This window comes from Oryctolagus cuniculus, chromosome 11, assembly GCF_964237555.1.
Source record: "Oryctolagus cuniculus chromosome 11, mOryCun1.1, whole genome shotgun sequence".
Lineage (NCBI taxonomy): Eukaryota > Metazoa > Chordata > Mammalia > Lagomorpha > Leporidae > Oryctolagus > Oryctolagus cuniculus.
This window is the reverse complement of record NC_091442.1, coordinates 107,973,614-108,117,792: the sequence shown is the minus strand read 5'-3', so window position 1 is coordinate 108,117,792 and position 144,179 is coordinate 107,973,614. Positions and strand designations below refer to the sequence as shown.

The 144,179-nt window shown below is 48.6% G+C and overlaps 1 protein-coding gene, 1 long non-coding RNA gene and 1 other non-coding gene across 3 annotated transcripts; all 3 read right to left on the bottom strand.

Annotated features, from left to right (window-relative positions):
- Positions 1 to 2,795: 2,795 nt before the first annotated feature.
- LOC127491272 (U5 spliceosomal RNA) lies at positions 2,796 to 2,909 on the bottom strand. Its single transcript, XR_007919843.1, has one exon. It is a non-coding gene; the product is annotated as a U5 spliceosomal RNA (small nuclear RNA).
- Positions 2,910 to 67,131: 64,222 nt separating this feature from the next.
- On the bottom strand, positions 67,132 to 75,040 carry LOC138844423 (uncharacterized). Its single transcript, XR_011380246.1, has 3 exons — positions 72,905 to 75,040; positions 71,390 to 71,665; positions 67,132 to 70,174 (listed from the first exon to the last, which is right to left on the bottom strand). It is a non-coding gene; the product is annotated as an uncharacterized lncRNA (long non-coding RNA).
- A 421-nt stretch (positions 75,041 to 75,461) lies between these two features.
- C11H12orf75 (chromosome 11 C12orf75 homolog) lies at positions 75,462 to 129,566 on the bottom strand (the record flags this gene model as incomplete). Its single annotated transcript, XM_051844930.2, has 6 exons — positions 75,462 to 76,316; positions 77,646 to 77,680; positions 79,083 to 79,162; positions 80,451 to 80,486; positions 112,649 to 112,673; positions 129,299 to 129,566. Coding segments are annotated over 5 exons (414 nt in total), but the record flags the coding sequence as incomplete, so codon positions are not given.
- Between the last annotated feature and the right edge of the window lie 14,613 nt (positions 129,567 to 144,179).

Genomic DNA, 144,179 nt, shown 5'->3' with positions numbered 1-144,179 from the left:
TCCAGATTTCCATGGAACCCTCCCAGCCTTCTCCCTTGTCACTCCCTTCGCAGACACTGGCAGACGGGTCTCGTCCCCTGCTTACACCATAGATACTCCAGTCCCCATCTCTGCCCCCACTAGCACCTACTCACTCCACCTCCACCCAGTCCCCCACATCTGGGAAAACACTTCAGCAAAAAAAAAGCAGAAGCAATTTAAATGTGCATCGATTTTTTTTAATTTTTGCACCAAAATAGACTATATTTTCATTCCACTTCCCACTAACTTTTTCAAGTATCCTTATATATACACCTGTAAAGGGAAGGGTCCTTCCACAAAGCTAGAACCAGTTTCTACACCTGATCCTAGCCAACAGGCCGAGAAGCGATTAGAACCAGTTTCTGACCCACCAGGCAGCCAGGCATTTCATTTCGGAAACCCAGTGGGGTAGTTTTCATGGGAGCATTTTTGCCCCATGTGCTATCTCAAAAAGAACATAGTAAGTCTTTTTCCCAAGTCCACAATGTATATATTTATTTTCTTCCTAGTAATAGCGTTCTGCTACAAAGTTGCCAAAATGAGGAGGTTGTTTCTAAAATATAGCTATGAAGTCAAAATTCAGGACTATATTTTGGTTTGATCCAGAAGAGAAGGACAAATTGACTTCGCTACACAAATACTGAATCTTAGCTCTGTGACTAGTTTTTGGGTTCATCAAAAAGGAAAACATCTCTGTTAACTATATACAAAGGTACTTGCAAAAGTTCATGGGAAAATGGAATTAAAAGATAAGTGTATTTGGGTGGGAAAATTTGAAACCCATGCATACAGAGGTTCTTCAAAAATTTCATGGAAAATAAGTATTATGAAAAAAAATGCATGGGTTTCAAACTTTTTACACCAAAGCAAGCATTCTTTCATTCCATTTTTCCATGAAATTTTTGAAGTACCCTTGAATGCATTTATTTGACTGAACTTTCTGTAAAGCTAACATTCTACTTAAGAGTTTAATCAAGATGTGAATGGGAGGGGAGAGGGAGTGGGAGAGGGGAGTGTTGTGGGTGGGAGGGAAGTTATGGGGGGGGGGAGCTATTGTAATCCATAAGCTGTACTTTGAAAATTTATGTTCATTAAATAAAATATTTTAAAAAAAAGAGTTTAATCAAGAAAAATTAAAATAACCTTATAGCATTAGCCTCACATTAGTACTCCATCTTCCTTTAGGTGAGAACTTCTCGGGTGATCACTCCTAAGGATGGCTCCCCACACACACACACCCTGAAATGCACACTTCTAATGACGTCCACCTCCTGGTGCTCCTTCTACCACCCTGTGCTTTTCTTCTCGTTCGCCTATGTAGACGCTCTTACCATTACCCAGCTTCACAGGACGGAGCCCAAGTCTGTGCTCTGGGCCCTCTCTTCTCATCCCTCTGTATCTTCTCCCGAGGCAACAGCATGTATGCTCCAGGGTTTGGAGGACATCTCAAAAATGGGTAGCACCTGTTACGGACTGCACAGCGGTCACCAAACACATAGATCCAAATCCTAACCAATGCCTGTAAATGTGACCCTATTTGGAAATAGGTACTTGTGGGCCTCAAGATTAAATTATCCTGATATAAATGAGGCCCTAAATCCATCGGTGAGTGTCACTCTGACAGAGAGAAAAAAGAGAACATACAGTGCTACACGGAAGGCAAGGCCATGCAAGATGGAAGCAGCAGAGCGGAGTTGGGTAGCTCTCATCCAAGGAATGCCAAGTAGTGTTGGCAGCCAACAGAAGCTGGAAGAGAGGTGTGGGATGGATTCTCCCTCAGCACCACCAGAGGGAACCAACCTCGCTGGTATCTTGATTTTGGATCTCTGGCCTCCAGAACTGTGAGAGAGTAAGTTTCTTTTGCTCAATTCATGGTAATCTGTCACAGTAACCCTAAGAACCTAATACAGCACCCAAATGTGTCTCTAACTCTCTGGCCCATCTCTGAGTTCCAGACAAGTATCTACTACTGCAAACTTTAGACTCAACCTATCCCAATTTAATCCAACATCTTATCTGCCTAAGCCTACGTCCCATCCTAGTCCTTTACTGTGTCCTCCACTTGCGGATGAAGTCAGCATCTACTCAACTCCCCAGGTGTCACCGGTGATGCTACCCTCTATCCATAATCGATCAGCGAATCCAGGTAACTCATACCCCAGGCATCTCAAGTCTATTCCCATGTGTGCATCTTGACTGGCACCACCGTATTCCAGTGAGCCATCAGCTCGCACCTTGCCTATGGCAGCCAGCTGCTCACCAGGCTCCCTCATTTGAGTATTGTACTTTACCCTCTATTCCTAGTCCAGCAGCTAGAATGATGTTAAAACACACACCAAGTCACACCATGGTCTTGCAAAACCCTTCAAGGGCCTTCCCTAGCCTAACTCTCATCTTGGCCTACAAGGTCCTCACTGCCTGCTCCCCAGTGGCTTTTCCAGCCCCCTTGTTTCATTCCTCTGTCCCCTTAGCTCCCTGGCATTTTGTTAGAAATCCCTTTATCTAAAGTAGCAGTTGAGGGCACAACCTCTGGAATCAGATATCTTACATGGAAATCCTGGGCTGGCTTCTCTTAGCCTTGAGACTTTGGGCAATTTACCTAAACCTTGTGTGTTGGCAAGGCGGGGGAAGCTGGACAGGTTCCACTCCTCACCTGGAAAACCAGAACAACAGTATTCACACTGCACAGAACTGCTTTAAGCACTAACTGACCTGATTCACGCAAGTCATTTAGCACAGCATCAGCTACATTCTTTTTTTATTATTATCTTCAAAGCCTGCAGAAGCAAGGCCTAAAAAACTGGGTAACGACCCAGAATTGTTCCTCTTCAAGGAAATCTTGAGCAAAAGGTAAAAGATTTATACTGTCTGAAGAGAAACCAGAGTATCAACTACCTTCTTAATTAATATCATTATGTTCTGCTAACCACTTTTCTCTCTCCCACCACGAGCAACTGCCTGTATCCACTGACGTCACACCCTCTTCCTAGCTCCTCCTTCTCTGCCCTTCAAATATTATTTCCAATACCCTACGAGAATTCCCCAACTATCAGCCTATCTTAGCATCCCCCACGTTTCCCATTTTGATTCTTACATTACCCAAACAATCACTCACTCAATACTGAAAGCATTCAAACCCTAGGATCATTTCTAATGGAATTTTTATGATCATCCATTTTTAATGGTATAACACACACATTGAGATCAGTTTGCAACCTAACAAAGTAAGCAGCCAATGGCTCCTTGAAGATGCAGCTCAATCTCCATGATGAAAACAGATGGTAGGGGTCATAACGGACAAGCCAAAAATGACTGCTGGCTCTGTCATCAACATTCATTGTGACGATTTTTTTTTTTTTTTTTTTGACAGGCAGAGTGGACAGTGAGAGAGAGAGACAGAGAGACAGGTCTTCCTTTTACTGTTGGTTCACCCTCCAATGGCCGCCGCGGTCAGTGCATCACACTGATCCAAAGGCAGGAGCCAGGTGCCTCCTCCTGGTCTCCCATGTGGGTGCAAGGCCCAAGCACTTGGGCCATCCTCCACTGCATTCCCTGGCCACAGCAGAGCGCTGGCCTGGAAGAGGGGCAACCGGGACAGAATCCAGTACCCCGACCGGGACAAGAACCCGGTGTGCCGGCGCCACAAGGCGGAGGATTAGCCTATTGAGCCACGGCGCCAGCCCATTGTGACGATTTCTTAATAGACTACAGATCACTTACGAATGAATCAGAAATGGTCCAGGTGTACTGGGTGAGAGAAAAAGTTGAAAATTTAGGCAAATGCCAATAGATGATGTGACTAATCACACACAAGAGCTCTAATTATCTTCAAGTTCTGCAGACCCTCATCAACAGATTTTTCTGAGCACCCTACCCTCAGCAGGTAGTCTAAGGACCAAGGACCCTGACAAGTAAAATGGCAACAGTGTTATGCTGTCCCTGACAGCAGTGATGTGGTTTTCTAAGTATTTTTTATTTATTTATTTGAAAGGTAGAGAGACAGAGTTCATATCCACCGGTATATTCCCCCAAATTCCTACAACATCTGGGACTAGGCCAGCTTAAGCCAGGAGCCAAGAACTCAATCCAGGGCTGCCATGTGGTTGGCAGGGATCCAGCTACTGGACCAATCACTGCTGGCCTCCCAGGATCTACAACATCCAGAAGCTGGAATCAAGGGTGACAGAGAGATACAGACAGGCAGGCAGGGATCCGAACCACTGGTTCCCTTTCCCAAAGCCTGCAAGGGCCAGAGCCGAGCTGGCTGCGATCTCAATCCAGGTCTCTCATGGGGGACCCAAATATTTGAGCCATAACCTTCTGCCTCCCAGAGTCTGCATTGGCAGGAAGCTGGAACCAGCAGCCCGAGCCAAAAACTGAACACAAGCCCTCCCATACAGGACACTGGCACCTTAGCCACTAGATTAAATGCCTGCTCGGGGGTTGCAGTTTTTATTTCTGTTTACCTAACATCTAGTTTAGGCTCCGTTTCATAGAACTGCTAAGTTTTACTGACAAGTTAATGTACATTTTTAGATACCAAATAACCACATCGTTGTTCTGCAGAGAGCGCCTTCTAGAAGCACTACCCCCTGACAAGCATTTTGACCTGAGGGCTCAGCCAGCAGTCTAGCCGGTGCTCTGAGCTCCTAGTAGCCACCTCCCCTGGTTGTCCTGAGAGTACTCTCTGCTCTTCCACTCTCATTCTTTTGGCTGTGGGTGGAACTCAGGGGAGACTGTCCAACTGCTGACTGCAGTACTGGGCATATGACCCAAATATGGCCAATCAAAACATCACATCTTCCCAGACATAGTCATTGGTTCAGAGACAGGCATGTTATGCAAGGGATAGCAACTGGTCCAACTGAAGCAAAACCTGAGACTTTCGTTGAATAACTGCAAAGAATGGATGAGACCTGCACTCTGCCATGGGTCTGAGGAAAGTGAGGATGGAAGTCAGGAATGGCCTGAGGCCATCCCAGGGAAGGGCTTCTGAGAATGACATCAACCCAGAACAAAGAGGAGAAATATCAGTTCTCCAAGGTACTTCTGGAGCCCCTGGATCGAACTGTACCTGCACCCCTGCTGCTATGCCTTTGCTATGTGACTCACTGAACTCTATTTTTTGTTTGAATTAGCTTGAGATGGGTTTTCAGCCACTTGCAGCAAGCCCTGACAAATACTCCATCTTCTGACTTCCTCTGTTTTTTGATGCTTTGAACCTAAAAATTCCAACTTTAATACACTACACAGAGTACTTAGTGATGCAGGTCTCAGGACACTGGAGCAGGAGTTACAAGGCTATGAAGGTCCAAAGGTGGCATGTGACGATCTACACAGCACCACGGTACAACAGGAGAGGTATGATGGTATCTGTGAAACTGCCAAGGGCATAAGTGGTTGAATAGTATTAGAAAATCAAACACCTTCAGAGAGATGTCCCATTTCACTGGAATTAGAATGCACACAGCTACCTGTTTCCATTGCAACACCGAATAATTGCTCATTAATTGGCCTCTATTTATTTTCTGTCACTTGCTGCTGTTAAATATTTGTATTGGCAGTGTGGTCAGGAAGACTTGAGGGAGGCCTAATTGCTAGGGCTGTGTTTAACAGATAACCTGTGCCATCAGATAGCTCTGGAGAGAAAACAATGGATGGCTTAACACTCAACGCCAGGAATGTCAGGTATGCAAGTCATAAAACCTGGTAATCCCAGGGCAGCCAGACTCCTCCTCGGAGGAACCACTAATCTTCTCTGCAGCCCAACACATCAAGTGCCCCAAGAGCTAAACTCACCTTGGACAGTTAAAACACATTATTTGCAAGGGTAAAAATCATGGTTCTCACACAAACATAAAATGAACACATGTCAAAGACTTTATTTCATTCATCAGCTAATGAAGGAACCCTAGCATGTTGAACTGACTCACACAAGTCAAGAGCAGACACACACGTGGGCCATCAGCAGTGCTCAGCCTGGAGAAATGCATTTGTCCACAGATTCAAGTCTCCACCCAACGTTCATTTGCATCAACTGTGGACAAACATCCTTACATGACTTCTTCGTTCATTTACAGAGTTCTGAAATAGCCCAAAGAATGAAAGACACAGATCAGAAAACGACAGAGCCCAGATTGGAGAACTGGATAGCACTCAGGATTCCCAGTGATACCTTTCCCTCCTCGCCATCCAAAGATTCCTACCATGTTCCTCTCAGTGTATGAGGTTCACATTAACCAAATACACATCGCATAGACTCTTTGAGTGTTTTTGTGGGTTTGGGGGGAAAAAATCCATACTGAGCCTCAGTTTCCTCATTTTGTGAAATATTCATTTTTGATGGTGTGATGAAGATTAAATGAAACAGTCTGGGGAATACCCTAGAGCCACAACAGACAGCACCCAGCAGTGTAGGAAAAAATTGTGCTTTGGTGGAAAAGTGTACATTGCCAGGACACCCTTCTGCTCAGATGATTCTGATTCTATGGGGCTCTTTATCTCTCCTTGCCTTTGAGCTATTTTACAGCTCTAGAAATTGCAGATAGCTAATAGCCATGCAAGCAGTTTTTGTCTACAGGCATACAAATAAATTTGTCTGATGGACAGATAACCTGCCTCCTTCCCTCCCCCCCGCAAAAAAAAAAAAAAAAAAAAAAAAAAAAAAAAACAGTTCTGCAGTCATTTGAAAATTCATTTCATTGTTTCTGATCAGTGAACTTTCTGCAGTTTGATTTCTCCTTTAAATCAATGGTAGGCTCTATCAGAAGCTGCCACCCCTTGGGCCAGTGTTGTGGCATAGCAGGTTTAGTCACTGCCTGCTGCCTAGACACCATGCACCCAATATGGGCACCCATCTGAGTCCCGGCTGCACTACTTCTGATCCAGCTCCCTGGATGGCCTGGAAAGCAGTAGAAGATGGCCCAAGTGCTTGGGCCCCTGTACCCACGTGGCAGACCCAGAAGAAGCTCCTGGCTCCGGATTGGCGTGCCTCCAGCTGTTGCGACCAATTGGAGAGTGAACCAGCAGATGGAAGACCAACCTCTGTCTCTCTCTCTCTGCCTCTCCTATTCTCTCTGTGTAACTCTTTCGACTAAATAAAAAAAAAATCTTCAAAAAAAAAAAAAAGTTTTTCTTTTGCTCTTTTTCCTAGAGAGCAAATCAGAGGACAAATAAATAAGTCAGTCATTATCATAGGTGACGACAGTAAAACAAGGAAACAAAGCCACCTCCCAGTGACTGTGACAAAGTCCCGAGAGGAAGATCAAGGTTCTCCGCACAAGCATTGCTTCCTAGCTGAGGGCACTGGCCATGGCAGTGAGATGACAGTGTCTAGTGGAGCTCTCCAAATAGCACAGCGTAACCACCGGATGGGAGAAAGCCGAATCCATTGCTTTCTGCTTTAAGAAAGGCCACACCTTGCAAAGCTTTGCAGGTTCTCAGAGCAGGAAGGGTGAGGTCAGAGCTGATAGAGATTTGGAGGTCTGATTTAAGGCAGGTCTTTCCAAGGCTGGTTAGGACCGGGGAAGGATCACAGCACAATCCAGGACTGGTACGGGCAAAAATGTGTGGATTTCAATCTTGGGATGTTTGTTTAAGGAAGTTCTCCTAACGAACAATTTGTCTGGGGAGCAGACTCCCGGGAGAACAAGGTCATGCCTGACTGGGAATAAAATATGCGAATGAAGACAGATGAATAGCACCAAGCATGTTAACATGGACCGCACCTCGTGGCCTTGACGTTCAATGTCCACTCTAATTACAGGTAAAGACAGCCTGAGTTCTCCCGTCTTTTCCACTTTCTCATTTAACTAATGAGCTAAATAACATCTTTGAAAAAAATATTAAAACAACATATTTGTCATGAGCCTATTTGATAACTTCATGAGAAACTCAGGATTTTACCTTTGTGAAAATTATCTGTTCACAGTGAAAAATCAGTAGCAGTGGTTAGAAGCGTGTTAGAGAGTTCATGGAAATGGAAGGACAGAGCCACAGTGCCCTGCTGTATGCACAGGTCCACTAGCTGCCCCTGCAGGCGATATACCCTCCTCCTTCATCACCTCTCCAGTTGGTTGTGTATGAAAAGCTTCAAATCATTCTACATTCCACATTTGTTGGCTTACAAGTAAAACATCACACCTTCATTCTAAGTCACACTTCTAGACATTGCTTAACCATGTTTGTGCCATAGATCCATTGAAAAGTCTGATGAGGTCTATGAATCCCTTCTCAAAACATTGTTTTTAAGTGTTTGAAGGGCAGAAAACCCTTAGGATTATTAAAGAAACTGATTATATTAGAATACTATCAGATGGGCCGGCACTGTGGCGTAGCAGGTAAAGCCACCACCTGCAGTGCCGGCAACCCATATGGGCGCTGGTTCGTGTCCTGGCTGCTCCACTTCCAATCCAGCCACGGCAGGTGGCTGCTCTGAGACCCTGCAAAGCTTTGCAAGGTGCGGCCTTTCTTAAAGCAGAAAGAAATAGATTCGGCTTTGTCCCATCCAGTGGTTACGTTGAGCTATGTGGAGAGCTTCACTAGACACTGTCATCTCACTGCCGTGGCCAGCTCTCTGCTATGACCTGGGAAAGCAGAAGATGGCCCAAGTCCTTGGGCCCCTGTACCCCCGTGGGAGACCTGGAAGAAGCTCCTGGATCCTGGCTCCGGATCGGCACAGCTGCGGCCATTGCGGCCAATTGGGGAGTGAACCAGCGGATGGAGGACCTCTCTCTCTCATGGCCTCTCCTCTCCCTGTGTAACCCACTTTCAAATAAATAAATAAATCTTAAAAAAAATACTATCAGAAAGATTTTATTAAAACTATTTGCGGCCGGTGCCGTGGCTCACTAGGCTAATCCTCCACCCAGCACACCGGGTTTTAGTCCCGGCCAGGGCACCGGATTCTGTCCCAGTCCAGTCCAGCTCTCTGCTGTGGCCCGGGAGGGCAGTGGAGGATAGCCCAAGTGTTTGGGCCCTGCACCTGCATGGGAGACCAGGGGAGGCACCTGGCTCCTGGCTTCGGATCAGTGCGATGCGCCGGCTGCAGCACGCCAGCCGTGGCAGCCATTGGAGGGTGAACCAACGGCAAAAGGAAGACCTTTCTCTCTGTCTCTCTCTATCCACTCTGCCTGTGGAAAAAAAAAAGCTATTTGCTATACAGTCATATTAGTGCATCTTTTTCAGCACAAAATAACACGTTCCAGTAGGAGATCTGGTCATAATTGTTAGCCTAAGCTGAGTGGCAGAGAGACTAGCTCTCCAAAACAAAAATTTGGGAATAATGAGATTGCAATCCAGGCACTGCCTGCATGGCCATACACTGGTATATCCATGAAGGCAAATGATGACCTGGGTAACGTGACAAAGACTACATAATGTTTTGAAACCATTATTCTCGGCTACAAGGATCCGATAACAAATGTGACACCAGTCCAGGACTGAACCAGAGACTGCTGGGTAAATATCCTGATAGAGGTGATTTTTTTGTTTTGTTTTATTTTGTTATGGTGCAAGGTTTTTGTGCAAGTGATACAGCTGGACAGATAGCTAGAGAATAGCAAGGAGCTATGGACTGCCAACACCCAATCCATGTGGGCCACCCAAATCCCACCGTCTTCTGTGCTGAGCTTGACTGAAGACCTCGGCACATCCACTGCCCATCGTGCAGCTCAGCCTCATTCTCCATCATGCACCAGATGCCACGACAGCTCTCTGGAGATCACTGTGTGTCCGGCAGCCCCAGTGCAAACCCTGCCCCCTTAGAGCATCCCATCAGGCCTGCCAGAGCACCACCACTTGTCCTTATATAAGAGGACGGCCCCAGCCTGGGTGGGGGCAATTCTCCTTCATGAGGTTGCCTGCTCTCGTATCTGACTGTGGACTGTTCCTTTGCCCTTCAACAAATCCTACTTTTCTGCTCATCTCTAGCTATGTCTTCTGAGTATATTCTTACACACAAGAAGCCAAGAACCTGGATTGAGTCTCACTGGGGTCTCTCTGAGGCCACCCTGGTCTCCTGATCCCCACAACATAATCCAGGGATCCCGCTCACCACAACACAAGGTTGCAGCTCTGGCAGTCTCCTGTGATATTTCCTGTTGTCAGGCAAACATGGTACGAAGACCCACCACCTCCTGACTCCACTTCGTTAGAGTATGACATAAGGGATTCCATTTGGCTCCTGACAACTTTCCCATGAGATAAAGTATAATGACTATTTTGAGATATCTGCAAAACTGTAATGTGATGAAAAACTGGACTAATAGGAGGGTACTTAAAAAAGCTCATGGAAAAACTGAATGAAAGGATAAGTCTATTTTTGGTTCAAAAAAACCTGGAAACCCATACAATGGTTTTTTTCATAATATGCATCTTCATGAACTTTTTGGTGACCCCTTATACTCTAATGTTCTTTCATTTTTCATTTCTGAATTTTTGGTTAACATGTAATACTTACACATTTTTTTGAGATACAACATTTTAACACATGAATAAAGTGGGAGTTGATTGAGTTAGATAATTAGCATTTCCATTTCCTTAGCTTTGCTTTATGTCTGAAGCCTACAGGCTTCTATTTTCTAGTCACCCCCATGCTGTGCAACACTAGAACTTACAACTGTACCTATTGTTATTTGGCACCCATTATCCAACCTTGAATCTTCCACCTCTACTCTTCCCAGCCTCTAGTCAACATTATTCTTAGTTCAGATCAAAACTTTTCTTGGCTTCCACATCATGAGGGAGAACACGTGGTGTTCGTCTTTCTGTGTCTGGCTTATTTTTACTTAACATGGTAACCTCCACTTCCATCCATTTTGCTGCAAATGTCAGGATCTCATTCTGCTTCTATTGTTGAATACTAGTCCATTGAGCCAATTTGTGACATTTCTTTACCCATTCATCCACTGATGAACACCCATGCTGATCCTGTATCTTGGCTAGAATGAACATGGAGCTTTCTTGATAAACTATTCTTCCTAATACTGTTATGGTTTGTTGCTTATACTAATTAACTTCCTAAATATCAGTGAGATATTATTTTTTCTCCCAAACAAGTTCGTGGACCTCCTGAATTCTACCTGTGGACTCTTGGTATCCACAAAAAATCCTAGGTTAAAAACACCTGTTCTGGGGGCCAGCACCGTGGCTCACTTAGTTGATCCTCCACCTGTGGCGTTGGCACCCCATATGGGCACCGGATTCTAGTCCTGGTTGCTCCTCTTCCAGCCCAGCTCTCTGCTGTGGCCCGGAAGGGCAAAGGAGGATGGCCCAAGTGCTTGGGCACCTGCACCCGCATGGGAGACCAGGAAGAAGTGCCTGGCTCCTGGCTTCGGATCGGCGCAGTATGCTGGCTGTAGCAGCCATTTGGGGAATGAACCAAGGGAAGGGAGACCTTTCTCTCTGTCTCTCTCTCTCTCACTGTCTATAACTCTACCTGTCAAATAAATAAATAAATAAATAAATCTTAAAAAAAAAAACACCTGTTCTACAGCCATAGACACTAATGAGAAAATTCAATAGAATTTATAACAATTAATTTAATGTGGTTAACCTGCTGAAGCCCACACACAAACACAACTCTCCAGGACCTGGGCATGGAGATACTAGGCTTCCTCTTTCTGGAGGTGTGTCAACTTAAGGAGAAGGGGCCGCCAAGAGCAGTTCCCTTCAGGATGTGGCCCTGGCTGCCCTAGGCAACCTGCCTCTCCTATTCATCTCCTCGGTTTACTCCACCCTTCCAGAAAAGCTGATGCTGCCTGGGGTCCCGTTCACCTCTGTTCCTCCTATGCTTTCAGGTCAGCATTTCTGCTCAGGCTGACTTTTTGCCTAGCCCGGAAACTTAGACATTCAAAGGTAAACACTGAATGGGGAGCCCGCTGGTCTGATTAGCCTGGTAAGATCATCTACCCTATCTGATCGCAAGTTCAAATAAAATTATATACAGCTCAAAAATAAAAGCCGCCACAGCAGAAAACCAAAGAAACCAATGAGTATCCCCACAAATGCTAACAAATGCACCAATTCAAAAAACAGGGAATACAACATGACACCCCAAAAAGAACACAACACCTCAATACTAAATTGTGAAGATGATCAGTTTAAAGAAATGCCAGAAATGGAATTCAAAAAAATTCATCATAGGATTACATAGACATAAACAGAAGCAAATGCATGAACTAATGAAATCCAAGCATGACATGAAAGAAAATTTCACCCACGAAATTGAGATCTTCAAGAGAAATCAAGATGAAATCTTAAAAAATAAGAATTCAATAGAATAAATTAAAAATGCAGTGGAGAACCTAACAACAGAAACACTGAAGCAGAATAAATACCCGACTTAGAAGGCAAAGCACAGGAAATTTTACAGTCAGACCAAACCTAAGAAGAAATTGGAAAACTAAAAAACATGGTTGGGAATCTACAGGATACCATCAAACAACCCAAAATACACATTCTAGAAAAATTACCTCACACATAAGAGTGTTAATTGTTAATTTAACAACAGGAGTCACTGTGCACTAACTTCCCATGCAGGACCTCTGTCCTCAATGAGTTGTATTATGAGAGTTGACTGTGACACTTGTTTTCAAACAAGTGTGTGTGTGTGTGTGTGTGTGAGCACACATGCACACAAATTGTTGAAATCTTTACTTAGTATAGAGTTGATCTTCTGTGTACAAAGTTAATTGAAAATGAATCTTAATGGAGAATGGGACTGGAAAGGGAGAGGGAGGAGGAGGAGGGGTAGGGGTGTGGGTGAGAGGGTGGTTAAGGAGGGAAGAACTATATTCTCAAAGCTGTACATATGAAATATGTATTCCCTTAAAAATAAATTAATTTTTAAAAGAAGTACAAAGGAAATCCAAAGTGAAAAATAGGAATATTTATGGAGAAATGGCAGGGTCAAGTCATTACTTATCAACAGTAACCATGAATATAAATCACCTCAACTCTCCAGTTAAAAGACACAGACTGGCTGAATGGATTAAAAACAAAACCCAGGCAGGCGCCACGGCTCACTAGACTAATCCTCTGCCTGCGGTGCCAGTACCCGGGTTCTAGTCCTGGTTGGGGCACCAGATTCTGTCCCAGTTGCTCCTCTTCCAGTCCAGCTCTCTGCTGTGGCCCGGGAAGGCAGTGGAGGATGGAGTAAGTCCTTGAGTCCTGCACCCGCTTGGGAGACCAGAAGGAAGCACCTGGCTCCTGGCTTTGGATCAGCGCAGCACGCCAGCTGTAGCAGCCATTTGGGGGGTGAACCAACAGAAGGAAGACCTTTCTCTCTGTCTCTCTCTTTCACTGTCTACTCTGCCTGTCAAAAACAAAAACAATGGCCGGCGCTGCAGCTCACTAGGCTAATCCTCCGCCTTGTGGCGCTGGCACACCGGGTTCTAGTCCTGGTCGGGGTGCTGGATTCTGTCCCGGTTGCCCCTCTTCCAGGCCAGCTCTCTGCTGTGGTCCGGGAGTACAGTGGAGGATGGCCCAAGTGCTTGGGCCCTGCACCCCATGGGAGACCAGGATAAGTACCTGGCTCCTGCCATCAGATCAGTGTGGTGTGCCGGCCGCGGTGGCCATTGGAGGGTGAACCAATGGCAAAGGAAGACTGTCGCTCCCCCTCTTCACGGAGGAACGACACAGGGCCCTGCGCTGTTCTTTTGTCTGCTCTGCCCTTCCCGGGTTTGCTGCTGGTTCTTCCCGGGTTGGCTACCGTCCCTTCCACCTCCGTGGAAAGGCGGTTCCCCCTGCCACTTTCCCCACTTCCGCGGGGGAGCGGCACACCGCCGGCCGGCTCTCTCGGGGGCTGCTCAGGTGGTCCTCTTAGATGTTCCTGGTGCATGTTCTCTCTCTCCTCCTTTATAGTCCTCTTCCACCAATCCCAACTCTGCTACCCACACGCTGAGTACGCTGCTCTCCTCCAATCAGGAGCAGGATCAGCTCCTGCAGGTCATCACTCAAGTTGGCGAGAGACAGCTGCGTAGAAGCTGTTTACTCCTCTCCCAGCGCCATATTGTGGGAGAGCAGATGTATAGAATAAGTCTTAATTCCAGTAACAGTCTAGTCCGAGTTGCTCCCCACAGAAGACCTTTCTCTCTGTCTCTCTCTCACTGTCCACTCTGCCTGTCAAAAAAAAAAAAAAAATTTTATTTGCTGCCTACAAGAAACACATCTCACCAACAGAGATGCACAAAGACTGAAAGTTAAAGGATGGAAAAAGGCATTCCATGCTAACATAAACCAAAGAAGTGCTGGTGTAGCCATCCTAATATCAGACAAAATAGATGTTAACACAAAAACTGTTAAAAGAGACAAAGAAGTACACTATGTAATTATTAAAGGATCAATTAAACAAGAAGATGTGACTATTATAAATGTATATGCACGTAAGTATAGGGCACCTGGCTATTTAAAAGAAATGTTAAGGGATCTTAAGGGAGACATAGGCTCCAATACAATAGAATGGGGGATTTCAAAACTCCACTTTCAACAATGGACAGATAAAGCAGAGAGAAAATCAGCAAGGAAACAGAGATAATCGACACTATAGACCAAATGGACCTAACAGTTGATGTGTACAGAACTTTTCATCCTACTGGTGCAGAAAACACATTCTTCTCACCTGTGCATGGAACCTTCTCTAGGACTGACCACATGCTAGGCCATAAAACAAGCCTGAGCAAATTCAAAAAAATCAAAATCATACCATGCATCTTCTCAGACCACAGTGCAATGAAGCTGGAAATCAGCAACTCAGGAATCTCTAGAACATATGCAAACACACAGAAACTGAACAACATTCTCCTGAATGAACAGTGGGTCTATGAAGAAATCAAGAGAGAAATAAAAAATTTCTGGAAACAAATGAAGTTGACAATACAACATGTCAAAACTTATGGGATACAGCAAAAGCAGTGTTAAGAGGTAAGTTTATAGCAATTGGTACCTACATCAAGAAATTGGAAAGGCACAAAATAAATGAGCTATCAATGCATCTCAAGGATCTAGAAAAACAACAGCAAACCAAACACAAAACTAGTAGGAGAAAAGAAATAATTAGAGAAGGAATGAACAAAATTGAATCCAACAAAACAAAAGATCAGCAAAATTAAGAGTTGTTCTTTTTTGAGAAAATAAACCAAATTGACAAATCATTGACCCAACTAAGAAAAAAAAAGGGAGAGAAGACTTAAATCTACACAATTAGAGATGAAAAAGGAAATGTAACAACATATACCACAGAAATAAAAAGAATTATCAGAAATACTACAAAAAGCTGTATGCCAACTACCTGGGAAACCTAAAAGAAATGGATTCCTGGGCACATACAACTTACCTAAATTGAGCCATGGAGACACAGAAAACCTAAACAGACCTATAACCAAGACAGAAATCGAATCAGTAATAAAGACCCTCCCTCAGGCTGGCACTGTGGTCTAGCTGGTAAGGCCATGGCCTGCAGTACCATCAACCCATATGGGAACTGGTTCAAGCTCTGGCTGCTCCACTTTTAATCCAGCTCTTTGCTACAGCCTGAGAAAGCAGAAGATGGCCCGAGTCCTTGGGCACCTGGACCTGTGTGGGAGACCCAGGGGAAGCTCCTGGCTTCGGATCTGTGCATCTCTGGCCATTGCAGCCACCTGGGAGTGAGCCAGCAGATGGAAGACCTCTCTCCCTCCCTCTCTCTCTCTCTCTCTCTCTCTCTCTCTTTCTCTCTCTGTAACTCCACCTTTCAAATAAATAGAATAAATTAAAAAAGACCCTCCCAACAAAGAAAAGCCCAGGACTGGATGGCTTCACTGCTGAATTCTACCAAATATTTAAAAGAAGTAACTCCACTTCTTCTCAAGTTATTCAGAACAATTGAAAGGGAGAGAATCCTCCCAAAATCTTTCTATGAAGCCACAATCCCCTTAATTCGTAAATCTGAAAAAGATACAGCAGAGAAAGAGAACTACAGACCAATTTCCCTGATGAACATAGTTGCAAAAATCTTCAACAAAATTCTGGCCAATCAAATCCAACAACACATCAGAAAGATCATTCACCTGGACCAAAAAAGTGGCATTTATCCCTGATATGCAAGGATGGTTCAAAATTCACAACTCAATGTGATACATAGCATTAACAAACTGAACGAAAAATATGTGATTACCTCAATAGATGCAGAGAAAGCATTTGATAAACTACAACACCCTTTCATAATGAAAACTCTACGCAAACTGGGTATAGAAGGAACAATCCTCAACACAATCAAGGCAATTTAGGACAAATCCATGGCCAATGACCTATATTGAATGGGGGAAATGTTGGAAGCATTCCCACTGAGATCCAGAACCAGACAATAATGCCTGCTCTCACCATTGCTATTCAATATAGTCCTGGAAGTTTTAGCCAGAGTCATTAGGCAAGAAAAAGAAATCAAAGGGATACAAATTGGGAAGGAGGAAGTCAAGCTATCCCTGTACGCGGATGACATGATTCTATATCTAGGGGATACTGAAGACTCTACCAAGAGACTATTGCAACTCAGAAGAGTTTGGTGAAGTAGCAAAAATATAAAATCAATATACAAAGAACAGCCTTTGTAGACACAGACAATGCCATGGCTGAGAAAGAACTTCTAAGATCAATCCCATTCACAATAGCAACAATAAAATTCAAATAACTTGGAATAAACTTAACCAAGGATGTCAAAGATCTCTATGATGAGAATTACATAACATTAAAGAAAGAAATAGAAGATACAAAAAATGAAAAAAATCTTCTGTGTTCATGGATTGGAAGAATCAGTATCATCAAAATGTCCATTCTACTGAAAGCAATCTACAGATTCAATGTGATACCCATCAAAATATCTAAGACATTATTCTCAGATCTGGAAAAAAGTGATGCTGAAATTTATATGGAAACACAGGAGACCTCGAATAGCTAAAGTAATCTTATACAACAAAAATAAAACTGAAGGCATCACAATACCAGATTTCAAGACATACTACAAGGCAGTTATAATTAAAACAGCCTGGTACTGGTACAAAAACAGATGGACAGACAATAGAACAGAACAGAAACACCAGAAATCAGTCCATACATCTACAAGCAACTTCTATTTGACCAAGGAGCTAAAACCAATCCCTAGAGCAAGGACAGTCTCTTCAACAAATTGTGCTGGGAAAACTGGATTTCCACATACAGAAGTATGAAGCAAGACCCCTACCTTATACCTGACACAAAAATCCACTCACCATGAATTAAAGTTCTAGATCTACAACCTGACACTGTCAAATTATTAGAGAACATTGGGGAAACCCTGCAAGACATTGGCACAGGCAAAGAGTTCTTGGAAAAACCCCAGAGGCATAGGCCGTCAAAGCCAAAAATTAACAAATGGGATTACATCGAATTGAGATGTTTCTGTACAGCAAAAGAAATACTCAGGAAAGTGAAGATGCAACCAACAGAATTGGAGAAATTATTTGCAAACTATGCAACTGATAAAGGATTAATAAACAGAATATACAAAAAGATTAAGAAACTCCACAACAACAAAACAAAAAACCCAGTGAACAAGTGGGTCAAGGACTTAAACAGACATTTTTCAAAAGAGGAAATCCAAATGGCCAATAGACACATGAAAAAATATTCAGGATCAATAGCTGTCAGGGAAATGAAAATCAAAACCACAATGAGGTTTCACCTCAGCCTAGTTAGAATGGCTTTCATACAGAAATCAACAAACAACAAACGCTGGTGAGGATGTGGGGGAAAAAAGGTACCCTAACCTACTGTTGGTGGGAATGTAAACTGGTAAAACTACTATAGAAATCAGTTTGGAGATGTCTCAGAAATCTGAATACAGACCTACCATATGACCCAGCCATTCCACTCCTGGGAATTTACCCAAGGAAAATTAAGTCAGCAAATAAATGAGTTATCTGCACCCCCATGCTTATTACAGCTCAATTCACAATAACTAAGACATGGAATCAAGCTAAATGCCCATGAACTAAATACCAGATAAAGAAATTCTGAGATATGACTCTATGGAATGCTACACAGAGGTTAAATAAAAGATAAAATCCAGTCATTTGCAACAAAATGGATGAATCTGGAAAGCATCATACTTAGTGAAATAAGCCAGCCCCAAAGGGACAAACACCATATGTTCTCCCTGATCTGTGTTAACTAATAGAGTATCTAAAAAGCAATCTGTAGAAGTGAAATCGACACTTTGAGAAGCAATGACTTGAACAGCTTGTCTTGACTGTCCAGGAACTTCTTTTTTTCTTAATGGAGAATGGGACTGAGAATGGGAAAGGGAGGAGGAGTTGGGGTAGGAGTCGGGGTGGGAGGGCAGGTATGATGGGAACAATCACTATATTCCTAAAGTTCAACTTATGGAATTTGTACTCATTAAATAAACAGTTTCTTTGGGGAAAAAAATTCATTATTAGTCAATCTGAAAGCATATTGCAGAAGTTATACACAACATAACCCCACTGCTGTAAAAACAAAAACAAAAGTTTCCATATGTGTGTATGAAGACAGGAAAGATATGGAGAGATCCCACTAAGTGGTTACCTATCTAGACAGGCAGAAGTAGGAGAATCGGAACTGGATTGTGCCCACTCCAAACCCACCTGCTAAAGCCCTAACCTCTTATGTGGCCAACGCACCCAGTGCTACTGTATTTGGAGTTGGGTCTTAAGCAAGATGATGAAGGGAAAGTGAGAGCCCTCAGGGTGTGGCCTAACCAGGTGGCACCGGCATCCCAGTAAGAGGAGGAAGAGGGAGAGAGCACTCAGCCTAGTGGCTGGGATACCTCCATCCCACTTCACAGGGTCTGGGTTCTAATCCCAGCTCTGGTTCCAGCTTTCCCTTCCAACGCAGACTCTAGGAGGCAGTGGGAATAGCTCGAGTAACGGCATTCCTGCGGCTCACAAGGAAGATGCGGACTGCACTCCCAGCTCCTGGCTCTGGCTCCAGCCCAGCCCCAGCTGTCAAGGACATTTGGGGAGTGAACCAGCAGAGAGGAGCTCTCTGTATGTCTCTCTGCCCCTTAAATAAACAAAATTTAAATTTAAAAAGGTGGGGGCAGAAAGGACCTCAGAGATCCCTTTGTTTCTGCTGTTTGCAGAAAGGAACCCACTGTGAGGACCTGGCAGGAAAGCAGCCATCCACTGGCTCAGGAGACACCAGCCTGGCTCCCACCTTGATCTTGACCTCCTGGCCTCCAGAACTTTGAGAAGCAGCATTTCTGTTCTATCAGCCCCTAGCTTATGGCAACCAAGCGTCCTGATGCATTTAGAAAAGACACAACAAAAACATCATGTTTTCAAAGGGGGATTTGAAATCTAAACCCGGATAATCAATTTGCCATGAAAACAGTTACACCCTGTGGTCAGAGTAGCCTCGGTATCAAAGAGGAAGCTGCCAGAAGCCCAGTCCAGCAGAGCTATCGTCCCCTCTACCTCCTCAACCCCATAACCCGCATCAACGTCAGGAGCCTGCCAAGCTGTCCGACACCCCAGCCACTGGGCTTCCCAGCAGAACTCTGTCTTGCCTTTTGCAGCGCTGTCTTCCAGAAAGCAGTTGGGAGCCTGGCTGACTGCATCACAATAATTTCAAAAACAGACGTCTGTTCTTCCCAGCAAAGAGAGAACAGTGCAAAAAACGGTTCCCAGCAAAGAGAAAGGGGCGGGGTGGGGGGTAGGGAGGATATGCTCAAGAATTTCCAAAAGCCAAGGATCAATTGTGTGGTATCACTGAAACGTTGGGTGGTCTCTGCCTCCCCACCCAGTTCCCACATTCTGGCCCTGGAGGACTCTCCATTTAAGATATCTTGAAGATCGCCAGAAACCGTCTTACAGCTCCTGCCTGAAGCCTTATCTTCCGGTTATGCTTTTATTTCAGAGGTCGCCCATCCACGCCACTCCCAGAGGCTCCCTGCATGAAAGAGCTCCTCACTGAATTTACAGTAGCAGCTCCACCCACACATTAGTGCCACTTACAGAGAGATCGGATTTCCCTTTTAAGCCAAAACTTCAATGGCTCACAGACCCGCCAGCTCAACTCCCTTGGCCTTACACTTTGAACAGTGGGGGGTCTCGCAAAGCAGAAAATAAAAACCAAACTCTCCTTTCCCCATTTTTAAATCTTCCCTAAGCTGCTGTGCAAACTAATTTCTATGTGGCCCTGCACACCAAGGAGCTGCTTGCTCGAGCTTAAATGGAGAATGCTTCTCAGAAGAGTGATGAAAACGATTAGTTATTTGCAATTTAGCAACCAACCACTCCTGAAAGACCCTAAGAGCCCCTTTCTCGGCACATCAGTGCTGGTTTTGGTTGTTGTTTGAAACTCGGACACATTAAAGCCATGCACATGACCTTTCTAAGAGGTCTGGGGAATGACATCAAGGTAATAATGGTTGAACATGAGACCAAAGCACCTAACCACATTTCTTGTAAGACTAGGACTACAATTCTTCAAAATTGGATCTGTGTGGAAGTAATAAAGATACATGCACACCATCACTTGGCTGGAGAAATGAACCCGGTCAGCTTCCCCGTCCAGAACCAGAGAGGCGTGGCCTTCTGCTGGCACCCATATCAGAGCACGGGCTTGAGTCCTGGCTGCTCAGCTTCTGATGCAGCTTCCTGAGCGTGCACCTGGGAAGCAGCAGATGATGGTCTAAGTACTTGGGCCCCTGCCACCCATATGGGAGACCAGGCTGGAGTTCCTGGGCTCCGTCTTCAGTCTGACATAGACCTGGCTGTTACAGCGATTTGGGGAGTGAACCAGCAGATGGAAGGCCTCTCTCTCCGGTCTCTCCCTAATAATTTGCCTTTCAAAGAAAGAGAAAGAGACGGGGAAAGGTGGGTAGAAAATACGGAGAAAAATGGACCCTAAAAATATAAAGCAGAGTAGAGGGCCGGCCATGTGCCACAGTAAGTAAAGCCGCCACCTGTTGACACCAGCATCCCATATGGGCACCAGTTCATGTTCTGGCTGCTCTACTTCTGAACCAGCTCCCTGCTAATGGCCTGGAAAAGCAGAAGATGGCCCAAGTGTTTGGGCCCCTGTAACCACATGGGAGACCCAGATGAAGCTCCCGGCTCCAGTCTGGCCCAGCGCTGGCCATTGCAGGCATCTGGGGAGTGAACACACAGATGAAAGATCTCTCACTCTTTCTCCAACTCTTTCAAATAAATAAATCTTTTTGTTTAAAAAAAAAAAAAAAGTGTATTAGCAGACCAACTTCTGGAACAAAAAAAAAAAAAAAAAGAAGAGTAGAGTTTGGTACCACAGTTAAGATGCTACTTGGGACATCCACATCCCATACCGGAGCACCTGGGTTCAAGTCCCAGCTTTCTGCCAACGTGCAATCTGGAGAGCAGCAGGTGATGACTCGAGTACTTGGGTCACTACCACTCATGTTAGAGACCCAGCTGAGTTCTGGGAACCTGGCTTCAGCCTGGCCCAACCCAAGCTATTGTGGGCCTTCGGAGAATGCACCAACTGATAGAATCAATTAATTTACTTCTCTCTTTCTCTCTCTCTGTTGCTTTGACATTCTAATCAATAAAACTTTTTAAAAAAAAGAAACTCAGCAGTGTTAAGTGGAAATTTTATAGCAATTGGTGCCTACATCAAGAAACTGGAACAGCACCAAATAAATGAGCTATCAATGCATCTCAAGGATCTAAAAAAACAACAGCAAACCAAACACAAAATTAGTAGGAGAAAATAAATAATTAAAATTAGAGCAGAAATCAACAAAACTGAATCCAACAAAACAATACAAAAGATCAGCAAAATGAAGAGCTGGTTGTTTGAAAAAATAAACAAAATTGACAAACCATCGACCCAAGTAACCAAAAAAAGGAGAGAGAAGATCCAACTCAATAAAATTAGAGATGAAAAAGGAAATGTAACAACAGACACCACAGAAATAAAAGGAATCATCAGGAATTACTACAAAGAGCTATATGCCAACAAACCAGGAAACCTAGAAAAATGGATAGATTCCTGGACACATACAACTTACCTAAATTGAGCCATGAAGACATAGAAACCCTACACAGACCCATAACCAAGATGGAAATTGAATCAGTAATAAAGGCCCTCCCAACAAAGAAGAGCCAGGACCAGATGGCTTCACTGCTGAATGCTATCAGACATTTAAAGAAGGACTAAATCCAATTTTTTTTTGACAGGCAGAGTGAACAGTGAGAGAGAGAGACAGAGAGAAAGGTCTTCCTTTGCCGTTGGTTCACCCTCCAATGGCCACCGTGGCCGGCACACCGTGCTGATCCGATGGCAGGAGCCAGGTACTTATCCTGGTCTCCCACGGGGTGCAGGGCCCAAGCACTTGGGCCATCCTCCACTGCACTCCTGGGCCACAGCAGAGAGCTGGCCTGGAAGAGGGGCAACCGGGACAGAATCCAGCACCCCGACCAGGACTAGAACCCGGTATGCCGGCGCCGCAAGGCAGAGGATTAGCCTAGTAAGCCGCGGAGCCAGCCCTAACTCCAATTCTTCTCAAACTATTCAAAACAATTGACATGGATGGAATCCTCCCAAATTCTTTCTATGAAGCCAGCATCACCTTAATTCCTAAACCTGAAAAAGATGCAACAAAGAAAAAGAACTACAGACCAATTTCTCTGATTAACATAGATGCAAAAATCTTCATCAAGTTCTGGCCAATCGAATCCAACAACACATCAGAAAGATCATTCACCAAGACCAAGTGGTATTTATCCCTGGTATGCACAGATGGCTCAAAATTTGCAAATCAATGGGATACATCACATTAACAAACTGAAGAACAAAAACCTTATGATTATCTCAACAGATGCAAAAAAGGTATTTTGTAAAATACAACACCCTTTCATGGTGAAAATTTTTTATAGAAAGCTTTTATTTAATAAATATAAATTTTCTAAGTACAACTTCTGGGTTATAGAGATTCTTCCCCCCATACCCACCCTCCTACCCCAAAACCATCCCACCTCCTACTCCCTCTCCCATCCCATTCTTCATTAATATTCATTTTTAATTATCTTTATATACAGAAGATCTACTCTATACTAAGTGAAGATTTCAACCATTTGCACCCACACAGACACACAAAGTATAAAGTACTGTATGAAGACTAGTTTTACTGATAATTCTCATAGTACAACACATTAAGGACAGAGGTCCTACATGGGGAGCAAGTGCACAGGGACTACTGTTGTTGATTTAACAATTGACATTCTTATTCATGACATCAGTGATCACCTGAGGCTCTTGTCATGAGCTGTCAAGGCTATGGAAGCCTCTTGAGTTCACAAACTCTGACATTATTTAGACAAGGCCATAATCAAAGTGGAAGTTCTCTCCTCCTTTAAGAAAAAGGTACCTCCTTCTTTGATGGCCCCTTCTTTGCACCAGGATCTCAGAGATCTTTCATTTAGGTCATTTTTTGCCATGGTGTCGTGGCTTTCCATGCCTAAGGACTCTCGAGGGCTTTTTAGCCAGACCCGAATGCCTTAAGGGCTGATTCTGAGGCCAAAGTGCTGTTTAGAGCATTTGTCATTCTGTGAGTCTGATGTGTGTCCTGCTTCCCATTTGGATCATTCTCTCCTTTTTAATTCTATCTAAATCTCTCTATTGTTATTAGCAGACACTTGGTCTTATTTATGTGATCCCTTTGACACCTATCATGATGAAAATTCTAAGCAAACTGGGTATAGAAGAAACATTCCTCAACACAAACAAGGCAATTTAGGACAAACTCATGGCCAGTGTCCTACTGAATGGGGAAAAGTTGGAAGCATTCCCACTGAGATCTGGAACCAGACCAGGATGCCCACTCTCATCATTGCTATTCAATATAGGCCTGGAAGTTTTAGCCAGAGCCATTAGGAAAGAAAAATAAATCAAAGGCATACAAATTAGGAAGGAGGAAGTCAAACTATCATTATTTGCAAATGACATGATTCTATATATAGGGGATCCAAAAAAATCCAGTAAGAGACTATTGGAACTCATTGAATAGCTTGGTAATGTAGGAAGATATAAAATCAATACACAAAAATCAACAGACAATGCCATAGCTGAGAAAGAACTTCTAAGATCAATTCCATTCACAATAGTTAAAAAAAAAAAAACCTTGGAATAAACTTAACCAATGATGTCAAAGACAATGAGAATTATAAAACATTAAAGAAATAAATAGAAGATACAAAAAATGGAAAAATCTTCTATGTTCATGGATTGGAAGAATCAGTATCATCAAAATGTCCATTCTTCCAAAAGAAATCTGCAAATTCAATGCAATACCAATCAAAATACCAACATTAAGCAGACATTTTTCAAAAGAGGAAATCCAAATGGCCAACAGACACATGAGAAAATGTTCAGGATCACTAGCTATCAGGAAAATGCAAATCAAAACCACAAGGTTTCACCTCACCCCAATTAGAAGGTTTTTCATGGGTCAGCGCCATGGCTCAATAGGCTAATCCTCCGCCTTGCGGCGCCGGCACACCAGGTTCTAGTCCTGGTCGGGGCACCGGATTCTGTCCTGGTTGCCCCTCTTCCAGGCCAGCTCTCTGCTATGGCCTGGGAGTGCAGTGGAGGATGGCCCAAGTCCTTGGGGCCTGCACCCGCATGGGAGACCAGGAGAAGCACCTGGCTCCTGGCTTCAGATCAATGCGATGCGCCGGCCACGGCAGCCATTGGGGGGTGAACCAATGGCAAAAGGAAGACCTTTCTCTGTCTCTCTCTCTCACTGTTCACTCTGCCTGTCAAAAAGAAAAAAGAAAAAAGAATGTCTTTCATACAAAAATCAACAAACAACAAATGGTGGCAAGGATGTGGTGGGCAAGGTACCCTAATCTACTGTTGGTGGGAATGTAAACTGGTAAAACCACTATGGACGGCAGTATGGAGATACCTCAAAAATCTGAGTATAGACCTACCATATAACCCAGCCATCCCATTCCTGGGAATTTACCCAAGGTAAATGAAATCAGTGAACACCTTCATCCTTCATATTTATTGAAGCTCAATTCACAATAGCTAAGACATACAATCAACCTAAATGCCCATTGACTGAAGACTGGATAAAGAAATTATGGGATATTACACTATGGAATACTACACAGCGGTAATAGTGATGAAATCTGGTCATTTGCAACAAAATGGATGAATCTAAAAAAACCTCATACTTAGTGAAATAAGCCAGTCACAAAGGGACAAATACCTTATGTTCTCCCTGATCTGTGAGAAGAGAGCACCTACAAGGCAATTTATAGAAGTGAAATTGACTTTGAGAAAGGATGACTTGAGCTGCCCTTGTCTTGACTGTCAAGGAACAGTTTTGTTTTTTCCTCTTTTTTTCTTTATACTATTTGTTGAACCTTTTACTTATTATAGAGTTAATCATATGTGTATAAAGTCAATTAAAAATAGATCTCAGTATAAAATAAGAGTGGAATAAGAGAGGGAGGAGGAAGTTCGTAACTGTAAGCTGTATAGTTCTGCATACATTTCTTCAGACTTACTTTTAAGAGTACAGTTTAAAAACTTGACATGGGACTCCAAATCCCATTAAACTTGGTGGTAAAAATGCCATCTTAATTGTTAAATTGATTATGTGTTAAAGTGAACATACAGACAGGATTAAGTGTTAAAGAGGCAAGAAAACCCAAGACACTGTGGCAAAAAAAAAAAAAATGTTCTACATGAAGGGTCTCTGTGAGTGAGACCCCAGTGGAAAGAACAGGCCAAGGTACTTTTCTCTAAAGGGAGAGAACTTCCACTTTGCTTATGGCCTTGTCCAAATATTATAAAGTTTGTGGACTCAAAAGGCTTCCATAGTCTAGGCAGCTCATTTTAAGAGCCTCAGGTGGTCACTGACATCATATATAAGAGTGTTAACTGTTAACAACAAGAGTCACTGTGCACTAACTCCCCATGCAGGACCTCTGTCCTCAATGAGTTGTATTGAGAGTTAACTGTAAAACCAGTTCTCAAACAGTTTTGTCTGTGTGTATGTGTATGTGTGTGTGTGCATGTGCAAAATTTTTACTTAGTTGGTCTTCTATGTACAAAGTTAATTGAAAATGAATCTTAATGGAGAATGGGACTGGTAACAGAAAAGGGAGGAAGGGAAGAGGGCGGGTGTATGAATGGGAGGACTGATACGGTGGGAAGAATAACTATATTCCTAAAGTTGTATTTATGAAATTTGTATTCCTTAAAAAATTAAAAAAAAAAGAAGCTAAGGAATGACATCTGACAATCACTACCTGGACAATCAGAAGAATGGAAGAGGCAAGACCAAAGCTCACAACTGGTGTGGGAACTTTCAACAATGCTTCATTTGGACACCCAAACCTGCCATGGACTCCACCACGGGGTTCAATAGTACCAAGCCAGGCCCATAACACCTTACTCTTCCCCAGGCTACACTAAATGTGCAGTGGCAAAGGGCAACAGCAAATTGACCCTTGAAGCAATGCTCCACGGCAATTTGTCTCAATAACTCAGACTTAGGAAATGAGCCACTTGGAGAGGAGGGGCCAGTCAAGTCCATCAGGAGAGGTTTTCTGAAAGTGTGACATAAAGAACACGAGAAAGCACATACCAGAGTGGCCTGGATCTGGGACAAAGGGCCAACGGCAGGAAATGGGGATGTCCATAGGAAACCAACAGCAAGTGAAGAGCTTTCCCTGGGGGCTTTCCCCTATGGTGAGATCAATAATTAACACACAATTTTCAAATGCCTCTCTCTTGGCCTCAGTCCCACACTGAAGTCAGATGCTAAAGTAGAACCTTGAATGATCAAGCCTTGCAGAGTAACGGAGAGAGCAAGGTCAGGACGGCCACCTCCCTGTCTATGCTGCTGCTCCTGGTGAAAACAGAGCTGCACCGTAGCAAGGGCTAGAGGTCCTTTTGCTCCTGGCAGGAGCTAGCACAACCGAAATTAGCAAAGGAACGTAGGGTTCTGGTCCCTGCGCAGATCAATAAGGGACAGCCTATCCCCTGTTTCCACCCCATCCTCTTTCCCAAAAACCCTTGAAGGAGATGATCTCTTCAGGGAGAGAGAAGACTGGAGCATGGTTTTGAACCACTGGGGACTTCTGAGAGCCTGTATGACTGTAACACCTTTCCACGGCTGACCAGCAACTCGTGTTGATGCAAAAGGAAAACAGAAGCAACCATCAGGGATGCATCCAATCCATGTGGAGATCCTGTTGGGTTTTGCTTTACAGCACAACCGATGGCAGTGTTTAACATTCGTACCTCATCCCACCTCCCCATTTGAGACTTCATTACCTCATATGTCAACTACTCCAATATTTCCTCAATGAACCACCCCATCGCAACTCATCCACAATATTGTAAGCACCGCTGCACACACACACACACACATCACACATTCTGATTTGTCTGGGACATTCCTGGGTTCAGCACTGAAAATCCCATGTCTCAGGAAACCTGTCAGTTCCAAGAAAACTGTGATAGTTGATTAACCGGATACAGGCACACCTGTGTGTGTGTGTACATGTGCATGTGAGTGTGAGAGAATACAACTCATCTTTGCCTGCAAGGCTTTATTTGTAGTGAGTAGTCAACATAAGTGGACAGATGGGTGGATGAATGGACAGATGGAAGAAACAGGCTAACTCAGGGGAAAACTCATACCCATCCTCTACAATGTGATACAATGTACTAGAGAGGATTGTTTTGCTTGTTTTAGTATTGCTTGGCTTATAGAGAATTTTTGACATATTAATATTCACAGCAATCCAGTAGAAATATCACATTTTTCCCTCACACCACAGATGACGTACCTGATCCAAGGACACGGCTAAGGGGAGACAAGGTAGTGACAAAGCCCAGGGTCACGGTTCTAAGCCCTTTCAAACTCCATTACCCTCTACTCTAGTAACTTCATCCCTCTCTGTTCTCTAAACAGGCAACAAGTCATCTACTCTGGCTTCCACATCTTTTCCCAAGCCAGCCCATCATGAAGGAAAGTCCTCATAACATTTATTCATGTAATCATAATGGCTGTCATTTGCTGGGCCCTAACTATACGTTGAGGGAAGAGAGGGTGTAGACAGAGTACTCGGTCTCTTATTGTTTGGGCGTCTAAGTGCCACACAGCAGCGCCACTCACATTTCCTGGGTGAGAACTTGTCTGTGGCCCCACTGAGCACCAAGTGGCTGGGAAGCATAGTTCTCCCATGATCCTAGGGAGGACGGCAAAACCGGACAAGGAGGAGCACTAGACGGCTCCATCAAGGAATCAAAGACAAATGTCATTCCTATGAACTGGAGCCATGGGGCATGACCCAGAGAGAAGGACAAAGAACAACTGAGTTTCAGAGACCTAACAATAAGTCTCCAACAGGCAAACCAGGGCATGCAAACAAGGTGAGCTGTGACGTGGTAACTAACACAGGAGACCAAGGGTCTATAGCTGATTCACCATCTCGGGACAAGTGACTCAAGTTCTCAGATGGGGGATCAGAGGCCAGCCTTAGAGCACTGCTTCCTCGGGTCACCTTACCAACAATGATACTTCTTAAAAGCCTGGACTTCCTCGTGAAACTTCACCTACACAGTCACACAGCATAACAGGACTGTGGGACGTCATCTGGGAAGACACAGACTCACTCTCGGGATGGGTGTATCTCTCCGTCATTAACGCATACGTGTGTGTATATGCACACACCCATCTGCACACATACACCAACCAGACAGAAGACAACATCTGCATTTTCTGTACTAAGTTCTCTGTCTGGAAAACTCAACTGAAGGAGTGAGACCAAGGAATCTTATCTCTTGAGATGTCAGATGCTCTGACAGTCCTTGAAGCTGTGTGACTTCATAACTAAACTCGCTCAAATGGGTTTGCTGGAAGCAGTCTGTGTCTAGGCGAGGAACTGGATTAGGACGATGCCTGTATCTTGACCAAGTGGTACTGTGTAGTGAGGGTTAGCACTCAGAATATGCATCGGATAACACTTGTTAACAGTGCTATTGATAGTGGTGACCTTAACCACGTATCTCTGACCCTGAATTTAATTCTGAGATACACACAGTCAAAAGCCCCCTAGTGTCACCCAGCATCAGAATATGGGTCTGGCAAGCCCTGGGAGAGTCTCTGAGTACCAATTCTTAGAACTACACAGATAAACAATTTGAAATTTTTCTTGAGTATTTGGAAACTGAGTATTTTCAAAATAACTGGTTGTTTAACCAAATTAAACTACATGGTCTTAAACTACTCTGCACAGATGCAAAATATCATCTCCACCCAAGGGACAATAATATTTGGCTATTTCTAGCTTGATCCAAATAATTTATTAGGTAAATAAAGATCCCAACATTGATAATGCCCGTGATCCAAAAACGGTTCTACCAGTCAGTTTTACAGGAAATGGACACATCTATAGAGTTTTCCAGTAGCAAAGTTAAGCTAATGAGTTTGGAGGGCCAGAAGTAAATTGTCTTGTAATTTACATAATTGCTGCTGTGCTATTGACCTGAGGAGGGCCTTCTCCAGTGTCTACACTGTGTTCAATTTCATTTCATTCAATCCTTACTTAAGGTATACTAAGCTGATCTTCTGTATATTAAGATAATCGAAAATGAATCTTGATGTGAATGGAAGGGGAGAGGGAGTGGGAAAGGGGAGGGTTGTGGGTGGGAGGGACGGTATGGGGGGGGGAAGCCATTGTAACCCATGAGTCGTACTTTGGAAATTTATATTCATTAAATAAAAGATAAAAAAAATAAAAAATAAAAAAAAATTTCATTTCATTCATTTGAGGGCTTACTTATGCAAAGTATGGCATTCATGTCAGAGGCTACAAGGACAGCGGTGGTGGCGGTGGTAATAATTGCCATTTGTCACACTCATTTTCTAGGTGAGGTGACTGAAACTCAGCAATTGCATTAAGTAATAAATGACAACATTAGACTTTAGAGAGGGGCCATGGGACCCCAGAGAGTCCATGCTCAGAACCACAACAGCCTGGCTGGCACCGCAGCTCAATAGGCTAATCCTCCACCTGCAGCGCTGGCACACCGGGTTCTAGTCCCGGTCAGGGTGCCGGATTCTGTCCCAGTTGCCCCTCTTCCAGGCTGGCTCTCTGCTGTGGCCTGGGAAGGCAGTGGAGGATGGCCCAGGTGCTTGGGCCCTGCACCCCATGGGAGACCAGGAGAAGCACCTGGCTCCTGCCTTCAGATCAGCGCGGCGCACCAGCCGCAGCACACTGGCCGCAGCGACCACTGGAGGGTGAACCAACAGCAAAGGAAGACCTTTCTCTCTGTCTCTCTCTCTCAATGTCCACTCTGCCTGTCCAAAAAAAAAAAAAAAAAAAAAAAACACAACTGCCTCCTTCTGCCCTCAGAGCACTGGCAGTCCTATGCTTACATCTACAGAATGCACCACCTACAGTGGCTGCACCTGCATGACTCTACGGCATCTGATTCACCCCCAAAGCCAGGTCTACACCTGCCTACCGGGCCCCTGCCTGCTACTCTCTGCCCCGCATTCCAATTCCCTCTGGCAGCTGGAGTACCTCATTCTTAGCCCTGCTCGATTCCAGCCTGCCTCCTGCCCAGAGCTCAGACTGCTGCCCCTCCAGAACTCAAGTGCCCTGTGCCCAACCTAGAGGTAGCGCAGAGCAGTAAGGAAGAGCTTACAGTTAGACCCACTTCTCAGACTCGGTTTCCTTATCTATAATGCAGAGGTAACATTAGCTCCCCTTAAGGTGGAGTGAAAGACTCTAGCTAAAATGCCCTGTGAGAGGCACATGCCCTGGTCGTGCACATCTGCCTCGAATCTCTCGAGGTTGTGCTTGGCCAGGATGAGACCACTGTCCTCACAGAGCATCAAGGATGCTTCACTCGGTATGTATATTCTTTGGATTCCACGCAGCACTGCCATTCCCAGGGCTTACCCCGAATCCAAGTCGGTTTCCCCAGCCGTCAGGCTGGCCGAGGAGTCAGGGCTCTATTTCCCCTGGAATCCCTGGCTGTGGACCCAGCATGGCGGCACTTCAGAACAGTGCTATTCAATAGAATTTTCTGGGGTGATGGAACCGTTCTGTATCTGTGCTATCCAAAATGGAAGCCCATAGTCACAAGTGGCTACTGAGCACATGAAATGTGGTTGGTGCATGTAAGGGATGGAAATTTTAATTTTCATTATAATTAATTTTCATTTAAATCACTGCACGTGGCTGTGTCTAGTGACTATCATATTGCACACTGCAGGTGTAGCACATATCCAACCAGGTGTGTCTCTCTGCTCCCAGCCATTACGTCACCCCAAGTGTGATTGTCTGGCTACTCACAAAGAAGTTCAGTCCCAGAGGTAACTCACCCCACACCTGTTGGCTCCTGTAGATGAGGTGGTAATGACATCTAATGCATTTGCCTCAACACGGGGAAATCCACCTCCCAAGTAACAACCCTTTCAGGGGTCACTAGAAGGTGAGGAGGAGAGAGAGGAGCTATGCAGCAGTGAGATTGCAGCAGCCAGAGCTAAGAAGGGATGTGTATAATTACATATCCCAGAGCCGGAGAGGATTAGAAGTGCTACGGACAGGAATGTCAGGCTACAGAACTTTCAACATCTAGTCTGTCTCTCTCTGGCAACATCTGACAATTTGGGTTTGGGGCTACTCTGTGGAGAGACCACTCCCAGTACAGCGAGTTGTCATGTGACCTTGCCTAAGCCAACCAACACCTCTCGTTTATTTCCCTAGCCAGAGTGATTGGCTCAGCAACAGGTACGAGACCCAACCAGCCTCAGTGAGACCTCAGGAGACTTGCTGGCAATGCAGGGATAGAAGCAGACAAGCTTTCCTTTGGGATTTAAACCTGAGGTCTATGGGGAGTGGAGCCACTACAACCATCTTGCTACCATTTGCAGTCTGAGAATGGAGTCAAAACTGAGGACTGAAAAATGAAGTGGAAGAAACTGGACCCTAGGTTGACTTCTGAGTCCTGAATCAAAATAAGTGAGAAACCACAGCTTTTCTATGCATATGAGCCAGTATATTTTAAGCTGAGTTTCCTAGCATTTGCAACACAAAGATTCCCACCTGATACAGAAATGAGACTCATTTTCTAGCTGATGCAAGTGAGTCTACAAGAGATGAACCAACATGTCCAAGTTCACCTCCACAATCATAAAGCAGCCAACCTAAGATCTGAAGCCACTTCTTCATTTCACTTTGGTTAGGAGGAGGAGAGATAGTTTTAGCTGATTATAACGTACATATATATGTAAAAATTTTTAAAAGATGAGAGTGAAGGAATGATAAAGAGTGACAGATAATGTGAGGTCCAAGTTTCAATGATTTCTGTAGACTCTGAACACCTGAGGTTTTCCCAAATGCCCATCTCTTCCTCCACAAGATGGAAGATGAAAGATGACTCTGAGTACTCCATGAACTATTGTAAGCTCCACCTATTTTTTTCTTTTGACAGGCAGAGTTAGTGAGAGAGAGAGAGGTCTTCCTTCCATTGGTTCACCCCCAAAATGGCCGCTACGACCGGCGCGCCGCGCTGATCTGAAGGCAGGAGCCAGGTGCTTCCTCCTGGTCTCCCAAACGGGTGCAGGGCCCAAGCACTTGGGCCATCCTCCACTGCCCTCCCGGGCCACAGCAGAGAGCTGGCCTGGAAGAAGAGTAATCGGGAATAGAACCTGGGGTGCCAGTGCTGCAGGCAGAGCATTAGCCTAGTGAGTCGAGGCGCTGGCCTAGCTCCACCTATTTTTAGAGCATTAATTAGAAATGTTTTCAAGTAAAACATCTGTTCATTCATTTGCCAAAACATCAATATTGGCATTTCATTGCTCAGAACAGTCATTAGTGTCAGGAGACCATGGAAAGCAAATCTAGACTGATAAAGGCTCTCAGTTTTCAGAAGGTAAACAACCATGAATTTCTCTAATTATTTAACTTTTTCCCACCAGAATAATCCAAAGTGAGCATACACTTCTCGGCAGAATATCTCAGCAGCAGCAGCCCTCCACAGGTATCCAATTTTCAAAGTTCCATGTCTTCAAATACATGCCAATTTTGCATTCTACTCCATAATACACCCATTGGTTTCCATATAAAAGTAGTTTAAGGTATTTATGAACTACACTACTTAACTTACTCTTTAGGGGCTGGCATGGCATAGCAGGTAAAGCCAACACCTGTGACACCAGCATCCTGTATGGGCACCAGTTCGAGTCCTGCTGCTTCACTTCCAATGCAGCTCCCTACCAGTGCACCTGAGAAAGTGGAAGATGGTCCAAGACCTTGGGTCCCTGCCACTCATGTGGGTGACCGAAAGAAGCTCCTGGCTCCTGCCTTTGGCCTGCCCCAGTGCTAGCAGTTGCGTCATTTGGGGAGTAAACCAGCAATGGAAGGTCTATCTCTACCTGTCTCTCTGCTCTCCCTCTAACTCTACCTTTCAAACAAATGTACAAATCTTTTTTTAAAAAAACGTTCATTGTTCCCTTTATCATAATCATTATTCTGAGAGGCAGAGACAGACAACATAGAGAGTTTCCGTCTTCTGATTCCCTGCCCAAATGTTCACAACAGCCAAGGCTGAGCCAGGAACTCAATCCTGGTGCCCCAGTTAGGTAGCAGGGACTCAACTACTTGAGCTATCATCACTTGCAGTCTCCCAGGCTATGTATTAGCAGGAAGCTAGAGTGGGAGTAGAGCCTGAACTCAAACCCAGACGTTCAGGTATGGGATATGGGTATCCCAACCAGCAGCTTTAACCCACTAGACCATACATCCCCTACTTAATTTAGTTCAGCACAATCTACCAGTGCAATGCATTTTCTGGTTTCATGAACCACATGTATCTTGCAGCTCCTCATACATTTAGTGAACTACCAATCACCCCAAGGTGTCACAGATCAGAGAAAATGGGACAACAATGACACAAACAATGGATTCATACCTACTGCTTGCTTGGCATCTGCCTGGGTGTTTGACATACATTAACATGAGAGGTTAAGTGGTTTGGTCACGTCAGTTCTGAAGGATAGAGTTAGGATTAAATGCCATCTCTGACTCCAGACCACTAGGCCTTAACATTTATCAAGTTCACGTCTTAACATTCAACCCTACTGCCATCTGAGGGTTGTAATAAAGAGTGTGTAGCAGACTAGGATGGAAGCAGGCATAGCCTCGCAAAGAACATGGTAGTATCTATCAAAATTCTACATGCTCACCCCGGCAATGTGGCAATTCCATCACTGCATGCGCATCCTAGTGAAACACTTGCTGAAGCAGACAGTAAGGCACACACAGGTCACTCGTGCAGCACTGCTTTTAAAAGGAAAGAATCTAAATGTCCATGGACACTAGAACTCTTGCATTCCAGCACATCCATACAATGGGTTGTTATTAAGCCATTATAAAGAACAAGGTCAATGTTTATGGGTGGCATAGGAAATTCTCCAAAGTGTGAGGTTCCGTGAAAAGGACAAGGTATACAGTCACATACAGAACGAGGCAGGGGGGTTGAAAACAACATGTAACAAAACCATGTGTTTGTGCATGAACAGCTGCCATGTTTGATGACGATCAATGGTGGTCCCAAGAGGGACACCTAAGAGGCATCGCGATGAGTCACCAGGGGCAACAAGAGTGACAGGCACATTAGGAGTATAGGAAAATAACCACTTTATCAAAGATGCTAGAGGAACAAAAGATACCATGCAGGATAACAAGGGGCAAATCATAAAGGACTTGAGGGGAAGTGGCCTGGAACACAGAGTAAGGATTGTCCCCAGCAGGCCCTTTGCACAACCATTCCAAAGGCTGGCTGTGTGCTGTGCCACAGAGATGATCCCCCTGGCTTAGAGTCACCCAGCTGGCTGGGGACGCCAGATGACCTGTAAGTCCCACACTGCCCACTGTCAACTCATTCACCTTTGGATTGTTGATCTTTAAGTTGTGGTCCACGTGTATCTTGGTCTCAGAAACAAACCACAAACTGACCCAAAGACAACAAGCTTGTCATTTTCTACAGGAAGCTCTTGTGTTACCAGCTCACCTTTAATTGTACTTGGGCTTTGATTTAAAATCCTCGGTGTTTTCCTCCATTGTGTTACCACAACCACCTACCCACAAGTATTTTTAATAATAACACCCACTCTCCTGCACCGTAAGCATCTCTTCTGGCACCTTCCGTCATTCGGTCATTCGTAGGTGCTTTGTGTATCTTGCTCCTTTCGTGCCCTGATCTTGAACGGCCCAGTTCCAGGAGCCCAGAGGGGAACTGGATTACTGCAGGGATGCTGCCCCCTGCAGGCTCTGTCACGCACCACCCTTAAAAGCGAAGTCTGACTCCAGAATACCAGCAAGTAATGTTCTGACTCCTTCATGTGGGTTATCTCATGTCATTCTCTTAATAACCCCATGAGGTTAAGAATTACTATTATCTCGACTTTTCCAGGGAAAATCCTGAATCCCCAAATATTTGAGTAACTTAGCCAAGCTCACACCACTAACAAGTAGCAGAAATGGGATTGGAACCCAAACCGCCTCTCTCCAGTGTCTGCCCTGCTAGCCACTATAGGAGTATGAATCTGTCTCCCTGAAGGAAGGCAACCCACACTTTTGGAGCAGCTGTCTCATGACAGGCATCTCCTATACATTCTCCCATTTAATCCACCAGCCGGCCAAAGCTAAGTATATTTATTTTTTAAAATTAATCGACTTACCCTTGGTCCCACGGCTGGCAGGTCAGCTGTTCCGGGTCTGAGCATTGGCTCCACCGTGTGGTGCTCCTGCCAGGGCACAGCTCAGATGTCACTGCAAAGCCTGACAGCCGCCAGCCACTGCCCCTTTGGCCTCGGGATCGCCCCATGTGCACCAGGGCCACTCTCCCTGAGGCTGTCCCAGCCAATGACCGGCACAAGGGCAGCTCTGGAGCCAGGCCACTTACTCAGGTCTGGGCAGCCTTGGCCTGGAGGCTCCCAGTGGGCCTGGGTTGCAGTTGGTAGCTCTCACCTCCTTCCTGCCTGCCCCTCCTCAGCAGGTGTCAGGCCTGCCTTGTGCTCTGAAGGTCTCCTGTCCACTCTTAATCCTTCCTCCTTCATCCACACAGGTGCATCAGACTGGAGCTTAGTCCGGAACATCAGCGACTGTAGAGGGAGGAGTCTGGATTTGCAATCAAAGCCGGGACCAATGTCTTGCATCTGCATTTCTGGGCCACCTTGATGGTGTGGTTCAAGCATCATCTATAAAGCTGCCACTGAAATCCAGTCGCCAATGTAAATGGGTTGAGAGGTGGGGCCTTTAAGAGGGGACCAGGTCACGAGCCTCCCTCACGTTAGCCGTCCAGTTAGCATCATTACTGCAGGAGCGGGTTCGTTGCTGTAGGAGCACTGTCCCAATGAAAGGGTCAGTCTGACCCCCCTCCTTGCTCTCTTACTTTCTCATCATCTGATGCCTTCCAACTGCCAGGTTACAACACAGCACGAAGGCCCTCACCAGATACAGGTGCGACTCTCTTGGACTTTCTGGCCTCCAGAATTGAGAGTTAAATCAATTGTGAGTTAAATCAACTCTCATTCTTCAGAAATCACCCAGTCTGTGTGGTTCCTTTACAGCAGCACAAAACGGACTCAGAGAGCTGGTTCCCAGGTCTGCAAAGGGGAAGCAGTGCTGGACCCTGCCCATGCCGCTGTCCCCATGCTGTGCAGGTTAAGAAAGATTTGACGTCAGCCAGACTTGGTTTCCACTCCTGGCTGGGTAAACCGGGGCAAGGGCTTTGACTTCTCTGCAGTCCAAGTTTCTCATCTGTGTAATGGGCACACTGACACACATCTCGTGGTGTTCCTGTAATAATCCGGAGTCATACTGAGAATCTGTTGACACTAAACACAACATGCAGGGCAATTGTGGAAAATATCATAGATGGGGAAAGTGCTCTGTAAGGAACTTCCATCAGACAGAGGTGAGCTATTGCTATTATAAATGCCACAAGAGAAAATGGAATTGAAAGGTCTAGAGTTCAAAGGTCAGAGATATTTAGGGAAGAGTAGTCAGGACTTTCCTTAGACTCCTACTCCTTAGGGCAAGCTATGCGACTGGGAGAAGTCCATGTGTGAAGCATACGAGCAAATAAACCAGTAAGGAAATGAATGACGAGGCTCACTACTTCCAGTGGCTATTCCAGTTAAATTCCACAACCTTAGGGTGGTCTCAGTGCTCCCCACTGAAAGTAGGGGTGAAGGCAGGCCAGGTGTGGGGACCAGCAAGAGGCCTTCTCCTAACGGTGCCTGGAGGCCCCTGCCCTCTGGGCCTTGATGGCTGAGAATGGATGAATCCAATAAAAGCACCCAGATTTGTGTGTTAAATGGGGGGGAGGGGAATGCCTAGAGAAAGGAGGGACCTTGGGCTTCTGAGAGCTTAACCAAGAGTTCACACTCACACTGAGAAACTGGACACACAAAATGGAAGACTTCTTTCTCTGCCTTTGCCTCCCTGTAGCCCTGCCTTTCACATACATCTTTTAAAAGAAGAGTAACATTCTCAGGACATGGTGTTCCTGTTTGGAAGAGTACTCTGGTGCCGAGCCCACGGGCAGCACTCTTCGCACCTGCCTGCCTAGCCTCCACGTGCACAGAGGCAAGGAAACACATCACCAGCTCTTTGGCGAACCAGGGTGGCTCCTTCCTTTGACTCGGGCTCCTTGGAGCAAGTTTTGCATTGGGAGGAATTCATAAATGGGATAAATAATAAACTGATAAAGAACTGAATGGGAAGCCTCACTCCTTCCAGTGGTTCCAGTAAGTTCTATTGCCTTATGGTAGACACCATGCTCCCCAGGGACAGGCATATACACAGGATGCAGCTGAAAGCCCCTCATGTGTGGCCATGGTCAAGTACTTAAAGTAGAACCAGTACTGTCTACCTCCCAAAACTGACGAGAAGATTCAACGTGGTAGCCACGAGAGGTCTTGCGGAAATTCTACTGAAATTCACCAAAAATCTAGAGGATGTAGATTGCTTGTGAAAGCCGATCAGCCAGGGCTGTGTTTAGCTCCTGGAGGCCACCAGAGGTAAAACTGAGACTGCAAACTCGGACACAAACCACAAGAGTTTACAGCTTCAAAATTGCAAAATCTTGGTTAACAGCTTCCTGTTTTCACAGATTGTGGCGGTTAGTGGGACAAGGACGGGGCGGGGGTGCCACTAAACTGCAATCCGAGAGTCAGGGGGGTTCAGGCTGCCTGGGGCACCTCCTTCAGGAAAGCCACAGCCTCCAGTGGCCCCTTCATTTCCCTGCACCCTGACCTCCAACAGTGAACCCCAAGGGTCCTAAACAGCAGGCACCCAAAGACCTGGGAGGATGAGCCACCTGGAGCTCAGCCCAAGCAGCTGGCAAATGCTGTCTTCCACAGGCTCCCTTATGGGCCCGGGCAAAGGCCAGCACATGCAACGGGCCACTCAGTCTAGAAGGCAAGACCTTGGCGATGACCGTCAGAGAACTGCAGAGTGCCTGGGAATGACGGCATCGCTTCTTTGCGGCCCCTCTCCCTTTACCCACCCATGCTAATCGGGTGCAAATGTGGCCCTAAAGGTTCATGTGCTGGGTGCTTGGTCCTCAGGGTGCTACGAGGTGAGAGAACCTTTCAGACACAGGTCCTAGTGGGTGGTTGGGTCACTGGGCACACTACCTTTTGAAGAGACTAATGTAACTCTTAAAGGACCCCAGTTAGTTCCCATGAAAGTGGGTTGTCAATAAATGAAGCCAGCCCATGTGCCCGGTCCTTTGTGCATCCATGTCACATCCCTTCCCACTTCTGTCATGTTATAATCCAATCAATAGGGTCCTCCCCGGAGCCGGTGGCATCAAACTCCTGAACCTCCAAACTGTGAGCTGAATAAACCTCTTCGCTATATAAGCACCCAGCCTCAGACATTCTGTTATAGCAACAGAAATCATACTAATAGGGGCTAGAGCTGTGGAGCAGAGGGTAAAACCACCCCCTGCAAAGCCAGCATCCCGTATGAGTGCTGGTTCAAGTCCTGGCTGCTCCAGCTCCTTGCTAATGCACATGGAAAAGCAGTGGAGGATGGCCCAAGTCCTTGGGCCCCTGCACCCACATGGGAGACCCAGATGAATCTCTTGGCTCCTGGCTTCGGTCTGGCCCAGCCCTGCCATCGTGGCCATCCGGGTACCGAACCAGCAGATGGAAGATTTCTCTCTCTCCCTGTAATTTTGCGTTTCAAATAAATAAGATACACCTGTTTATCAGACTGATGCACCTGCCTAGGAGATCTGTGGCAGTAAAGGTGGTGCTGAGCCCACACTCAGCCAGGCAGACACTGGGTTCTGCTTGCTCTCCTAAGCATGCTTTAACATGAAAATGTCTTCCCACGACTTTGAAAGGACTGTGTTCTGACAGCCACTTCATCAGGGGAGACATGAAACCCAGAGAAATCCAGGGGTGCGTTATCGGCCATGACCCAAAGGGAACAGACCCCAAGCACTCAATTCCTAGTCACTGCTTAGAACCCCCTTGTGTCTGACTTTCCGTGTATCTAAGAGATAAGGGTAAAATTTTTGTGTCAACTGCACCAGGCTATGGTGTCCAGTGGTTTGGTCAAACACTAAGTGTAGATTTTCTGTGGAGGTATTTTGTAGATGAGGTTACCATCTCCAATCAGCTGATTCCAAGGAGATTAGCCTCAATAATGTGAGTCTTCAACCAATCAGGTGAAGACTCACTGGCCGGCACCCCGGCTCAATAGGTTAATCCTCCACCTGTGGCGCTGACACACCGGGTTCTAGTCCCAGTCGGGGCGCCAGATTCTGTCCCGGTTGCCCCTCTTCCAGGCCAGCTCTCTGCTGTGGCCCAGGGGGGCAGTGGAAGATGGCCCAAGTGCTTGGGCCCTGCACCCCATGGGAGACCAGGAGAAACACCTGCCTCCTGTCATCAGATCGGCACGGTGCGCCGGCCGCAGCGTGCTGGCCACGGCGATCATTGGAGGGTGAACCAACAGCAAAAGGAAGACCTTTCTCTCTTTCTCTCTCTCTCACTATCCACTCTGTCAAAAATAAAAAATAAAAAAAAAGGAAGACCTTTCTCTCTGTCTCTCTCTCTCTCACTGTCCACTTTGCCAATCAAAAGAAAAGATAAAAGAAGACTGCAGATCAGAAGTGAGGTTCCCAATGCTGAGATTCTAACAGAAGCCCTGCCATGTCCAGCATACGTGCCTGCCCTGCACGTTCAGAGCCATGACTGCAGCATCAGCAGCCAGCACTGCGGTGCAGGGAGTTAGGTCACTGCCTGCGACCCGTGTCAGAGCGCCAAAACCCAGAGAGGCAGTAGAAGATGGCCCCAGTACACTTGGGCCCCTGCAACCCATGAGGGAGACCCAGATGGAATTCCAGGCTTGGCTTCAACTTGGCCCAGCCCCAGCCTTTGCAGCCATTTGGTAAAGTGAACCAGTGAATGGAAGATCTTTCTCTGTGTCTCCCTTTCAAATAAATAAATCTTTTTTTTTTTTTTTTTTTTTTTTTTTTTTTTTTTTTGACAGGCAGAGTGGACAGTGAGAGAGAGAGACAGAGAGAGAAAGGTCTTCCTTTGCCGCTGGTTCACCCTCCAATGGCCGCCGCTGCAGCCGGCGCACCGCGCTGATCCTGGCAGGAGCCAGGAGCCAGGTGCTTTTCCTGGTCTCCCATGGGGTGCAGGGCCCAAGCACCTGGGCCATCCTCCACTGCACTCCCTGGCCATAGCAGAGAGCTGGCCTGGAAGAGGGGCAACCGGGACAGAATCCGGCGCCCCAACCGGGACTAGAACCCGGTGTGCCGGCGCCGCAAGGTGGAGGATTAGCCTATTGAGCCACGGCGCCGGCTCAAATAAATAAATCTTGAAAGAAAAACAAGAAGCTGCAATATCATTCATTACCTGTGTTTCCAGGCTATTGGCATGGCCCTACAAATGTTGGACTCGCCTTCCTTGAAATCACATGAACCACTTGCTAAAAATAGAGATCTCAGTGCAGCTAAACGTGCATCCTGTGGTTCCGTTTCTCGTAAGAACCCTCAGTGATGCACGCGGTAATTATTAACACTGTGGGCACGTGGCGAGCAGACAGCAGGTCTCACGCTGCGCTCACATAGAAGTGCTTTGGGAGGTACACTGGAGCTGGGGTCAGCCCCATTTCACAGGAACTGGCACTCGGAAGCCATTTGCTCCAAAGCTCACATCTCATGGATGGTAGAACAGAAACCTACACCCCAGTCTTCCTCCTCCAAAATGTCTCGCTCTTTGTCCCAGTGGATCCTCACAGAGCATCTCGCGGGCTGCACGTTCGCAGAGGAGCGTGCGGCCACAGCTCTCCATCTGTGGAATCTCACACTGATCCTCCCTCAGCCTTGGTTTCGCTTTTCACGACTTCATCTGCCCATGTTCAACCACAGTCCAAAAATATTAGTGTTTGTCTTCAGAGAGACCAGATTCACATAACTTGCATTACAGCATATTGTTTTCATTGTTCTATTTTACTATGAATAATTGTTGTTAATTTCTTAGTGTGCCTAATTCATAAATTAAACTTCATCATAGGTGTGACATATAGGGAAAAGAATAGCATATGTAAGATTCGGTACTATCCATGGTTTTAGGCATCTACTGGAATCTTGAAATGCAGCCCTCGCAGACACGAGAACACTGTACTTGGCCATGCACTCCAGGTTACTGGCATGTTAATTCTCCAACATGCAATCTCAGAAATACTAAGTCAGCTCTGATGCTCATCCCTTGCTCACTCCCCACATCTAATCTTAAGTCTTTGGGGAGCCAGCCTCAATAAACGTCTCACATATCCGTCCTCTTTTTGTTCCCTCCCCATGGAGGTCACATATGCCCATGCCCTGGGCCCTTCTTATCTGTAGGCTGGGCACAGAACAGATTTTGAAAACAATTGAGCTCTCCTGGGATGTAAGGAACCAGCGAAGGAAATGCCATGTGCTCATTGTTGCAACCAAGACCTTTCAGATCCCTCAGACATTTTTAAATGCCCAGGACCTTGACTCCAACAATTCCCATTGTTCCTGCCAAGCAATCAGACAGTGCCATGTTTAAAAGGCTGGGCGGGCTTGCTGAGAGCATTTCTAAGTGGGGACTGTATCTCACTTCCTAAGGGGCCATGGGGAGAATCTGCAGGACCTGGGGTAACATAGCAATTAGTCAGTGGGGCATAGCAAAATAGCACACGAGAAAAAATTATCCCCACCCACGCAACTTTCAAATTTCCTGCTGGACATTCACATGGATGAAAAACCTGTTCATCCTTCTCTGGTTATAACAGAGTTTCACAAAGAAATACACGGCACCTTTTGTACCTTGTTAATATTCACTTAAATCTCTAGAAATGTAACGAGAGAGGTGCAGATAGCACGGTGTCTAATTTAGAACTTTACCATGAGTTGTTCATTGCTTTGGAAAAAATCACTGACAGTGACGCACTCGAGGGCCAGCAGTAGCCGCAGCATGCCTGTGTCGATATGTCTGCCTTTGTGACTTACAAGGAGTGACTGTGCCGTCTCCACCTCCAGCGCCGGCATTCTGAAATATCCTGTACTACTGCATTACCCATGACTGTCCTAGTTTTCTCCATTATATAACAGTTTTGCCAGTCAGAGCATAATGGAAAAGAGTATGGTAGTTCCACAAGAATGAAAAACAGAATTAACCCTGTGACCCATAAATTACACTTCTGTGTATATACACCCCAAAAAATTCAACGCATGGATTCAAACAAAAATACGTGTACGTTTATGTTCATAACAGACTCATTCACAATAGTCAAGAGGTGGAGGTACCTCAAGTGGTCATCAGCAAATGAATGATGGAACAGAACGTGCTCAAAAGGAAGGCAATCCCAATACATGCCACCATACAGGTGTGTTTTGAAGACTGACTGTGAAACAAGCCATAGACATAAGACAGTTACTGTCTGACTGCATTCGCAGGAGATACCCAGAGAAGTTAGATTCACGCAGAGAGCAGAATGGCAGTTGTGGCGGAAGTGCGGGGCGGGGGGGGGGGGGGGGTAACTGCTTAGTAGGCGCCGAGTTTCCGTTTGGGCAGATGAAGAAAGTTCTAGAGATGACCAGTGGTGACTGCTGCCAACAGTGTGGCTGTGCACACTCACAACTGGTCACAATGGTGAAGTTTTTGTCGTGCGCGTTTTACCATTTTTAAGTTATGCATTTCATTGGTTTTTATATATCTACTGGCAGAAGAGTGAAGAGGGCATTTCAAAATACTTGTTTTCCAAAGGAAACGGTACATGCAGAGCAAGATCTTTTAGGGTTTATGCTCCTAGTGTTTTACAGCATATTTTATTTTGTCTGGAGACTTTCTGGCACCTTGAAATATGCAAAGACACCTCAGCTTGGGGATGACTGGGGAACAGAAGATCCCAGGGGACCGAGAAAAAAAAATTATATATATTTTAAATCTATAAGCTTAAGAGTCAGGGCTGAGGGAAGCACTGCCTAAGAGCTAGGAAGCCTGGACAACAAACATTTTCTGTTTACGGAGCTTCTCACACTTGATGAAGCCAAAGCTCTCTAAGTGTCGAGTCCATTAGCAGCAGGCAGCCAAGAGCAAAAGGGGAACAAACTTGGAATCAGCTGAGACTTGGCCAGTGAAGACCTGCGTGGGGGAGATTTAGGGCAAATGTCTTACCTTCTTGGAGACCCACTTGCCTGGATCTGCAGCACAGAAATAATGCTTCCCCACTTTTCTTAGCAATGCCTCCTTTTTCATTAGGTATCTATTATGGACCAGGCACTTGGAAGACATGCATTCCCTCCTCGATCATGAGATATTTACAATTGCCCTGTGAGACAGACAGCAATTACATCATACAAATCAGGAAGCCGAAGTATATGCTCTCAGTCCCCCAGTCACTTCCCCCAGCTCTACCTTGTGGGGGACAGCTGTGGCTTCCTCTCTGCCCCATGGCATTCTTGGCCACTTGAGTATCTTCTGCCTGCATCATGCAGTCACAGATTTTACATAAAGCCCCCAGAAGCAACCCCCAGCCAATGGGGGACGGGAGTTGGTGGACAGATCCCTCAGAACTGTCACCCTGCAGTGGGATACTCCAAGGATGTGTCCTCCGTGGTCTCAATTGTGGAATTGAGACCAAGTTGTCTACTTATTACTGTACCCAGTCTTGGCTTTTCTAACTCCCATGATATATCGCCCACCCATTCTCTCTGCATCCTGGGATTAGCTCCCATGTAAACTACTTGAGCTCCAAAACTTGTTTTGGGGAGAACCTCAAGTAAGAGGGCAGCAGAGGCTCAGAGAGGTCAAGTTACAGTCAAAAACGTGATCCAGCCACAACTGGCGACCTACTTCTGACTCCAGCACGCCTGCTCCTGTCCCCTGGCTCCTCTGCCTCATAGCCTATCATGCCATCGGGGAATTAAGTGAGAACACACAGAAGCAGAGACTCAGATTGCAAAGCAGATGGCTACGATGCTCTCCTGGCTCCTCGTTGCAGCCCTAGGCGTTAGAGAAGCCCATTCGCTTGATGCCCATTTGATAGGAAACTAAGGCTCAGAGCCTTGCACAACGTGATCACCGACAGGTGACAAGTAACAAGATGATTCTCCTCTCCTCTAGATGCCTTCTCCATCTTTCCCTGTCTTTTCTCTGTGCACATGAGGCTGAAACCACTGGACTTCACCACCCAGGGCCCCTTGCCCTCTGGCCTACGGTTGGAGTCAACTGGAAGGAGGCAGAGACAAGAGGGGAAATTTAGGTCCCCACACCCTCTTTGACGGGCTGTACTTCTAGGAACAGCTGCATTTCTCTACCTGAGCCACAGCTCCCATCCAACCATGTTCATTGTTTCTTTTTAAGGAACTTGCATTCATATAGGGTTTTTAGAAATCTTGAGCCTGGGAAAGAGTGAAGGAAATGATCTCAGTTCCCCGAGATTCCAGAACCTTCCCCAGTGCCAGCCAGCCCTGAACCCTGACTCACTGCTCCCGTCCTCGCCAGGGACAGGTAGGAACTCGTCACACCTTGCCTCTGGCAGGTGCATATCGTTTCTCACTGTTGCTGGTCCCAATGTGTTTCTGAGCCCCTGCCCACATCTGGGTGAATTATGCCTTGAGTTCGACTGTCTCCACGCAAACCATTTGAGCTGCCATTCCCTGACTGACCAGGGGGCCATAGCAACCCATTAGATACAGGGAGAGAAAATAAACACGAATGGAGTAGCTCCTATTTTTCAGGCCCTATCCTAAGGGTTTCCTGTTCAGGATCCTCCCAATACCACTGCGGGGTGCATACTGCTAGGATTCTCATGTCAAAGATAAACAACCTGCGGCTGAGAGATGGGATATGGACCCAGATCTCCGTCACTTCGAATTGGTGGTCCCTGCTCCCCCCACCCGCCCCCCCCTCGCCCCACCCCCAGCCACCAGAAAGACCAGATTGTTCTCAATTCAGACTTGCTTTTAGTGTAAATAACTGTTGGGCTCAGAGCCTTCCAACCCTGCCCTGGGCACGGCAGGAAACCGGAGAATGTTCTGCCCATGGCCAGGGTGTAGCATCTTTGTGGCAAATGAGCTTTCCGTGAATGGAAACAGCCTTTCCCTTCGGTGAGGGGAGGCGGGATTTCATGGGAATGTGTGATGACTGGCAGGGAGCCAAGAATAAGAGCAGGAAATGGGAGCCCAAGTGAGATAACTGCCACGGACATTGAGGGGTGGGGGCAGGATAAACAGAGGGGTTTCAATTTTGCAAAGCAGGAGAGCCCGCTGGATTAGGGACAGCCCTTGGGGAGAGCCGGGATATTAGGAAAAGGGGGAGACAGCCTTGGCAGGCAGCAGAGACCAAGGGCTGGTGGACCAATTAAAGGGTGGAGCCAATGGGTAGGAAACCACAGAAAAATGCAAAACCCAAAAGCAGGCATCTGAAAAGTGCAAAGAAAAAAAAAATTGTAAGGCAAAACACAGCAGACCCGAGTCTGTACTTAGTAGCTGAAAATATTCGAAACAACATTTTGGAATGAGAAACACATGGAGTAAGAGGCAGCTGCCATTCGAATTAGCAGCTTGAGAAACAGGACTTGTCCCCGTGGACACTGGGAGGGGGAGTAGAAGGAGCTCAGGACTCTAAAGGAAGATGCAGACCTCAATGGACAGGACCAATGTCCCCAGTATCTGACAGTTACGCATTAAAGCAGAAATGGATGGGCACAAGATCCTTGAAACAGTACAAATCTTACTCCCATCTCCAACCTACCCACTACAGAGTAATAATTTCCAGACATTTCACACCCACATTCCATGCATTTTACTTAACTCGTGTCTAATTCTCCTAAGAACCCTGCAAGTAGTCCTGTTATTCCCATCCTACAGACTTGGAAACTGAGTCGGAGGAGCTTGCCCAAGGTCACACAGGCAGCTGGTGAGAGGACAAGTGAGGACGTGAGTCCAGACCACTCTGTTTCCAGGTGCTTTCCACTGTCCTGGGGCCAGTCCCCAAACTGGGGATGTCAATCCTGGAATCCAATACCCTCTCATTTTCGGAAGAGAAAAGCGTAGGCATAGAGAGGGCAAAGACATTGCTTCCAGAAGTTGTGGTCCTAGAATTTGCAGTTTTACAGGGGCTGCAAAGAGAGATCTTTAAGATTACTGGAGCCACCTCCTCTACTTCTGTGCCAGCTTGATCCTCCCAAGCTCTCAAGGCCACAGCAGCAGAGTAGCATATCTTTCAAGCACAGTAGCCGGTACTCCTACCATTCATGTATTCATTTGTTCATTCAACAAACATTTATCAAGCCCCTACTTGGTGCCAAGAACTATGTACTGTGAAAATATTTTTCCAATAAGCAAGTGGAAGGTGCTTGCCTTGCGTTTTCTCTTGGTTTTCTTTTTCTTTTTCATTTTAGCACATTTCCACCTAACGCACGGCATCGGGCCCTGAAACGTGGCTCAGACTCTGGCCAGCGAACCATCAGCGCGCTGCTCTCTTTGGAACATTTATGATCAAATAACCAAGTTCTCCGCTTTTCCGGCAGTTACTGTTTTCTGTTCAGTAACACTGGCAGAGCTGAAAGCACGTGTTTTCTTCAGTAAATATGAACAGTAAAGGCTCTTACAGTCCTTTTTCTGAGCTGAAGAGGGTCATTCAAAGAGTGCTTTGTGAAAAGGCTCTAAAAAAAACAAAACAAACAAAAACATGGATTCGGCTGGAGTTTCATTAGCAATTTAGAAACCTGGGGCGAGGGAATAAAGTAAGTTTTCCAAATACCAAAGCATACTGACCATTCTCGGTCAGACCGGGTGTCAGCTTCATGTAAGCTTGTGCTGTGTCATGGGTGATTTCTGAAACGTCGAGCGTGAAAACAGCAAACGCTGGTTATTTCCCGTGATGTCTGCTCGATGGTTCTGGGCTCCTTTGCACAGCCTGTCTGTCCAGGATACCACGGTCACGCACCCAGGTCCCCCTCCTGGGTGACGCAGGGCTGCTCTTCTCCTCTAGGGGCCTGGCTAGGCTTCTTCACCTGCCCTGGAAGGATTCTCAAGAGCAAGAGAGGCCAAGCCCCAACACACAAGCACTTTTCAAGTCTTCCCCGTATCACGTTTGCTTTAGCGGCCTCTCAGCCAAACCAAGTCACAAGGCCAAGCCAGATTCAAGGAGTGGAGAAACAGATTCTACGTCTTCATGGGTGGATCTATGAAATCTTGTGCCCGTTTTTTCCTTTCTTTATCGATAGGAACTGTCCGCTGTTTCCAGAAATTGCTCTTTCCTGAAGAGAGCCACCTCCCTGAAGGATGTCTCCCTTCTCAGGGGAAGCCTGCAATGGTAACAGGTTGTCCTAGCTTGTCTGGGCTGCTCTAACTAAGTACCATAGACTGAGTGGATTGTCAAGAGAACCGGAAGTCTCACAGTTCGGGAGGCTGGAAGTCCAAGATCAGGGTGCTGGCATGCTTGGGTTCTGGTGAGGGCCTTCTTCCAGGTTGCAGATGGCTGTCTCCTCATTTCCTCCTCACATGAGAGCTTCCTGGGATCCCTTAGAAGCATGAATCCACAGCGACACTGGCATCCCACATTAGAGCATTGGTTCAACTTCTGGCTGCTCTTTTGATCCAGCTCCCTGATAATGTGCCTTGGAAGGCAGCAGAAGATGGCTTGGGCCCCTGCCACCCACATGGGAGACCTGGATGTAATTCCTGGCTCTTGGCTTCAGCCTGGTCCAGCCCAGGCCATTCCAAGCCAATGGATAGAAGATAGATCCATCTCTCTCTCTCTCCCTCTCGTCTTTTCTGTTACTCTGCCTTAAGTAAATATTTAAAAATAAAAAATATTAAAAATAATAAAGGCCTAGCCCTCTGCCCCATCTTGGGACAAGTCTGAAGGTCATCCCAACTGCAGAGTTTCCCTGAGGTCAACCAAGGCCTCCATGGACACTGAACTGCAGTCTAGCTCATCTCTCTCTCCTGCTGGCTCTCACTTCCTTCTCTACCACAGCTGTCAGTTCTGGACACACCCCCTGCCAGACCTCGATTTTCTAATCTCCATCCTGTGTCTCTTCCCTGGGAACCCAATCTAACAAGTGACACCAGAGGAGTCTGGGAAAGAGATGTTAAGATGGAACCCAGCGCTGCCATCCAAAGACCAATGAGAACCCACTCTGTACCATTGGCTCATGGAGGTGATAGGGTCCCTGACACAAGATGGTGATGAGACTTGTCGCTCCCCCTCTTCGTGGAGGAACGACACTAAATCCTGCCTAGGTTTCCTATCCAAGTCACGGCACCATTATGTCGCTCCCCGTCTTCGTGGAGGAACGACACAGGACCCTGCGCTGTTCTTTCGTCTGCTCGGCCCTCCCCGGGTTTGCTGCTGGTTCTTCCCGGGTTGGCTACTGTCCCTTCCACCTCTGTGGAAGGGCGGTTCCCCCTAGCCACTTTCCCCACTTGCGCAGGGGAGCGGCTCACCGCCGGCCGGCTCTCTCGGGGGCTGCACAGGTGTTCCTTCAGATAGATGTTCCTGGTGCATGTTGTCTCTCTCCTCCTTTATAGTCCTCTTCCGCCAATCCCAACTCTGCTACCCACACGCCAAGTATGCTGCTCTCCTCCAATCAGGAGCAGGTCCTACAGTTTATTGGCTGAACTGGAGGCAGCTGTGTAGAAGCTGTTTCTCCCTTCTCAGCGCCATATTGTGGGAGAGCAGATGCATAGAATAAGTCTTAATTCCAGTAACAGTCTAGTCCGAGTTGCTCCCAGTTGCTCCCCACAAGACTGATCCAACTTCCACCAGAGATGGAATGGACTCAGACACACTGCTAGAAAGAAATGCACTAGAAGGGACAACCTGCTAGATGTTTGACAATATTTGGGACATGGTCGTTCTAAGGACAGTGGGCTTTATTAGCTGTTTCTAGAGAGCAGTGTATGCCCTGGAAAAAGATGACAAAGATGGAGGGTGACCAATAGCCAACAAAAATTGAGCACAAAAGTACAAGGGCCTCAATGGCACCATCCAAAGAGGCTCTCATCTCCGGCAACAAAGGACATCGAATTCTCAGCCTTAGGCCACTTTGTGATGGGAAGGTCAGGACACTTGGGACCTGGAGACACAGGATGATGACCAAGTTAATACGCGTGAAAAGGTCTGAATGCTCAGATTGCTCTGAACGTGGGTCCTTAACTCTTGTTAAGCTTGAACACTGTCTGCTTCCTTGAAGGTGAGGTGGGGACATCCCCCACAGCAGAGAATGTGTGCACCCTCACCATGTGCCTGCACCTCCCTCTGGCCTCTCAACCACGTATCAGTCCCAACCACCAGCATAACCCAGCTGTGCAGGTGCTGAACTCACTCAACCAGGAACAGCCTAGACCTTGGAGGAACTGCAGGAGCTCACCAAGACCTCACCTCCTGGCAAGAGCCAGGAAAATACAATGGGGCTGCATAGTCAGTAGGCTTATCAAAGTGGGAAAGGAGTTAGAAAATAAACTTGGAGGGAGTGGGAAGCCCAGCTTCCAGTCCAGGTCTTAGGAGCGCGAGCGATGAACAAGCGAGTTAAAAATAGGTGATGTTGAGAAAGGCAAGATTTTTGTTCAGAAATGTGCCCAGTGCCACACTGTGGAAAAGGGAGGCAAGCACAAGTCTGGACCAAATCTTCATGGTCTGTTGGGTGGAAGACAGGTCAGGACATCGGATTCTCCTACGTGGACGCCAACAGGAACTAAGGCATCACCTGGGGAAGGGACACTCTGATGGAGGATTTGGAGGAGCCCAAGAAATACATCCCTGGAACCAAAATGATCTTCGCTAGCATGAAGATGAAGAATGAACGGGCAGACTTGACAGCTTAGCTCAAAAAAGCTACTAATGAGGAATAGTTGGCCACTGCCTTATTACACAACAGCAGTGTTCCGTGACTTTTTTATGTGCACCGTAATTTAATTCTCAGAATTCAAACCATGAATGGCTGGCAGAATAGTTTTGTTCAACAGTCTAAGATCGCCTTGTTTGGTTAAATAAATAGGATTGGGTTAATTGAAATATTGGTAGTAATTCCAGTTCAGTAAATGCCCTCACTGTTTTCCCCTTCTAAGGATATGATTGGACTGAACTAACAATGTTCAACTGTTCACAACAATTGTGAATGTCTTCCAAAATCCATTGGGAGACTGGATTTATATTTAACTGCTGGGGAAATTGCTTCACTGTCTCAGAACCAAGCAAGATTCACTTTTATTATTTATTTATTTGACATGTAGAGTTATAGACTGAGAGAGAGAGAAAGGTCTTCCTTCTGCTGGTTCACCCCCCAAATGGCCGCTAAGGCCGGGGCTACGCCGATCCAAAGCCAGGAGCCAGGTGCTTCTTCCTGGTCTCCCATGTGGGTGCAGGGCCCAAGCACTTGGGCCATCCTCCACTGCACTCCCCGGGCCACAGCAGAGAGCTGGACTGGAAGAGGAACAACCAGGACTAGAACCGGCACCCATACGGGATGCCAGCACCACAGGCGGAGGATTGACCAAGTGAGCCACGGCGCCAGGCCCGAGATTCACTTGTGTTCTTTACCTGTCAAAGGCAAGAGCTGCAGACAGTTGGAAATGTCTACTTTGTATTTCTGGTCTTAGCTTTGTCAAGCTCATTAGGATTTCCTGTATCTAAACTGCTGCCTTTTACTTACTTAAAGAGTGTGGTTTATGTGTTTCAAATAAAGAGTATTTAACACTTCTAAAAAAAGGAGGGGGGTGTCGCTCCCCCTCTTCGTGGAGGAACGACACAGGACCCTGCGCTGTTCTTTCGTCTGCTCGGCCCTCCCCGGGTTTGCTGCTGGTTCTTCCCGGGTTGGCTACTATCCCTTCCACCTCCGTGGAAGGGCAGTTCCCCCTGGCCACATTCCCCACTTCCGCAGGGGAGCGGCACACCGCCGGCCGGTTCTCTCGGGGGCTGCACGGGTTCCCTTAGATGTTCCCCATCGATGTTCCTGGTGCATGCCATCTCTCTCCTCCTTTATAGTCCTCCTCCGCCAATCCTAACTCGGCTGCCCACACGCCGAGTACACTGCTCTCCAATCAGGAGCAAGTCCTACAGTTTATTGGTTGAACTGGAGGCAGCTGTGTAGAAGCTGTTTTCTCCTCTCCCAGCGCCATATTGTGGGAGAGCAGATGCATAGAATAAGTCTTAATTCCAGTAACTTAGTCTAGTCCAGGTTGCTCCCCACAGAGGGAGAGCAGATGCATAGAATAAGTCTTAATTCCAGTAACAGTATAGTCCGAGTTGCTCCCCACAGGGGGGGACGCACCATGGCTCACTTGGTTAATCCTCTGCCTGCAGCACCGGCATCCCATATGGGCGCCGGGTTCTAGTCCCGCTCTCCCTCTGGACTATGGGAGTTAAGGACCCTGAGCAACAGTGAAGATATGCTGCTAGGACAGCTCCTAGAAGCTTGAAGAAATAACAGCTCACGCTGAGTAAGCCCGAGCTGCCACGGTCAATTGTGGAAGAGGAGATCAGAAGGCTCACAGAAGACGAAATCAAGTGAACTAACTGTGAAGACCAGAACACAGGTAACACTCCATCAGGACAAGGGTGGTGCCTCATGGGTGATGGAGCCAAAAAAAAAAAAAAAAAAGGAAGGAGTTGGGGCTCTTAACACCTCAAACTTCCACCTAAGAGAGAAAGATTTCTGCTTCATTCAATATGTGCCTGTTTGGAGTCTAATGCATACTCTAACCAGCCAGCCATGAGCTTATTTCACATCAGCCTCAAGGAAACTGAACAAGGGCTGGCTGGGATGGGACACTAGCAACTCCAGGCTCCTCTGCCACACCTTGCACGTCCACCTGAAGGGCTCACTGAAAGCATCGCTGACGCCACAGTCTCCAGTCTCACTAATGTCTAAAAGGTTTAGAACAGAAAGACTCTCCGTGCCTCAACCACATTCGCTTAAGAAACGTGCTAGTTGACTTGTTTGTTCAGCCTCATAGCTCAGAGCAGCTCTTCTAAGTAGCATCTGCACCTGAACAGACACCTTCTGGATCACCGTGGGTGGCAGTTGAGGAGTGAGGGCCGATAGGGGACAAAAAAGGCAATCGGCACATAATAGCCAAAATCAATACATGAGGTCTGGGCTTATCACATCCCTTGTTCTGTAAGAAGCAGAAGGAAGGGTCGGGTAAGGACACGGAGCAACGGACAGCTGCTACAGCTGGATCACAGAACATGGCTTGGATGGGAAGCCAAACTCGGGACTCTACACCTTCCCTGTTGAATTAAATTTACATTGATCTTCAGGGATAGCTGCAGATGGCCCTGTCATTCCAGATGCTCAGCTCTCCCTGGGGAGGAGACATCTGCAAATGGAACACACACAGCTTATGACAAAACCCACCCCTGAGAAGAGCGCACACAGGAGGCTGTGCTGAACAAGGCTGCTTCCTCTGATCTGAAGCTCACCACGGACATAGCTCCAGGAGATGGGTCAGTGGGCAAAGGGAGAGACAGGCATCTCCACAGTGCTGATCCGAGAAACGTCTACTCCCTCACCCAGAAGCCAGGGCAGGATGGGCAGATATCAAGGAAACCAGCTAGAGTGCGGGCCCTGGCTCAGGAAGGGGTTCAGACATCTACACAACATTCATAGTGCCATTTTGTTGAATACTCACTCTGGGCCGCAAATTACATATTGTGCTGATCATACAATCAGCCTGGAAAACTCTGGCTGGGTCTAGGCGCCTGTCAGTCTGATGGAGTGAGAGAGGGGAGTGTTATAAGGAATCAGAAGTCAAGTGAAGAGGGTTCTTCTGGCCAAAATGGACAGTGTGAGCAAGAATAATGATAATCACCAAAGTGGGTTGAATGGTATTGAATATGGTATTGAGTATATTCAATACTATGAGCTTTTCTTTTTTTTTTATTTTTATTTTTTGACAGACAGAGTGGACAATGAGAGAGAGACAGAGAGAAAGGTCTTCCTTTGCCGTTGGTTCACCCTCGAATGGCTGCCGCGGCCGGCGCACCGCGTTGATCCGATGGCAGGAGCCAGGTGCTTCTCCTGGTCTCCCATGGGGTGCAGGGCCCAAGCACCTGGGCCATCCTCCACTGCACTCCCTGGCCACAGCAGAGAGCTGGCCTGGAAGAGGGGCAACCGGGACAGAATCCGGCGCCCCGATTGGGACTAGAACCCGGTGTGCCGGCGCTGCAAGGCGGAGGATTAGCCTAGTGAGCTGCGGCGCCAGCCTACTATGAGCTTTTCTTTCTCAAAAACCCTAATCGCCCACTGATGGAGAAGACTAAGGATCTCTACCATATTCACAAAGTTGGGAGGGGTGAAGGAAAAGGATCAAGCACTTACTCTGTTTTCTGTCCCATTGGGTAACCAAATGTACATGAGTTGAAGTTTGTTTTCTAAAAAATACTCCACTTCATAAATGAAGAAGGAATGACAGAACTCAAACTAAGCCATTTTTCAAGCCTGGATAAATTAATGAATTTTAGCAATGATCATTAACAACTGTTATACCCACAAAAACAGACAACCCTACATCGCATGCCTCCGTGAGGAAGAACCCAGCATCCCCTATGGGACGTCTTGCCCAGAGAAATGAAATCCAAATGCAATCAAGACTTTTTATCTACATACTAATTTACATGGGACTGTCCTGTCAGCAACTCCCAGCTGAGACCTGGCTCCTGCCATTGGATCAGCGCGGTGCGTCGGCCGCAGCGCACTGGCCGCAGCGGCCATTGGAGGGTGAACCAACGGCAAAGGAAGACCTTTCTCTCTGTCTCTCTCTCACTGTCCACTCTGCCTGTCAAAAATAATAATAATAATAAAATTTTAAAAATTAAAAAATTAAAAAAGAAATAAATTAATTACAAGGAAAAATAGAAATGGAGACAAAAATCTGGAGATTTCATCAATGAATCACCACATGTGTTCGATCAAATTGTCAAACTAAACATTTATGGGCCAACTATAAATATAAACACTGAGTTGATTATTTGGTGATAGTTAATTTCTGCTAAGGTATGTAGGTAGCACAAAGGTACTGTGATTGTGTTGAAAACCGATATATCTAATAGTTTATAGATGTACACTGAAATATTCAGATACAGTGAGATGTCTAGAATTTTATTTCAAGATAATATTAGGAAGATTAACTGTAAGTATTGATTAAACAACTTTGGCTGTGAGGTTGACCACTGTTAATACTGGGTGATGGGTATGTGACAACTTCTTACATAATTCCGTGTATTTTTGTATGTGTTTGAAAGCTTCTAACACAAGAATTTAAAGATATAGATGCAGATGGGTGGGTGGGTCATGGATAAAGGGTTCTTCTACAAGCACATTCTATAAGCTTCACAGCCCTGTGTGGATTAAGGTGGGACATTAGCTAGTGGTTGGAGCTCCAGAGAGTGAGGAGGAAGAGAAAGGGCTAAATAGGCTCATTGAAGGGGTCTAACAACAGAATCAGAACTTGAGTCCATTCCAGAACCAGGCGGGAACATTGTCAGAAAGACTTCAGCAAGGGGAGGGGGGAGACCAGCATGGTGGACACAGAGATACTTGCTGTGTAGGGCTGCCAGACCAATTCCAGACCCCACCCGCTGGCAGGCACAGGGCACTCAGTGTACTGCCAATGCCGGGTAGATTGATTCCAGAAGTGGCAGGCCAAGCCTGCCAGCGAAAGCCCCCAGTGCCTACACCAAGCCCAGTGGGAGAAAGGCCAACAGTAAAGCCTGTAGTGCCCTGGACACTCCAGAGAGAAAAGCGAGGCCATTTCTGCATTGAATGGGGTGCATCCTGGGAAGGTCTTATTGCCTGCCTTCCCTTTCTGGGAAAAGCTTGCAGTCTTTATGTGGTTTAGGTCGCCATGTTGGAACCACATGACCACACCCCTCTGACCACAGCTGACTGATCCAAGAGCATACACCTAACCCACGAGGGGAAAATATCTGGAGGCTGAGCTTAGTCCATCCTGCTCCTCTCAAGCATTTGAGCTAAGGAAGCAAGGCTGAACCGTGAAGCCTGCCACCAGGGAGTGGAACCAGGGCACGATAAGATCATGCGTCACCACAGCAGGCTGGCACAACTGGGCTTGTGTGACTGGGCTCCTTGAACCCCAGTTTCCTTATCTGTATTACGGGGATTATGAAAGGAACTATTTCCTAGTCATTTTCATGGGGATAAAATGAAGATGCTTGGGGGCTGGCGTTGTGGCGTAGCATGCTCAGCTGCCGTCCGAGATGCCAGCATCCCATATGGGTACCAGTTTGGGTCCCGGCTGCTCCACATCTGACCCAGCTCCTAGCTAATGTGCCTGGGAAAGCATCAGAGGATGGCCCACGTCCTTGGAACCCTACATCCACGTGGGAGACCCGGATGAAGCTCCTGGCTTCAGCCTTGCCCAACCCTGGCCATTGCAGCTATTTGGCGAGTGAACAAGCAGATGGAAGATCTCCATCTCTCGCTCTCTCTGTGTAACTCTGCCTCTCAAACACAGTAAATAGTCTTTCCAAAAAGCTTCTATCATGCTTATATAGGAAAAGTTCAAAAATTACTAGCAACCACTGTTATTGCTAGCAGTATTAATACAACCCTTGGTGATGGTGCTATCTGGCCAAGTGAGAGCAAAAGAATCCAATTGCAATAGACAATGGAACCAGGTACTGTGCTAAGTATTTGAGAGATTTTAATCCTCTTAAACCTCACAACAACCCCAGGGTCTGGCAACAATCATTTCATCAATGAGGAAATGGAAGGAAATCCAAGTTTGCCAAACACTGGAGAAGTAGGGAGAGCAAAGGCTAACATCACCTCTGCTTCCAAGTCTTTACACTTAGCAGCTCTATGGCTGTGCCATTATACAGATGAGGAAACTGAGGCTTGGAGAAGATCACACGGCCCCTGAGAAATGGGAGGAGGGAGCCCAGTGGCCCTAAAATACAACCTCAGGGTGAGGCTTTTGACACTGTGGTTAAGACACCCTTTGGGACATTCATATCCCACATCAGAGCACCTGGGTTGAGTCCCGACCCTGCTTTGGAGTCCAGCTTCCTGCTAGAAGTTGGCCTGGGAGGCAGCAGTGATGTCACATGTAGTTGGGTCCCTGTCACCCATGTGGGAGACCTACCTCAGCTCTTGGCTCGGACTCAGCTCAGCCCCAGCCATTGCAAGTTCTGGGGGAATGAACCAATGGATGAGAGCTTTGTCTCTGTCTCTCTACCTTTCAAATAAATTAAATGAATACATTTAAACAAATAAACAAATACAATCTAATGCCAGCTCCTGTTGGCCCGAGCACCCTGGTTGTCCGGGGAGAACAGCTCCCTCCTTGGAGCCAATTGCGAAGTGTTCTTAGTTCTGACAAAAACAGTGGAATGATAATGTGCTTCAGCCACCTCTCAAGTGCTTCTGCTGCCAGGAAAAACATCTTGTAATGGGGATTACATCTCCAACATCTGGTCAGCTCATCCTGGCCCTGGCCCTGCCCCATTCCACCATCGCCTCTGAATGGCATCCTCGGGAACCACAATCAACACGTGGGCCCTCTGCACACAGAAGGCCTTGACCGAGAGAGTGGCCAACACGTGGCCAGAACAAGATGTAGTGTGGGCAAATTTTGAGAAAACATCCCCTTCAGCCACGAGTCACAGCATAAACAGAGACAGGGCTAAACCACTAAGGATAAAAACTGGAAAGCCAACGTGTGAGGACAGAGCCAAAGTGCTTTTTAAACGGGACCAAACCAGAAAATGCAGACCTTTGTTTTTGCCCTGCCCATTTTTCCAGCCATCACCTCCAACCCTCAAATTTCAAAAAAAGCCATTTAAAAAAAAAAAAAGAAAGAAAACTATAAACTATTCCATCCAAGACAAAAGCTGTTACATGCAAAAGGAGAATGTAGCAAGAAGCATCAGCTGTCAACTCTGAAGCTAACGACCAGGCCTTGGCCATCTCCACTTTCACTGAAGGAGAAACCACCAGCCCCACACCTAGAAATCATCAATCGGGCAACCATCTAATTGCCTGCAAACTTGACTTTAAAAACACAGAAGAGCGGCCGGCATTGTGGCGCTGTGAGGTCAGCCACCTGGATGCTGGTATCTCCACTCCTTACCCAGCTCTGTGCTCACGTGCCTGGGAAGGCACTAGAAGTTGGCCAGGGTATTTGGATCTTTATCACCTGCAAGCGAGAATGGGATGGAGCTCCAGGCTTCTGGCTGAAGGGTTTCCAGAAGGCCAAGCCGTAGCTCCAATCAGTGGACGCTCGGAATCTGACACATGTGCTTGCTTGGCAGCTAACGACCCTGCGGAAGCCACTAAGCCCCCGGTGCCTCAGTTTCTTCATCTGTACAGTGGGTCCTGATGTAGGCAGCGACTTTGTCCATTCTAGAACCCAGATCCTTGCCTCCCATGGAGATAAATATTGAGTGGACACTGGTATCGTGTGCAAATAGAAACAGAGCTGACTTGGCAGTGAGGGAATAAACATATATTCACTCAAGAAATACCCAGCAGGAGTGGGCCAAAGAATTGCCCATAAACTAGAGGGAAAAGGAGAAGCCAGAGCGTTACCTCTAACTGGGAAAGTCTGCCGAAAGCAGGAGAGCAGGAGAGAGCGGTCAGAGCGCAGCTCGCCATGGAAAGGGTGCGAATCCCGAGCCGTTCACCCGAGCCTTGGGCAGCAGAAAGAGCAAACACAGAAGCAGCCCCTCCAAAGGATGGCCACAAGTGGAAAGAGCGCTCCTGCCCGCGTCCACCTCTGATTTAAAGGAAGGGGGTGGTACCCCAATTGGATATGAAAATAGAGTGGGACAGGTGCACCCTGGGAAAGTGGGTGTATCAAGTCGACTGTGACAGCACCATTAGGCAGGGATACAAGCAGTGCAACTCACCTCAAGTCTAACTAGTTAAACCCTATCCGGATGATAAGGTAGAACCTGCCCCAGAGGGTCGCCATGAAGATTCAGGCTCAGCGACATACTGGACACACTGTATGGTCAGTATTACTCTCCGTAGTAAACGTAATGAGATCATTTTTGTGATTATTATGATAATAATAAGGAGGGCAAAACAAATTGTCCCCAGAGCTGAAGCAGCATGTGTGACTCTGGGTTGTATGGAAACCTTAAAACAAAACGAGGACCACTTCCAGGTCCCCAAATTCTAGAACGTGGGGGTGGGGGAGGGGTGGGGAGGGGAGGGGAGGCCATGCTGGCACTTGGGTAAGGAGATCAATAGGCACAGTCTCCCTGCAGGGCCTTTTCAGATTCCTCTGGCCATTTTTTCTGAGTCCTTCAGCGTTCCCTGAAGCCCCTTGAATTCACGTATTGGTAAGGGGTCTCTTCCCCGGCTTAGGCCAGTTGAAGACAAACACAGATTGGTTAGTTCAGGGCAGGGGGGGATCGCAATTAAAAATCCCTGGACATTAACAGCTCCTCTTCCTTCCTCTTTGTCTTTTTTCCATCCAGCCTAGAGAAAGGTATTCGAATCTCGGCATTCCAAGGCCCACAGACCTCTCAGATGATGTACACAGTCATTATCAAATAACGTTTCGCAAGGAAACACTTTCTGAAATTATTTATTAATTTAGAGACACAGATAGGGAAAGCAAGCTCCCGTCTGCTGGTTCCCAACGGCCAGCGCAGGGCCAAGGCTGAAGCTGGGAGCTCGGAACCTGATCCAGGTCCCCCACACAGGCGACAGTGATTCAATTACTTGAGCCATCTCCCTTGCCTCCCGGGAGCTGATTAGCAGGAAGCTGGTGTCCTGAGCCAGGGCTGGGAATTGAACCCAGGTACTTAATGATAGGCAGACATCTGCACTGTGAGGCCACATGCCTGTCCCAAGAGACCACTAATGAAATTTTACCCAAAAATCCAATACTGAAAATAGGGGAAAGTAAGATTTTTCCCATAAATGTATCATTTTAACGTCAAGTTTTCTTTCTATAAAGGCTGCCAGTGACTTTGAAGGAAGTTCTTTCAAGGAACCCCCAAATTAGAATGTTGATTTCTGCATAACGATTTCATTATATTTTAGCTTCTGCATCTAATTTTTGTGTGGGTGGTTTGCTGCATAATTGCAAAAAGATTCTATTTTTTGCAATGTGTTTCTCAGTAATCTTTAGGTTGCAAACAAGAGAAACTCAATTTAATTTAGATTAAGGAGAAAAATATGGGGAAGGGTATTTATAAGTTCACACAAAGAAAAGCCAAGGACATGAGGAGCTCCAGCCGTGGCCGTCTCTCCCCCTCCCCCTCTCTCTACCTCGCAGCCCTGCCTTCCCACAACGCGGCTTTATCCTCAGAGAGGCTTCATAGACGGAAGAAAAAAGCGGCCCAGCTGTTCTTGGTTAGAGCTCAAGCTCAGAGAGAAAACCTGATTCTTATTTTCCTCTCCAAAATTCTGTAGAAAATCCTAGGGCAACCCCTGATCGTGCAGACTTGGGTCAGGTGCCCTGCCCAGGACAGATTGACAATATATATACGGGATACCGGCACCGCAGGCGGCAGCTTTACCCGCTACACCACAGCGCCAACCCCTTATTTATTTAGTAGAAAGGCAGTGAGAGAGAGAGAGACAGACACACACACAAGAGTCTCCCATCCACTGGTTCACCTCCCAAGTGCCTGCAACAGCCAAGGCCGAGCCAGGTGCAAACGAGGAGCCCAGAACGCACTTTGGGTTTCCCTCATGGCTTGCAGGGACACAGACTGAGCCATCACCTGCTGCCTCCCAGGGTATGTGATTGCAGGGAGCTGGAATCAGAAGCACGGGTGGAACTGGGATACTCCAATATGGGATGCGAGCATGCATTTTAACAGCCGTATGGAAAGGGTGTTAAGATGAGGAAGACAGGGCACTGGGGGCCAGGTCAAAGTCAGGATGAAGACCCAGAGGGAAGAGGGACTCTGTGAGGCAGACAAACCCCATAGACAGCTGCACGCTCACTGACCCTACTTAATAGCGACATAGGAAAAAGTTTTTAAATGATGGACTGGATTCAGGGCTCAGGAGACACTATGAGAGGATATTTCAAGAAGTTCATTGGAAATGGAACCAAAAAATAAGCTTATATTGGTGCCAAAAAAAATCTGAAATGCATGCATAATGAGCAGGCTTCAAGAAGTTCATGGAGAGGGGCTGGCCTTGTAGCAGAGGGGGCTGAGCTGCTGTTTCCAATGCCAGCATCCCATGTCAGAACATTGGTTCAAGTCCTGGCTGTTCTGCTTCCTAGCCAGTTCCCTGCTAATGAATGTGTCCAGGAGAGCAGCAGAGAATGCCCAAGCACTTGGGGCCCTGCCTCTCATGTGAGAGACCTGGATGGCGCTCTGAGCTCCTGACTTCAAACCCGCCCAAGCCCCAGTCTTTACAGCTATTTGGGCAGTGAACCAGCAGGGGGCAGGGCTCTTGGATCCCTGTCTCTCCTCTCCCACATGGAGAGCCATCTACTGCCGCCTCCCGGGTGTGCATCAGCAGGAAGCTGGAATCAGAACTAGGGATGGGACTGGGACCCCACATACTCCACTATGGAGGTCATTCTGCCTTTTAAATAAATAAATCTGGAAAAAAAAAAAGTTTGTGGAGAGTGTGTATTATGAAAAAAACTATGCAGAGATTGCAAAAATGCTTTGCAACAAAATTAACATCTTTTAATTCCATTTTCCTGTGAATCTTTTCAAGTGCCCTAGTAGGAATGTTGGCCTAACAATGAATCTCTACCAATTGTTCATTTCCTCACATGATCAAGGACTGACTTGGGAGGGACCTGGGGAACAAGATCTGCAACCAGCTTCATTTTTGTTTTGAAAAAAAAAAAATACTTTGCAAATATATCTTGACACATTCAATGACAACATGTCTTACTCTTAGAAACCTCAGTTTCTGTTTCTATTGGATATGTATAAAAGGCTTCCAAACCATCGCAGTGATTTGGTTTTGAATGCTGAGCCCAGAATGTAATCTTTCCATCACTTTAATGAAATTTTCGCTGCTCCTGTAGGCAAGGTAATATTGTGAGCCCACATTGCTATGTAGAAACCATTCTTCTTATTGCAGCCAGCACTGCCACAAAAACTTGAATGCAGAATGATCGATGACATTTTTGTTGTCACAACTCGGCGAGTTTCATGTTCCGCCATTACCACCCAGCAGACCTAGTGTGCCGTGACCTGGCCTCGCCCAGCCTGAACTTCAGAATACACTGCACCTGTGTTGTGAGACTCTACCCACTTGCCCTCTTAGGCAAGTGAATGAGTGCTGGCCTGCCTCGTTTCTAAATATTAGTGTGATAGCCTAGCCTCACCAATCAGTGAGATGTCCACAAGAATGTTAAATAAATGCATAGCTCTAACCCAACATTTGCATAACAAATGCAGTATACATTCAATTTTCACTTATTTTTTTTAGGGAGGAAGGGAGACAAGCAGAGACACATAGGGTTGCCATCTGCTTGTTCACGCCCCGAATGCCCACCATGGCCAGGGCTGGGCCAGCCTGAAGCCAGGAGCCCAGAACTTCTCTTGGGTCTCCCACATGGGTGCAGGGCATAGCCAAAAAAATCAAATCCAGTCTCCCACATGGGTGCAGGGCACAGTCAAAAAATCAAATCCAGGTCCCCAACATGGATGGCAAGGGCCCGATGACCTGAACCATCACCCACCCTTCCAGGGTGTGCACTGGCAGGGAGCTAGAATCAGGGGCAGAGCTGAGACATGAACCCAGGGATTCTGATACAGGACACGGGCATCCCAGGAAACGTCTTAACTGCTATGCCAAACACCTGCCCACTATGGCTCTTTTTGATTCATTTTTAAAAAGATTTATTTATTTATTTGAAAGGACAGGTACAGAGAGAGAATCTTCTGTCTGATGGCTCACTCACCCAATGGCCATAATAGCCAGGGCTGTGAACCAGCAGATGGAAGAACTCTTTCCTATAATCTGCCTTTCAAATAAATAAATAAGTCTTTTGAAGAGTATATTTAAATGAGTTTTCTAAATAATTAATTTTAAAGTGATATTTGAGGGGCTGGCATTGTGAGGACACAGGTTAAGTTGCTACCTGTAGCACCAGCATCCCATATAGGAAGGCTGATCAGAGTCCTGGCTGCTCCACTTCAGGGCCACTCCCCTGCTAATGTGCCTGGGAAACATGGCTCAAGCAAAAATTGGGCTCCTGCCACCCATGCTGAAAACCCATATGGAGTTCCTGGCTCCTGACTTCGACTTGGCCCAGCCTGCCTGTTGTAACCATCTGGGGAGTGAGCTAGTGGATGGAAGACCTTGCTCTCTCTCTCTCTCTCTCTCTCTCTCTCTCTCTGTCTCTCTCTCTGCCTTTCAAATAAATAAATCTTCAAGAATATATAATAAAATTATATTCTACATTCTAGATTGCCTTTAATGTGACATTGGAGCTGATCTTTCCCACTTAAAAACATTCTCCCTGGGGTAACTGAGTCAGGTGCTTAAAAATATTATAAAGCTATAATATCTAAAACAGATTGGTCTTGGAAGAACGTATCAGTTTGCTAAAACCACCATAACAAAGAGCCACGAATCAGGGGAAACCGATCATCTCACATGCCCGAGGCTAGAAGTTCGGAAGCCGGGGGTGGGTCAGGCCGTTACCCCTTGGAGACCTGCACAGAAAGGACCCTTCTTTGCTCTTTCCTAGTTTCTTGGCCACAACAGCTAGGGCTGGGCTGGGCCAAAGCCAGGAGCTGTGTCTAGGTGTCCCTCATGGGTGACAAGGGCCCAAGCACTTGAGCCATCATCTGCTGCCTCCAAGTACATTATTAGCAGGAGACTGAATTGGAAGTGGAACCGCCAGGACTGGAACCCCCAATCAGATAAGGGATGCCAGTGCCCCAAGCAAGCAGCAGTTTAATCTGCTGTGCCATAATGCTGGTCTCCCCTTGGTTTATAGAAGACTCACTCCGATCCTCAGCCTCACGTGGCTGCTGTCCCTCTGTGTCTGTCTGTGTCCAAACATCCCCTTTGACAGAGGACACCGGTCATAGCGAATGAGGGCCCACCCTAACTGACCTCATTTTAGCTTGATGACCTCTAAAAAGACCCAATTTCCAAAAAAAGGTTTTGTTCCCGGATATTGAGATTGGGACTTAGGTATTTTGTTTTGTTTTGTTTTGTTTGGAGGACACATTCCAACCCATAACAACCCTGAATGGCAGATGGAGTACTCTCTTAACCATACCTGACCCAAATAGACACCCAAAGACTGAGATGAATGTGGCATTTCCCGGTTGAGAAAACTTGGGTTGCTCACTACTGTGTGGACAGTCGGGTAGTCATCTGTTAGAGTAAGTTCCTTGTACCCAAACTTCATGCCTTGTCCCTTACGCATTTCCCAGCTCCTGAATCTCGTTCCCAGGGAGACCTGACTGATCTTAGGTCCTACAGAATACTTTATCATCCTTCCAAATACATCTCCCTGTGTACAAGGACTGGCTTTGTTAGTAAAATGGTGCCGGCTTATCTGCGGCGCCATCTTGGGCTCTGGCCCCTGTCACCACCTTGCACAGTAAGCTTAGGTCCTAAGCCCAGTGCCCCAACCACAAGCATCAGCTCCACTCCTACCCTAGCGGGATTCGCTGCTCCCACTTCCCTACCCCACGCGGGAGAGGATAACAGGACCTGCTCCCCACATGTGTGCTCTCTCTCGTTCGCTCTCTCAACCCCCCCTTTCTTCTTTGCCCTTTCCCTCCCACCTGTTGGGTTTCCCCCACCCGACAATAAACCCTTCTCTTAACTCTGGTGTTTGATGTGTTTTGTGGTGTCCTTTTTTTTTTTTTTAATTTATTTATTTGAAAATCAGAGTTACACACACACACACAGAGAGAGAGAGAGAGAGAGGTCTTCCATCCGATGGTTCACTCCCCAATTGGCTGCAAAGGCTGGAGCTGCGCCGATCCAAAGCCAGGAGCCAGGAGCTTCTTCCAGGTCTCCAACACAGGTGCAGGGGCCCAAGGACCTGGGTCATCTTCCACTGCTTTCCTATGCCATAGCAGGGCGTTGGATGGGAAGTGGAGCACCGGGACTTGAACCAGCGTCCATATGGGATGGCGGCACCGCAGGCAGAACTTTACCCTCTACGCCACAGCGCCGCCCCCTGCGGTGCCCTTACAGGCTTGACTCGGTTTCCATAGCTTGGAGAAGTTTCAGAGGCCAATGGCCTCCTGGACGTCAGTCTCCTCACAGCGAGAACTGGACACGGACGTCATAAATTTTCCTCCCTGTTACCCTTTCTGCTTCCCAATCCCACCTGCTTCCTCGCCTGTCCCTGGAAATGGAGGCTGCAAGCCAGGCGACCCCTCCTGCGCCTTCCGTCACCCCGGAGCTCCCAGGAGAAGTGATCAGAGACGCAGCCTCCAGGAAGCCCGGCAAGCAGCCCTTAAAACCCAGACACCCAAGTGTGAGCACAGAACGCAGAGCTCCCGCCTCACTGCCATCTCCTCGTGCACACGTGGGCGAACCGCCCAACCTCAGCCCATCTAGGGACTGACTCAAGTGAGGCTTGACCTCGGGGCTTCTGTGGCTCCGGCAGCTCTGCTCCTAACCACAGCTCCCGGAACTCCCACGGGCGCCAGGCGGGCTCAGACCAGGGGATGAGAACGGGGGCTGAGACCTGCACCCCACCCGAGGGAGGCCCATTCTGCACCAACAGCCAGCCACAGCCCTGAGGGCACGTGCGCCAGGGCCGGCAGACGTCTCCATTTTGGAAGGGAAATGCGGAATCTGGGCCTTACATGAACTCTGTTAAATGCTAGCCACTGCGTTCCCCTCCCCGCCCCCCCCAAAAAAAAGAAAGGCGGCACGAGCCCACTGCTAGGTAGGAGGAACCCATTTCCCACGCTCGGTGTTTCCCGCGGAGGCCCTTTAAATCGGACGTCCCCCCACTTCTCAACTGCCTCTCTGATTGGTTAGGAAAGAGCCGAGCATGCGCGTTTCTCCCCTTCCGCCGGCGGGGGGGAGGGTCGCCTGCCCTGGGTCAACCGCGCAGGCGCGGCCTCCCTGGATTGGAAAGTGTTGAGGCGCGAAGCCCAGAAACCCACTTCCTTGCAAACACGAAGCCGTGCTCTCCAAGGGGCCTCCTTGGTGCATTAGCTTCCTGTGGCTGCTCTAACGGCGCTCCACGAAATGAGTGGCTTAACGTCTAAAACCGAGCCGCCTCAGTGCTGCACTCCCCCGCAGGCTTAGGGAAGACTCCTCCCTGGGCCCCCTGGCAGCTTCTGGTAGATTCTGGCGATCCCCTCCTTCACTGTCGTCAGAGAGTCACGTCATCTTAACTGATTACTCCTACCAAGACCGGCTTTCTAAATAAGCTCACACCTGGAGCGGCGGCGCTGTGGCATAGTCGGTAAAGCCGCCATCCCATATGGACGCCGGTTCGAGTCCTGGCTGCTCCACTTCCGATCCAGGGATGGGCCCTGCAATGCCTGTGGGAGACCCCGAAGCTGCTCCTGGCTCTGGGTCGGCTCGGCTTCAGCTGTTGTGACCATCTGGGGAGTGAGCCAGCGGATGGAACGTCTCTCTCCAACTCTGCCTTTCAAATAAATCTTTAAGTAAGGTCACACTCCGAGGTTCTGAGTGGACATCAGTTGGGGGCAACCCAATAGATTTGGGGTCCCCCCACCTTAACAGTGGTATTATAAGCTCCACCCGTCTGATTCCTGCATTTATCTCTACGCTAGTTGCAACTGCTGAGGAAGAAGCCCATAACCACAATTGTTGGGTTTATCTCCGAAAATCCCAAACGCTACCCATTTGCAGCCTTCATTCGGTCATTCCCTTCCTCCAACAGCGTCCTCTTCTCCCCTCATTTCTCTTCTTTGTGCATTTTGACCACTCCTTTGCGAGTTACAGCTCTGACAGAGGTCAGGCTGACCCGAATGCAGGTCCCCCCAGCTCGGCCACCTCCCGGGCCCTCTGTAGCTGCTCCCTGGGCTGAACTATGAACCCCGCTTAGGATGAAGGGCCTGCAGGCCAGTGTGTTGCTCCCCTGCATCGCGGCCTCCTCGTCAGAAACGTGGCACTAACAATAAACATCACAAACGGGGCTCCCTGCACTTGATAAGATACGACACTGCAAAATAAGTGCGTTTGTGAGACAGGGTCAAGGAAACAGGAGTGCTGTCATCCGATGGCTTGCCGAATCCTGGGGAGGACTCAGAAAATTCGCCAGAAGCCAACAGCAGCCCCAGAGCTCTTCCAAGCCAAATCCCAGTGCCTGGAGCCATTCCCGTGGTAGCCTGTGACCCTCTGCAGGACCTGGTGTGTCCATCCTCATAGTCTCTCTCTGTCTTCCCCTTCTCCCCCCTACACTCAGGCCTGTCTAAAGCTGTTAGGTGCTACTGTATTGGCACCCCTAAAATCCTCCCGAGAAAACACCTGACTTGGCCCCAAAACTATCACAGCAGACAGGTGTGTGTTGGGGTGTTGCTCTCCAAGTCAAGTCTAGAATTTCTTTACAAAGTGATTCTGCTCCAGGGAGGCATGAACAAGAGAAAGCCCAGGACGAGGAGCAGCAGCAGGGCCCAAGGCAGAGCCAGTGAGGGCTGGGGGGGGCGGGGGGGCGTCTCTGCACGGGCTATGAGCCCTCGCTCACAGAGCTCAGGGGCAGCGCCGGCAGCCTTGTGCCAATGCCATCTGTGTTCACAAACGTTGCCGCGTGTGAATGCGGGTGCCAGGGAAGTGTGCGGTGGGCCGGAGCCCCACCCCCTCCACTCAAGGCAACCGCGTGAAGGAGAGGCAGTGAGTTCCCCGCAGGAACTCGTGTGAGCGTCACTCCTCTCTGCGCAGAAGCTGTAAAGGGGAAATAATACATGTTCCCATACAACAGCATCGTTGTGGAAACTCAACAACTTAATACACAGCGTGTAGTAAGCAATTCACACATAGGAGTTTTAGTGTTTCATTATTAATGACTCCATTTCACAGGTTAGGAACCTGAGACACAGAGACGTGCCCAAAGTGCCCAAAATACACAGCCAGTGAGTGGCACTGTCAGGACAGGAACCCCCAGAACAAACTGCTCAACCCAGGAATCGAGAGTATAAGAGGTTACTCCCGACTAGGGAAACCAAGCTGCTGTTGGAAGTTGATTCCACCAGGTGGCAGTAGAGGCACACACTACCTGGGCAGGACCCTAACCCGCAGCAGCGGGAGGTTTGCATGCAGTTTCATTGCAGAATTTATGCCAATTGTTAGGGAACAGCATGGTTCAGGCCGGCACTGTGGCGTAGTGGGCTAAGCCTCTACCTGTGGTGCTGGCATCCCACATGAATGTCAATTCAAGTCCAGGCTGCTCCTCTTCGGATCCAGCTCTCTGCTGTGGCCTGGGAAAGCGGTAGATGGCTCAAGTGCTTGGACCCCTGCACCTATGTGGGAGACCCAGAAGCAGCTCCTGGCCGCTGGCTACAGATCGGCCCAACCCCAGCTGTAGTGCCCTTTTGGGGAGTGAACGAGCAGATGGAAGACATGTTTTTCTCTCTCTCTCTTCCCCTCCCTTTCTGCTTCTGTCTCCTTGTAATTCTGCCTTTCAAATAAACGAATACATCTTACAAAAAATAGCATGATTCTAACTAATTTTTTATTTTCCTATTACCTTATCATGCAAGAGACTGCTATGAGGATTAGGCATGAGCATGGATGTAGAAGGGTCTGATGTTGTCAAGCAAATCCAAGGGCTTCCACCAAGGTCAGATGCATGCTTGTCAATCACGCCTGTGGGCCAAGCCCTGCGCCAGTGCTGGGGACCGGGGAGGACAGGCTTGCCAGCCACTGAACAGTGAGAGACGGGGACCGGCCCCACCACTGTGTCACCCTCCACTCGCTTCACTCTGGTCCCCGCACAAAATGGTGTGGGCTCGGCCTCCACGGGTGGCAGCCAAGAGGGAAAGAAGCCAATGGGCTCAGTACCGGTTGGAGCAAGTGGGTGAATGTGGATTTGCAATGCAGGTGGCAAGTGCTCTCCTGGGGCCCGTCACCCAAGTGCAGGAGAGGGAGGGATCCAAGCTGCCGGCTCAGCCTCACAGATGCAAAGAACAGGTGGAGAGAGGTGGGAAAATATTCCAGCACCAGCTACTCTCCGCAACCATTCCAGGCACTGAAGCTCCCGAATAAAGCCCTGAGCTCCGGCCTGGCCTAGTAGATGGAAGACTGATCTCTCTCTCTCACTCTCTTTCTCTCTCTCTCACTCTCTCTCCCCCTCTCTGTAAACCTTTCAGATAAATAAGTCTAAGAGAAAGAAAGAAATCACTATGAAAAGCTGCACCTAGGGGTACGAGCCAGGGCATAACTAGTGGAGGACAGGGAAAGACCTTCGAGGCCCAGGTATGGGGAGGTGCTGCACACAGATACTCAAGTTGTCACCCATTAGTTGGGGAAGGAGCAGTGAACCAGGGCAGAAATCCTGAAGCAGCAACAGTTGCAGTTCAGCTTACCGCCACCAGGAGGCGCAGGGAGTCGCATCCTTGGACAGGTGACAATTGTCTCATTATTTTTATTTTGAATCCTTTGTCTTTAATGAGGCTGAGTGTCCCACTGTGCCGCACTAGCCAATCGTGTCCTTTCATGAACTTTCTAGTGCCTTTGTTCCCAGTCTCTCAGGGCCTCCATCTGAGCTCTTTACAGAGATTAACCCTGTCCGCAGTGGCTGTCCGACTGTTTTCCACTTCCCTTTTAAGCAATTCCAAGCTATGTTCTTCGGACACACGGCTGGTTTCTGTTTTTCTATAACCAGGTCTGCCAACATGGCATTTTGTGGGCTCGGCTTGACGTGTCACTCACATCAATCTCTTTCCCAAATCTCAATTCAAATAACTGCTGTCCAATATTTTCCTTAGTTTCACAGTTTATTTCTATTATGTTCCAGTCCACTGGAATATACTTACAGGATGCCATGTGGTGTCTCCGGCACCAGTTTTAAAAAGTGACTTCCTGAGGTGGGTGTTGTGGCACAGGGGTTAGACGCCCGTGGGACGCCCACAGCCCGTATCCGAGAGCCTGGGTTCAAGTCCCAGCTCTGCTTCTGATCCGGCTTTTCCAGCTTCCCTGGGAGGAAGCAGGTGATGGCTCAAGCACTTGGGTCCCTGCTACCCGTGTGGACTTCAGTTTCCTCTCCTGGCTCTGGCACGTTCCAGCCCCCGCTGTGTTCCAGGCCCTGCTGTTCCGGGGGTCAGCCAGCAGGTGGCAGCTTGCTCGCTCCTGAGCTCGCTCTCTCACTGCACGTTTCAAATAAACAAAAATACTTTTTTTAAAAAGTAACTTCCTTTACATTCTAGTGTATGACATGATATGCAGAATTTGTATTTACGCGTTTTTCTGTTCTCTCGGTTCTCTCTGCCTGTGTTACGGCTACTGTGGTTTTTATGAACGGTCTGATGCCCAGTAGGTCATGTCCCACGCCCTCAAATTGCAATGTTTTATGTCTGTAGCTGCAGTGAAGCTCCAGGTAAAGACAGAAACATAATAATTTGACCTCTGAGGTGACCCCCTCTGAACAGAGAGCCAGGGCATCCAGGGTTACAGACTCCTCTGTTAGCTGCAAACAGGATCGGTATCGCCTGTAAAACACAGTCGAGCCATGCATAGTAACAGACCACCTTCCCTCAACAAGATCAATATGCCCAGACTCTCCCCTCCGTTCCCGTGGGAGCCCCTGCCCGTGACGGCATGGTTACCCCAACCCCGGCTACTCTGTACAGCCCTTCACACACTCACCTCACCCTGCGCTCGCTCCCTGTGCCTTCCGGGACAACAAACTCCTGGATTCACTCCTATTCCCTGCCCTCTCCCTGGCTGCTCCTTCAAGGCCACTTCCTTTTACCCTGGGCTCCAAACACGGAGTGGCTGGGCTGAGCCCTCGAATCTCTTTCCTATCCACACCCCTGCTGGAGACCCCGCGGCCTACAGCAAGCCTGCGCCTTCAGCCCTGATCTCTCCCCCGACACGGCGCCTGCTCATGCTAGGGCTGCCCAGGGAGCTCCAAGAGGCACCCTCGCCCTTGCATCCAAATCACCTGTGACACCCAAACCCTGCTCCTCCGCGTGCTCCCCGCCTCGGCAGATGGCACCCCCGTTCTCCCGGCTGCTCGGTCACCATCCCGGAGTGCTCCTCGTTTCTATTCCATCCACTGCATCTTCAAACTCCATCCCGAAGCTGACTGCTTCCAGTGCCACTGCCCTGCCCAGGCGGCCATCACGGCCCTGCTCGGCTACTCGGACCACCTCCCCGCTTCCAGCCTCACCACACCCGCACTGCAGCCAGCGAGCCGCCTCCCCTGCTCCATGCCAGTCAAGGCGTCCCCCTCACGGCCGGAGCCACCGCCCTGCACTGGACCTGGTGCCCCTCCAGCCAACCTCTGACGTCACCTATCCCTCTTCCATTTGTGATCTTTTTCCTTTTTAATATTTACTCCCCTAACCGGCTGGGCCAGGCCAAAGCCACCACCCTATAGCTCCATCCAGGTCTCCCACATGGGTGGCAGGGGCCCAAGCATTTGGGCCATCTTCTGCTGCTTTCCCAGGTGCATTAGCCAGGAGCTGGATTGGAAGCGGATCAGCCAGGACTCGAACCCACGCTCCAATATGAGATGCTGCTGTCGCAGGCAACAGCTTAATTTGATACACCATTTAGTGGCGGCCCCGTTTGCAATCTCTGCCACCCTGAACTGTCTGCTCTTCTTCAAATATGACACACATACGTAACCTGTCCCTCGTCCTCAGAGTGACTTCCACTACAGATCGACACGGGTGGTTACTTCCCCTGCAGAGTCTTACCTTGCAATGAACAACTCCCTCATCACCGGTCACAATGCTCCCCGTTCCAACCAGCTCTTTCTTCCCTCTTTGCTGGGACCTCCTGAGAGCTGCTGAAATCGCAATATTCACTCCCTGTGTCCATCCCCATAATGAACACTGGGCCCATCACGTCAGGGACTTCCCTCTGCCTTGTTCACTGCTCCAGGGCCTAGAACAAGGCCTGGCGTGGAACAGACACCCGGGACATAACCAACGATGCACGAATCCATGAATGGCTGGCTTCTGCTAACAAGCCTGGGGAAGAATCAGAATTCATTGCGTCCCATTGGCTGAAATTTTTCAAGACACAGAAAAGTCAACTGACACCCAAAGGCCCTAACAACTGTCCCAGAGAGATGACGGCTCTAGAGAGAGAGAGAGGAGACCGAGAGGCTGCCCCACCAGTCTTTCTCTCTCTGGAAGACAAACGGTGTCCCTTCCACACCAACCAAAGGCCATCTCTTCACAGTGGGTTCCAGGGGCTCCACTGTAAGAAGAACGGAAAGAGTATACCAGGCCCCTGCCTTCGAGGGAGCCTGGGTTCTTTAATATTAAATATTTTGAGAATGAGGAAAAGACATTAATTGAAAAAGAAGTGGGAGAAAAATGTGACACAGTGGGGTGGCTCCGACATCCCTGCAACCTAATTAGCTCATTACTAAGCCAAAGCCTGGCTCTCCCCTAATGGAATGTTCCTGACACCCTCACTGTCTGGCTACATCCAGCCACGAGCACTGTGTCTGAAAACTCCAAGTACGTTCTATAAAGATTTATCTGAAAGGCAGAGTGAGAGAGAGGGAGAGGGATAGACCTTCCATCTACGTCCCAGAGGCCTGCAGTAGCCAGGGCTGGGCCAGGCTGAAACCAGGATCCAGGAACTCCATCAGGTCTCCCACGTGGGTGGCAGGAAACAGAGTCCTGGGGTCTCCCGTCGGGTGCCTCGCAGGTGCAGCGGCACAGGGAGCTGGGTGGAAAAGTGCAGAGCTGCCAAGACTCGAACCAGGCTCCCTAGTGTGGGATGCAGGCGTCCCAGGCAGCGGCTGCACCTGCTGTGCCCGAACGCTAGCCCTGTATTTTGTATCAAAACTGCACCTTCACCAAACAGAACTGCAAGGATTAGTCACACCTCCAGAGAGAAACCTGCAGAGCAGGTGCCGGAAGAGACAGTAAAACCAATGCTCTGCGAGCTCCTGGGAGAGGAGGAGGGACCTCTCTCAGCACCTGAGCTTCACACCCCAGCCTCTAGGAGAAGTGCCAGCACGGCCCACAAGACCCCTCAAAAGCCCACTCCCCCACCCTCCACCATTCCCATCACTCCACCTGCCAGGTACAATGTCCACCAGGTCCCGGGTTGCACCACGGCCTGCAGGGCTCCGTGCCTTTGTGCCTGCAGTTCTCGGCCACAATGCCTTTCCTTCTCCCACTTACCGGGAGCAAACTGTCACTCTCCCCACAGCTCTGCACGGGGGACCGCACCCCAGAGTCACTGCGCACCTGGCATTCAGACCTGGGTGTCCCTGCTCTGTGTGCCACGCCCTCTCGGCCACTGTGTTCCAAGTTCATTACAGGCTACTACGTCTCTATCACTGCCTGGGTCTTTTCCAGCTGAACCCTGAGTAACCAGTGCTCATCGCGGTGGCAGCAAGAACTCAGCCCCTGTTGGTTTGGTGACTGAACGGCAGAAACGGGATTAGCACACACACTACGGAAAAGCACCTCACCATCTGGCCCTGCTTGGATTAATCAGGTGCATCGAGTACACGTAGTACGAGAACGACTTTCCTGGAAGTGAGTTCACTCCTGTAATTTTTCCCAGCGCTGGGCACGGATATACCACTGCTACCCGTAGCTCCCCATTCACAAGGCAGCCTGGATTCTCCTCTTCAAACTCTTGCCCGTTCAGAAACCCCAGAAAGGCAGCTCCCCATTGTACTAACAGCATCATCTATCATTTCGGTTCCCTCCCCAAAGCCAGTCCAATTCCCTTTGAAGACTCCGCTGAGCAGGACAGCAATGTTCAGCAACACCCCAGGGTACTTACACTAGTTAGAAGCAGATTTCCACAGGACAGAGTTGGGGGTAGCTTCTCAAAGCTCAGCTCTGAGGCTTAGGGGCAAGTTATCTCCCTCCCGCCTTAGAAGGTTTCCTAAGAGAATCTTTTATCATCACACAATTCCACTAATCAGGAATTCTATTAAACTCACATCTCCATTGTATTTTTAACAATAACCTTGCAAAGGAACAGAATGTGTTGTTTGAAAAGGTATTAACTCTTAAATTTCAGGCGTTTTGAAGGCTTTACCAATCTCTCACAGTGCTGTTGAAGCCTCTCATGTGAATGATTATTATTCTTTGAGTCTTTCACTCAAGATTCTTGCAGTACTTATGAAAGATGATCATCTTTAGCCTCCAGACACAGGTAAGTGGGTAGCAAGTATTATTAACATCTAAGCATCGCAGGATTCTAAATTTAAATCATGTCTGGTTGAAGGAAAATGTTAAGACTTGTCATAATATGGGAAACACTCTTCATTTATAATGAAATTTGATGGAATTCTAGGGATGTGTTTTAACTATTGAGCTGAATTTTTTTATAGGCCTGCTCTCTGTTAAAAAGTCATGATGGGGACATGTTATAATCCAACATGAAAATTTCCCAATGGATAAACCTGGAATAATTTCAGCAACTTATGACAGTATTAGATTATAACCGACAGAACAAAATAAACACTTGTAAGTTCATATCAACAGAGAAAAATGACTGAATAAGTAAATAGGAGACAGGATGGCCAAATGGAACAATTAATGGAGCAGGATGGCCAGTGGAGTCTTAGATTTGATTTTGGAAGCAAACAAAGGAAATCAGAGAAAAAATTAATGGAATCGAATTTAAGGGTGTAGTTTCAAGTGCTGTGCCTTTGTCTAACTTCTAACCTTTGAAAAACACACTATTTATGCAAGAGTAACATTAGGGGAGTTGGGTTAAGAGCAAACAGGAGCTCTCTGTACAATCCTCACCCTCTTCTAGAAATCTAAAATTGGTTCAAAATTAAACATTTTCAATCTAAACAAAGTCAATCTTAAGGGACAAACGCTCATGTTCCACTTAAATGCAGTTATGCACTGGGGGACAGCAGACAGGAGTGCAGATATCGTGGAAACTTCTTAGTCTTAAATCTTTGGTTTTTTTTATTAATTTGATGTCCCTACGGTTGTCATATGGACCTAATATATGAGAATGTTTTCCACGGCAATCTATGTATGAATTATCTCTATGTATTTGTATAGTGTATCCATGGATCACAATGCCACACGTGACTCTTTTGAAAGTGCTCTTTCGGGCCGGCGCCGCGGCTCACTAGGCTAATCCTCCGCCTTGCGGCGCCAGCACACCAGGTTCGAGTCCCAGTCGGGGTGCTGGATTCTGTTCCGGTTGCCCCTCTTCCAGGCCAGCTCTCTGCTGTGACCAGGGAGTGCAGTGGAGGATGGCCCAAGTGCTTGGGCCCTGCACCCCATGGGAGACCAGGAGAAGCACCTGGCTCCTGCCATCGGATCAGCGCAGTGCGCCGGCCACAGCACACCAGCCACGGAGGCCATTGGAGGGTGAACCAACGGCAAAGGAAGACCTTTCTCTCTGTCTCTCTTCTCACTGTCCACTCTGTCAAAAAAAAAAAAAAAAAAAAGTGCCCTTTTGAGGGCTGGCAATGCAGCACTCGCTACAGGTTAAGCTGCTGCTTGGGGCGTTGGCACCCCCTGTGGGAATGCTTGGTTCCTCTCTGCTTCCAATCCAGCTCCCTGCTAAAGTACCTGGGAAGGCAGTGGAAGATGGTCCAAGTGCTTAGGGTCCCACCACCCATGAGGGAGACACGGACAGAGTTCCTGACTCCTGGCTTCGGCCTGGCCCAGGTGTGGCTGTTGTGACCGCTTGGATAATGAAACAGCAAATGGAAGATCTTTCTCTTTGTCTCTGCCTCTGACAGCTCTGCTTTTCAAATAAATAAGTCTTTTAAGAAATTGGGGTTTTTTCTGAAAAATAATTGAGAAATCCAGGTAAAGAGGGCTAAAAATGTTTTAATTGTTGAAATACACTGGTGAACACAGCGATTTACACTGCAGTACTGAGTAGATACACGCAACATTATCAAATTAAGGACTTCCCAGACAGCCCACGGATCACCAATCCACAGGGCCTTGAAAGCTGTCACAGTCACACCAAGGTGGAACGGGAGACTGACGTCCATGAAGCAGCCTGACTACAGAAAACAGGCATTTAATCAACATGTGCACACGGCATGCGAATTTAAGTAGCTTTCCTTTGACTACTTCCATGTAAAATATTGTTCCTAATAAAGGAATTTCTTTGACATTTAAATAAAATTTGAAAACCAAATAGTAAAAAAGAGGGAGGGATTAATAAGAATCAGTTTACCAATTTTATAGCTAAAAAGTAATGAGAAGTAGAAATAGTGAAAGAGAACAAATATATTACTTTAAGGAATTCATTTATAGTGGCTTACTATTTTAAGTTATAAACAGAATAAGGATTTCATTATATAAAAAAACTATCAAAAAAGTATCTGAAAAGACATGAGTTCTATGAACTGTGCTGGGTGGCCGAGGGGGACATGCAGTGGGCGGGGCATGGTGGCCCGGGGGCACGCAGCCACCTCCCGGGATTCTCGCAGGTGGGCCACAGGGAGCTCCATCAACGGGTGTACTATCTAATCAATTCCTCGCTGTTACCACAGCCCTCAGCCTGCACCTGCCATCCTAGCCATGCACCTAAGAGTTGGGGGGGGCGAGGGGGGGCAGGAGGGGAACTGAGGGAGACAGTCCATAGTTTCCTGGGAAACATCTGCACACATCACAATGTCAGAGCCAAATTCCTTCCAAATGGATGAGCAAGCTGCAGAGACAACAAACAGAGAAAGAGAAACGGAGTTAGCAAACTTGTAAGGTGCAACTTAGATACAAATCCGGCAGCCTGGAGCCTACCTAGTAGTCACTGATTCTTAGTAAATCACACACTCAACGTCCACCCAAATACACTGATTCAAGACTCATCCTGAGGCAGCTGCAACGCTGAGCACTGGTGATGATATTCATATAAAGAGACAAAGTGGATGGAAAAAAAAAAAGACTTAGAAACTCAACAGTTAAAACACAACATGATAAGCCTATCTGCATATACGCCAGTTTCACCCATATTAATAATACAGACTGGCTGGGCACAGCCCCACGCCTCCCAGACTGGTCAGAACCAGCTGTGGGAGTCAGGCCATCCACCTGCCAGGGGTCTGCGTGCTGGCATTTGAGGACCTGTGCTGGAAGCACTCACACATCTAAAGGGGCCCGGCCGAGAGCCACCTACAGAGGACACTGCACTTCCGGATTATTAAAATTTTAATCATCTGAATGGATTCCCAAATCATTTCTCAACTGGTTTCACAAAGTCCCAGAAGCTACGGGGCTACCCCAGGAGATGGGGGCCTCCTGACGGCTAAGGTGGCAAAGTGGCGGGGTGTCACTTCGCAAGGCCGAAACACAATGGGGTCCAAGCATTGAGCGTGCGTTGGGCCAGGGGAACTGGGATTCTGCCCCTGTGGAAATGCTGCCGCATCGCTTTAAGACACTGGCACACAGAAGGTACTTAGCAACCAAGTGTGACTCTTCTCTTGTCCTTCTCCCTGTGTGGCTCGGTTTAATTCCAACTCCAAGCGCCTCACCAGGACTCGTCTTTGAGAACGGCTTCTTCTGCCCACCTGCAAACCTGGTCTGGATCCCTCCCCTCCTGCAGGTCAGGACAGTGACGACCGCCTGTCCCTGCTGGAGTGCTGAGACTCAGACACCGCCTCCCTGAACATGAACTCACCTCTGGCTCTGCCATACACTTGATGTTAGTCCTAACCTAATGAGCCCTCCTTGTCTGTCATTTGTCAACACAAGGCCCTCTAAGTGCTGACAGCAGGGAAGGGCGGAGACCTCAGAGTGTTAGGTAGATGCTGTACTTGCTCTTATTCAATACATTAAGTTGCACCACAAACAAAAGTAGTTGGAAAGAAAATTGTCCTGATCCCTAACCTCTTCACAGTGAAACACACTCAGTTCCATGGGCTGAGACGCCTCCCTCTGACCCTCAAGTTTAGGATTTCTTAGAAACAAGTAACAGTGACAGCTGCAGCTCATGCATCATCAAGGCTGAACACACAGAACTATTCAGAAAAATATACAATACCTCTTGATTCTTGGGCCGTGTTATGTTCTTCTAATCTTAAAGAGAAAATTAAGAAGAGTTGAGTGTTCAGATTATATGGAACACACTCCAGTTCCCAACAGAACTACTAACAGTGACACACAAGGATTTGCTAGTTTACATCATCAAGTAGAGAAACAGCAAAGAGGATCAAATAATTATGGTATCGGCCGGCGCCGCGGCTCACTAGGCTAATCCTCCGCCTTGCGGCGCCGGTACACCGGGTTCTAGTCCTGGTTGGGGCACCAGTTCTGTCCCGGTTGCTCCTCTTCCAGGCCAGCTCTCTGCTGTGGCCCGGAAATGCAGTGGAGGATGGCCCAAGTCCTTGGGCCCTGCACCTGCATGGGAGACCAGGAGAAGCACCTGGCTCCTGCCTTCGGATTAGCACGGTGCGCTGGCTGCAGTGCACTGGCCGTGGCGGCCATTGGAGGGTGAACCAACGGCAAAGGAAGACCTTTCTCTCTCTCTCTCTCTCACTGTCCACTCTGCCTGTCAAAAATAATAATAATAATAATAATTATGGTATCTTACCTACAGTGCCAGACAGTCTTGTGTGCAAAGTAAACACGGTAAGAACGGTCATGGAGAGCTACCATCGTTAGGGCGTAGCGTATTCAGCATACTTGATAGTAAGCCCCACTTAAACCCTGACTTAAGACCCTACACAAAAGCTGAGAAGGAACCTTACTTTCTCTCCCTTTATCAACAGATCAAAGTTAGTCGCCTTCCTATATCAGAGAAATTTTTTTTTTTTTTTAATTTTTTTTGACAGGCAGAGTAGACAGTGAGAGAGACAGAGAGAAAGGTCTTCCTTTGCCGTTGGTTCACCCTCCAATGGCTGCTGCGGCCTGCGCACTGCAGCCAGACGCACCGCACTGATCCAAAGCTAGAAGCCAGGTGCTTCTCCTGGTCTCCCATGGGGTGCAGGACCCAAGCACTTGGGCCATCCTCCACTGCACTCCCGGGCCACAGCAGAGAGCTGGACTGGAAGAGGAGCAACCGAGACAGAACCGGCGCCCCGACCGGGACTAGAACCCGGTGTGCCGGCGCCGCAAGGCGGAGGATTAGCCTAGTGAGCCGCGGTGCCGGCTTCTATATCAGAGAAATTTACCTTTATGTTTTACAAAAACTCCATGAACTGACTTCAATGCCAGCTTGCATTTTCACACTGATCACTGAAATTTAGAAAGTTTAAGTGCCTGTGAGTACACAACCACAAATAAGAGCTAAATTTTGCCCTGGAATTACTCTTAATACGTGGGTGGTATTTTCAGCAAATGAGCACAAGAACAGACAGTACTTACGGCTCCCTGCAACTAACTCTCATGGAGGCTGAGTCAAACAAGCTGAAATAAGAATTTTCTGGTTTTTTCATAAAACATGAAAATAAACACTTAGAATAAACACCATTTAACTTACTTTTTCGTACAGTCTTTGTCTGATTGGACACCATATTGACAGCTTCAGATGGTAGGCCAACATAGACGCCTCCGTAGTTTCTTTAAGAAAAGAAATTGGACCAGTTTAAGTGGTACTATATATTCATAGGAAGCAAAAAAAAAAAAAAAGCCAAAGAGTACTTCAATGACGTAACTGCTAAAATCACTCCAATTTTTCAGAAGTAGAATTCAGAATATTACTGTCCCTGAAAATATAATTATTTTCTTCTATTAAAAAGAAGCTATTTAAAAGAAAAAACATGAAGTCACATTGAGTTAGAAGGATTTTTAGATATTTTACTTGCAATGACAAAGAACAGAAGTTGGAAAGCTATAATTTGGTACAGCACTAAATAGCAGTAGAGTGACATGTCATGGTTCATCAAGCCTCATTCATTATGAACTCAGAGTGGTCAGCATGGAATTAGGTGTTATGGGCACACAATATCATTTTACCTACAAGGAGATATAAATGCAAAATTTGAAATCTATAGTTTTTCATAATACACATTTCCCATGAACTATTTAAACACCCTGCATATGCATGGGTTCCAAAACCTCTGCATCATTTTAACTTTGTTTTCTATAAGTTTGTTTTTTTTTTTTTTTTTTTTAAGATTTATTTGAAAAGCAGAGTGACACAGAGGGCATTGGTGGGGAGGGTGGGGGACAGAAACATAGAGAGAGAGAGATCTCCCACCTGCTGGTTCACTCCCCAAATGGTTACAGTAGCCAGGTGTGGGCCAGGCTGAAGCCAGGAGCCCAGAACTCCATCCAGGTCTCCTACATGGGTGCAGCGGCCCAAGTGCGGAGCCACCTTCTGCTGCCCTCCCAGGTACACTAGCAGGGAGTGAAGTGGAAGCAGAGCAGCTAGAACTCACACCAGTTCTGCAGTGTGGGATCGCAGGCGGCAGCTAAACTCGCTGTGCCACACTGCTGGCCCCACTGCCTTTCTCAAAGGCCCTCATATAAAACGAGGGCCAGGGGTGTGAAGAGTCCCGAGATCCGAGTGCAGTCACTCAGAGGACGGGGAAGAGGAGGAGGAGGACAGAGAGGGCTGGGGCAGCCGGGAAGTCCTCCAGCCACAGAGAAAGAGCACACACAAAGGCCACACAACAGAAACGGGCACCGGCCAAACGCACAGGACCAAGCCCCGGCCTGATTGAAAGAAGCAAAGATTAGGAATTCTGGGCCGGTTCTTTGCCAGATCACACGTGCCTACCTGTGCTCTCTGAGCCAAAGTTTTCCTGGTGGAGGCTGCACTGCTGGCCACGTGCTACCGTGTGTCAGGTCCACGAGGTGTGACCAGAATTACGGAAATTATAAGCGGCTGCAATGCCAAACCTACCTCCTCTTGTCATCCTCGCTTATCGACTCTTCTGCTCTGAAAGGTCAAAGACATTTGCCGTGAGCCACCTGGTGACACAGAGACTTCACTTCCAGTTATGAGCAAAAAGGAACTGCTGGAGTCGGTGAACTCAAAAGGCTTCCATAGCCTTGGCAACTCATGACAAGAGCCTAGGGTGATTACTGATGCCATAAATAAGAGTGTCAATTTGTTAAGTCAACAGCAGGAGTCACAGTGTACTCCTCATGTAGGATCTCTGTCCTTAATGTGCTGTACATTTTGATTTAATGCCATAACTAGTACTCAGACAGTATTTTTCACTTTGTGTTTCTATGTGGGTGCAAAATGTTGAAATCTTTACTTAATGTATGCTAAACTGATCTTCTGTATATAAAGAGAAATGAATCTTGATGTGAATGGAAGGGGGGACGGAGAGGGAAAGGGGAGGGTTGCAGGTGGGAGGGAAGTTATGGGGGGGGGGAGCCATTGTAATCCATAAGCAGTACTTTGGAAATTTATATTAAATAAAAGTTAAAAAAAAAAAAAAAGGAACTGCTGGGCTCAGGCTGACTTCAAGTGTTTCCATCAAGCAAGTACTTCTGCAAACGCGGTCTTCTGTCTCCGCCTCAATCATCCATACATACACAGTGGTAATTTTCTACTTAGCAAAATGTGCAAATCAACAAATGCCAAAAACCCACCTGCCAAACAAAATGAGAAACCCAGGGCGGCTGAGGTGGGGGAGAACACAGAAGTCAGGGCTCAGGAAGCCTGGGTTTGCTGCCGGCTGTGCCACCCACTCCCCATGACAGGCAGGCTGTGTGTACCGCCTGGGAAGGGAGGGGTCAACCAGATGGCCCCCAAGGTCCTTTCCGGTCCTAACCATGACAGTGACCGCTCTGCCTGTTCAGTGGTGCAAACATAGATACTGAACGACCTAGTCCATGCAAAAAGAACTAAGGCCAATCTGATTTCCTTTTACCTAAAAACACGAGCCGTTTTATACGTGATTGGCCACCAAGAGAGGGAGAAAATGTTTAAAAGGAAGCTTTCAGAGGACATCACTCGAACATGCACTTCAACATTCTACCAGCAGGTCCTTCCAAGAGAATCAGAAAGGCTTCCTGGAAGCACCAGCTAGAGCACAGATGTTGCTCGTCTGGAAGGAAAAATCAGCTCCACAAGACACAAACGTATCTGGTGAATCCAACATGCGATTCTAGGGGGCCTCAGTCAGGAAGACAGCGACTGAAACATCTTCGCTGCATTTTCTGGTTCTAGAAGTCGTCAAACCACAGCTTCGCCCACTTAAAAGCTGCAGATATGAGGTCGTGGATGCGCGGGAGAAGTCGGCTTCACTGCACCAGCCAGTGCGTCCCAAGTCCACCCAGAAGGAAAGCACAGATCTGGCCATCATCTAACCACCAGCTGCGGAATACAGCTGACACCCAACAGTGCAGAACCCACCGTGAGGCCTCATTTATGCAGACAGAGCACAGAACCTAAGCTTGCCAACAATTACCAGCCTCCCTCTTCCTAAGGTTGAATCCTCGCTTAATTCCGAAGTGTCAAGGTCATCCTGTATTGCAAACAGTGTTACTTATTGATGTAGACAACCACCTGCTGTTTGCTACTTTAAATGAAAATGGATTTATAACCCCATAATTTAGACCATGAGAAACTGATGGTGACAAACGCATTCAAGATCATTAGAACTGTTTACTCCGGTCCTGTGGGACTAACATCATCATGAAATCGCTTTCAAAGCTATAAATAACTGGTAGACTCAGACACACATATTGTCTCACGTTTTCTGCCATGACAATTTTTTTTTTAGATTTATGTATTTATTTATATCAAATTCAGAATTACAGAGGAGGGGGCATGGGGTGAGCGAGAACTTCCATCCACAGGTTCACTCCCCAAATGGCCCAACAGCCAGGGCTGGGCCAGGAGCTGCATCCAGGTCCCCCTAACTGCGCACATGCCTTTGCGTCTTCACTTGTATCACAGAAATGCACACAATCCACCCGCTCACCCCAGCTGGATCTCTCCAACTGTTACCACCCTCCTTAAGGATGGGGAGACCCCAGATGGTAGCAGAATCCTAGTGTGTGTTTCAGCGTTATTCCAAGACACGTGGAACAGCTGCGGAGAGCCAGCCATCACTGCAGACCTCGCCAAACACACCCACTGCTCTTTTTCCCTCAGGCTCCAAGGCTGCCCTGCTCAGCAGGTGTCCCTGAATCTGCTCCTCTGGCCGCCCAGGTCCAGACTGAGGCTACGTTGGAAAACAAGGGTTGTCTACCCGAATCTCTTTCTGGAAGGGCCGTCCCCGGCCACTGTTGAGCTGCCTGGGGAACAACAAGGGCTGCCCTGTCCGAGGCCAGGAGGACAGGCTCCTGCTGGCTGGGGTGACGTGGTCCTGCCCCAGCTGCACAGGCCACCGTGGGGGGAGAGGAAACGGGTCGGCCAGTACCACTACAGCTTCCTGGATAAGGAGGCCCCGTGGGCGGCTGGAATTGCCCCAGGGTCACTCACTGGTGCCTCCCGTGGGCACCCAGAGCTTCCCTGAATTTATCTCGCCACTCAGCAACGTGGCAGGAAAAGTCATCACGATTCAAACCCTTCGAGCTGTGCGTGAGGCCCCCGCATCCGAACACCTGGGCTGCCCCTGTGCCCACCACTTTAAGGAATCGTACGTTTTCCCTCCCCAAGTTCCACAGATTGAAACGCTTTGTTACCACCCTGCCCTAACAATTCACTCGCCTCCCCTGCACAGGCATCAAAGCGTCTCTGGTGAGCGTGGGACGGCCAAGGTTCCCACAGGCAGCTAACAGCCTCCCGATCAGGGACAAACACATCTTACGTTTCGACTGCACCTGTGCACACCGCGGTAGGCACACGCAGATTTCTGTTAGGTTTTGCTAGTAATGGAAAGAGTTCTTCAAGCACGAGGGCTGGAGGGTCAGGCTCAGGCACGGCACCCCCAGCCATGGAAGCTCTGGGCTGAGCTGCAGAGGGCGTGGCTGTGTCTCCTGCTGGTCACTTCAGCCCCCAGTGGCAGGGCAGGGGTGACAACAGGCTTGCGGCTGCGACTGCCAATGGATTAACCCCTCACCAGCAAAGGACGTGGGGACGGACAGTGGAACACGGAGCCACTGTGCCCCAGCCTTGGGGGGACAGCAGCCCTGCTCCAACCTACAAAAGCTTCTCAGATATGGGCAGCACAGGTTTGTGCTCGGTCGGCAGGAGCAGGGGAGACGACTTCACTCCCCAGAATCTTGCCTGGGAGAGACAGGGCGGAAGGCTGCGTTACCCCAGGCTGGGAAAGACAAAGCGAAAGAGAGACCACCTCCCAGTGGATGAACTCCAGGAGCTGCCAGTCTGCCCTGCCGCCCGCAAGAGCGCTCTCTGGGAAGGACCTGGTCCAGACGCCCTTACACTCAGCTTGCCCACAGTCTTGCTCCCTAAGAAGAGGAGCAAATGGGCACACCGCAGCCGGAGAAGTTCCCTACATCGGGATCGCTTCAAGTAACAGCCTCCTTAGAGAGAGGCGCGGCTTGGGGGCCAGGGCCCAGCCACCTGCACCAGAGGTCCTGACATGTGAGAGGAGGGATTGGCGGACACGAGCAGCCCTGAGCTAGCACAAAGCGGGAAGGAACCTGGAATGTTAAAGGCTTCCACCAAGACAAACAAAAGGCGGAGGGAGAGGAGACAAGGGACCAGGTATCACAAACCAATCAGCTAAAAATATAAAAGCTAACTTACACCAGTCGCCCTCTCACCTCCCCTGCTCTGGCCCCAAGAGCTGACACTTATCACGACTTCTCCAATTTCCCGGTCACGGTCACGGAGCCAAAGGCTGCCGGTCGGCGAGGGGGAAGGGAAGTGGCACAGTCACACGGGAGGCAGGCTGCCCTAAAAACCTTGCCAACGGACGCTGCAGTGACGAGGGGACCTCTGCTGGACGCTCCGCCGCTGGCCCTCCCCTCCCAGGAACAGGCCGTCGACATTTCTTCCTAACACTACGTACAGCACACGTGGGCAGGCGACGGCGACCAGGTGGCCTGCAGCCGAGATGACTGATGGGTCACAAAATCCACAGCCTTCGGCCGGCGCCGCGGCTCACTAGGCTAATCCTCCGCCTAGTGGCGCCGGCACACCGGGTTCTAGTCCGGCACACCGGGTTCTAGTCCCGGTTGGGGCGCTGGATTCTGTCCCGATTGCCCCTCTTCCAGGCCAGCTCTCTGCTGTGGCCCAGGAGTGCAGTGGAGGATGGCCCAGGTGCTTAGGCCCTGCACCCCATGGGAGACCAGGAAAAGCACCCGGCTCCTGGCTCCTGCCATCGGATCAGCGCGGTGCGCCGGCCGCAGCGCACCGGCCACGGCGGCCATTGGAGGGTGAACCAACGGCAAAGGAAGACCTTTCTCTCTGTCTCTCTCTCTCACTGTCCACTCTGCCTGTCAAAAAAAAAAAAAAAAAAAAATCCACAGCCTTCACCTGTCCGAGTCCTGGCTCCGTGGCTTCTTCCTCCAAGAGCCCAAAAAGCCAGCAGCAGCGTGCACTCAGGGGTCTGGGGTCCCACAGCAGCTCCCCTCCTCAAGTGCCTCCATGCTGCCAGCCCCAAGCCCTTGCCTTTGCTCTCCACGCCCAGGGTCAATGCCATAGCCCTGTTACCGCCTTCTTCCTTTCCGACACACCTGGTCCTCCAACACCTGCTCCACCCACTCCTCCCAGTAAAGTCTCTCCACTAAAATGGTGTACATGGTTCCTTTTACCCCCGACTGGACGCTCCCTGATCCAAGGGTATCTCAGAAAGCCTTTGGAAAATGGCATTAAACGATCAATGTTTCTGAACGTCTCACCGCAGCATCTAAGGTCTGATCACTTCCTATTTATCAAGTGCACTAGCCGTGACACAGACGGGCTGGGCCAGGAGGCCGTGCTGTGGGGTAACAGGAAGACTGAGACAACACAGAATCGAGGTTAAAGAGTGCAGGGTGTCTTTTTGACACAGAGGCAAGACTGTGATGTATACGGCTGGTCAGGCTAGGTAAAGCAGAGTCCTTCTAGTAACCCTTGCACACCGGTATACAGGTAAAGAATTTGCCAAACCTACGGTTTTAGAACAGGAATTGGGGTTATGTTGATTTTTTCCAATAAAGATACCCTACACCATGAACAGCAGCTGAAATTTGAGTCACCATCTGATTAAAGTTCTCAGTATCCCAAGTTCTCTCTACAATGAATCTGCCTCCTGCACAGGCCAGACAGACAAGAGAAACGGGGGTGTGAGCGCCGTCTCCACACCTGCGATTTCCGAGTCTTGCGGCGGGGGGGGGGGGGGGGGGGGGGCACTAATGCCTGCCCCACCCCAGGACGCGGTGCTCCTCTTAGCTCACCATCCTTGAACAAAGAGGAAGTTCCACAGGCTTCTCCTTGGCCTTAATTACCTCAGCGGCTCTTCAAGGTGGGGAACCTGCCAGTGGCCAAATACATCTGCATTTAAGAGGTAAGAAATGGGGGCCTGTGCTGTGGCACAGTGGGTTAATGCCCTGGCCTGAAGCACCGGCATCCCATATGGGTGCTGGTTCAATACCCGGCTGCTCCACTTCCAATCCAGCTCTCTGCTACGGCCTGGGAAAGCAGTGGATGATGAACCAAGTCCTTGACCTTGAACCAGCATTCCACATTTCGCTGGACTACCCAAAGTCCCCTGGCCTGGCAGCCCATGGTGGCACTCCGGGTCCTCAGTCAGGGTCTAGAAGTCTCTGAGAGGCCTACACACTTCCTCTGGCGGTGGACACAGGCTCTCAGGGGGAAGGCGTGAGGAGTGATCACTGGTCCAGCCTTGCAGCAGTGCTGAGGGCTCCCCTTCTGTCAAAGGGGTTGGAGCCCCTCCGGGTCTGGACCTGGCTGAAGGGACCCTGCCTTTCCACTGTGGTGACTCAAGCCAGGCCTCCAGCTCTCAGATCCAGTTTTCCTCTAGTAGAAATGAATACAATTTACAGGCGTCTCACCATCCTTTTAAAAATTGGGGGAAAAAATACATGGAAGTGGGGAGAAATTCACATTTAGAAAGCTGTCCTAATTCACCCCTCCAGAGACTGACCAAGCAGCTGTCATCAAAGACCCCTTCAGGGGCCGGCGCCACAGCTCAACAGGCTAATCCTCCTCCTAACAGAGGTTCTAGTCCCGGTCGGGGCGCCAGATTCTGTCCCGGTTGCTCCTCTTCCAGTCCAGCTCTTTGCTGTGGCCCGGGAGTGCAGTGGAGGATGGCCCGAGTCCTTGGGCCCTGCACCCCATGGGAGACCAGGAGAAACACCTGGCTCCTGCCATCGGATCAGCGCCAGCCGCGGCGGCCATTGGAGGGTGAACCAACGGCAAAGGAAGACCTTTCTGTCTGTCTCTCTCTCTCACTGTCCACTCTGCCTATCCAAAAAAAAAAAAAAAAAAAAAAAAAAGACCCCTTCAGGACAAAAGTATTTTATCTGCTTCTTCGCCCCTGCTACCTCATGCATGGTGTGCCCCCGCTGGCTCCGATGGGAAAGTCCCACACACACGCCCAGGGAAGTCAGGACTCCCCTCTCTCAGCGGCAGTATCTCCGCCCAGGGAAGTCAGGACTCCCCTCTCTCAGCGGCAGTATCTCCCACCATCACAGCCATCTGACAGCCGCCCCAGGCCCTCCCTTCACTACCGGATCCCTCACAAAGGGCTGTCCTGCGTGCTGGGAAGCAAGTCACACTGCAGAAACTCAACATCCCTGTCTCCTTCAGCCTCTGCAGCCGTTCCTCTCCATCATACCACGGGGTTCCGGCAAACTCCTCCCTGGGCCAGACTGGGAGCCCATGGAGTCCACGCTTCACCCCTCAAGTAAACTGTTGGCGCCGACAGGGTTCCAGGCATGCACCTAAAGCCTGAAATTGCTGTGCCTGAGCCAGTGCAAACAGAGGAGCACCACACACGGATAAAATGTGCCGGTCCTTTACTGCCAGCGGTGGAGAGCGGGCTCATGCCCTACAGAACTCTCCACCCCCTGCTCAGAGCAACAGGGTTTCTCAAGGAGGGGAGGGGGAATACATGGTTGCTAGGGTCAAGCTGACCCAAGGCCTGTGTGAAACTATACCAGTTACAATGCTGACAATACCAATTACAGTCTTGACACGAGTCCAGGTACCAACCTAAATCCTACATGTGACACAGACAAATCACAATCGTAACATCAATCCAGGTGCAGCCTATCTGTTTTAAGCTTGAGCGATCATGCTAGGGGATGTCTATGTTTTGCCAAGTCGGATGTAGTGTAGTGTTATGTCTTAGTTTTAGACCGTAGCTAGTTTCAGACCAGAGTCTCCCGGTGGGTGGTGCTTTCTCAGGTGGAGTCTTGGGTGCTCTAACATGGAGTTCCTCTGGTCAGTCCCTGTTACAGACAACAATGTTAGGGGTGGGTGTGGCGGTGCAGTCGGTTAAGCCACTGCTCTTGATGCCAGCATCCCACATCAGAGTCACAGTCTGAGTCCTGGCTGCTCTGCTTCCAATCCAACTTCCATGCGACCAGGAAGGCAGAAGTGGCCCAAGCACTTGGGCTCCTGCCATTCCTATGGGAGAACCAGATGGGATTCCTGGCTCATGACTTCAGCCTGGTCCAGTCCTAGCTACTGCAGCCATTTAGGGAGTGAACCAGCAGCTGGAAGATCTCTCTGTCTCTCTCACACTTGCTCGCTCTCTCCCTCTCAATTACTCAAATAATGTTTTTTTTTTTAAAGGAATATTAATAAATTCAGTCTAAGTACACAGTATATACTACCTTTAGTCTTAAACCCTTAGAATCCATTCCCATATATACAAAGGTCCTCCAAAAACTTCATGAAACAATGGAATGAAAAGTATGAGTTTATTTTGGTGCAAAAAAAAATTTGAAGGCCATGCATAATTTTTTTGCATAATACACATTTCCCACATATTATGAAAAAAAAATCAGGGGAGAAGCACCAAAAATAGAAGCACCGCTGCGTTCCCTAGGTTCCTGGTAATACCAACTACAGAATCCCGAGATCATCCGGGAGCCTCATCACTCTGCTCCCACGTCGGGCTTTCCTGTTCATCTCCTTGGAGCACCGGAACACCCCACTCCGTCTGTGGGTTTTCAGGGCTTTCAGGGCGTGGCTGCAGCAGGTGCAGAAGACAAGCATCTCCCCCCACACCCCACCACCCAGCAAGGCCACACCCCAGCTGAGGGACTCAATTTGCATGCTGCTCCTCGCCTCCCCTCAACTGGCTGAACCCTGTCTCAAAGGGGAACAAGAGTTTCTGGTTGGCAAAAAAAAAAGGGGGGGGGTGGGTGGGCGAGAGTCAGCTGTTCACCATCAGTTTCACTTCAGTTCTAATTTAGGCCAGCCTGGTGCTCTTGAGAGGGGAAATGGGCAATAGAGGAGGCGACCACAGCTGTCTGCATCTCACCAGGGATGAAGAGGCCCCAGAACACCTCCCCCCCTGAGACGTGCGACTGAATCGCAAACAGCTAACAGAGCAGCGGCAGTCCTTCTACTCCCCGCAGTTACAGGGACATCCCTTCTACTCCCCGCAGTTACAGCGACATCCGATCAAGGCCATGAGCAGCAAGACAAGAAAGCCACAGCCCCACTGGACTTCTGTCCTCCCCAGCTAGGAGTACAGGGAGGGGAGGGTAAAGAGGAAGGCTGGCTTTTGTTTGTTTGTTGTTAAAAATCTTTATTGAGAGCCGGCGTCGCGGCTCACTAGGCTAATCCTCCGCCTTGCGGCGCCGGCACACCGGGTTCTAGTCCCGGTCGGGGCGCCAGATTCTGTCCCGGTTGCCCCTCTTCCAGGCCAGCCCTCTGCTGTGGCCAGGGAGTGCAGTGGAGGATGGCCCAGGTGCTTGGGCCCTGCACCCCATGGGAGACCAGGAAAAAAGCACCTGGCTCCTGGCTCCTGCCATCGGATCAGCGTGGTGTGCCGGCCACAGCGCGCCGGCCACAGCAGGGTGAACCAACGGCAAAAGGAAGACCTTTCTCTCTGTCTCTCTCTCTGTCCACTCTGCCTGTCAAAAAAAAAAAAAAATCTTTATTGAGAGTTACACATAGCTTGATGTGATCTGTCGGCTACAGTCACACATTGCAGTTCTCTAGGATCAGCCATGAATGGCTCAACGTCGATGCAGGAAGAGGCGCGTTAGAGAGAAGGGGGAGAGCTGGTGGAGGCACTGGAACTGAGCGCTGGGGCTGGAGCAGAAACCTGGGTCGCTTGACAGCTGGACCCAGCGCCAATCTCTCAGAGGCAAGACTGGCTTCTGTCGTCCTAACCCTCAGCGTGTGCAGACTAATGCTAAAGCACTAAGAGCAGTGCTGCACCTTAGAGCAGGGACCGCGCTGTGGCACGGCAGGTTAAGGCACCCCTGCGACACCAGCCTTCCACAGCAGAGAGCAGGCCTGAGTCCCGGCCGCTCGGCTTCTGATCCAGCTCCCTGCGAATGCAGGGGGGAAAAGCAGCAGATGATGGCCCAAGCACTTGGGCCATCCTTCACTACCTTCCCAGGCACATTAACAGAGAGCTGGATTGGAAGTGGAGCAACCAGGACTTGAACTGGCACTCGGATGTGGGATGCCAACATTACAGGTGACGGCTTAGCTCAGGGCGCTACAACACAGGCCCCCGAAAGACACCCCTAACAACCAAGATGACGCATGGACAGCCGCACATCTCCTTTATCGCACAGCCTCCATTAATTCCACTTTCAGTCCCTTCCTGTGAACCTGCTAGGACCAGCGTGGTGCCCTTCTCACCCTTCTCAGACGGCAGATGGCTATCGACCCAGAATCTCTGGGTAATTACGCACCTTTCTGCTTCATGCAAACTCTGTGGACTTTTCCTAGGTGAACCAAGAGACTGAATTTCTCCTCGCTCATAAATAGCCTCTGATTTCTTTTAAGCTGGGGTTCCATGAGGTGCGCTGCCGCCAAACCGGCACCTTGTCTGCAGCTGCTTTTCTGCTTCTCATGAATGCATTTTGCGCATGCCTATTTAACTAACCAAGTATCTGTGCGCAACACCTGGCCTTTCAATCATTTTACATTGATGGGATCTTCATCGCACCTCCTCATTTTCACCTGCCCCTTCCCTTAAGAGAAACCCTATCCATGGTTAGCATGCACAATATAAGCCACTACTTTTTTCTTCCTCTGTAATACATGGCAGAGAAGAGACTTTATCACTGTATTTGCTTACTTTCTGGGGTGTATGAAACAGGTTTCAAACAAATCATGACATCAAGGGCCAACACAGGTGACAAACACTGGACAGCAGCCAACCACTGCAGCCAGCATCTCCCAACCTGTCCCAGCCACACTTGCCTGAGAAATCACAGTGCACACTTCCCTTCGCTTTCCAGAAGTAACACAGTTACATGGCAAGGAAGGGATGTATTTTTACTTTTTTATCCAGAAGAATGTCCTAAATGTAGAGCTATTCTTATTACAGCTGATCCAAGAAGCAGAGAAACAGCCTATGGTCTTTTCTTTTCCCATATTTGCAGGGCCAATAAAGAGGCTAAGCTCCCTGTGCCTGGTAAACCCTGTAGGTTTCATACAAACCCCCCCACCCCACGCACACAGCTCCAAGGATCGGCATTTGTCACCGATGTGACCATCTTCTGGAATACGTTTCTTCATTGAAACTATTTCTTTCCATCTACACGATGAAGCTTCAGATGGAAGTATAATCATTTAATTCCTTATCATCTGCTTTTTTAAAATTAAGATTTATTTATTTATTTATTTGGAAGAGTTCAGAGACAGAGGCATAGAGAGAGCTCTCCCATCTGCTGGTTTACTCTCCAGGTGGCTGCAACAGCCAGGGCTGGGCCAGGCCGAAGCCAGAGGCCAGGAGCTTCATCCAGGCCTCCCATGACAGTGGTAGAGGCCCAAGCACCTGGGCCATCCTCCACCGTTTTCCCAGGCCGTTAGCAAGGCTGAATCGGAAGAGGAACATCAGGACCCAAACTGGCGCCCATATGGGATGCCGGGGTTGCAGCAGACGGCAGCTTTACCCGCTCCGCCACAGCACCACCCCCTATAATCCGATTCTACAGTGGCTCCTGCTTCACACAGTGGTTCCGATCCATTCTACCTAACAATGGCAGAGGATTTCTGACTGAAGTCATAATCTACCATGGACCATCCCGACCCATGTTTAACTCATTCATTTCTTCACAATTTCACGACCTCTTAGGACGGTTATCTTTCCACCTCTCTCCTTGGATGAGTCCCTTAGCCAATGTCCCTTTCTTTCATCTGAATGTACTAATTCAGTGATATTCACATCAACAACACTTTCGATTTCTCTTCTCATGGAGACAACAAATCAAGAGCTAAGCTGCACTCCCCACCCCACCCTCACCCCTGCCCTTCCACCACCCTCCTGGTAAGGAACACACAGGTCAGGGGTTACTTCAGCACTGACTGCCCAAACACCACTTGCTGTAAGTAAGGCAGTAATGTTCTCCTCATCTCCTTATATTAAGAGACCCGGGGGCTGGCGCTGTGGTGCAGTGGATTAAAACCCTGGCCTGAGGCCGGCGCCGTGGCTCACTAGGCTAATCCTCCACCTTGCGGCGCCGGCACACCGGGTTCTAGTCCCGGTTGGGGCGCAGGATTCTGTCCCGGTTGCCCCTCTTCCAGGCCAGCTCTCTGCTATGGCCAGGGAGTGCAGTGGAGGATGGCCCAGGTGCTTGGGCCCTGCACCCCATGGGAGACCAGGAAAAGCACCTGGATCCTGGCTCCTGCCATCGGATCAGCGCGGTGCGCCGGCTGCAGCGGCGGCCATTGGAGGGTGAACCAACGGCAAAGGAAGACCTTTCTCTCTCTGTCTCTCTCTCTCACTGTCCACTCTGCCTGTCAAAAAAAAAAAAAAAAAAAAAAAAAAAAAAACCCTGGCCTGAAGTGCCAGCATCCCATATGGGCGCCGGTTCTAGTCCCGGATGCTCCTCTTCCCATCCAGCTCTCTGCTATGGCCTGGGAAAGCAGTAGAAGATGGCCCAAGTCCTTGGGCCCCTGCACCCACATGGGAGACCCAGAAGAAGCTCCTGGCTCCTGGCTTCAGATCAGCCCAGCTCCAGCCCTTTTGGCTACTTGGGGAGTGAAGCAAGGGATGGAAGCCCTCTCTCTCTGTCTCTCCCTATCTCTGTAACTCTGCCTCTCAAATAAATAAATAAATAAATCTTTAAAAAGAGAGACAGAGAGACAGCCAATGTATTTTTACAGTGATTCACTCCCAGACATCTATAGTTGCTACCTTATCTGACAATGAAGCCGCTTGTAAGGAAGCAGTCTTAATGAAACATCGCTCCACAAGTTTGAAGGGAAAGAAGGATTCGAACTCCCTCATTTCAATCAAGTGTCTGAGTTTTTCATATCCAACAGCAAACATTTGAGCCAACTTACATAATACCGCTTGTTATCTAAAACGTATTTGTAACAGTCTTACAAACATTACATAAACTTTAAATCACCCGGCACCACGGCTCACTAGGCTAATCTTCCACCTTGCGGCGCTGGCACACCGGGTTCTAGTCCCGGTCGGGGCGCCAGATTCTGTCCTGGTTGCCCCTCTTCCAGGCCAGCTCTCTGCTGTGGCCAGGGAGTGCAGTGGAGGATGGTCCAATTGCTTGGGCCCTGCACCCCATGGGAGACCAGGAAAAAAGCACCTGGCTCCTGCCATCGGATCAGCGCAGTGCTCTGGCCGCAGCACGCCGGCCGCGGCGGCCATTGGAGGGTGAACCAACGGCAAAGGAAGACCTTTCTCTGTTTCTCTCCCTCACTGTCCACTCTGCCTGTCCAAAAAAAAAAAAAAAAAAAAAAAAAAAAAAAAAAAAAAAAAAACACTTTAAATCAAGAGATTTTGTTCAAAACATGAAAAGCAACCCATATGACGCAAGCTTTGTCTCTGCCTATACATGTGCAGCTGCCCCTTTCCCTGGTCAACAGAAGCCCAGTTTTTCTTGGGGAAATCACCTCTGTCCCCTCTTGTTGGCCACGTGGCTGGGTGACATGGGTGAGCTCCAGCGGTGACCAGACGACGAGGCCTGGTCAATGACAATCCCACAGCCTCCTGGCCCCTCACTGACTCAGACGCAAGCACAAGCCCCCTTCTGACCAGTGACCATCCCACTCCAGGTCTGTTGATCAAACTGTCACAGAAAGCTGGGTCCCTGACCCTGGTGCCAATCAAAATAACGAGGACACGGTCTGAGGGTGAAGGAAAAAGCTTAATCTGTGGACAGATGAGGGGGGAGTCTCTCAGAGTCTTAAGAATTACTGCCCTCCTGAATGAGGGTGCTGGGGGGTTAAGAGGCTACAGGTTGGGGAAGCAGGTATGACTGGATCACAAAGGCAACGTGGGCCTCTGATGTAGCAGGGCCAGGGGCCGACACTTGTCACCAGATCAATGGCAACACGTCCTTTCTCTGTTTCATCGTGGTAGTCCTTGATGAGACCTAGCCTGGCCAGCCTGCTCTGGCTGTCTGGTTCACATGACGGCCAAGGGGGCTTCAGTCCACCTGGGGGCCATGTGCAGGGGGTAGTTACTTTCTACCCAGACCTGGTATTTGCCTAGACAAAATCGCTCAAGACAACACCGGACACCATCATTCTATCTATCAGAGAAGCAAATGATCTCATGAGTCCAGTGGTTAGGGCCGGCTTAAGGCTCCCCCAGCTCAGTGAGTTAAGCTGAGGGAGGGTAGGTAGAATACCAGGACCTGAAGGCACCTAGTGTCTGCATACAAGGTACTGTCTGGGGGGCTTAGTTTCAGAACCACTGGGAAAGAGAAGCTATTTTTTTCTGCAGGAATTACTAAGATACAAACTGGCCATCTCGGACACCACTTCAGGAAAGGCTGCCTTCAGACCAAGCCCAGAACAGGAAAGCAGGGATGGGGGACGGTTTCTCCCTGCCCCTGGGCCACCTGCACCCCGCTGTGACCAGAGCCAAACCCCTGGAGCTTTTCCACCACGAGGGCCAGTAAATTCCTTTGTGTTTGTTTGTTTAGACCGGCTGAAGCTGGGCTTCTGCCACTTCCACCCAAAAATATCCCAACACAACCTTTCTGTGCCAAATAGCTAAGATAATTCACTGAAATAAAATGAAAGCATGGTTGGTTTCTGCAAGTTTGTGAAAGCAGCCAGATGTCATCATGTTGAATTCACTTGTTTTGTTCTGTGTGTTACTGCACTATGATTTAAAGAGACAGAAGGACTGAGGCAAAGACGGGCTGACATGTGGATCTGTCTTGTGGTGATTAAATCTTATAAGGGTACGTCAAAAAGTTCAAGGGAAACAGAATTAAAAGATGAGTTGGAATTAAAAGATGAGTTTATTTTGGTGCAAAAACATTGTGAAATCCATGCACATGTGGTATTTTCAATAAGTTCTTGGAAAATACATTATGAAAAAAAACTGCATGGATTTCAAAATGTTTTGCTCCCAAATTAATTAACCTTATAATTCTATTTTTCTACAAGCTTTTAAAGTACTCTCATATATATAATCTTCATATATGTACTCTTATTATATATACCCGTGCTTTCAAGTTTCTAAGGTTAACTTTCTATGTCTTAATATTTACTTGAGAGGTAGAGTTACAGAGAGAGGGAAAGACAGGGAAAAGTCTTCCTCTTAAAGTTATCATATTAAGTATTAAAGTGATAATATAGATAGGATTAAGTGTTAAAGGGATCATATAAATAAGATCAAGTGTCTGGTAATAATAACGATAGAATTAAAAAGGAGAGAATGTTCCAACATGGGAAGCAGTCCACACACCAGACTCATAGAATGACAATCATTTTAAGTAGCACTCTGACCTCAGAATCAGCCCTTAAGGCATTCTGGTCTGGCTGAAAAGCCCATGAGAGCATTTCAGGCATGGAAAGCCAAGACACTGTGGCAAAAAAAAAAAAAAAAAAAAAAAAAAAAATCCTACATGAAGAATCTCTGTGAGTGAGACTCCAAAGGAAAGAAGCGGCCATCAATGAAGGATTTACTTTTCTCCAAAGGGAGGAGAGAACTTCCACTTTGCTTATGGCCTTGTCTGAATTCTGACAGAGATTGTGAATTCGAAAGGTTTCCACAGCCTTGGCAGCTCATGTCAAGAGCCTCCGGTGATCACTGACGTCATATATAAGAGTGTTAAATTAACAACAGTGTAAAACTAACACTGTGCACTTACTTCCCATGTAGGATCTCTGTCCTCAATGAGCTGTATTATCAGAATTATCTGTAAAACTTGTATCAAACAATTTGTGTGTGTGTAAATTGTTGAAATCTTTATTTAATATAGAGTTGGTCTTCTGTATATAAAGTTAATTGAAAAATAAATCTCAATGAAGAATGGGACTGGCAAGGGGAAAGGGAGGAGGAGATGGCAGTGGGAGGGCAGGTATAGTGGGAAGAATCACTATATTACTGAAGTTGTCCTTATGAAATTTGTACTCCTTAAATAAAAGATTTTTTTTTTAGGAAAAAAAAAAAAAAGATCTTCCATCCTCCGGTTCACTTCCAAAGTAGCCGCAATGCCCATAGCTGGACCAATCCAAAGCCGGGAGCCAGGAGCTTCTTCCAGGTCTGCCACAATGGTTCAGGGGCCCAAGCACCTGGGCCATCTTTTACTGCTTTCCTAGACCATAAAAGAGAGCTGGATAGGAAGAAGAACTGCTAGGACTAGAATGGCACCCATATGGGATGCCAGCACTGCAGGCAGAAGCTTAGCCCACTGTGCCACAGTGCCAGCTCCTATCTATGTCTTAATCCCTCAAGCCTGATGTGGGATCTATAGTTATCCATTATTCTTTCCATCCTCCTGATCTCTCCTCAAATTGTCTCTAGATTTTCATACCCTACAGGTTTCCACCCTTTAATCCCTGAGTACAACTGACATGAGAGAAATGGACAGAAAGACTAGGTAGGAAAAATGAGCTGGAAGATTTTCCCACAATTTCTGCCTCAAGCCTTTACTGTAACTCCACCCCCTACCCTGCCAACCCAGTACAACAACTTTCCTATAATGCACCTGTGTCTCATCTGGAACCAGGAAAGAAGATAGCATGATGGCCACATGGAAGTTAAACTCCACGCAGAGCTACCCTAAAATTCCCAGAGAGCTTCACACACACTAAGCCCTGCCCAAACTATACCCCACTTGCATATTCAATTAGGGAACCACACCCTAATCCCATAAAAGGGACTGTTGCACATGACAGCAGCCCTTTTTGCCCTTTTGGTTTCCTGCCCTTGTTGGTTCATCTCTCACCTCCTCCCACATTCTCTCTCCTCATAGGCAACTCTGGCCTACTCATGATGAGTATCTCTTATGTGGAGTTGCCCACACACACGTGAGTGCACATTCACTCTCTCACTTTACATGAAACCTGCTCTCACCTGTGTACCTGACTCTGCTCTGAATTTGCATCTCCGTGAGCAGAAGAATTTGGAATGAAAACTGAGACACGTATTTGCCATAACACAGCTACGTCCCCTCCATCTAAGACAGACAGAAAAACCAGACTTCAACATACAAAATCATCCACACACACAAGTACTAAGAAATAATAACAAAACAATTTGGAAGAAAACAATGTAAAATGCTAGCAATGGCTATCTTTGGTAGTGGGATAATAGCTGATTTTTTTAAAAAAAGGCAGTTTTCCATACTTTCCTGTTTTTCACAGTATTGCTTTTATAATAGAAACATTTATCTTCCAATTATTCTTCCTCTTTAAGCTACCAACATTGCTCCCATCCATGACTGGTAAATACCCATAAAATGAAACCCCACATCCTCGCCCTCTGCTTGTTTCCACTTTGAAGCAGTTACTGCACCACTTACTGGAGACCGCAGTCCCCTGGGTGACCAACGTGGCCATCATGCCACAGCTGATGGCTCTCCCCCCTCCTTCATGCTGCTTGGTCTCTCAGATTATCAGCCAGCCCTGCCCCTTGGCTGAGGTTTGAAGCTTCAGCCTCAGGTTCAGACCTTCCTTTCTTTTCCTTCTCCATCTGGTCATTCAACACCTATTGGCCTATTTCCAAACACTTTGGGTGTCACTTCTTTTTTATGGCAACTTTCTGCTGTCCGAGCCCCACCAAGCCCCACCACTCTGGGCCTCATTTCCATTATTCCTCTGTGCCTGCCCCCTATGCCCAGCTCATCCATCAAGTGCTTTGGAATTGTCGCTCTCAAAGGCAAACATCATCATTTAATTCATCCACCTTAAAACCCCTAATGGCTCTTGAATGCATACAAAATCAAGTCCAATTACGGGCCTGGCATCAAAGGCCATGCACAAGCTGTTCCCTGCCTGTCAATCTCACCCTTCACCTCGGCTGAGCCCGCACCACGGGCTCCAGCACACGCAGCCCCGCAGGTCCCTCTTGCACCTTCTTTCTTGCTCTTTCGGGTGCCCTGCGATCCCTTTCCTCCTCCTGTCTGCACGAGCTCTACCTCAACCTTCAAGACCCAGACTGGCTCTGCATTCTGAGTATTCCAGTAATTAGCACTTAGTATGTGGTATTTTGGCCTCTAGTAGAATGCAATGTACTAAGGGCAGAAATATTTGATTTACTGTCAAACTCATATACTGCTGGTTTCTTGCCTACAGAAATAGGGAAAATAAATAGGAAAAGCGAGAAAGAGTTAAAAAAAAATAAAAGAACAGTCCTTCCTTAGAACGCTGATTTTTTATATATATTAAGGGAGTAATTATTATATTTCTGGCTTAAAAAACAGCCTTAATTCTCCCAAAAGGTTTCTTTGTGGTCTGTACAATATACTGGTTGCTCTATTTGAAGTTATCTACTCTCAGTAGCCGTAGCCATCATGTTATCTGACCACTCTTTTTGGCTTGGGATCATTTGTTTAGATTTTTAAAAATTTTTATAACTTCGGCCGGCGCCGCAGCTCACTAGGCTAATCCTCCGCCTAGCGGCGCCGGCACACCGGGTTCTAGTCCCGGTCAAGGCGCCGGATTCTGTCCCGGTTGCCCCTCTTCCAGGCCAGCCCTCTGCTGTGGCCAGGGAGTGCAGTGGAGGATGGCCCAGGTGCCTGGGCCCTGCACCCCATGGGAGACCAGGAAAAGCACCTGGCTCCTGGCTCCTGCCATCGGATCAGCGTGGTGCGCCGGTCGCAGCGCGCTGGCCGCGGCAGCCATTGGAGGGTGAACCAACGGCAAAGGCAGACCTTTCTCTCTGTCTCTCTCTCTCACTGTCCACTCTGCCTGTAAAAAAATAAAAAAATTAAAAAAAAATTTTTATAACTTCATCACAACAACTTTAAACCATCTTAACTTCTTAGCTCCTCATCCATTCACAGTGTTGCCAAATGTTATAATCAATATGTATGAATCCATACCTTCTTTGACTTCAAAAAATAGAATGCACTGAAATATACCTTTTGGGACAGCAACAATATTATTTAACTTTTCCCAATTAAATCTAATGCATTTATTTTCTAAAGGGTCACTTACTTAATAAAAGTATACCTTTTAATTAGGGGACGTACAATGAGGTACAGTCACAGAAAACCTAATGTGAAGAATTCAGGATTTTAAAAACTAGTTAAATGGCATTTCATGTTCTGGAACATATAATTCTATTGACGAGATCGCCACTTAATTTTATTAGAAATTCCCATACCTCTAAACAAAAGAAGAAGTTACGGAATCACTGTCTCCTAGAAGGCAAAAGATGTAATTCATTCAACAACTACTTATTAAATAGAATGTTCCAATCATGCTAATAACTAGAAAATATTAAATTGGAAGATACTTTAACTCCCATGGAGAAAAAGACAGCACATGAATGACTACTTATAAACCCAGTACCAGGGCCAGTGCTGTGGTGTAGTCACCGCCTGCGGCACCAGCCAGTTCAAGTCCCAGCTGTTCTATCCATTTCTGACCCTGCTAATGCGCCTGGGAAAGCAGTAGAAGATGGCCAAGTCCTTGAGCCCCTGGGCCCATGTGAGATACCTGGATGAAGCTCCTGGCTCCAGATAGGCCCAACTTAAGCTGCTGCAGCCATCTGGGGAGTGAACCAGAGGATGGAAGCGCTCTCTTGCTCTATCTCACTCTGCCTTTTAAAAAAATTCTTAAAAAAAAAAAAAAAAAAAAAAAAAAAACCTCAACATGATGTCTATCACGATAAAGGCCCCCCGTGATACAAAATCCAAAAGAGAAAGACACTTTAGTGAGGCATGAAGCAAATATTTCTTGCAAAGAACAACACAAAGCCCAGCAAAATAGAGGGCAGCTTTACAAACAGAATTGGAGGAAAGGCCACTCCAAGCAGAGGGAGCAGCGGGAAACAAGGAAAGGAGACAAGAGTGTGAGGTCGGCACAGGCCCCGAGAGCCACGCTGCTGAGCTGAGCAGGTCTGCGGGTCCCCTTGCAGTCCTCCGCTCTGCTCATTCCTGATCCCAGCGTGCCCCTCCACACCACCCTGAAACTGAGCCAGTCAGCAGCTTAGTACAAGACATAAATGTGGGGCCAGTGCTGTGGCATGGCAGGTTAACGTCCTGGCCTAAAGCGCCGGCATCCCATATGGGCACCGGTTCTAGTCCCGGATGCTCCTCTTCCCATCCAGCTCTCTGTTATGGCCTGGAAAAGAAGTAGAAGATGGCCCAAGTCCTTGGGCCCCTGCACCCACGTGGGAGACCTGGAAGAAGCTCCTGGCTCCTGGCTTCAGATCGGCCTAGCTCTGGCAGTTGCAGCCAATTGGGAATGAACCATCGGATTGAAGACCCTCTCTCTGTCTCTGCCTCTCTTCTAACTCTCTGACTTCCGAATAAATAAATAAAATTAAAAAAAAAAAAAAGACATAAACGGGGTAGGCATTGTGGCATGGCAGGGTAAACTACCACCTGGACTGCCCGCAGCTTCTCTGGGGAGTACCTGGGATGGAGTTCCGAGTCCACTCCCAACCCACCTTCCTGCCGATGCATGCCCCGGCAGGTGGCAGACGAAGGTGCAAGTATCTGGGTCCGTACCACCCATGTGGGAAACCCAGGAGGAGTCCCAGGCTCTTGGCTTCAACCTGGCTCAACCCCGGCTGCCACACGCACTGGGGGAGTAAACCAGGGAACGAGAGGGTCTCTTTTTCGTTCTGTTGCTCTGCCTTCCAAATAAATGAACATTTTATATATATAGAGAGAGAGAGAGAGAGAGAGAGAGCACGCGTGCATGCAAGTGCACGTGCCTGTCAACTCCCAAGAGATTCTGGGCTCCATCCAGGGGGCAGTGGCAAACAACCCAAAGATATTCAGCAGAACTCCTCAAGTGCAAGATACAGCTTGAGGGAAATGAAGATGGCAACAACAAATAGAAATGGAAGGGAGAGGCAGGAGAGGAGGCCAGAGCGCTGCAGCACCAGGAATGTGGTCAGAGTACAGAAGCCCTGTCGCTCAGTGTTCTGGTCTCACTCAACCACTGACTCTACAGTTTAAACCAATCGACTATTGCTTTCCATGCCTGAGGTCCCCGAAACATGCTAAGGCCCAGAACGCTTTACAACCCCACTGCAATGCCTCTGAATTCTTTGATGACTAAAGTCTGACCCTATTGTTTTTAATTACTGATTTGAAAGACAACAACTCCCATCTGCAGGTTCTCTCCCCAAACGCCCAGGAAAACCAGGACCTGGGAACTCTCCCATGAGGGCCTCAGGAACTCACTCACTTGAGCCATCCCAGTGGCCCCCCAGAGTCTGCACTCCTGGGAAGCTGCAGACAGGAGCCGGCTCTCACCGTGGCACTGGGCAACACCCTCTCCCTGACTCTCAAGCCCCACTACTCCTTTCGCCCGGCACCTGCACAGCCCAGTAAGGAAGTCCAGCCACTTCTCTCCTGTGCCAGCAGGAAGATCACCCCCCTGCCCATGCCTGGGAGCCCTGACCAGCCCACCCCTCAACCAGAACAAACACCCAAGTCACTCACCCCTTTCACTGTTGGGGTTTTTTACTGCTAGATGGCATAATTTAGAATTGTGCTGACTTATAGGCTGTAATTCAGTAACAAGTTTCAAGCATTTTGGTGGTGTTGTGCTGCCCCGGGGTTGACCCAAGTCAGACACGGAACACCGGAAACCACAGACAACCTGGTGCAAGGGCACCTGGGTCCTTTGTTCCAAGTAAAGGGCACATCTGTGGGACAGGTCACCTGTTGTTCAGCCAACAACCTGGCGCCTCCCCCCACCCCCACCTCAGATGCTTGCTTAGAGAATTTTAATAGTTTTGTTTATGCCATCTTTCCAATAGGTTTAATGAGTTTCAAACTATTCGCTGAGTTTCGATACTACTGTATCTGCATACCTAGGACATTAATGATTAAACCAGTGCCGCTCAACAAAAAGAAAGAGCAAGAGGCACTCGGGACTCCTGCGCTGTCATGCGAACAGTCCCTGACCCCTGCTTCTCTTCTCTCCTATTCTGTGTTTCTCCCAGCGCCCGCTGCTCTGCCCTTCGGCTGCTCAGTCGCCGGCTGGCCCGCGACAGGGGCGCCCAACGTGGGGCTGGGAGGTGCCGGAGCACAAAGGCATGAGGACGCTGAAGGAAGCTGAGGAGACGCTGGCGGGACCCTTCCTTGGGAGCCCAGGTAACAACGGGACAGAGGGAGCGGGGACAGGAATGCCCGAACTCCACGGAGGGAAGTCTTGCCTCTGCAGGGGTCTCTCTTGAGACCTGTAAGGACTCCTGTGTGAGGAAGCATCGGTACTGGTTCCCTCGCAGGGCACCTCGGATGTTTCTCCATGCAAGGACGTCATCACATCTCTTCAAAGCGCTCGTGAACAGGGAGAATGAATTCCAGCACCCGTGTGGCCGCTATGGAATCTATCTCTGTGGCTTTGCAGCCTCTACAGAGGAAGGTGTCTTCCTCTGAATCCGACGCTGAATCACACACGGAGAAGAAGGGAAAGAGGGGTGTGAAGGGACGGAGAGGGAGGAACAGCAAGAGAGAAGGCCCTTGGGCGCGCACCCCGTGACACCCTGGACGGCGGAGCTCCTGCTCCTGAACGCCTTAGAAAGAGCGGTGAGCGTAAGGAGTCAAAAAGATGTCTCCTGGCGCCTCCGCTCCACCCCACCGGCCCTAGGACAGGACCAAGGAAGCCTGGAGGACTTGGCGCTCAGGTATCAGGAAGGCACGAGGGACGGGAATCCTAGGCTCACCGCGACTGTACCTCCTGTCAGGGCTGCACCTCTTGGCCCTGGCGAGGATCCCAACTTTCCTGAGAGAGGCTGTCACTGGGAACATGAAGCCCTCCCTCTTAAATGCGTCACAGGATTTAAGACAGCCTCTACTTAATCTGGCGTTAATTCTCCATATGTACATGGCATTCTTAAAGGGGTAGCTGATAATGAAAGACTAATTCCATGGCATTGGAAATTCACAGTAAATATTTATTTGAGTCCCAGTGAACTTTTACAGTTTCAGACTTCATGGAAAGATGAGGCGGAACAAGCAGAGCCGCATAACCAGAGAGCTGACCCTGCTGTATGTCTCCCTGCAGCTCACCTCGCGGGAGTGAGCCTGTGGCTGGGACCACAAGCCCACCTGGCATACCCTGATGAGGCTAGTGGACAAGTTTGCTTGGGAGCAAACAGCAGAAGCAGCTAAGGCCACGCTTCATTTGTTAACCCGCAGCAAGGACCTGATGAACCTTGTGCAGGCCTCACTGCTCGGCTCTGGGACGGTTTGCATAAGGTACTGGCAAAGCCTGAGGTCAGGGATTTGTTAATAGAAATATTAGCTTTTGATTATGCTAAAAACCAATGTCAAAGAGCTCTGCGCAGAGCAGCTAATGGCTCCTTAGGGAAACGCATTAAAGCTTGTAGTGACATTGACCCTTCCACATTCAGGCTAATATGTTGGCCACTGCCGTCTCAAGTTAAACAGAAAAACTAAAAACACCTGTTTTGAATGTGCTGTGTGGGACACTTCTAGCAGGACCCGTCAACGGAACAATTTAGCCAATCAGTCTGCTCGGCCTGGTGCTGCAGCACCAACCCCCAGCATTTGTCCACGATGTAAGAAAGGACGCCACTGGGCTCATCAATGTCATTCTAGATTTGAGAAGGAAGGAAACTCCTTGGGCTCTGCTCAGGGAAACAGAGATGGGATCACACACTGGGGCCAAGGAGGCAGCAACTCCCTGTTCAAACCACCACACTCAGGGTCCCGCGTGGTCTCAGATCTCACGAAAGGAAGCACAGCTGCAGGTATTCCAGGAAGTGAAAATGCCGCTCGTGCAAAAGACTCTGCCCTGTGTTGACTGTCTACTAACGTCTGGGGTCCAGGTCCTCCCAATATGGTCAGCCTTCTTTTGGAACAAAATGACTGGACTTTACAAAGACTTACTGTACATCCAGGTATTATGGATTCTGACCATATGGGACAGATCCAAATCGAGGCCCCAGCTATAGAAACTATCCAGCTAAGGAAGGGAGATGGGATAGCTCCATTATTACTCTTATCATTTCAAAAGTTAAAAATAGCTCAACCTGGTAACAAAGGATTAGAAACTGCTGAAAAGCAGGTCTTGCATAAAACTGTGTTATAAGTAAACTGATTAAAATTTTACTGATTAAGGGCAAAAGATTCACAGGCCTCACTGATATTGGTGCCGGTGTATCAGTTACAGCTTATGTACCCTGGCCCTATTCAAAACACCAATGAGCCGGCGCCGTGGCTCAATAGGCTAATCCTCCACCTTGCGGCGCCGGCACACCGGGTTCTAGTCCCGGTTGGGGCGCCGGATTCTGTCCCGGTTGCCCCTCTTCCAGGCCAGCTCTCTGCTATGGCCAGGGAGTGCAGTGGAGGATGGCCCAGGTGCTTGGGCCCTGCACCCCATGGGAGACCAGGAAAAGCACCTGGCTCCTGGCTCCTGCCAGGATCAGCGCGGTGCGCCGGCTGCAGCGGCGGCCATTGGAGGGTGAACCAACGGCAAAGGAAGACCTTTCTCTCTCTGTCTCTCTCTCTCTCACTGTCCACTCTGCCTGTCAAAAAAAAAAAAAAAAAAAAAAACAAAACACCAATGGTCATATTTTGCTAGTGTTGCTAGCGTCTCCAAGGTTTGGAAGAGTACTTTCCCCTTGTACTGCATAGGTGCAGCTGGCCAAGAAGGTACTATTCATCCCCATGTCTTTAATGTAGCCATCAATTTGTGGGACAAGACATTTTGTCACAGTAGTGTACATGTTAATATATGCTCTACCTCTCTGACCAAGCTAAAAATGTAATGTGTAACATGGGTTATGCCCCTGATTTAAAAATTAAAGCCCTCACATCAATCTTGTTGACGGGGCTGCTGCTGCTGTGTCCTCTGCCCGCTCCACTGGAATGGCTTGTTTCAAAGCCAGTATGGGTAGAACAGTGGCCCCTTAACAAGGAAAAATCAGATGCATTACATTAACTGGTAGTGGAACAACTCAAAGCCGGTCATACTGAACCTTCTACTAGTCTGAGCAATAGTCCAGTATCTGTCATAAAGAAGAAATCTGGCAAAGAGCAAATGTGAATAGATTTGAGATAAATTAATGCTGTCATCCAACTCACAGGGGCTTTGCAGCCAGCTCTTCCCTCTCCTACCACGATTCCTGAAAACTGGCCTTTAATTATTATTGATTTAAAAGACTTATTTTCAACAGCCCATTACATGGTACTGATTGTGAAGTTTGTTTTTACCATTCCTTCTATTAATAAAAGAAAACCAGCCTTATATCAATGCAAAGTGTTGCCGCAAGGCATGTTAAATAGCCCTACCATATGTCAAACTTTTATGGGACAGGCAACAGCTCCTGTTCGTCAAAAATACCCTGAAGCTTATACTACTCATTATAGGGCTGATACCCTCTTTGCTACCCAGGATGTTTCATAACTTCACGAATTATTTGAGTATGCAAATCATTGCCTGACTACTGCTGGATTATATATTGCAGCAGAAAAAAATGCAAAGATCATCCCCTTACGATTATTCGGGAACAAAAATAATAAACAATAAAATTATTCCTCAAAAGGTCCAAATTCAGTTAGATTCATTACAAACTTTAAATGATTTTCAAATACTGTTAGGAGATATGAACTGACTATGCCACTCTCTTGGAATATCTGCTTACCAACTACAACTTTTATTTGCTATTTTAAAAGGTAAACCAGACCGGCGCCGTGACTCATTAGGCTAATCCTCCGCCTGAGGCACCGGCACCCCAGGTTCTAGTCCCAGTCAGGGCGCCGGGTTCTGTCCCGGTTGCCCCTCTTCCAGTCCAGCTCTCTGCTGTGGCCTGGGAAGGCAGTGGAGGATGGCCCAAGTCCTGGGGCCCTGCACCCGCATGGGAGACCAGGAAGAAGCACCTGGCTCCTGGCTTTGGATCAGTGCATCGCGCTGGCCACAATGCGTTGGCCGCAGCAGCCACTTGGGAGGTAAACCAACAGAAAAAGGAAGACCTTTCTCTCTGTCTCTCTAACTCCGCCTGTCAAAAAAAATTAATTAAAAAAAGTGGCAAACCAGATTTAAACAGCCTTAGAAAGTTAACTCCACTCGCAAAACAAGAATTAGAGCAGATAAAAAGTCATATTCATGAAGCCCAGTTATTTCAAATTAATCCCTCCAAAAAATTTCATTAATAGTACTTCCCACTCCTCACTCACCCACTGGATTGCTAAGCCAACAAGAAAAATAGAATGGATGTCTTTACCTAATCAACAGCTAAAAATGAATGGAAACTTATTTAGATAAAATAGTATTAATTATAGAAAAGGGGCATAAAAGATTAAAACTTCTAGCTGGTCATGATCCTGATCACATTATTCTGCCAATGTCTAAAAAACAAACTGAATCTGCTTTTTACCAGTCCCTTGGCTGACAAATAGCTTTAGCAAGTTGTCTTGGTACACTTGACTGTCATTCTCCTTGTTGCAAACTGTTTGATTTTCTAAAGACTACCTCTTGGATATTACCTGCCATCCTATGGGACAACCTCTTTAAAATGCTCCAGCATGTTTTACAAATGAGAGCTGACGGAACAAGGACAGAAGTCTCAGCCTTTTTAGGTTCTTGTTACCCCTGCCTTCTTTCAAGAGACCAGTTCTGGCTGGTGCCGTGGCTCACTAGGCTAATCCTCCACCTGCCAGCACCCCAGGTTCTAGTCCCGGTTGGGGCACCGGATTCTGTCCCGGTTGCTCCTCTTCTAGTCCAGCTCTCTGCTGTGGCCCAGAAAGGCAGTGGAGGATGGCCCAAGTCTTTGGGCCCTGCACCCACATGGGAGACCAGGAGGAAGCACCTGGCTCCTGGCTTTGGATCAGCACAGCGCACCGGCCGTAGCGGCCACTTGGAGGATGAACCAACAGAAAAAGGAAAACCTTTCTCTCTGTCTCTCTCTCTCACTGTCTAACTGTGCCTGTCCAAAAAATTAAAAAAAAAAAAAAAACCAGTTCTGTCTCTCTGTCTTATACGCTGTTGTCCCCCACCCCACCCCTGCATTCTTCCCCAGGTTTGGAAGCTGGTGGGTCACACTTGAAGATCCTGTATGAGGAAGCTCACCTCCTGCCTACTGCCCCCCACCCCTTTCCTAGCCCACCTAACATACACAAAGGCCCTCTGCCACACGTTCGGTCTGTGTGCATGCTATGCTGGCAGTCGGTCAACCTCTGCAAGTTTATTTTCTTTGAATAATTCGGTCTGGCTGCAGGTTCACATTCTTTCTCCTCTCTGTTCTGTGAGGCAGCACCAGTCTGCACCCCTTTCTCTTTGATGCCCCCTTTTTCTTACAGTAGCCGTAATGGAAAAGCAGCTTATTTGGGCCCGATGTCTAAAACTATGCAAACCAATTACACTTCTCAACAAGTTGAGCTGATGGCTCTCATTGTGTTGTTCTAAGATCAGACAAGACCCCTTAATATCCAGATTCTCAATATGTGTTCAGACTTGATCCCCAAATCAGAACTGTATCTCCTCCTGGTAAGGGTATTTCTCCCATCATTGACTTACTCACTACTGTTTACACACTTAATCAGGAGCCTGCTCATCCTATTTACATTATGCATATTTGTTCTCATTCTCAAATACCTGGCCCTCTAGCCCAGGGTAATGTTAAAGTAGATAGGTTGGTTGCCAGCTCCTTTCCTGATGCCAACAGTGGCATCAATTAACTCAAGTTAATGCTAATGGTCTTGTAGAATCACTTCCTATATCTCGTGCTCAGGCACGAGGGATTCTTTCTCAGTGTCCCTCTTGCTCACGGATGACCTTTCCTCCTCTCTCTGCGGTGTTAATCCTCGTGGTTTACAGTCTAACGAGTTATGGCAAATCGATGTCACCCTTGTTTCATCTTTGGTAAATCAGATGTTTTTCACGTCTCCATGGACACATTCCCAGATTTATTTGGGCTACAGCTTCTACAGGTAAAACCTCACAACATGTCATTGCTCATTTACTATCTGCGTGTTCGGTTTTTGGTAGACCTCATATGTTAAGACAGATAATGGGCCTTCTTATCTTAGCCAAAAATAGAAAACTTTTTTGCCTCTCAGAATATCAAACGTGCAACTGGTATTCCATATAACCCTCAAGGGCAGGCCACTGTTGCATGAACACATCTTATTCTGAAACATCAGTTGCTTAAACAAAGAGAGAGAATACACCAGTCCCCACATGCAGTTATCCCAAGTCCTTTACACCATAAGTTTTTTTTTTTTTTTTTTTTTTGACAGGCAGAGTGGACAGTGAGAGAGAGAGACAGAGAGAAAGGTCTTCCTTTTGCCATTGGTTCACCCTCCAATGGCCGCCGTGGCCGGCGCGCTGCGGCCAGCGCACCACGCTGATCCGATGGCAGGAGCCAGGTGCTTCTCCTGGTCTCCCATGGGGTGCAGGACCCAAGCACTTGGGCCATCCTCCACTGCACTCCCTGGCCACAGCAGAGAGCTGGCCTGGAAGAGGGGCAACCGGGACAGAATCCGGCGCCCCGACCGGGACTAGAACCGGTGTGCTGGCGCCGCAAGGTGGAGGATTAGCCTAGGGAGCTGTGGCACCAGCCCAGCATAAGTTTTTTAGACATTGATGAAACAAGTTTAACCACCGCAGAAAGGCAATGGCCCTCTACTTTGGATAAAGTAACTCCACAGCCAGCATGACAGAAGGATTTACATACAGGACAATGGAAATCTGGAGGAGGTGTAACCTGGGGACGAGGGTATGCTTATGTCTCAGTAGGGTGTGGTTACAAGTGGCTTCGAGCACATACGATTAAGCTTCGAAATGGTCAAGATGAGATTTGACATCAATGAAAACATCCAGCCTCTTGAAGAAGTTCAGCCATCTGACCCTCAGGAGAAAGGGGCCAACACTGAAGGCAGCCCCACCTAATGGGGACAGCTAGAAAGTCAGACACAAGCTGCAGACAACAACCGCAATGCAAGTACATTGTTTTTAGCAATGCTAACCACTGTACATACTGCTTCTCCTTGTCTTTAGATTACTGATAATCCGACTGGAACCGCAGGGGAAGGGGACTCGTCATTGCTGTCATGTAAACTGTCTTGTGTTGATTCTGTACTCAGGCATGTTTGCTGATATAAGGATGGATAGGTGTTGTATGCTACCTACCCCACACATCAGGAAGCTGACTGGTACAATTTGACCAGTCTGCAATTATGGAAATGGGGTGTTAATGATTTCTCAATTGGAAAACTCGAGTTACTCTAAAAGACAGTGGGCATTACAGTGGTGTCAAAGACCAATTGGATCTGTCAACATATCCACCTCAAAATCCCACATACGCTTAAGTAAATATTACCATAAAAGTACAGATTAATTTAAATGCTCTAGGTCCAAATACAAACTTTTGGTTACATATGGCTTCAAATGTGTTAAATCAAACTTCCTTTGTATGGGAGAATGTGGGCAGCCACAGGCAGTCGCCCCTTTTGTTTACACTCAAACATATGGATGGAGACATCCCGGCACAGACAATAAGCTAAGGAGATTCCAGGAAGAGGCAGGAAGAGCCGTATCTCACTGCTAAACCTCTCACAAGAGAGGATATCTCACTGCTAGACTTCTCACAAGAGAGGATGTAGATAATCAGTCACACCTGAAACCAGCATTTATTACCTAGGTGTTTTATTATACCCTTGTAATCTATGATTGATAACATTTTGTGATCTGTTAAGCGGAAGAACTTTATCGGGAACTCTTTGTAACCCCAAAAGTCTTTTAGATATGTAAATCCTCTGTGTGCCTTCTTGTGTACAACTGGTCATGTTTAAGTACTACTGGACTTGTTGAATAAACGAGCCTTGATCAGCATTTGTCTTGGCTCCATTCTTTGCGTCCTTGTCCCCACATTCCCACTCTGTTTCAGGAAACCCAGTTCATTGTGCTGCAGGCCGGCACAGGAGAAGGGCTCTCACCTTCTGACATCCTAATCAACAACTTCATGGCCTAGGTTCATCAGTTGACTGTTTTCAAAGGACAACTGGACATCAGACCACTCACTTGGTCTTCTAGAGCCTCAACATTTTCTGTCCCTCAACTCTCTATCTTCACTTCAGATAACACGACATACTTTACGTAACGAAAGTCTCAGGACTCTCTGTGATCATGCCTTGCGGTCAAACAGCTCTAAAATAACGCACATTCATTTCTCCTCTGCTGTTCCCGTACCTACAGGACAGGCATTCCTCCACGGCAATTATTCATACGTAGCTCTACTGCCTTTGCTCTGTGGGGCAGGTTGTTCCATTACTGCTGCCTCCTCTTCAGGAAACAGCTCAGCTGAACAGACTCCGGAGATAGCGATCTCTACTCTGATTGTGATGATTGCCTTAACTCGGTAGTGCCTCCACTGCTGGGTTTCACTCTGCCCATACCAGGACTGGTAGTGGGAGCACAGAAAACCTTAGGAAAGTTGCCTTGTATTTTATCAAAGCAGCTAATGCTACAGCAACAGTTTATCCTATACTAATAGCGAAGTAAGCCAATTCCAAAAGGAGTATTACAAAACACAGCTTCTGTAGATAATTTGTTGTTAAAAGACATACCAGATGTCAAAAATGTCTGGGTCTGTGCTGTTTCAACATTACTGATAATTCTCATCTGATACAAAAAGAAATTGATAAAATATGGGAAGAAATGAATAATACAAAGCATCATCTGAATTGCAGCACTGAAGAGGATCCTGGTTAGTGTGGCTTCTCCCATCTGTGACACCTGTCTTGACTGTCCTTTTGTGTCTGTTACTGGAGCCACGCATGCCATCCAGTCTTGCTAAAAGGATTCAGTACAACATAAAACAAGTTCAGAGTCACCTTGCTAGGTAGCATTAAGGCTCACCGAGTCAAGAAAAGAATCCATTGCAAAAAGATCATGTTCACAAAAATAAAAAGGGGGAACTGTTAGGGATTTTTACTGCTATGTAGTATAGTTTAGAATCGGCTTGCTTATAGATTGTAAATGAGTAACAAATTTCAAGGACTTTGATGGTGTGGGGCTGCCCCACGCCTGACCCTTCCAAGTCAGACACAGGACAGTGGATACAGAACGCTGCCACCACAGACAACCCGGTGCAAGGCTGCCTGGGGCCTCTCTCCTTGTGAACGGCATCTGTGGGACAGGCCACCTCTTGTTCACCCGAAGACCCGGCAACACCAGCCTCAGATTCTTGCTTAGAGAACTGTAATAGTTTTGTTTACACCTTGCTTCTTTCCCACAAGTTTAATAAAACTGTTGGCCGAGTTTCGATGCTATTGTATCTGCATACGTAGTACATTACTGATTAAACCAGTGCCGCTCAATAAAAAAGAAGGGCAAGAGGCATTCGGGACTCCTGCGCTGTCATGCCAAGAGCCCCTGATCCCTGCTTCTCCTCTCTCTACTCTGTGTTTCTTGTAGCTCCTTCAGCGCCCACTGCTCTGCCCTTCGGCTGCCCCACAGTCGCCGACTGGCCCACATTTCATCACTGAGGCTGAATGGACAGAGAGCAGGATGCCACGATGCCCGCCTCGCTCTTTCCAGAAAGCCTCATTAGTGACCCACAATCCCATCCATCTCCCTGATGTCATGTGGGTGCCACCAGCCGACATCCAACCCAACCTGGGATGGGAGGGTTGATCCCACCCACCCTCGCGGCTAATCACGAACTCCCTTAAGCTGTGAGCTACCTGCCACGTTCTAACCAGCCCAGACCAGAAGAGAGGGCGCAGTGACTGAGCCTAGGGGAAACACTCAGAGGATCCTGGGCTCCAGACACCTTGTGTGGGCCGGCACCCTTCACTCCGTGGCCTGCGGCCCGAAGCCCAGCTCATACTGACCACACAAATGCTCTCTTCCTCTCCTTTCCATTGCTCTAACAAAATACCCGAGACCAGGCAATTTATAAAAAAAATACTAAGTTCACGTGGCTCATGGTTCTGGAAGCTGGGCAGTCCAAGAAGATGGCGCTGGCATCCGCTCAGCACCTGGTGAGGACCCGGCACAGGGACCCCACAGTGAGACAGCAAGTGCACCAGCTCGGGTCCTCCCTTCTTTTTCTTGGACAGCACCTCGTGGAGCTTCACCCTCCCCCATGACCTCATCTACTCCTGTGACTTCCCAAAGGCTCCCACCCACAAAGAGCATTAACAAAGGCATCTGGGCATGAAGTTTCCAACGTGGAACTCTGGGGAGGCACGGACAAACCATCCACGGCAAACGGTCACTTGTGCTTACTGGAGCATCTGGTCACCAATGGTCAAGGAGCACAGGGTGCCCTGGGGAAATGCCTGGCTCCAGCCTGGCTTCCCTGGCAGACTGCACGACACTGCATCGTCACAGGAGCCAAGGGCCACAATTACTCCCCCACCATCACCTGCCTTTAGCCGGAATCGCTACACAAGCCAGGACGTCGACACAATTCACATTTTCCCCTTTCTGGGATTCTGAGCCGAAATGCCAGGGTAACGGAAAGGCTGACATGCAAAGTCACAAATAACTACATTCTCCACGGAGCACTTAGTTAAAAAGCAAATGATAAACTCGCTACGAGCAAGTGCACCAAGGAATTTCATGTCTTTTCACATCTACAACTCTGAAAAGGTCGTATCCTGAAAAACAGCATCTTCCCCACAAAGAGAGATAATAAAGCCGTAATATTAAATACTTACACGTCTTTAGCTGCTCCTGCAGGGCCTAGGAGGAAAAAAAGGGACAGTATTAGTGTGACAATATTGTTACAAAGAATTAAGCCTAATACCTACCTAATATTCTAGAAGAGACAAGTTGAGAATATGGGTGGTTGGTAGTTTTTTGTTTGTTTTTTAAGATTTACTTATTTATTTGAAAGGCACAGTGGCAAAGAGGTGGGAGACAGAGAGAGAGAGAATCTTCACTCCCCAAATGGCCACAACAGCCAGATCTGAGCCAGGCTGGAACCAGGAGCCTGAAGTTCCATCCAGGTCTCTCAACGTGGATGGCAGGGGCCAAAGTACTTGGATCACCCTCTGCTGCTTTCCCAGACCCATTAGCAGGGAGCTGGATCAGAAGCAGAGCAGCCAGGACTCAAACCAGTGCTCAAATGGGACGCCAGCACTGCAGGTACTTAACCCACTATGCTACCACACTGGCCCCTAGGATACCGCCTTTAAAAACTTCATTTCAAAAAACAGATAAGGAGGGGGGCAAGAAAATCACCAAACTCAAACCTTAAGTTTCAAACCTTGGAATTCACCTCACTCACTTTTAACAATTCATGCCGATTACAAGAGGCTGGCTCTGAAGGGGATGTGACCCAAGGCTCACGTCAATCTCGCATTTCATTAATAAGGAAACCTACAGACTTTGAGCAATACTTTCTTTCCTAAGCCATGGCCTTCTAAGTGGGTGTCTACACAGCACCGCTGCAGGCCACACCGTGTGCTCATCACAAAGGGACGGCAGAGTCACAGAACACGCGAAGCCGATGGACCACAGGAAGCGACAAGTCTCACACGCACCAACCCAGCTGCAAAAAGAGCCCCGGGCACTTCCAGCTGCTCCAGATAGCTCCTGAACCTCTCTGACTCCGCCCCCAGAGCCAGCCCATCTCCTTAGACCCTACTTCCATCACTGCCCACAGATTCTCTGCCCACAAGATCCCACTCCAGGCTTCCTCCACCCAATACCCTCCTCCTGGAGACCAAGAACTTGGTTCCAACTCTATGTGGCACTAACAACCTTTAACTGCTTCAAACCTCACTTCCCTCTTGAGTCAAATGAGGACAAATTTATTCAGTTGCTAAAAGGCTGTGTGAAGATTGTAGAAGATGGTTTGCATAAGCACTTTTAGCACAAAGAAGGACACATAAAACCAGCATGCTAACTTGTCATTATTATCAGTCGCAATTAACTTTGTATCTCAACTTCCCCATCCACTTAATGGAAACGAAAATAACCTCTGCCTAAGACACCAAGGTGTGAAAATAAAGGAAGATGGGCACAGAGTGAGTGAGCTCCCAGGAAAAGCTACGGCCAAAGTGGCAAGAACTAGGCCCCTGGGGCTGGCATGGTGCAGGCGGGTTAAGCTACGACTTCCAAAGCCAGCGTCCCTCACTGGAGTGCTTGTTCAAGTCCCTGCTGTTCCACTTCTGACCCAGCTTCCTGCTATCGTGCCTGGGAGGCAGCAGAGGATGGCCCAAGTGCTTGCGTCCCTGGTATGTACAGGAGAGACCTGGCTTCTGGCTCCTGGCTTTAGCCTGACCCAGACTTGGCTGTTGCAGTCATTTGGGAATTGAAGCAGTAGATGAAGATCAATCTCCCCCTCCCCCTCTCCCTCTCATTCTCCCTTTCCAATAAATTAATAAATCTGTAACAACAAAAAAGAACTACACCCCTGATATTAATTTGGGATCTGCACTTTAAAAGCTAATCATAGCCAGTGCCGTGGCTCACTAGGCTAATCCTCCACCTGCAGCAACGGCACCCCGGGTTCTAGTCCTGGTCAGGGCGCCGGATTCTGTCCCGGTTGCTCCTCTTCCAGTCCAGCTCTCTGCTGTGGCCCGGGAGTTCAGTGGAAGATGGCCCAGGTGCTTGGGCTCTGCATCCACATGGGAGACCAGGAGGAAGCACCTGGCTCCTGGCTTCAGATTGGCGCAGCACGCCAGCCGCAACGCACCAGCCATAGCACCCACTTGGGGGGTGAACCAACGGAAAAAGGAAGACCTTTCTCCCTGTCTCTCTCTCTCACTATCTAACTCTGCCTATCAAAAAAAGAAAAGAAAAGAAAAAAAAAGAAAAAGCTAATCATAAAGATCCATAATTAGGGGCCAGAGCTGTGGCGCAGCGGGTTAAAGCCCTGGCCTGAAGTGCTGGCATCCCATATGGGCACCGGTTCTAGTCCTGGATGCTCCACTTCCGATCCAGCTCTCTGCTATGGCCTGGGAAAGCAGTAGAAGACGGCCCAAGTCCTTGGGCCCCTGCACCCACGTGGGAGACCCAGAAGAAGTTCCTGGCTCCTGGGTTCAGATTGGCACAGCTCCAGCCGTAGTGGCCACCTGGGGAGTGAACATCGGATGGAAGACCTCTCTCTCTCTGTCTCTACCTCTCTCTGTAATTCTGTCTTTCAAATAAATAAAATAAATCTTTAAAAAAAAACCATAATTAAAAGCTAATCATGAAGATCTGTCATTAAAAGCTGACCATTAAGATCCTCTCAAACAGTCTTTGAGAGCTATCCCTGAACTCTGTCATAAACTGAGTTCCTTTCTTCTGAGTGACATTTCTGCCCCACATTACAATTTTGCATACGCCTATATGCTGCTTTGGAATCCAAGATCATTAAACCAAGAAATCCTAACATTAAAAAAAAAAAAACTTAACGTAAGAAAAACTGCCAACAGTGGAGTGTTTTGATAGGAAAAAAATAAGCCAAAGATTAGTGCCACCATAAACTCATGAAAATGAGCATGTTATTTCAGAGTCAAAGCAAGCATGAGATTCTAGCAGGCATTCTAGACAGAAAATACTATTTCTTTGATTTTCATGGGAAAAGATGGGGAGTGCTGGGGTCGGGGGGAGTGCAGCCGGTGGCGTGGGAAACTCTGCTCCTGCAAGAATGACCCAGGGAAGGAGACAGAGACTCTAACATGGACGGCGAGACCTCCACGTTCCAACCCGGAGAGGCTGCTCCGAGAGGACGGCCAGCAGCCAGTCTCCGCTGCGTCTCAGGGATGGCAGCTGCAGGTGGGGTCTGTCTGTCTGTCTGCCAGCCCCTCTCAACCCCTGCGCGCTGCAGCACGTGGTAAGCGAGGACACACTGGGCCCCGCAGGGCAGCTAAGCAGGAAAGCGCGGTCCCAGTGTGAAATGAGTTGGTAAATGGCAGTGTGCCACGCAGTCGCCACTGCCTTAATCAGCTTTCCAAGCACACACCGCGCACACTGGCCACTCCACCTTGATTGCACCAGGCCAGCCCCATCAGCAAGGGCTCTCCCTGCTGCGCTGGCCATTGAACATCGCAGCAGGCCCAGGTGTCACCTTCCCTTTGCAACCAACCTCCTTTGGAAGGGCAGCAGCCACTTGGCAACTGTGATGGTGGGGGCAGGGCAAAGTCAAAGGCACACAACAACTGTGAGATGCTCCCCACTTTAAAAAGCCAAGAGCAGGTGCGTCTCAGAAGGCAGGCAACATAATGGTTCAAGAAAAGCTTATCAACAGGTGGGGAGAATGGGACCCTCCCCAACTCACAACTCCTTGTGACTGCTGGGGGCTGAGTCCCAGATGCTAGGCTTCCATTCCAGCCCCTGCTAATGCACCTGGGAAAGCAGAGGATGACAGCCCAAGTGTTTGGGCCCCTGCACCCACATCAGAGAACCATTTGGCATTCTAGGCTCTTGGCTTTGGCTTGGCCCAGCTCCGGCCGTTGTGGCCATTTAGGAAGTGAACCAGTGGATGGAAGATCCCCCTCTCCCTCCCCTCCCCCTCCCCCTCTTTCAAATAAACAAATCTTTTTAAAAGTCTATGATTGTTGAAGACCCCGAACAAAACTGTCAGAGCACCTAGGCATATAAAATGCTAAAGTATAAAGTCACAGAATGAGAAGAAATAAGTGAAAAATATTAGCCTTACTGCAAGATGTCACTTATTTAAATAATTTAGGCAGAAAAAAAAAGAAAGAAAGAAAGAAAGCTTTGACCAGAACTCTTCAGGTAGTGGCAAATTTCCATGTGCTTTCAATTCTAGCCGAGCCTTGTGTATTGAAGGAGCACTTAGGGGGAGCATCTAGGCCCTGGGGATACCTCCTTCCTCACGGTGAAGACCAGTCCATTCCTGCCCAGCCGGCTCTTTCCACTTAAACACAACCTTGGTGGGCTCATAGGAGTACGATAAGAGAAACGGATTTGTGGAAAGTAAAACGTCCCTTGTGAGGGCAAAGCAAAACACAGAAACTTCATAGATAGTAATTTGAACTGTTGCAACTGGAAACATTTATTGCTCTGGTAGTCATGATTTTAAATGCATTCCTAGAAAATGAAGAGAGGGAAGGTTTGTTGGCTGGAGTACCATCTGCAGTTCCAGCAACAAAAAGTACTTGTAGAGGGCCGGCGCTGTGGTGTAGCAGGTAAAGCCTCCACCTGCAGTATTGGCATCCATCCCATACGGGCGCCGGTTCGAGTCCCAGCTGCTCCACTACCAACCCAGCTCTCTGCTTTGGCCTGGAATGCAGTAGAAGATGGCCCGAGTCCTTGGGCCCCTGCACCTGCATGGTGGCTCCTGGCTCCTGGCTTCAGATTGACGTAGCTCCAGCCATTGTAGCCATCTGGGGAGTGAACCAGTGGATGGAAGACCTTTCTCTCTCGCTACCTCTCTGTAATTCTGCCTTTCAAATACATAAATCTTAAAAAAAAAAAAAAAAAAAGTACCTGTATATGGTGAGGATATGGAAGAACATTTCCTCCTCAGAGGGACTGTTTATTTAAGGGATTAGTGGCTGTTCACAGTATCACCTCATTTCGCCATCCTCATATATGCCTTTGATTCCATACGCTTTGAAAGATTTGACTGCTTTATCCATGAGTCTCCAAGGCAAAAGTCTTAGTTACTCAAAAATGCATAGCAAAAAAAAAAAAAAAAAAGCACAAACTCACCTTATATATTCATAAAACTTCACCTGATACTGTGAGATCATAGAAAAAGCTTTTTCTTTTTAGAGATTTATTTATTTATTTGAAAGGCAGAGTCACAGAGAGACGGAGGAGACACAGAGAGACAAAGAGAGATCTTCCATTTGCTGGTTCACTCCCCAAATAGCCAGGGCTGCTAGTGACTGGGCCAGGCCCAAGCCAGGGGCTTCTTCTGGGTCTCCCATATGGGTGCAGGGGCCTAAGTACTTGAGCCATCTTCCACTGCTTTCCCAGGCACATTAGCAGGGAGCTGGATCAGAAGTGGACTTGACCAGTGCCCATATGGGATGTTGGCACCACAGGCAGCAGCTAAACCCACTGTGCCACAGCACTGGCCCCCACAGAAAGATCCTTGATTTTGTTTCCTTGTTCTTAACACAGAGCTCCCAAAACCCTCAGGACATCCTGAGTGACAAGGGTGACAGGGGTCTTTTTTTGTACTAATGAGGTGACTCTTGTTGAGCCCCTAGTTAACCTCAGGCTGGGGCTGGTCACCAAAATGACCAAGCCTTGACCAGAAGCCTGGAAGGCTCAGAGCCAACCCTCCCCAAATCATCACCAGCTAGAGCTGGAGGCAGAGCTAACCACCAGTGGCCAGTGACCTAATGAACCACACTCGCAAATGTACCTCTAGGCCGGCGCCGCGGCTCAATAGGCTAATCCTCCGCCTAGCGGCGCCGGCACACCGGGTTCTAGTCCCGGTCGGGGCGCCGGATTCTGTCCCAGTTGCCCCTCTTCCAGGCCAGCCCTCTGCTGTGGCCAGGGAGTGCAGTGTAGGATGGCCCAGGTGCTTGGGCCCTGCACCCCATGGGAGACCAGGAAAAGCACCTGGCTCCTGGCTCCTGCCATCGGATCAGCGCGGTGCGCCGGCTGCAGCGCGCCGGCCGCGGCAGCCATTGGAGGGTGAACCAACGGCAAAAGGAAGACCTTTCTCTCTGTCTCTCTCTCTCACTGTCCACTCTGCCTGTCAAAAAAAAAAAAAAAAATGTACCTCTAGAAGCACGGGGTTCAGTGAGCTCATCCATGTGCGGGAAGGGTGGTGCACCCCAGCTCCGTGGGGATCTCCTCCCAGGGCTGTTCACTTGTATCCTCTATGACAGCAAGTGAGTTTAGTGTCTTTCCAGTTCAGGCAGCCATCCTACAAACTGTTGACAGTGTACACAGGGCATGTGGGAAGCCCTGAACTTGTAGCCAAGTTGACAGACACGTGGGAATCTGAGGGACCAACACTTGAAGCCAGTGATGGAAATGGGGGACGGTCCCCTGGCACCGCGCCCTTAAACCTGCTCGGCCAGCCACCAACTCCAGAGGGTGGAGACAGAATTTCTCCGATACTCGTCTTATTTTTATATAAAAAAGCAGTGCCGGCCGGCGCTGTGGCTCACTTGGCTAATCCTCCGCCTGCGGTGTCGGTACTCTGGGTTCTAGTCCCAGTTGGGGCGCTGGTTCTGTCCTGATTGCTCTTCTTCCAGTCCAGCTCTCTGCTGTGGCCCGGGAAGGCAGTGGAGGATGGCCCAAGTGCTTGGGCCCTGCACCCGCATGGGAGACCAGGAGGAAGCACCTGGCTCCTGGCTTCAGATCAGTGCAGCACGCTGGCCGTGGCGGCCATTTTGGGGGTGAACCAACAGAAGGAAGACCTTTCTCTCTGTCTCTAACTCTGCCTGTCAAAAAAAAAAAAAAAAAAAAAAAAACCGCAGTGCCCTAATACCAACTGAACCTCTGAGCAGCCTTGAAGTTTGTGTGAATCACATGGAGATGGTACTGTGAAATATTTATTTCAGCAAATAATTATTCACGTTCCAGCTACACAGAAACTTTAGCAGTATTTTCTTGTGTTCTGACTTTGTCCCACTCCTGAACTGCTGCAGAAGAGACCCTTCTGTATGGGCCTCCTCCGGCTGCTGTAACAAATCACCAACAACTGGGTGACTGTTATAACATAGCAGCAAGACATTTTTCTTGCTGAGGCCAGAAGCAAGCAGCCAAGGCAGCAGCACGGCCTGGCTCCCCCTAGAGGCCGTGGAGGAAGACTGCAGCCCTCGGCTCACGCGGCTTTCGCAGGCGTTGAGTGCGTCACCTTGGCCAATCTGTGTCTCTGTCCTCCCCCTTCTCTTCTGGGGACACAGCAAGGGACTGAGGGCCCACCCATGTGTGAGCTCCTGATGGCAACATCTGGCACTTCACCGCGTTTGCAAAGACTCTTCTATCCCAATCAGGTCACACTCACTCCACGGATTAGGGCACACACGTGGGTGTTCGGGCCCGCGACTCAATCCACTTGGCCTTCTTACCCCTCTCCTGCCCTTCCTCATAAAAAGAAACCCTCTTTTGAGAAGAAATAGAAAACATTAGTATTTGGAAGGAGACAAAAGGAACATATCATACCTTCCAAAAACACAAAACTATACTCCTAGTGAGTGAGTGATCAAGCAAGCCAGAAGCAACATACTGTATCAGATGAGCAATTTTAAGCAGACAGACATGAGCACACTACAAAATGTCCAGGAAAAGGGGAATTAAAGGGTAAGTTTAGAGGGGCCGACGTCACAGCATGGTGCGTGAACCTGCCACTCGAGACACCTGCAACGGGTACCAGACTTCCAGCTCGAGTGCCAGCCACTCCACGTCCAATCCAACTTCCTGCAGGCGATGGCTTCGGTGTGCCAGCCCCTGCCAGCGGCGTGAGGGACCGACGGAATTCCAGGCTACCGCTCAGAACCAGAGTTCACCTCTCAGCCCCAGCTCATCTCCCAAGAGGCAGCAGTGAGCCTGTACCAAGTTCAGGCTCCTGGCTCGAGCCTTGGCCCAGTCCCAGCTATTAAGAACATTTGGGAGTAAACCAGTAAATGGGAGATCATTCTTTGCCTACCTGTCTCGCTCACAATTTTTAAAGAAAATAAATTTTTAGAGGCTGGCATTGCAGCACAGTGAACTAAACTGTGCCGCCTGCAACGCTGGCATCCCATATGGGCACCAGCTGCTCCCGGCTGCTGCATTTCCGATCCAGCTCCTGCTAATGTGCCCGGGAGAGCAGAGGAAGATGGCCCAAGTACTTGGGTCCTTGCACCCATGTGTGGAAGACCTGGATGGAGTTCCAGGTTCCTGGCTTCAAGTATTGTGGCTATCTAGGAAGTGAATCAGAGGATAGAAAATATCTCTTTCTATCTCTGTGTAGCTCTGACTTTCAAATAAAAAAATAAATCTTTAAATAAAAAATCTTAAAGGTAAGTTTACTTCGGTGCAAAAGTTTTCGGGGGTGGGTGTTGTAGCAGAGTGGAGCAAGGTGCCACCCCAGCATCCCATCACCGCAGTGTCCATTCAAGCCCCGGCAACTCCGGCTCCCTGAGAATGCAGCCCGGGAGGCAGCAGATGATGGCTCAAGGATTTTGGACCCTGCCACCCATGTGTGAAGCCAGGGTGGAGTTCTGGGCTCCCGGCTGCATCCTGGCCCACCCCGGGGGTTTTGCAGGCATTTGGGGAGTGAACCAGTGAGTGGAAGATACCTCTTTCTGTCTGTCTGTCTCTCTCTCTCTCTCTCTGTCATTCCTTCTTTGAAGTAAATGAAAAGCAAAAAAGCTTTTAATTTAAAGTAATTTTAAGTCTATACGTAGGATTTTTTTCATAATACATGTTTCGTGAACTTTTTGAAGACATCCAGGTACAATATCTTGATTCCTACAGATGTTCCTTTGAGATTTAACCAACCTGTTATATAAGAAGACTAAGGCACACTACCCATTAAAATCTTCACTACTGCTGGGGCCGGCGTTGTGGTATAGCAGGCATAGAGGTGCAGCACCAGCATCCCATATGGGCACCGGTTCAGGTCCCAGCTGAGTCACTTCCAATCCAGCTCTATGCTATAGCCTGGGAAAGCAGTGAAGGATGACCCAAGTGCTCGGGCCCCTGCACCCACGTGGGAGACCAAGATGAAGCTCCCAGCTCCTGGCTTCAGCCTGGCCCAGCTCTAGGGAGAGAACCAGCAGATGGAAGATCTCTCTCTGTGTGTCTCCCTCTCTCTCTCTGTAACTCGGCCTGTCAAGTAAATATAAATAAAATTTTTAAAAATAAGATGATGTATGTGAAGAACTTATGGGGCTGGCACAGTGCTGCTCTGGATGAAGCCACTGCCTGTGACACCAGCATCCCATCTGAGCACCGGTTCAGGGCCTGGCTGCTGCACTCGACCCCGCTCGCTGCTAATGCGCCTGGAAAAGCAGTGGAAGACGGCCCAAGTGCCTGGGCCCTGCAGCCACGTGGGAGTTCTAGGCTCCTGGCTCTGGCCTGGCACTGCCCAGCTGTTGTGGCCATTTGAGGACTGAATCAGCGGACAGAAGATCTCTTCTCTCTCTGTCTCCCCCTCTCTCTCTGTTACCCTGCCTTTTAAATAAATAAATCTTTTTTAAAAAGCATTTATAACAATACTAAAGATTCTCAAATCTCTCTTCTTTCAGCATAAATGATTAGAAACAAAATGACTACGGCTCTTCTGGCAATCAATAAAAACACGCTTTGTTCTGTAAGAGAAAACGTCCCTCTCAGAGCTATATAAATCTTACCCAAAAAAAAGAAAGAAAAAGAGACAAAACTGTTTAATTCTGAAGCTTGCTAGGGCTCTTCTGACACATAAAAGTCCTAAAACTGTCATAGTCTCAGCACAGCCAAAGAAGTGGCACAACAGCTCTTTAGCTCATCCAAAGTCAGGTTTATTTTTAAGAAGCCAATAGAAAGTTTAGATTCCAGAGTGGGCATTTAGCCCAGCAGTTGAGACACTGGCATTCCGCACTGGGGTACCTGGGTTAGGATCCAGCTCCAGTTCCGGTGGGTGCAGACCCTAGGAGGCAGTGGTGATGGAGAGGTATCTGGGTTCCTGACACTCTCGTGGGAGACCTGGACTGAGCTCCCAGCTCCCAGCTCCTGCCCCTGCCCAGCCTGACTACTGCAGGCATTTGGGGAGTGAACTGGTGGACGAGACCGCTCTCTCTTTCTCTGACTTGCAAATTAAAATAGATTTTTAAAGAACAGATTCATAAGTAATTTCTTCAAATAATGGAGGAAAAAAATTAGGTCAATGTGTTCCAGAAATACAAAATTATGTCAATGAATACAGAAGCTCTGGCCGAAAAGCTTTGTTTACAGGTTGTCCCTGTTGAGTAGTTATACTTTAGGAGAAAATAAAATAAAGTCAGCCATAAAGAAATGTAGATACAAGCTGGCGCCACGGTTCACTAGGCTAATCCTCCGCCTTGCGGCGCCGGCACACCGGGTTCTAGTCCCGGTCGGGGCACCGGATTCTGTCCCGGTTGCCCCTCTTCCAGGCCAGCTCTCTGCTGAGGCCCGGGAGTGCAGTGGAGGATGGCCCAAGTGCTTGGGCCCTGCACCCCATGGGAGACCAGGAGAAGTACCTGGCTCCTGCCATCGGATCAGCGCAGTGCGCCGGCCGCAGCGGCCATTAGAGGGTGAACCAACGGCAAAGGAAGACCTTTCTCTCTCTCTCTCACTGTCCACTCTGCCAGTCAAAAAAAAAAAAAAAAAGAAAGAAAGAAAAAAGAAATGTAGATACAAAGGGCCTTCAAGTTAATGGAAAATGCATAAAGAAAAAACTATGCATGTATTCCAAAAATCTTTGCACAAACATCCGTTTTTTACAGGATTATTTACTGATTTGAAAGGTAGAGTGACAGAAAGATTTTTCCACCTGCTGGTTCACTCCCCAAGTGGCCACAACACTTGGAGGCTGGTGTGGGGGAGGTCAGGAGTTGGGAAGTCCACCCTGGTCTCCCACATGGGTGGCAGAGGTCCAGGGACATGGGCCATCACCTGCTGCCTTCTCAGGTGCATAAGTAGGGAAGTGGATTGGAAGTGGAGCAGCCGGGACTCCAACAGGCATAATGACATAGGATGCTGGCATCACAGGCAGTGGTTTAACTCACTGCACCACAACGCCAGTCCCCCAAAATCATTTTTCAATTCCACTTTTCACAAACTTTTTGAAGCCTTCTCACATAAGGCATTGGTATTCTGGCATTGGTATTGCCAGAACAGGATGTCTACATTGAGCTGTGAATGGCTCATGGCAAAAATGAATAATTTACTTAGGACACCTTTTACAGTAATGCCCAGGGTTGCAATGTGAATTCTGGGAATTGGAGCCGAGGAGTGACCACGGAACTTCTTGATTCTGTTGCCCCAGTGACAACTGCCCGTGCAGGTATAACTCTGCGTCTCTTCCTTCGGCGTCTACACCGCGAACCCCACACTTCCAAGGACAAACTGATGACCTTCCCCCCCCCCCCCCGACCTTACCTTTGGCCTGAGTAACGCCAGTATGCAGGCTCTGACAGCTCTAGGTAACTGCTCTTAATCATGCTTCCCTCCTTCCCATCACCCCGCAACCTAAGGGAACTGCTAAGCCAGGCAAGACACCTTCGTGCCCGGAAACACTCCAAGCCCACTGCTGTCTCTCAGACTTGACATAGCACTAAAAGTGCCCTCCCACCATTTTCTGCTTATCCGAACCTTCCCTGTTCTTCAAAGCATGACCCAGGTCTGCCTCCCCCTAGCAGGCTTCCAGGACTGCTTGAAGTTTTACAAAAGGGTTTCAAAACAAGCTCACAGAATACGCTTCTTATCCTTTCGGTCCATTTTCACTGGAATATTTGAAGCTCTCTGGTAATTCATTCTCTCAATTGCTACATCAGTCACAGTGTGCCCACATAATTTAGAACTTAATTTTTTTTTTAAAGACTGATTGATTTGAAAGGCAGATAGGGGAGTGGGGGACACAGAGCTTCTATCTGCTGTTTCACTCCCCAAATGCTCATCATAGCCAGGATTTAATTTTCTATCAAAAAATCCCCTGACAATGAGGGAGCGGTCCAGAAGCAGTGAAGGTGGCTGATGGGCTGGTCAGTAGGCCTACCCCCTTGGGGAGGGGAACAAAGAAACAAGACATTAACAAAATATCAGCAAAGGTGCCCCAGACAGCAAACAGGAGAGGGAGGGGCCGGCGTGTTTAAGGAAGGGAAGGAATGACAGGGAGCTTCCGGTTCTTCGCTGAGCAGAGGTGATGAATTCTCTCTTGTAGGATTTCCCCCCATGGTAGACTAATGCTGAAGGCATCCCATCACTTCAACACTACTCAATCCTTTACGGCTGTAAATTAAGCTTGTACCAATATGGCTGCAGCAAAAGAAAAGGCAATTACCTCGCTAATTGAGGACAAGGAAATAACTGATCTAAATAATTGAACCCAAAAGGATTATATTAATTCCCTGAGGACACTGATAAACCAGGATAAATCATTATTAAGCACCTCCTCCACAGACTATTATATAAATAGCACAGCCATTAGAGACACATCCTTCCAAAAAAAAAAAAAAAAGAGAGAGAGATTTATATATTGGTTTGAAAGGCAGAGGGACAGAGCGAGACAGAGACAGAGAAACAGAAAGGAGCCCTCAGACTAGCTGGTTCACTCCTCAAAAGGCCACAGCAGCCAGGTCTGGGCCGGGCTGAAGCCAGGAGCCAGGCACTGGCCTGGCGGTAGGGACGCCACCTGGGACACCTGCATTTCACACCGCAGTGTTTGGGCTGGAGCCCTGTCTCCACTCCAGGTTCCAGCTTCCTGCTCATGCACACCTGGGAGGCAGCAGGTGACGGCTTCAAGGACACGGGTCCCTGCCACCTGCGTCAGAGACCAGGACTGCTTCCCTGGCTCTTGGCCTCACCATGGCCCAGTCCCAGCTGTTGTGGACTTTGGGGAGTGACCCAGCAGATGAGAGATGTCTCTGTGCCTCTCTGTCTAGCTCTCTGCCTCTCAACTTTAAAAAAAAGTGACAGCCAGAGAGTTGCCAAACTTCGGGCAGAAAAACTACAACGAAGCAAAGTAACCAAATATCGTGAGGCGACACAACTTTTAAAATCATTGCTTCTGCAAAAAATGTTCACAGCCTTAGCCTGCACTGGAAGCGGCCGCTTGAGGCACCTGGAGCCACCCAGACTTTGAAGCCCCTCCTGCCGTAGGTTACAAAGTCTCAAACTGTCACACTCACATGTCACCGCATGAAAGGGGCTGGCTGAGCTGCTGCAGGTAAGCAGGTGCGCTCATCTCTGCCCAGGCAGCAGACGGTCCAGGAAAAGCAAGGGGGACACGGCATTAGGCTGCAGGTGCAGAGGGACAGTCCCTGCCTGAAGCAATGTGACACTTTAAAGTAGATCATTTACTACAGGTATTTTTTTCTATACTTTAGGGTTTAGACTTTAGACTCTGCAAAGATAAAATAAACCGAATCCTCATGAAATGGAAAATACAAGAAGCCCTTCTACTATGTTTCTAAGATGGGAAAAAATCAAGTTCCTATGCAGACAGCGATTTGATATTAAAACATTAAACCCAGGGGCCAGCACTGTGGCGCTGTAGGTTAAGCAGCTGCCCATACGCCCTTCAATGGCTTTGCAAGGCACACATCTCTCATCGGAGTGCACCTTCAAGCTCTGGCTGCTCTGCTTCCAGTCCAGCTCCCTGCTAACACACCTGGGAAAACAGCGGAAGTTGGCACAGGTACTTGGACCCCTGCCACCCAGACCAGGGAGACTAGGACAGAGCTTCAAGGTCCTGGCTTCAGGTTGGCCCAGCCCCAACTGTTGCAGTTTTTTAGGAAGTGAACCAGCTGACGGAAGACTTCTCTATCTCACTCTGCCTTTCAAATAAATAATTTTTTTAAAAAAATGAAAATGGAGAGCCCTTCTTCACTTAAACAAGTCCTAACAATCCCGTCTAAGCTGCGGCTCACCTCCTCCAGAAAGGCTGCTCTGATTAAGCTGCATCAGGCACATTTTCCTGTGCACTTTGATGGTCAAGGTGCAGTCTGTCACAGACTGCTGCACAATCATACCCACATGCTTAATCCTTCCACCCAGACCATCAGCCTCTCACTGGATTTCATTCTGCAGCTACCATATTGGCCACCCCCAGCCTTGCCCCCTCAACGTTCCCCGTAGAGTGCTCTGCACATGGGGTGAACCTTGTAGAAGCCTGCAGGGGCCGGCATTGTGGTATAGCAGGCTAAGCCACCACCTGCAGCACCGGAATCCCATATGGGCTGCTCCACTTCCAATCCAGCTCCCTGCTAATGCACCTGGGAAAGAAATCTAGGGGAGGGGCAAATCTACCCTGAGTTACCAAGTTACCCATCTATTACCCGCTGTTCCTTACGGCCACTGAGCACGCTGCTGCACATCCCCTGGGACACAGGACACCACATTCACTCAAGTACACCACGGCACAGCCATCTGTCACACTGACCAAGTTCACCAGACGAAAGCCAAGAAAGGCAGTCGCCCAGACAGCCCAGAGAAAGGGCAAACACCGGACTCACGGAGGGAGTCCCACAAGGCTTGGAACGGTTTCAAGTTTGAGGACATCATGATAATGTGTGCTAAGGCACAGGAGCAGGTCTGTCACTTTCTCATAGAAAAATAGTCGAGGAAAGCCACTTGGTCCTCAACAGGGTAATCATTTTTTTTGACTCCTCTATGGTAATCACAGTTTACAGAGCGCCTTCCCACACGAGCTAATTTCTGAGCTTCACATAAGCCCTCAGACGTCCAATTATCCCCATTGTATAGATGAAGGGAGCGCAGCTCAGAAAAGCAAATGCGACACCCACAGTCCCGCGAGCCGCAAAGCCTCACTCCCCGGCTGCCACAATCCGCAAGCAGCCTTCGGCCGCGTCAACACGACACCTTTTCAACCTCGCCTACTTTTTTTTTTTTTTCCTGAAAAGTTCAGTGTAGCTGTTGAATGGCATGATTCCTGGAGCATTTCAGAAGTTGTACACTCAAAGTGCTCGGAGGATGAGGACAACACTGATTTTTGTTTAATACTTTTCTTATCGCTTGGCTTCAGTCCAAGCTTGTAACTTGGACAATAGCTGACTTAATGCAGATATCAAAGTTCACAGGTGAAACATTTCAGCAGTGCTGCCTTGCTGTTTATTTTTCTCAACCCCACATCTCTCACACTGATGCATTTCCTTTCTGAAACTAGACTCATTCCTACCACCAGCCGACAGAAAAGAGCAAAATAACAATGACCCAACCCCAAAGCCAGCCAGCAGGAGGGCGACTTCTCAAAGACCCAGGGCAGACCCAGCAACTCAGCAAGGCAACAGCACCCTGCTCCACGAATTCTTCGCCGACCTCTGCTAAGGTTTCCACTCGCTATCTTGCGCTGATCTGAATGGCAAGTAATTTTTACCACGGAGCCAGCCTTAAGAGGGGCAAGAACCAAAAGTGAGGACGCGGGTTTCCCTCACTGTAACTAAACATCCCTTAAAAAAAAAAAAAAGTCTTAGTAAGGAGCTCCAATTTTCTTTTGCCAATCACACGCCTCCCACCCCCAAACCTGACACACAGCTCCTTAATAGATAAAAATGTGAATGCAGGAAACTGAGCTCCACTTGAAACGTGTTAAGAACCTTTTTTTTTTTTTTTTAATGTTCTGGAGCTTTTTAGGGTAGGGTGCACACACAGGGCCTGGCACACCCAGACAATCCTGAAGGCAGGCTGTGGCCCTGACCCGGTTCCAGCCCCGGGAAGACTGACGCCCTGCCCCTACCCCCACCGGCTCAAGGTTTGTACAAGGCTGTTCCCAGCAGCCCTCCGCCCAGCTCAGGGGCAGAAAATTCATTCAACACGGTAGAGGTTCCAGGAACGAGATAAACTCTCCTTATGAATCACTTCCTGCGTTCATTCGCCTTCTCCTCTTTTGGAAACCGAATGCCCCACGTGCGCGGGTCACGGATGATGGTCAAAGCGAAGAAAGAAAAAGAAAAAAAAAAAAAACTGGGCCCATTCACTTGCAACGGGAACATCAAAACCAACGAATAAACGAGGCTTGAGTTGTTAAGCCGCATCTTTCTCCCCGAGCCGAGGCTGGAGCAAGTGACAGACCCAAGGTCACGGAGACATTGCAGGCGCGTCCACCGCCGCCGAGGCGCCAGCATCAGCCGGCCGGGGCGGCGTGGGGCACCCGACGGGGCTCCATCGGAGCGGGCGGGCGCCGCTGATCCAGGACACCAAAGGGGGCCCGCGGATGTCCCTCAAAACGGATACAGGCCGCCTCAAGTACATCCGGCACGGCGGGCCGAGTCTTGGGGGTCACCGCACACGGAGCCCGGCTGGCTCCGGGGAATCTAAAAAGCCATGCCAATCAACACGACGCAGCGTGGTAGAAAGAAGTTTCCAAACGTGTTTCAAATGAAAAAAAAAAATTTTTTTTTTTCACAGCCGCACCTCATGCAGCCACACACGGCTGCGGCTTCTCAGGCAAAGAGCGGAGCAGCCCCCGCGGGTCTGAGGCATCCACACCCGCACCGACGCGCGTCTGGAGCCCGGGCTGCAGTCCCCGGCCCCCGCCCCCAGAAAAGTCCCGACTCGCTCCGCCGCACTTTTCCAGGGTCCCGCGTGTCGGGGTCAGGGTTGGGGGCCGAGGAGAGCGAGCCGGGTCGCGGCCGAGGGTGCGGACCCCGCAGCCCGACCGCGCGCCCGCCCCCGCGCCAGCGGACCGACCTGCGGGAAGCGCGCCCTCCCCGAGCCCCAGGTCCCGCACCTTCCCTCCCGCCACCTCCCGTAGGAACCCCGCCGCAGGCGCTCACCTCGGCCCGCGCTCGCGCTGGTGGCGGTGGAGTTCCCGCAGCCCATCGCGCCGCCGGCCCGGGAAGCCGCGCTCCGGAGCTGGCGGCCGCAGGTCCTGGGGGCGGAGACGGAGACGCCGGGCGGCGCGCGGGGGAAGCGGGAGGCCGGCGGGGGGCGCGCGGGGGGCGCGCGGGGGACGCCCCTCCCGCCGCCGGGGGCCGCGGCGAGCTGAGCGGAAACCTCCGGGCGCCCCGGGTCCCGGCCCCGCTCGGGGACCCCCGCGGGACCCACCCGTCACCGCGGCAACCGCGGCGTCGGCCAATCCGCAGCCTTCTGCGCGCTCCTCGCCCGGGCATTGGTCGTCGTTAAGAGGGGGCGGGAGTTTGAAGTGGGTTTGGGGGCGAGGGCGTGGCCGGCGGGGGCGGGGCGGAGGATGCTCACCTGCGCCCCTTCTACCGCCTTGGCTTTTTTCTTTTCTTCTGCCCAGCTGTGTGAGGAGAGGAACTGAGCGGCGAGGGGCTCCGCGGGGACCGCGATTGAAGACCGTTGCGTTCGGTTCTGAAGCCAGAATCTCTGTTTTCCCATCCGCACGGCCTAGCACGAGACCTGAATTTTTCGCCAGGTTGGTCAAATCAACCAACTCTGCCTGAAAAATGCCTGTCAGCGCGATGTCTACACTCTAGGGCTCAGAACCTCGGCTCAGATTTCATGGCACAACCGCGAGCTGTCAGCCTAAGGGTTGGTGGGCTTCAGGAAAGTTCCAGAACCTGTTCGTGGCGACATCCCAGCTACATCGCACGCAGAAAATGATAATATTAAGTACCCTTAAATATTAAGTACCCTTAAATCTGTTAGATACGAGTTCCTGGAAGGCAAGGACTATCAGATATTCCACAGTCTCCTCCTGGCTGGCAAAACAGACTCCTTAAATGCTTGGTGAGGCGGATTCGAGCCAGGAATTAAAGCTCCATCTCAAACTCACTTAATATTTACAGACAGCCTGGCCCGTGCCAAGTTCTTTGTTAAGTTCCGGGGATACAAACATGTGGGAGACAGTCTCACCAGGCAGACACATTATAAACAAATTAATTATGGTCTAACAAGGATGTTAACCAAGAAATACAGGGTGTCATGGGAGCCCAGACAACCCTGGCCTACTGGTTAAAGGACGTTCCTGGAGCCATGCACTTGTGTTTGGAGAAAAACTTGAGCCGGCACCAAGGCGCTGGAGAACTTTTGAACATGACTTCCCAGGAGACTGTGAGAGGGAGCACTCCCTACCATGCAGAATACAAAATATCCACTGTGCTCCATCTGAAAGTTACATCTACCTGAGCCGGTGCGGAGGTGATCACTAATCCTGGGACAAATTGGGGCATTCTCAGTTGACTTCTCTACCTTGGCCTCCACTAAAGATCCAGAATGGGGGGAGGGGAGGCTATGGAACAGCCAAAAGCAATCTTCCGGCGGGCGTTGTGGTGGCGCAGGTGAAGCTGCCACGTGGGATGGATGCCCGCATTCCAGGTCAGAGTGAATGCCTGGGATTGAGTCCCTGCTCTGCTTCCTGATAGTGTGCTTGGGGGATCACAGGTGATGAGCCAAGTCCGTGGGTCCCTGGCACCCACATGGGAGACCTGGATAGAGGTCTGGGCTTTGGCCTTTCTCAGCCCCAGATGCTGCAGGCATTTTGGAGAGCGAATCAACAGTGGAAGAATCTCTGTGTGTCTGTCTGTCTCCCTTTCTCTCTGTCATTCTGCCTTTCAAATAAATAAAGATTTTTTTTTAAGAAACAAATATTCCTGCTTGTTTCTGTGCCATCTGGTGCTGGACTCCAACCCTAGGACATTTGGGGACAACATCCAGAACCCAGCGCCACGCTCCCAGCTGGCCCTTGGCTGTTGAGCCTGGCTGCACAGAACACAACATCACACAAGGCAAGCCCATATCTGATGAAGTGGGAGAAAAACAAGGCCACTCAGTAATCTAGTCTAAGTAGTGACAAAAATGACGCCACTGTGCAGACCACAAAAGCACCAACCCTCTCCTATCCTGGCTAGGATGATGGCTGCTGACGCTTCCCTGGTGACAGTGTTGCTGGCCGGTTCATTATCAGTTCCACTCCCTGCCTTACAGATGAGATCAGGAACACCCATCGAGGGGCCACTGTGTGGCACGGTGGGTTAAGCTGCTGCCTGTGATACCAGCATCCCACATGAGAGCACCTGTTTGAACCCTGGGTGTTGGTGCGTCTGAGAAGGCAGTGGAAGATGCCCGAGTACTGGGGCTCCTGCCACATGTGTGAGATCCAAATGGAATTCCTGACTGCTGGTGTAGCCCTGGCCATTATGGCCACTTGGGGAGTGAACCAGGGGGTGTAAGATTCTCTCTCTTTTTCTCTCTCGCTCTCTCTCTTGCCCCCCTCTTCCTTTCTCTCCTCTCTCTCCCTCTCTTTGTAACTCTGCCTTTCAAATAAATTAATCTTTAAAAAAAATTGTCCCTGCTTCCTGAAAATATCCAATCCAAAAAATTAAGCCCTTCTTTCTTAAATCCCAATCAAAATTACCTAATATGAATCTAAAACTATGAGTTATCATCTTTTTATTTACTTATTTATTTATTTGAGAGGCAGAGTTACAGAGGGAGAGAGAGGTCTTCCACCTGCTGGTTCACTCCCCAGATGGCCACAACAGCCAGAGCTGAGCTGATCTGAAGCCAGGGGCTTCTTCCAGGTCTCCCAGGCAGGTGCTGGGACCCAAGCACTTGAGCCATAGCAGAGGGCTGGAGAGGAAGTGGAGCAGCCAGGTCTTGAACCGTTGCATATGGGATGCCAGCACTGCAGGCAGCAGTTTTACCTGCTATGCCACAGTGCCGGCCCCGCCATGAATTATCTTTTTTTTTTTTTTTTTTTTTTTTTTTGACAGGCAGAGTGGACGATGAGAGAGAGAGACAGAGAGAAAGGTCTTCCTTTTGCCGTTGGTTCACCCTCCAATGGCCGCCATGGCTGGCGCGCTGCAGCCAGCGCACCGCGCTGATCCGATGGCAGGAGCCAGGTGCTTCTCCTGGTCTCCCATGGGGTGCAGGGCCCAAGCACTTGGGCCATCCTCCACTGCACTCCCTGGCCACAGCAGAGAGCTGGCCTGGAAGAGGGGCAACCGGGACAGAATCTGGCGCCCCGACCGGGACTAGAACCCAGTGTGCCGGCGCTGCAAGGCGGAGGATTAGCCTAGTGAGCCGCGGCGCCGGCCGAATTATCTTCTAACACCCTCTTAAGGAGCTGTCTCCTTGGTGCATTCTCCTTTGGTGTGGTGAGCCATTCAAAGACCCAACTTGTTCAGCTACAGTGTGTTCCTGGTGGTCTCTGGCCTGAGGACGTCGGCCCCCTCTGTCTCCGAAGGTCATACCCTGCCTGTTCTTTTGAGCATCTACTCTGCAGCAGCCACTCCTCTAAATGCCTCGGGATAGCAGGGGACAGCGCAGAGTGGAAACATTGAGTGGGAGCAAACAGACCAAAATAAAGTAACTTCACACACTCAAGGTGCAGTGGGAAAAAATAAAGCAGGGCGGGCCCTGGACCAGGCGACTAGGGGAAGGGGGATGGGTCTGCTTTAGGTGGGACAGCCGAGGCAGGCCTCTCTGAGTGTTGGAGCTGAGGTGAGTTCCAAGGGAAGAAATCAAGAAGATGCATGGGAAATTGTCCCAGGCAGAGGAAGGGCCAGGGCAGGAGCCCTGGGCGGGAGCTGGCCTTGATGGATTCCCTGAAAGAAAGAGAAGGCCGGTGGGGGAGGCTGGGCTGGAGCAGAGGGGAGGCGGTCAATGCTGTCAGTCAGCTCACACCGGCCGTCATGGGCCTTGGTGGGGCATTGAAGTTTTACTCAACGGTGTTGTGAGGCCGTTTGATGGGACAGTGTATGAAAAATTCTTATAAAATGCCAAGCATACAGCAAGCGCTCAATAAGTGTTAGTTCCCTCCCTAATGTGGAGCGAAGGAGCAAGGCTGCTGTCTCTTCCTTTTTCAGCAATTGATTTTATTTCATTTTACAAAGTCTCTTTGCAGTCGGACGTTCTTTAAGACAGTGAGTGCTAAGGAAATCAGCGATGCGTGCCTCATTTCCCGATTTCCCGACCGGTCCCTTTCAGCCTCCTTCTCCAGGCTGCTTCCATCACACCTCTTAGCTGCTGTTTTCCATCTTCAAACAAGAACCATCAGGGCCGGCGCCGCAGCTCACTAGGCTAACCCTCTGCCTTGCAGCGCCAGCACACCAGGTTCTAGTCCCGGTCGAGGCTCCGGATTCTGTCCCGGTTGCCCCTTTTCCAGGCCAGCTCTCTGCTGTGGCCAGGGAGTGCAGTGGAGGATGGCCCAAGTCCTTGGGCGGGCCCTGCACCCCATGAGAGACCAGGAGAAGCACCTGGCTCCTGCCATCGGATCAGCGTGGTGCGCCGGCCGCGGCAGCCATTGGAGGGTGAACCAACGGCAAAGGAAGACCTTTCTCTCTGTCTTTCTCTCTCACTGTCCACTCTGCCTGTCAAAAAATTAAAAAAAAAAAGAAAAAAGAACCATCAGGTGTACAGGCAGGTGAGGAGGGACGTGGCGGAAATGGGTGGCAACAAGAAGAAAACAAAAGGCGGGCGAGCACAGGGCTAAGCCCCAGTTTTCCCAACCCATAAAGGGCTTGCCACCATGCCTTTGGCAGCCTGGGTTCTAGCTACACTTCTCTCCTTTTGCCTGGGCACCTGCCATGAGCCTAGCTTCCACTCAGGGTAGCACACTCATACCCCACAATACCCACCAACAGCCAAGGGGCTTTCTCCCCCACCCCATGTCTCTCATGAACTCCAGAGGCACCCAGACCACTTCCTGGTCCGTTTCATTAGTCAGGACTGGGTGGCATGCCCCTTGGTGACCCTGCCGCCGGGGAGTTAAAGAGGATGACTGTCGCTGGCTGTGGGAATTTAGAATTTTTACCCCTGAGCCATGACAGCAGGTGCAGGAGAAGACACCTGAACCATATTGGGGCTCTGCTGGCAAGGAAAGGGGGGTTGATTCTCAGCTGTTTGCTCGTGAGCCATGATGGACATGACAAAGGTACCCCGCTATCGGAATCTCCTCTGCATTTCCTTCTTTTGAAGACAGCCCCGGAGAGCTGACAGCAAATGAAATGCGAGTAAAGGCGAAATCCGGCTTTGCGGCGGCATCATGGGCTCTGCGCTGCTGGGCGCTGGCAGTTAAGAAGACGAGAGGTTTACTGTGGGTCATGCCTGTGAGATACAGGGGGGAGGGCTCTGAGTAGGTAGGGAAAGCCTTCAGACTGCACTGCGGGTCTGACAGCCAGGCAGGTGAACAAGGGGAGCTGGGAGAAGCCGTGCAGAATGTGGTACAGCTCCTCTCATTGCCTTTCAGCTCTGCTGCTCTTCATCCCCCTCCCGCCACAGGGCCTTTGCACAAGCTGTTCCCTCTGCCTGAACGGTCCTTCCTTCTCCTTGTCTCGTTCATTCCTGCTGAGCCTTCGGCTTTTGCTTACAGTTCAGAGAAGCCTTTGACCCACCTCATGCAAGGTTACATTTCCCTAACACAGAGCTGCTTGGTTCTCAAAGCAGTTGCCACTGTTGCACCTTTATGTTTGAATATGACTCTTACAGGAACATCTGTTTCAGCCACCAGACGAGCTGTTCACTGGGGCAGAGACCAGACCTGGTTTTGCTTCATCTTTTTGCATCGCCTTTCTCAGCGGGTGAGCCAAAGCAGAGAGAAGCAGAACTCAATAAATCAAGCTGATCCCCACCTGCCACGTGACCCACCTCCAGCTCCAAACCAATAAGGAGCAAGGGGCCTCCAGACCTGAACAGCAAGACACCCTAAGGCTCTATTAGGGACTTCCCCAACAACCCGTGCGCCCTGTCCAAAATAGGCAATCGATGTGCCACCTTCCTGGAGGTGGCAGCAGTGAGAGACATCACCATTTTAAGCCTGTCACTGGCAAAACAAACCAGCCAACGGTGCCTGATCAGAACCGGAGCTGGATGCACACCAGTGTGCGTTGTGGTGAAGGGCAACCTCCATGCCTCCCCGTCTGATGACCAACCCTGCCCAGCTCCGCTCACTGAACCAATCGGCAGTGTCTCTTCCTGCTGTGCCTCCTGCCTTGTGTTGGAGCACAACTCCCCAACAAGCCTTGTCTGGGTTGCATGCTGCTGCCTTGTCAGTTTCCATAAGGAGGGACTCAGAGAACCTGGGGTCGGGACAGCAAGGGCTTGGAAATGTGTGTGAGCATCCAGCCAAGCTCAGGAAGGCCGGAGAAGGAGACGGCAAAACAACCAATCACCCAACATACAAATGTGGGGGAGAGGGGGTGGGCCTAAGTGTAGTGAAGCCATTCAGCCACACGTCAGGCTGAGATGAGAAAGCAGGTGGAGAAGCCCTTGCTGGTGATGATGACATTGAAGGTGAGGCTTGAGGGGCGAAAGGAGCTACATCCACACTCCTTAAAGCTTCATGATTTTGCCTTTCCATCAAATATGGTCACCTCGGGGTGCCGGGGCTCAGGGCTTGAAGCCAAGGCACGGGTGGAACTCCGAGAGTGCAAAGAAACTGTTTGCAGCAAAAATTCCCTAGGGTTTTGGAGCAGGAAGGGGGGAGTCTCAGGAAATGTGATCGGGTACGCTGTCTACACTGCCATCGGGTGTAGCCAGGGTGCAACCCCGTTTGAGAGGCCACACAATGGCTCCGCTCTGTCTTCCCCAGGCAGCCGCTGAATTCGTTTTTGAACACAGTTGGCCAAGAGGGAGGGAGTGGGGCCAGGACCAAAATAGATGTGTGATCTCAGGCTGGTAAAGCACCCTTTTCCCACCAATCAATATCGCCGGTCCTACCAATCTGATGTGACCACAGGTTCTTTTTAGTTGTAAAATTCACATCATATCAGTTAACCATTGTAAAGTGCGCGACTCCGGGGCATTTCGTACATGCGCGGTGCTGTGCAGCGCTCACCAATATCTAGTTCCAAAACATTTTCATTGCCCGACAAGGAACCTTGGCCCCATTAAGCCATCATGACCGTCTCCTGCCCCAGCACCTGTTCCCAGGCTTTCTGTCAATATGGATTTCTCTATTATGGCCATTTCATATAAATGGAGCTGCCATTTCATTTTAAATCCCGGGTTATTCTGTCGTGTTTTTGCATGATCAAAGCTCGTATATAGGTACTTCCAAACGTTCATAGAAAAAGGAACTAAAAGATAAGTTTATTTTGGTGCAAAATTTTTTTTAAAACCAGGCATAAAAGGAGTCTTCAAAAGCTTCATGGAAATATATATTACAAAAAAAGAAAACTATGCGTGGATTTCAGTGGGGTTTTTTGCACCATGATAAATTTATTTTTAATTCCATTTTCCACAAACACTTTGAAACCCCCTCATACAGGGTGCTCCTGTGGTCTCTTATTATCACTTATTATCGATTCAACAGGCTCAGCTGAGTTCTGAAAGAAGGGTCTCTGCAGTCACCAGTTGTTTTCTCTTTTTTTTTTTTTAACTATTTTATTATTTTTTATTTATTTATTTATTTATTTTGACAGGCAGAGTGGATAGTGAGAGAGAGAGAGACAGAGAGAAAGATCTTCCTTTGCCGTTGGTTCACCCTCCAATGGCCACCGTGGCTGGTACGCTGCGGCCGGCACACCGCGCTGATCCGAAGGCAGGAGCCAGGTGCTTCTCCTGGTCTCCCATGCGGGTGCAGGACCCAAGCACCTGGGCCATCCTCCACTGCACTCCCTGGCCACAGCAGAGAGCTGGCCTGGAAGAGGGGCAACCAGGACAGAACTGGCACCCCAACCGGGACTAGAACCCGGTGTGCCGGCACCGCAAGGCGGAGGATTAGCCTAGTGAGCCGCGGATGCGGCCACCAGTTGTTTTCTCTATAGGAGAATGGGAGACTGGGGAGAGATTGACAGCAGGCGAGCGTACTGTGCCCCGGCTACTCAACTTCGGAATGACCTTGAGATGCACGTGTGTCATAAATAATGCTATGGCTTTTTCTCTGAAGCAAACTCTTGAGAAAACGGCCTCATTTCCTCTGGGAACCCCGAGTGTTTTCCTTGGGCGTCTGACCCTCAGGATGGGGAAGACATCGATGAGCCAGTGCTGGATTCAGGAGCTCGCCCTCGTGACGGCGTAGACCCTGCTGGAATCAAACCGTGAGCCAGAGGAAGTTGCCTGAAATTTGTCTCAATTCCACATGTTTTAAATCTTATTTTTAAATATTTCAAACATGGTTGAATAAACTTTGATGATTCAAGAACACAAAGGAAGGCCCTTTTGATATTATCTACCCATGTACAAATTTAGCATCAGCCTCAACTCTGAACTGGGCATAGTCCTTGCATGTGAATTTCATTTTAGCATCACAGATTGTAAATAATAAATACTGTCAAAGCTTAGGGAAAACTGGAGTTGGGCTGGCATTGTGGCAGAATGGGTTAAACCACCAACTAGGATACCAACATCCCATACGGGCACCAGTTCTGTCCTGACTGCTCCTCTTCTGATCCAGCTCCCTGTTAAGTGCCTAGGAAAGCAACGGGAAATAACCCAAGTTCTTGGGCCTCTGCCAGCCACAGGGGAGACCCAGGTGGAGTTCCAGGCTCCTGGCTTCGTCCTGGCCCAGCCCCAGCTATTAAAATAGCCATTTGGGAAGTGAGCTAACAAATGAAAGATCTCTCCTCTCTCTCTCTCCCTCCCCCCTCCACCCCCGGTAAACCTACCTTTCAAATACATCTTTTTTTAAAAACAAGCATCTTTTAATTACACTTTCCCATGAACTTTTTTTCTTAAAGATTGATTTGTTTATTTGCAAGGCAGAGTTACAGAGAGAGAGGGAGAGATAGAGAGATAAAGATCTTCCATCCATTGGTTCACTCCCCAAATGGCCGCTACTGCCAGCGCACCACGCTGATCCGAAGCTGGGAGCCAGATGCTTCTCCTGGTCTCCCATGAGGGTGCAGGGCCCAAGCACCTGGGCCATCCTCCACTGCCTTCCCAGGCCACAGCAGAGAGCTGGACTGGAAGAGGAGGAGCACCTGGGACAGAATCTGGCGCCCTGACCGGGACTAGAACCCGGGGTGCGAGCGCCGCAGGCAGAGGATTAACCTATTGAGCTGCGGCACAGACCCACATTGTTTTCTAAACTGTAAAATAAAAGGAAGCCTGCTATTGAAATTCTGAAACTTTGATATCACACTGAAGACGAACAAGAGTTCATCTTGCCCAGAATTTCCATTTCGTAGGCTACTTTAAATGAAACCAAATGAGCTGTGGTCTGGCCTATCATGATTACTTTACAAACGCATTTGAAAACCAAATCAACATATTCTAACATGCTGGGGAAAGTCTTCAGCCACAAAACCCTCACTGTCCAGGTTGATTGGCAGTTCAGGGAAATCGGGCCAACTTGATGCTAGGATCTCAGAAATCTGACTGCCTCAGTCGGCGTGTCCATATGGGGTCTAAGTTTAGTTGCTAATTGGGCTATCAAATGGCCTTGGTTGCCATGACTAACTAAACAGTATCCATGAATGGTTAAGATTAAACTGCCTGAAAAAGAAGGAGAGAACTGGAAGGTGAAAAGGAGACATGTAATCATTAGCCAAAGCAAAAGGAACTTGAACTTCCGTGTCTGCAACCTGCACTCAAACGGGTTTCTGAAGGAAGTGACTTCCAAATTCAGAAATACACTAGTGTTCAGAGAGATAATGAGGGCATCATTTCCTGACCTCTTTTTTTTTTTTTTTTTTTTTGAAAGACAGGGAGAGACAGACACAGAGAGCTCTCATACCCTGATTTGGACCTCAAATGCCTGCAACAGCCAGAGTTAGGCCAAGCTGAAGCCAGAAGCTGAGAACTCAGTGTGGGTCTCCCATGTGGGAGGCAAAGACCCAAGTACTTGAACCATCACCTGCTCTCTCCCAGGGAGCCCAATAGCAGGCAGCTGGACTTGGGAGCAAAGCCGGGGCTTGAGCCCAGGCCTTCCAGTGTGGGACAGAGGAGTTCCAGGTGGTGTCTTAACTGCTGTGCCAAATGCCCACCCCATTTTCCGTGTCTGAGTGCCTCAACAGACATGAAGAAAATGCATTACGTTAAGCTAATGTTTCCAGCGTAGAGATCTTAAAATGCGAATTCAGAGGCAATGCTTCAGGCTAGACACGTCCTAGACTGACATCGCATTTGCCATCCCTCTTTCTTGCAGACTTTATCTCCTCCCTGCCGCTGCTTGAGTTTCTCCAGTCTTGCCCACGGCTGGCTGCTTCTAACCCCACCATGGACCTAACCACTCCCCACTCTGTTAATTCAGCAGAAATCCTGTGTTCTAAGTGTCTTGGTGAACACTCACACTGTGCGGAACAAGGTGGAACAGGGCAGGAAACAGAAGGCTTAGGACTCAACAGCCAGACAGACATGTGGTCCACTCCCTGCCAAACTACAGCCCCTGAAATCTTTAAACCTGTGGTGTGGACATAATCTGCACAGCCTCTCAGGCCACACTGCCTGGGTCCAAATTCTAGCTCCAAGCCGGCGCCGTGGCTCAATAGGCTAATCCTCCACCTTGCGGCGCCGGCACACCGGGTTCTAGTCCCGGTTGGGGCGCCGGATTCTGTCCCGGTCGCCCCTCTTCCAGGCCAGCTCTCTGCTATGGCCAGGGAGTGCAGTGGAGGATGGCCCAGGTGCTTGGGCCCTGCACCCCATGGGAGACCAGGAAAAGCACCTGGCTCCTGGCTCCTGCCAGGATCAGCGCGGTGCGCCGGCTGCAGCGGCGGCCATTGGAGGGTGAACCAACGGCAAAGGAAGACCTTTCTCTCTCTGTCTCTCTCTCTCTCACTGTCCACTCTGCCTGTCAAAAAAAAAAAAAAAAAAAAAAAAAAAAAAAAAAAAATTCTAGCTCCACCATTTTGTAGCAAGTGACATGCTCTCTGCGTCTCAGCTTCCTTGCCTGTTGGAAAAGTCGGGGGAGAGGGTTTAGGGGGCCACTAGTTCCTACATCAGAAGGTTGCTATGAGAATCGAATTAGTTACAATATGCAAATCACACCAGGGGCCAGCAGGTAGCAAGCACCTGTGAGTGTGGGGTTCTAGCAGCAGTGGCAGAGGTAGTAATGTCACTGTTACTGTCATGTGAATTCATTGAGGTCACAAGTGCCTGATAGTTTGCATTTGGTCTTCAGTAGTTACTGTAGATGTGTGACTGCAGAAAATATAAAGGCGGGGCCTACGTGTTCCCTTTCCGTTTTGCAGCAGATATGTTGAGCGAGTCAATTATGAAATGCTGGATCAGGCGCCGGGTGCCAGCCTCCAGAGATGCAGACAGGAAGCCGGTCCCCAGCAACCCCTCAGGCTGCCAGAGAAGCATCCTGCTGTGCTGCACGTTCACGCCGGATTCTGCACAGGCCCAAAGGAGGGGAGGGAGATAAGGACATGGGGAAGATCAGGGAAGCCTCCTTGAAGGAGGTGGCACAGGAGCTGAGTGTTTATAGATAGTGGAGAAAAGACATTCCGGGAGAGGAAGCAGCTACACCTCCCAGTGACACCAAGTGCTACATATCTTAATGATCTTTGTCATTCTACTTGACATCTGATCTTGGCTCCCCACTGCCAAGAAGGTAAAGGCTAAGCTCTCTCTCGGCTGGCATCTCAAGCCTGTTCAGTCTTTCCCCACCTCCCTTGGTGCCCTGTCTCCAGCTGGTCCTCTTGATAAGCACTCTGCTCCAAGCACTCCAGTGGGCTTTACCACCTCACCCTTGCTGTGGGCATGCGCCCTCTTCCTTCTTCACACTCTACCTTCAAGACCCATCAAATGACAACTCCCGTCTGCCCAGGAAGAATTAATCCCTCCTCCCTCTACCCCTTAGGCACATTCCTAACCACGTGGTATCATTATGTCTTGTTTTGTTTTGTTTTGACAGGCAGAGTGGACAGTGAGAGAGGGAGAGACAGAGAGAAAGGTCTTCCTTTGCCGTTGGTTCACTCTCCAATGGCCGCCGCGGCCAGCGTGCTGCAGCTGGCGCACCGTGCTAATCCGAAGGCAGGAGCCAGGTGCTTCTCCTGGTCTCCCATGCAGGTGCAGGGCCCAAGGACTTGGGCCATCCTCCACTGCACTCCCGGGCCACAGCAGAGAGCTGGCCTGGAAGAGGGGCAACCGGGACAGAATCTGGCACCCCGACCGGGGCTAGAACCCAGGGTGCTGGCGCCACAGGTGGAGGATTAGCCTATTGAGCCGCGACGCTGGCCTGTGGTATCGTTATGCCTTAGTACCCAACCTCCAACTAAAATATGCACTCAAGAGGATGGTTCCGTTTGGTTGTGCAAACCCAGAACCCCAACACACAGGAAGCTGTCAGTCAGCTGGAGTTGTTAGTACTCTGATGGACGCTGAGTGAAGGTTCCTTGAGTCACGGAGCTAGCGTAAGTAGAACTTGTTTGAGGAAGGAATCAATAAACTAGAGCAAACATTCGGTGACCCGTTTCCTCTCTCCTTAATATCCCAAACCCTGGTTTTGGAAAGGTGCAGCCAATCAGAAAAAAGTAATTGGAATACATTACACCATCAGAGGCCCACAGCCCTGTGAAACACACAGTCCTGGAGTTGGGGTTTCTGTTGCTGCCTGGTGAGCATGCATCAAGGTTAGACAAGGACCTAGATTTCTCTACACAATAAATTGGAGCTACTCGGTAGGGGTATGGAAATGAATGGAATTCTCCTCCTTCATAGGTTGCTAGGAACACCCGCGAGATCCATTTGGGCTCTGCTGTTAAAAGTAGGGCCTTGGCTATCAGCTCCCCACAGTGCACTGTGCTTTATGGTTCATCGCAGTCACTGGGAATGAAGAGCTCCCACTAGGACAAGGCCTCCTGCAGCAGAAGTAGAATCAAGTCAGACAATTGCTGCATATCACCCGGCTCAGGGACTCACACTGTGTTCAATATAAATGGCACCCCTGGAGTGTGTGGTCTGCGTTGGGAATGTACCCTTGGAACTGTGCAGCATAGAAGTTCAAACTGAGTCAGTCTGATAGGAACCTAGGAATCTGCCCCTTAAATTAGCACACACATTCCTGCTCTGCACTGGGAGATACAGATGCTAGTCTCCCAAGGACCAACTGATCGACATTGACCTAGCAAGTAGATTGCTATGGAAACCACACGACGGTTCCTAATATTTCCTCCTGCTCCCCCTCCCCAACCTAACTTTAAATTGTGATACATTAAAATCAGCAATCTTTTCCCCTGTTCTTATTTTCCATGTCACTAGAACTGGGCTGCTAGGGTCGTTGCATAATGTGCATTTCCAACCACACACAGGTATAAAACCTCATTTCTAATTTTTCCGCAAGTAGGCAATCCATCCATAGCTTAGACTCGAACTCTGCTACCGAAGAAATCTCACTGTTATCACTTTCCTTTCTTGCAGGGGCTTCAGTTCTTATTTCTTCTCTGGCTTTCAGAATGTGAATATCCCCCCAGTTACAGAAATAAATTCTTCCTGATTCCTGTACCCCTGCTCTGTGGGGCTGCTCTTCCATCCCCAGCTTGTGGGCCAACCTCCTGCGCCTCCACAGTCTCTCTCCATCTCAGTCATCGTGTTTGTTGAGCACTTTCTGGAATTTCCAACCTCTGGGCTTGTTATAAGGTGATGGGAACAAGCAAGTCTCTGTGGTTCACAATGCGTCCCGACTGATACACTAAGTAATGGGGGTGGGCTGCTCTGAGCTTTGCCTGTGCCAGCACGTCTTCCCCTTTCTTACCTGCGACAAAACCCGACTTTCATTTGGGCGACTATCCATTTCCCATTCAATATGCTTCTGTTGGGGCTCTGAGCCCTGACAGCTCATCAAGGACAAAGAGCGGTTCTAACCAAGCCAATCAAACTCTCTCCAAAAGTCCAAATCTTGAACAGAGTGACAGAAGGATGGAATGACCGGGGCGGGTGTTGTGGCACAGTGGATTCAACCATCACTTGGGATGCCGGCATCCCTAGCGGAGAGCCTGGGAACAAGTCCTGCCTCCACTTCTGATCCAGCTTCCTGCTAATGTGCATGTTGGGAGCCAGCAGATGATGGCTCAAGTACTTGGTACCCAGGTGGGAGACCCAGATGGCATTCCTCCTCCTGGCTTTGGTCTGACCCAGACCTTGCTGTTGTAGGCTTTTGGGAAGTGAACCAACAGATGGAAGATCTGTCTCTCTGTTGCTCTGCCTTTCAAATAAATAAAAATAAACTTTAAGAGAAAGATGGAGTAATGCTGATGGCAATGTCCCAAAGATTTGTTCATGACACCTCCAGAGCTTTCTTTGTTACTTCTTTCTTTCTATGCAATTTCTTTCAATATATTCTGTTTTTCTTAAGTGTGCTTAAGTGGATTTCTAACTATAAATATAACTAATACCATGAGTAACAAACACATTAATGAATTGATGCTTCTCCAGGAATCAATGCAGAAGTAGAAACTAAAGTGTCCAGTTCTTCCTTCCTTGTCACAGCTGTAATATGCATTGTTATGCAGTTTGCCTTTTTAAGTGGGAATTTTCAGAATGCAATAATTCCTTGGCTATTGAAAACCAAATTTGGATCTCTGAGAATGTTCTTTGAAAGTACCCAGCTTCTGGCCAGCACCGCAGCTCACTAGGCTAATCCTCCACCTGCGGCACCAGCACCCCGGGTTCTAGTGCCGGTCGGGGCACCGGATTCTGTCCCGGTTGCTCTTCTTCCAGTCCAGCTCTCTGCTGTGGCCTGGGAAGGCAGTGGAGGATGGCCCAAGTGCTTGGGCCCTGCACCCGCATAGGAGACCAGGAGGAGGCACCTGGCTCCTGGCTTCAGATCGGTGCAGCACACCAGCCATAGCAGCCATTTGAGGGAGGTGA